Source organism: Pezoporus occidentalis, unplaced genomic scaffold (assembly GCF_034315485.1).
Source record: "Pezoporus occidentalis ecotype Australia unplaced genomic scaffold, CSIRO_AGI_Poc_V1 ctg193, whole genome shotgun sequence".
Classification (NCBI taxonomy): domain Eukaryota; kingdom Metazoa; phylum Chordata; class Aves; order Psittaciformes; family Psittacidae; genus Pezoporus; species Pezoporus occidentalis.
In genome coordinates, this window is record NW_026913782.1 from 958,641 (window position 1) to 1,059,874 (window position 101,234).

At 41.9% G+C, this 101,234-nt stretch overlaps 2 protein-coding genes across 7 annotated transcripts; both read right to left on the bottom strand.

Moving 5' to 3' along the window:
• Positions 1-18,824: 18,824 nt before the first annotated feature.
• On the bottom strand, positions 18,825-28,007 carry EIF1B (eukaryotic translation initiation factor 1B). 2 transcript variants are annotated; one of them, XR_009964479.1, is made up of 5 exons: positions 27,688-28,007; positions 25,681-25,844; positions 24,882-24,983; positions 24,125-24,303; positions 18,825-22,681 (listed from the first exon to the last, which is right to left on the bottom strand). XR_009964479.1 is itself a non-coding variant. In XM_062617190.1 (4 exons), the coding sequence occupies exons 1-4, from the start codon at positions 27,716-27,718 to the stop codon at positions 24,259-24,261; spliced, it is 342 nt and encodes a 113-aa protein (XP_062473174.1). In that variant the 5' UTR covers positions 27,719-28,007; the 3' UTR covers positions 18,825-24,258. The 2 variants fall into 2 exon arrangements, 1 of the variants encoding a protein (XP_062473174.1); XM_062617190.1 differs by having other exon boundaries at positions 18,825-24,303.
• A 5,408-nt stretch (positions 28,008-33,415) lies between these two features.
• ATP2C1 (ATPase secretory pathway Ca2+ transporting 1) lies at positions 33,416-100,052 on the bottom strand. 5 transcript variants are annotated; one of them, XM_062617194.1, is made up of 29 exons: positions 81,724-81,884; positions 81,128-81,278; positions 67,680-67,814; positions 66,566-66,676; positions 65,515-65,631; positions 63,847-63,936; positions 61,464-61,499; positions 60,520-60,581; positions 60,045-60,153; positions 56,219-56,374; positions 55,506-55,574; positions 54,242-54,317; positions 53,668-53,734; positions 52,504-52,628; positions 51,246-51,343; positions 49,705-49,800; positions 49,514-49,603; positions 47,725-47,829; positions 45,947-46,103; positions 44,734-44,904; positions 43,628-43,725; positions 41,889-41,939; positions 40,920-41,086; positions 39,088-39,156; positions 37,485-37,601; positions 36,663-36,810; positions 35,960-36,055; positions 35,041-35,182; positions 33,416-34,215 (listed from the first exon to the last, which is right to left on the bottom strand). In XM_062617194.1, exons 4-29 carry the CDS (start codon positions 66,632-66,634, stop codon positions 34,079-34,081), a joined length of 2,718 nt encoding a protein of 905 aa, XP_062473178.1. In that variant the 5' UTR covers positions 66,635-66,676; positions 67,680-67,814; positions 81,128-81,278; positions 81,724-81,884; the 3' UTR covers positions 33,416-34,078. The 5 variants fall into 5 exon arrangements, with proteins under 5 accessions (XP_062473178.1, XP_062473176.1, XP_062473177.1 ...); XM_062617192.1 differs by lacking the exon at positions 67,680-67,814; XM_062617193.1 differs by lacking the exon at positions 67,680-67,814 and having other exon boundaries at positions 81,067-81,278.
• Between the last annotated feature and the right edge of the window lie 1,182 nt (positions 100,053-101,234).

Here is a 101,234-nt window from a genome sequence, read left to right on the forward strand (position 1 = left end):
ATAATGTGCCTCCTTAATTCCAAGGCGTTTGACAGAGATATCTTGAAGTTTTCATTATGGGAGCTGTCAGGAGTAATCTGGAAGAGAAGAGGCTTATTGGAAAGCGCCTACTTACCTTCAGTAATCTAATAACCTATAGTAGTAGGGTCAAGTAATACAGTCTTTAATCATCTATCAATTACTACTTCTAATTACAGCTGAGCTGCTGAGATGTATGGAGAAAATGAGGAGCTATAGCTCTGCTCTGAATAGGGCACTATTGCCAAAGAGACAGCAATTCCCTTTCTCCACCACCACTTTCCAATGAATGAACTGGCGGTAAAGAGAAAAGGTGCTAAGCCACTATACAAAAATGCCCAAGATCTGGTTATGTCATAACACATACCCATGGCAAATTGAATGAAGATTACAACAGAAGGTTTTGTGGCTTTTTCTCATTTACAGCTACTCAGCTTTGCCCTTCAACATTTAAGAGACAACATGGAGACACTCAAGGCCAGGCTGGATGTGGTTCTGGACAATCTGATCTAGTTGAAGATGTCCCTGCTCATTGCAGGGGTTGGACTGGATGAGCTTTGAAGGTCCCTTCCTACCCAAACCATTCCTTGGTTCTATTACTACACTAACAGCTGTAGATAAACTTTGTAGATAATTGTGAACATCCACATGGGCCCCAACTTACTTAAATATCAATTACTCTGACACCCTTTGAGACTCTGCCCCAGGGAGAAGGGAGCACCTTGCCTTGGAGCCACAAAGGTGTGCTCAGGGCAGGGCAGTCCCTGTGCTATTACCTGTCTCAGCAGCACGGTGCAGGTTGTCACATGCATATTAATCTGCCCTGGGCAGCCTGTTCCAATGCCTGAGCACCCTCTGGGGAAGGAATTGTTCCTCAGCTCCATCTAAACCTGCCCTGGTGCAGCTTGAGGCCGTTTCCTCTTGTCCTGTCCCTTGTTCCTTGGGAGCAGAGACCGACCCCACCTCACTACAACCTCCTCTCAGGCAGTTGTAGGCAGCGATCAGGTCCCCCCTGAGCCTTCTCTTCTCCACACTGAACCCCCCAGGTCCCTCAGCCCTTCCCCATCACACTTGTGCTCCAGGCCCTGCACCAGCTCCTCTGCCCTTCTCCGGGTGCTCCAGCACTTCAGTGATAACACCCTGGTGTGGTTTAAGCCCAGCCACTAACCCAGAACCACGCAGCCGCTCACTCACTGCCCCCCTTTTCCCCACCCTGCTCCCAGAGGGATGGGGAGGAGAATGGAGAGATGTAACTCCCACGGGTTGAGATAAGAGCAGTCCAGTCACTAAGGTATAACACAAACCACTGCTGCTACCACCAATAATAATAATGATGGGGGAAATAACAAGGGGAGAGAATATAAAACTAAAAGGGGAGAAAGAAAAGAAAACAATAAACACAAGCGATGCACAATGAAATCGCTCACCACCCGCCGACCGATACCCAGCCTGACCTGAGCAGCAATCTGGGTAACTGCCCCCAGTTTCCATACCGGCCATGACATGCTGTGGTATGGAATACCCCTTGGTTAGTTTGGGTCTGGGGTCCTGCCTCTGCTCCCTCCCACCTTCTTGTGCCCCTGCTCACTGGCAGAGCATGAGACTGAGAACAGGGTAAGCATTACTGAGCAACAACAAAACCATCGGTGTTACCAGCCCTGTTCCCAGGCTGAAAGTCAAAACCACAGCACTGCACCAGCTACTAAGAAGGAGAAAAATGACTGCTACTGCTGAACCCAGGACAACCCCCAAAGTAAAAATTTCCTATCCCACCAGCCACCCCAAGAAGCTGCAGTTCTCCCTTGATTTCATACACCAGATTTTGCTGTGTTCCCTGAAGGCCACTGTGTCTTGCTGCTCCCCTATTATCCTATGGATGGGGTATCTTCAGAGGGCTCGCCTGTTTGTAGCACAGCGATAGCTTTACTGATTCTGCAGGCTAGTGCTGCAAGAGTCCAGCTGTTTATAAAAGCAAGTAAATCAAACTCTATGATGTGTAGGGCTCTTCAGTCTAAACCAAAGCTGCATAGAATGACCCTGCAAATAAGATCAATGTAATTCAGAGAATTAAATTAATCTGTCAAGACCTGGCTTGGTTTGTCACTTCCCATCACTGTAGTTTCTTTTCATCTTCAATTTTTACACCCCTTCCATTATCTGTTAAAGGGTTCTATTTCGAGGAAGGAATAGAAAGAGGATTTTATGCATGCATTATTTAATGATGGATTTTTATCCTGGGGGAAAATGGGCAAGAAATATTCTGATGGCAGAATGAAGTGAATTAAAGATCAGAAGCATTCCTAAATTTGGCTGAGAGTTTATGACCTAATTTTCATCACTCTGGTTCTAATGTCAGTGGCTTCTTTCCTGCTCCATTGTTGTGGGTTGAGGTTTTTTTTTTGTTTTCAAATTTAATTGCTTGTGTATTAATTTTGACAATTCTGGAGCCAGCGTCTCTGTGAGATCTAATTTCAGGACTATATTTCCTCTTTGGAAAGGAAGAGACTATTTCACAAAGAGAAGAAAAAAGTCAAGAGCAATGGCACCTTTGAAATAACACACACTATTTCTTTTCAGAACAGCATTTCTTTTCTAGGGCTCCTTAGGAGGGAGTGCTGTCCTTACAGGAGAGTAGCCTGAACACAGTTTTCAGCTCTCATCAGGCACAGAGGTCGGAGGAGGGAGCACAGCACTGGGCTAACTTGCCCAAGTGGACCCTGATGGCAAGGGGTACTGCTGCCATGAGGTTGGGTAAAGGGAGCTTTACCCTGCTCCACCTCCTCACTGGCTGATGTTTCATAGAAGGAGCAGGATAGGCTCCACAGACCTCTAGTGTAGTAAAATATATAATCTGATCAGAGATGTCTTAATATATTGTATATACGATGCATACACAGAACTATATTTTCCAAACAGAAATCGTAAGTGAAAACACAACATCTCTGGAAAGAGACTGAAAGCAAATGACCCTTCAGCCATTTGGCCTCTGTGAGACTTAGAGGAGCTCCTGTTCTACCCTGTAAAAATGTCTCTGGGTGATTCTGGATTAAAGCTACTCCTGACTTTGTCTAAATGCTACAGCAACTCCCTCCGGAGTCAGAGACTCACAACAAGGGCCTTTCTGGCAAGCAACAAAGCCACTAACAAAGGCTTTTCTGACTTCAGGACATGTTAGGCTTTGGATGCTGTTGCTTCCATTTCTGTTTCTATTTCATCCTGCTGGTTGGCCTAAAGCCCCCAAGGGTCTTGGCTCTGCTGTGTCACAGCTCTCCTTGCAGTGTAGTAAACGCCAGCAAGAGGTGGGAGACCATAGACCATATGTGTGCATGGGGAGACATTGAGAGATGCCATCTTTTAAGGCCAATGCATTATTTTCTGACAGTAACTGGGAAGTTATTCTTGACAGGGTGGTTGTTGCAGAGCTGTGAACACCAACTCACTCCTGCCATCCTCTCAGTCTCCAGGGCATGATGCAGAGGTGAGGTAGGAGAAAGAAGCCAGTGAAGTCTTGGATGAGGTGGGAGACTGCAAATACCAAATCACAGAGAGCTGGCTTCTGATAGCTAGGCGGTTTTCATCCCTCTTACCTGCTGACAATTGCCTAAAGTACATTGAGACCATCCAATCCCCAAGGAAAAGGAAGACAGACAAGATTCACTGGTTTTCATATGGTCTTTTCACACTGAATGTAGCACAGGTAGTTACAAACGTCACCATGAGATGTGTTTAGTCAAGGCACTTCTACAAAGATACACCTCCAAAGAGCTCTTTTCCTTTCTTTAACTTCCCTGTAAGTGCCAGCTCCCAGCTCTGCTGCCACATGAGTGCATTAATTGCTGAAAATGCTCCCAGTTTTTTCCTCATGTCTTAGTGCAAATGCTGTCCCATCGCTGGCCTGCATCGCGTCAAAGTAACATGGTGGAAATGAATGCAGTTACATTGGGATGCAGCTGTGTTTACAGCAATGGCAAGTTGAGGAACTGAATTATTTAGGCAATGGAGGAAGGAAGAGTGATTTAAAAGAGCTATATGGAATAGCTGATGCTTTTTTTTCTTAGGTAGATTATTATTTTTACATCCACATACCCAAAAAAAAGCAGTTTTAATCTGTCTGTGACTACAGGAAGACAATTTGCTGGTGATAATGTGGAAATACTTCGGATAATATTGCCACAGAGAAAGAGCATTCTATCACAAATGGAAAAGGTGTCAAACCTGCAATGGTAATTAATCCCTCAGAAATACCCTCCCTGATGCTTTGCAAAGGAAAACTGGGTCTCTGAAAATCCTGAGTGGCAAAAGTTCGGTTGAAAGTACAATCAAATTACTCACAAAGTATCATTTATTAGGTATTTTATGCAGTGCAAAGGTTTCATAGAATATCATTCTGCCAGAATTTAGGAGCCCTCATTGAAAACCAAAATGCAGCTGGAATATATGCTTGTGTATTTTGCTGAAAACTAAGACGTTGCCTTTGGAAACGTGATCTCCTTTAAGGCCACGGATTCCATTTCTGTGTTCTCAGTTAGGTCACATCACCAGGCTAAATCACACATCTATAGACAACCCAAAGAGCTAAGCTGGGAATGCAGGGAAGTTCAACAAACCTGCCCCAGGACAAGGTCCTGTCATTAGAAATTAAATGAGTCCTAGGTACGTAAGCAGTGAGTGAATGAGCAAAAGATGATACACAAAGTGGCTGTCTTTCAGTGCTTCATAGAACTGGATTCCAGTTCCAACCCCCTGCCACCTTCCACTAGAGCAGGTTACTCTAAGCCCCATCCAACCTGGCCTTGAACACTGCCAGGGATGGAGCATTTACCACTTCCTTGGGCAGCCTGTGCCAGCGCCTCACCAGAACTCAGTTTTTCTGCTGCTGCAGGGCTCTAGGAAGACAACCCCAGCTTTTTAGGACATTTCACTAGTTTCAGCTGCTAAACCCTAGCTTGGAATAGCTGACAGAGATTACAAAGGACTGATGATGATGGTGATGATGATGGTGATGGTGATGAGTAAGGAGAAGTGAGAAAACATGAGGGCTGAACTCTTATTTGAGAAACTGTAGAAAGCTAACAACACCCCCAAACAACAACAATAAAATCTGTGGCAGACCTGTGCAGAAAACAATGATATCCTCATAATAATTTCCCCTCCATCAACAAATACCTCCAAGTAGGCAAAGATCTCCAACTTCTTTACAGTGCTGGTAAATCATCTCAGCCCTACAGCTGCCAGCATCCTGGGCAGCTGGTGCCAGGGCTCCTCTGGTTTGTGGAACAGACCTTTGTTTTAATGGTAATGCAACACTTCTGCCTTCACATCCTACGTCCTTGAGCTCAGCTCAACCGTGACCATGTCTCCTTTGTCCAAAGAGTATTTAAAGAGAGGTTTCAAAATGCCAACAGAACTTAAGAAGCTGTAACACCACAGAAGAGGAAGGTTGGTGTGGCCCAAAAAGAGGTTGAACAAGAGGGAGAACACGTGTCAGCGAGGAAATAGGGGGAAAAAATACAATCCATGGTATGCATTTAACACCAGATGTTGATAATGTACTGCATGAGACACTCTGAGTGGGAAAAGAAATGAGCCTTCACTCTCTCATAGTGCCAAGCTGTCTATTGCCACAGCAGCATGAAAGTAAGAACTAGCTGCAAAGGCAGAGGAAAAAGCATTCAGGCAGCTTTCCTGTCAACGTGAAAAAGGTTAGCTCTTTCCTAGAAGTCTGAGCAAGCAGCCTGAATGATATTAATAACCAGTTTTGATCAGAGGACCTTGCTGCATTATCTCTTTATTTGTGTATCTGTGCACATCCCCAGCCAGCAACAGGGTGATAGTCAATGTCTTTATTCCGAATGAGGCTTATTTTTTCCGCATTATGACAGGCAGGTTAATATTTGATCTTGTATCAATAAATATCCCTATATTAAACACAAAAAAAAGGTTATTTCCAGAAAACAAATCCTGGCACAGCCATGAACTTACTGTGGCAGTTTGTAGAAGGGAAAGTTCACCAGAGATCCTAAGAATTTCACTGCAATTATGTGACTATACTGATGCCAATCCCTGTCAAGCTTATTGTCACAGGTGATGTTATGGACCAGTATTGGAAATGTGTCACTTATGACTTTAATATGATCTCTTATGGACTCTGTTTCACCATCACAGTAGCTGGATGGCATTGATTTCTTCTGTCTCCCCCTGCTTATCTCAAGCTCTTTCAATTTGCTTGTCTTATTGATTTTCATGTTCACTTCATATGTTATCTCACCGGAAGCTGATGATGGATCAATGTGGCCTCCTACATACATGTTCTGTTATAACCCTTTGGAAAGAGCAACTCACAGCTGTCTATATCAAAATGCACTGAGTAGCTGTTGTACACATCCTAACCAAGAGAAGACGTATTTGGCTCAACCCGAGTCATGGATGGAAGGCCTGTACTGTCTTTCTATTGAGTGCATGAATTTTTAAACACAGTGAAAATATGAACTTAAAACACTGGAGCAAGCTAAAGAGACCTCAGTGTGAGTCTTTCACCTTAAGCAGTTCCATTTTTAGTGGTTCATTTCACACCCTTCTGCCTGCAAGTTACATGCCTTCCTTTCCACCCCTTCTTTTCCTGTATCAAATAATACTGGAAGGCCTTCAGGGTAGGGATAAGCCCTTATTCTCTTCTTACACTACCCACAATGTGCAGTGGTTATTAGAAAGTGTCCCATTAGCACAAAAAGGACACCTGAAGTATGGATAACAGCAATGCTCATTATGCAAACCAATGCCAGGACAGCCATGATGACAAATTGTCATTACTTTTGCTTCCTGATGTTACATCTGTAGGTAACATTCCAACTGAATGATCAGTTCAGTCCCATGGATGCGCTCTTATTTGTCCTAGTGGCCTGCTGCAGGACATGAGGGTATTGATACAGCTTTCTGCTCTACAGAGATGAGTCTAGCTGAGAGAGGAAAACTCGTACCTGAAACTGCTGTGTGAAACCAGAGTAATAACACAGGAAACTGATTTCCACTTGAAGATGCTTTAAAATGGGATACTTAATAATGTCACAACCCCCCTAAATCAACAAGCTCCTCAGTGATAGAAAAGAGTAGATTAAATTCAGGGATTTCTCCTAGGGGAGTTCACATAAGTTGGAAATCTGAACAAAAGTAGAAGATGCTTCTGCTCATTTTGGAGCTCTCCAACGTGAGAGCCAACACTGCATTATTAACTTCCAAACAGGTAATGTAGATGGACAATACTGGTGTGCCTTATTTATATTAGGGACTGTAGTGATAGGACAAGGGGCGATGGGTTCAAACTTAAACAGGGGAAGTTTAGATTGGATATAAGGAGGAAATTCTTTACTGTAAGGGTGGTGAGGCACTGGAATGGGTTGCCCAGGGAGGTTGTGAATGCTCCATCCCTGGTGGTGTTCAAGGCCAGGCTGGACAGAGCCTTGGGTGGCATGGTTTAGTGTGAGGTGTCCCTGCCCATGGCAGGGGGTTGGAACTGGATGATCTTAAGGTCCCTTCCAACCCAAACCGTTCTATGATTCTATGATGTGTAGGCTCACACAGACCTCATCCTGTCCCACACTGGAATGGAGTTCAAGCAGAGACTTGTCACAGAGGTCTGTGACAAGGCTGCTACAGGACTTCTTGGTGACATTAAAAGTGTGTTTCCCTGACTGCATTGCCTGAGCAGCCTCCTGTCAGAAGCCACGCTCAGAGTATTTGGAAAATACTTCAAAGCTTGACTTGCAGAGGTTGAGAGCTCCCTCATTCCCATCTGATTCACTAAGGGCCAGACAGCTAAAGGCGTTTTTCAAACCTGAATTAGTCATGAATGCATTGAGAGCAAGTCTGCAGGGTTTGCTTTGCTAGAAAACAGCAGCATCTTAGTGTTCCACCGCCTCTTTCTGCTTGTTCTCTTAATCACAGAACCACAGAACCATAGAATTGTTTGGGTTGGCAAGGACCTTAAAGCTCATCCAGTTCCAGCCCCCTGCCACGGGCAGGGACACCTCACACCAGACCAGGTTGCTCCAAGCCCCTGTGTCCAACCTGGCCTTGAACCCTGCCAGGGATGGGGCAGCCTCAGCTTCTCTGGGCACCCTGTGCCAGCGCCTCAGCACCCTCACAGGGAAGAGCTTCTGCCTTAGATCTAACCTGAACTTCCCCTGTTTCAGTTTGAACCCATCACCCCTTGTCCTGTCACTACAGTCCCTGACGAAGAGTCCCTCTCCTGCATCCCTGTAGCCCCCTTCAGACACTGGAAGCTGCTCTGAGGTCTCCACGCAGCTTCTCTTCTCCAGGCTGAACAGCCCCAACTTTCTCAGCCTGTCTTCATGTGGGAGCAAATCTGTATTTATCAGCAAACGCCGTCCTATGCATGGATGGACAGCTTCAGATCAGCGCTGAGGCACACAGAAAGTGAACTGCCGGAGCCGAGTGAACACATGGAACCTTTGGGAATAAAGAACAGTGTAAACCTTATGACAAGGGATGGTTTTGGCAGTGAAAATGGCTCAGTTGTATGAGGTGCCTTTAAACTTCTCGGCTCCGACAACAAACATGAAGTTAGCCTGTCCTGAGATCCCCATCAGGCACCTGGGACACTAGATTACACTGCCTGGGCTGAGCAAAACCTCCCCACTGTAACAACTGCCTGGAAGCCCTCGTCCAGCTGGACCTCCCAAATGGGCTCTGCCAGGCTCTTCGGCAGGGAATTCAAATTCATTGCAGAACCCATTCATGCGAGCAGAAGCACTAAAACACTTATTTCAAAGCAAAAGCAGGTGAAGAATCAAAAGCTCCTATGCTCATTCGCCTTTACAAGCTGTTTGGAATTTAACCAATCAAACCAAAACAAGCCCCCAAGAGGCACCACGAGGCTTACCAGCATTGCAATTACACTGGGAGTTGACATTTAGGTTTGTTAGCTCTGCTGTGGCTAAGTGAACAAATGGCTTCTATGATATTAAAAGATTTATTTTTATCTGCTCCAAAGCCCTTCCCCATTTACAAGGGGAAGCAATGTAATACGTAACACGTTTGTAAAGTGTTTCTGTTCTTCAGAGTCTCTGTAAAGCTTCAACCTTGGCCCTGAGTAACGTCTCTAGACCAGCTATCTTCACAGCTAGGAGAGCAATTCAATCAGCATCTCTTCTCTACAGTGCAACAGGGAGATTTCAAAGCCCCTATAGCTCCGAAGGCGCCTGCACCAGGACCCCTGCTACACCTTGGAGCTGCAGCACGCTACCACCAGTAGTCAGTGACCACCTTAAAACATCCTCACAGCTCTTCCAGCTAGTTTTATGAGAGGTTTGATAAATAAACTGACACACAAGACTTGATCATTTATAGAAAGCTTTGACCAAATGTTTGATTAAAGCTAGGTTCATTGTATTATTCACACAAAAGTAGTGCTATGCACTCCCTTCTACATATGATAAATGCAAGAAAATCAAGCTAAATGCTCCTTGATTCATAAGCACTGAAACAGGAATGTGCTAAGAGACTGCTGCAGACCTGGTGTTGGGAAGCATGAACTACTGGAAAAACTGGAAAGTTATGGCAGCCTTCCAGTATCTGAAGGGGGCCTATAGGGATGCTGGGGAGGGACTCTTCATTAGGGACTGTAGTGATAGGACAAGGGGTAACGGGTTAAAACTGAAACAGGGGAAGTTTAGATTGGAGATAAGAAGGAAATTCTTTCCTGTGAGGGTGGTGAGGCACTGGAATGGGTTGCCCAGGGAGGTTGTGAATGCTCCATCCCTGGCAGTGTTCAAGACCAGGTTGGACGAGGCCTTGGGTGCCATGGTTTAGTGTGAGGTGTCCCTGGCCATGGCAGGGGGGTTGGAACTGGATGGTCTTAAGGTCCTTTCCAACCCTAACTATTCTATGATTCTATGAGGCCTAATGAAAATGCACCTGATTGAGCAATTAGTGAAGGTCTCCCAGGTAATTGCTTGGGTGTGCTTACAATTTCCAGTTGCACAGAGTGCTTCACAGTGGCAGGACTATGAGATAACCCCTCCTCCCTAAACAGGGTCCCCTCTCTGCGACCTGGCTTAATCCCATTTCTATCTAAAGAAGCCCCTGAAAAGGGTAGGTTTTGCTGCCATCTAATGTCTACCCAGGCTGCACAACCTCCTGCTGGTACAGTATAACAGACTAATGCCTTTAGATCATTGATTCTCCTAGCCCTGCTTCTCCGCAGCAGGACACCTGATTTATCCCAGGTTACCTGCCCCATTGCAGGAACTTCCCAGCTAAATCCCACTTGGCCCTGCAGCATCACCATGTAACTGTGGGTCCTACAGGCACCAGTGCTCCCTGGGGCAGCTGGGGCAAATGCACCAACTGTGTTTGCTCAGACACCACAGTCACTATCAGGGTCACTATTTAGAATTTTCTGGATTCAGCATCTGATGCTGTTGTGGCACTAAGGAGCATCCAGGAGAGGGGCTGGCAAAGGGGCTCAGCTCTAGGCTGGTGCCTGTCCTGGGGAGTCCCTTTGGTAGTAGCACACATCACTAACCTGCTGCCCTGCCCCAGCCTCATACCTGCAGATCCCATGGGAGAGGGTTGCGGGGTATCGCCATGGCCTTGCGGTACCCAACCCTTGATGGCCTGGGCTGTCCAGTGGCTACACAACCCATGGGGCAACCCTGGCCTCCTCTCACCAGCCAGATTTGGAAGGGCAGAATAAAGTTTCATCTGGTGCAGCCCCCAGGGACTGTGGGCACAGAACCCTCAGCTTTGGGCAAAAGGAGGAATGGGCTCAGGTACCCCGCATCCTGGCAAACGGCAGGGAAGGCACGTGCCTGTATCTCACATACACTGAATTAAAGCTGCCTGGGTGGGACTGCACAGCCACAGCAGTGTCCTTAACTAGAGACTCAAGTGCTTATTTCAGCACTGCTTCCTACAATAACAGATCTGCATAGCACTTAATCTCATTCTAATTGCCCAGAACTGCTGATTGCGTTATAACTAAATTGCAGTCTGATTTTACTTAGCTAGAACTGGTAGTACAGAAAGCTGCAGGAATGAAACCATGTTGAAAGGAAACTGCACTAAACACTGGCACGAGTGTTAGGCCAGAATTAGGCTGCAGAAGTGTAGCAACACATCACCAGCATCACCACCACTCTTTATAGAAGTGAGCACTTAAGGACAAAGGGAATCTAGAACAGTTTGTTTAATGTCCTTTTTTCCCTACATCCATCACTAAAATAGAATTTGGATTTCAGTGGAATGGACAAAAGCTGAGATTGCTGGATGTCAGCCATTGCAGGCTCAGCTTTTTCAGACGTGTTCAATAGATACTCACTGTTGGGTTTACTGGTGCGGCTGAAACCCACGTTTTTAATGCCCACTTTGCTACTGTCATACCTCTTGCCTTTTGCCAAACCATTTTGTGTCTTATAGGAATGTCTGCTCATCGTGCAGATAAAAGATCAAAGGTGTTTGTTGTGTAAGCCCTAGAACTGGGTCATTCAGTGCCCCTATCAGATTGGATCTCTCTCTTTTGTATTGATGAACCTACAGCGGAGGTGGCTTTTTATATCCCTTGGGCATTGAAATGAAAACTGCCGGCACTCAGCCCATGCGGAAGCATGAGGGAAAGCTATTAAATGCTGCAGAGCAAATACCTGGAGGTCCCATTGTTCATGCCATGCTCTCTGTAGAGTGTACGCTTTACTACAGCAATTGTACACATGCATTTCCAAAGGCAGGTTTTGTTGGGGGTGCTGAAAATGACATCAACCTCTTTCCATCTGTACCAGGGACCACAGACTGCACCAGCAGTGTTAACATCAGGGAACACTCCCTCTGTGTCCATCCTTTCTGCCGTCTCCCCCTTGGCCTGTAAATCCAAACCTAAGTGGGGATGTAAACTTTTACACAGACCAATACTTGATATAATGCTCCTTGTGGCACAGCAGTGGTGACAAGGCACCTACAGTCACAGAACGGTTTGGGTTGGAAGGGACCTTCAAAGCTCACCCAGTCCAACCCCCTGCAATGAGCAGGGACATCTTCAACCAGATCAGGTTGCCCGGAGCCACATCCAGCCTGGCCTTGAATACCTCTAGGGATGGGGCATCCATCACTTCTCTGGGCAACCCGTGCCAGGGCTTTACTACCCTCATTGCGCTGTTTTCAACAACGAAGCTAAAATCCCAGGTATGCAGTGACTCAAGTGGCTAGGCCTTCTAAAAAGACCTAAAAGCAGAGTGATGCCTCACTGCTCAGACAGAGAAACCACCTAGAGGCACCCGGTTTGGCCATTTGCCTGCCAGACCCAGGTGATGTTCCTCTGAAAGCCAGGCTACGGCAGGAGTGACTTCAGCCTGAGAGCTGCAGGCCCATGCCCTAAGTTATGTTCTCTCTTCACCCAGAGGTTAATGTGCAGAGAGCTATTAACCCTCCTACAAACAGATCACTTTCAGTTCATTAAACATCATTGCTAAACACCCAATAGCTCTTCCTTACTCACTCACCTCTGAGAAAAGCGGCTCACAAGTAAGCAAGAGCAGAAACAGATATTAAACCGCTTATTCCACTGACATCTCATGCTTTACAGGATAATTTCTGACATCATTTGGTGGGGGTGGACAGAGACACTGCGTTTGCCTACCCTGAAGTATTTTGTCAGTGCTAAAGAGACATGTATTGATTCAGTCCAACAAGCAGCCATTTTATCTTTCCACAATTCGTGTGATGGGCAGAGCTAACCTCTTCCCTCCAACCCCTTCCATCACCTTGCTTGACTCTCTCCCTCCAGCGACCCAGGACCTTTTCACCCAGCTCCATTGGTTCCTTAGGAGAGGTCACTTGCAGACATGCTGGACCATCCTTTGCCTGAAGACGTTAGCCTGAATTTCAGACCCCAGCACAGCACTGTGGCACTAGCAGGAAGTCACTTCTGCATTCTGGACAAGGGCTGGAGGAGCAGGATCATGGTTTGAAGGAGGCAGCAAGGAAGAAGGTGACAAGATGAACACTGTATTTCAGCAGGACCCTTCCAAGCCTGTCTCAAAAGGAAGGAGGAAAATCCCCAGTAAGTACTGTTTCTGGTAGGAGGAGAGGACACTGGAACAAGCCGGGGAGGGATGCCTGGTGCTGGTTAAGAAAGGACAGAAATCTGATGAAACACAAAGCTACCTTTGAAATCATCTTAGGCTCTGCCACTCTGGGTTGTTAAGTGCATCTGCTTTTACTTGTAAAAGGTATCTGCTCAAAATCGGATCAATTTATGACTTCCACATCTAGCCCATGGACACAACCCTTAGTAGAACTCCATTTTGTGCTTCCAGAACACCTATGAGTTTCATGAAACCTCGGCTTATTTATCAAACCTCACTTATTTGAAAGCGATGTCACAGTCCTCAGAATAACTCTTCCGTTACGCACTACAAATTGGTCCCATTCTGTTGGGAGCAAAATGTTTTAGTGCTATTTGTTTTCCCCAGCCACCAAAATTGTTTTATGACTACCATTTTGGGGAAAGGAATAACATGGATTTAGATTCACGTGCATCCGGTTTTGAAACCTTTAGTCTGTGTTCCGCATTCAAGAGGGATGGTTACAAAATGATGTATTGATGCCATCCTCCTCCTGAACTCAATGATAGGAGCTCCGAAAGACCAACTGAGGCTGGTTTCTAGGTTTTCCAGCTTTCCCTAAAGGACAGCCTCCTTTTCAGGGTTCATCAGGCCTCTTGGGTATCAAAGTCAGCCACAGACTGCATCATGCAACAGTAAGCTCCCTACCTCTGGAGAGCTGCAGAGCCCACAGCTGGTACCCGTGGTGGGAATCTCAACCAAGTTGGAAAGTGGCCAGGTCTGACCCAGCTGATCAACAGGGAAGAGATCCACGTCTCAGTGAGGGACTAAGCTTACTTGTCATAGGAAGCATTAAAGGATGTGTCTTCAGCTTAAACAAAATGTTGGGGTTGCTAAATTAGCTGAGATTGAGCCCACCCATGTAAAATGTACTTCCACTAAACTGACCCAAGCCAACCTATATAAACCTAGTTCCACACGTTTTCCTTACTGATATCTAGACTGATAGGCTTGGTCCTTAAGACTTATGAGAACTCTTTGCTTGCAATGCTCAAGTTACATTTACAGCTTTAATTTAGACCAGAAATGAAATTGATAGGGATTAAACTCTAATCTGTCTGACCTACAAACCATTTTGCTTGGCATTCTGTATCTTGTAATCAATAAATCCCAGAATTAAGTGATATGCTTGCACATCCTTGCTCGCTAGGGAACATTTACACTCCCCACACAAACAAACCAGTTCCACTCACCTTATTTCCTGAAAGGGAAGGCAAGGAGAGGATTAGGAGAGCTTTGGGTTACGTAGGAAAATATATTGAGGTGCCCTCAGTCCCACAGCAATCAATAGGCACTCAGAGACTCGCTGGAGCCTGTCCTTAAGTAATATTGGCAGTTTCCAAGCGGTGTCCTAACAGCAGCTGGTGCCAGATGGGCTGCATCCAGCCTCCAGTGAGGTCAGTGGCATGGGGCTGACTCCTCATGCAGGGTTTTGCCTGTGCTCACTTTCCCACCTCATAATTCACAGTCAGAGGCAGGCAGCAACCACTTAAGGCCAATGCCATCGAACCCAGCCCAGTGGTTCTGAGATTCTGTTCCTAAACCCACACCTAATGCCTACTTTCAGGCTCTTCGGGCACTATTTCATGATGTTGAATGGTGTTGGCTCCTGGTCTGCGGAGTGACTTTTCCTATTGTAACTAGTGTGTTTATCCTCACTTAAAACACCTCTTAGTTTCATCTCAGTGGCACCAGCCCATTAGCAGATTTTCCTCTGTCACAAAATCACAGCTTCAGTTTCGTGGCATTTTCCATAAAGCACCTTTTTTCCTTCTGACGTAGCACACAGCCAGACTCTTCCTCACACCTACACGGGGAACAGCTACAGCTAAAGCTTTTGGTTCATATGTTTTCTTATATGAAATCAGGAAACCCCTTTAGGCTTCACCTGAGCCTCAGCAGTGGGTCACTGTGGAGCACTTGGGTACATTTCCCTGCCTGAGCCAGCCTGCCATGCCTACACAGGGAGGTACGTGGACTGGACTGCCCAGGATCTTGTAAGACCATCTGACTCTTAAATCCCTATCAAACGTGACATATGTATGGGAAGGTTAAATCAAGAAAGCCACTCACCTGAAATTACTCTGAAGACCACCCTGAATGCAGCCAGCATCAGTGTCTGAGCTCCTGATGTGAGCCCAGTGCCAGTTTTCTGCTGTTGGTTGCTTCCCAGAACCAAGGGTCCATGGCACTGCAGCATGCATCAGGCCAGGACTGCCACATCTGAGAGTGACATTACTCAGAATGACCTGGACCACTGTATGAGCTCATCAGCCCCTAAAGGAAGAGCCTATGAGACATCTCAACCAGAAGAGTAAGTCCCCTTTCCTCAGGGCTAACATTTCCATCCGCAGTGAAACCTCCCACATAGTTAACCCAAATGGAATATAGTCACATACAGCAGGAAAACAAACCATGAAATCATTCAGTACCTTCTTATGGTGCAGGAAATGCTGTTGATTTATGTGAAAGATTCCCTGTGGGGTATCAGGAAGCCCCTCCACATGTGAGCTGGAGTAGTGAGGCTGCAGTTTGGATTAGAGCTTGTTCTGCAATAGAGCTGCAGGGATGGCAGCAGGGAGGCTGCCAGACCTAAGCTATTTATGCCTGCTGGCTATGGGATGAGATCTTACCAATGGTGAGATCAGGGCCTTCAGCAGGAAAGAACCTTTGCAGCTGTAGGGTAGGAAATTATTCTCATGGGTTTATGGGGGCTGAACCAGCCAAGTTTCTGGCAGATGGTGGAGAAGGGCCAGTTTGTTTTCTCCCATCACTGAGCCTGGTTTATACTCCTGTATACCAGCCTCAGCAAAGAGAGGAAACATGACCGTGCCTCTTTGGGGTCTCACTTGAAGTTCCTCAAGCCAAAGCAGGCACCAGGTCAGAAAAGGTGAGCCAGAGAGAGAGCTGCAATGAACTCCACATGGAGCTGGTCTGACGGTGATCAGCAAAAGCTGTGAGGAGCAAGCAGTGAACAGCCCAGTCCCTTCCTGCATGTCATGGATCCCAAAATACAGGCAGGGTCTCTGTATCAGCCAGAGGCTAACCTCTCCCCACTGCTCTCACTGTAGCTGTACCTGGTTTGGTTAAACAGTGAGGCTGATTGAAATGCGCTACAAAATCACAGTGCATCACATCAGCAGCCCTAAGAGCATCAAACACTGACACCATCGATGCCTGCTGAGAGAGTCCACAAGCATAAAATCATAGACTTCAGAATGGTTTGGGTTGGAAAGGACCTTAAAGTTCATCCAGTTCCAACCCCCTGCCACAGGCAGGGACACCTCACACCAGACCAGGTTGCTCCAAGCCCCCGTGTCCAACCTGGCCTTGAACACTGCCAGGGATGGGGCAGCCACAGCTTCTCTGGGCACCCTGTGCCAGCGCCTCAGCACCCTCACAGGGAAGAACTTCTGCCTTAGATCTAACCTTATCTAAACCCCTGTTTCAGTTTGAACCCATCACCCCTTGTCCTATCGCTACAGTCCCTGATGAAGAGTCCCTCTCCTGCATCCTCGTAGCCCCCTTCAGACACTGGAAGCACCCGAAATTGCGGAGGGGCCAGCATCCCTGTTCAGACCCAAAAGACAGACGTACATCATTTTAGGAAAACAGGTTTTAAATTACCAACACATTTCTCTGGAGCTGTATCTTGGCACAACATCGCATTGACTGCAACTACATGCCCATGAACTAGGGTCTCACTTGATGCAAGTCATCTACCCACTGGATATAACCAGCCCCAAAGCTTCAGGAATGTTGATCTCCTGGACAACGTGTACTTTTTAATTGGGAAATCTCACAAATCATTTTACTGTAGCTGACGCTTCACTTTTGGGGAGAAAGAAAAAAAAGAAAAAGGAAGGTTTTACAAAGCTCCCTTTATTCACCTGAATCCCACTAAGTCAAGAGAAAAACTGCTGCTGACTCACAACAGCATTTGAATCAAGTGCTGAATTAGAAATTACACTTTGTACAGTGTCAGCTCAGGGAAGAACTACTTCCTAAAAGATCATGTGGTGACACCTTTTATCCTTTCTTAGCCAAAGTCCTAGCAGTACCTTCCAACACTGATGCACCGAATCAGAATTTTCCTCTTCTGTAACAGTTGTAATAAAAGCCAGTTATAGTTTTGGTCCCACAGATGTTAAAAACTGGTTTCAGCCTCCTTTCATGAACAAAATACCCACTGAAATCCAAAGTGTTGTGCCTGTTTGAGGAACACATCTCTAATTCATCTTGGCTGCTTCCAGCTCTTACAGCTCTGGGAGAGGAACAGGTTCCCTGGGCATCGTCTATACTCAGATCCACTCAGATCCCCTTATGAGCCCAGCCCAAGGAGAGGACCATTATTTGTCCAAACTGCTGATCCCTAAAGGTGCTTCCTCTGACTTTATGCAGTGGTTTTGGATGCTATTGGATGGCTTTTTAACCCTACCTCTTCTCTGTAGGCAGCTGCATCAGGTGTGCAGCAAATCCCATCGCCTCCATGCAAAGTGCGCTGAGCTCCTTTCCTCCACCTTGCTCCAGCAGACCCAACACCATCCTTTCTCTGGGCCTGCAGAGAACTAAGTGGACAGAAAGTGATTCCCTAACCCCCAAAAGCAATCCATTTCCTGCCGATTCCCCTTGAGAACTGGCTTGCTCTCAGAGGAGGGGCAGCATGAGCCGGTGGGAACTGTGGAGAGGCACAAAGGCAGGTCTGCCTCCTTCTGTGGCACCTTGCCATGAGCTGACTTCCACCCGTTATGAAGTCCTAGTTGTCCTCTCTTGCCTCTCTCGGTAGATTTCTTTCTTCTCTCTGAAGTGGTGCTCCAGGACTCTGCCTCTCACCTCTTGCACCAGGCTCAGCAGTAGGCATGCACTGAGGTACAAGCCCTTGATGATGTGCAGCCGCAGTAGGGAAGGGGTACATCCAGGGACAGATTTCAGGTCCACTCCCTTTTAGGCAGAGGAAACTTGGGGGGGGGGGACGGACGGACAGTTTTACACGGGTGATGCCTGCAATTACACGGGAATTTCACCGAATGCTCCTCTCTGCATTCCCCTATCAAACCTTTACAGTCCTTTCCTGGCTTCAGAGTCACTGTCGCCAGCATGCGCTGTCTTCTACTGACATCTAGGGACAGAGGCTGGAAATCGCAAGCTGGCTGTTCACATGAGCAGTTTAAAACGTATTTAAAATTGGTAAAACTGGTTTGTTTGAGGAGACCAATTATTTGATTGATTTGGGGAAGAAAAGTGCAGGTGCCCCCTACCCCCCCCCCCCCCCCCGAAACGTAAAATAAAACTCTTACATCAGAATTTGTATTTTTAACAACCTTTCGTTGCCCTCTCCCAGTAACTGTTTGTAACACGTCCAATGGCATTTGCTGGGTCTATCCAAGAGAGAATCCTTCTGGTTCATCTGTGGGACAGCTACTGCAATGGGTGTACCACCACGTTCTCCATGGTGCCGTCCCACTGTGATACCCGAGGCTTGCCTCTCTGTACCATGGGGACAGTGCTGTTTGCCTGTCATCTGTGCGAGGGGCCACAAACACAGCTGACAGTTACATCCTGTACCTAAGAAGCACTGCTGTTCTACTTGCAATGTCTGCAGAATTCAGCTACTCATAACGTGAGCCTGGATCATGGGGTTTTTTGCTGCATAATCACAGCAAAGATGGCTTAAAAAGGAAAATAGCATTTATTATCCACACAAGGACTTTTAATCAGACCCCAAATTAATTTCAGAAATGTGCTGTCACATTTCACAGATGCAAAATGTTCTAAAATAGCTGAGACCAAACTTGAGCATGTTATTAGCTTCATCCTAAACCACTGCATTTTGCTTATTCAAGAAACTGGATGATCCTCTTCTATGCAAAATTTTAGACGTAAATCATTCTGGTTCAGAGCTATGACATCCCAGTACAAGTCACAATCCTTCTTTAAGTTGGTTAGTACACACTGTGGTAGAAATTTAAAAGAGAAAATATAACATCAAAGCCAGTTACAAGAGGATGACATACATCACTATTAAATCACACTACTTCTATCTTCCACCCAAAAAAATAACCCTCCTCAGTAATAACGTAACATTAAATTTGTTTTAGAAAACCATACATAAAATAACACTGGTACATTTTACTTCCAAAGATTTTGTTGTCTCAGCTCTCTAACAATACTCCAATACAGGTTAAGACTTGTTCATCAACAGTTCAATCACGGACATGTACCAAACATTAAAAAGGCATGCCAAGCATGAATCCTCTTCTCAGGTTTTCTTCTTTTCAATGTAAACTCGAAAGAATAGGCATGAAGCATCTGTACAGCAAATATCAAACAACTATGTAATTTTTGCCTTATTCACCTCAAAAACTTTCATCTGACAACTGGAGAATTAACCTTCATGTTGCTGTGCATGGACATGTTCCTAACTAAACTGAGTATGGACATATGGAGAGTCTTAGGAGGAAGGCAGACTCTTAGTACTTAATACATCTGAACCTCTAAGACCAATACCACTTCCTTATTGGCAGTGGCACACGAATTTACAGAACACCCTGTGACAATAAACACTGCACACACCAAAAGTGACAGTAACCCCTACTGTGTCCCAAAATAAGCAATAAAAAGGCCCCATTCTATAACTAGCTAAATACTCGTACATACTTTCACACAGTAAGAGGAACTACTGAACCTCTTTAAACGAGGGTGTAACACACGGATCCTGTACACCAGAGCCTTCCAGGAAGACTAAGAAAAAAATACAATTGCTGACTGAACTCAAAGTACCTCTGTCCTATACTGTAAAATTAGAGTAGTACATCCTGTAACAGTGCAGCACATTAGATAAGATCTCACAAAAACTACAAGCAGGGTATCACACTACAGCAAGGATATCCACTTACTGGCAGGTCTGTAAATACCGGTACATCTTCAGGGCAACCACATCCCCATCACAAGAAGTACAGGGCAAAACACAGAGCTCTGCTTTAATTATTGCTTTGTTCAAATATTTAAGCTTCAGCAATGCTTCACAATTTTTATAATGGCTTTACATATATTTAGAACCATAAATGCCAAACTCTCAAGGAAATGTAATTAGGATTTTTAAAGACACAGAAATAACAATGTTATGGAGGTCTTGCAGCTCAGAATCTAAGTTAATGAAAACAGAATTAAGATACAAACTCATTTCCTAAGCTGTTTTGTTTATGAGGTTCCCTCCTCCCTCCCCAAAGTTCTCCAGAATAGAACACTTTTCATTTAGGCTCTGCGAGACTGTCGTGCAGGAAGTAGGTTTAGCAAAGCCACTGAACCAATGGGTAGTACACACACACAATCCAGGCACTACTCTTTTCAGAGATTCTTTCACTTGAGAAAATTACTGCTCATCTGCCCACAGTTGCGCTCTTCATGCTCATCTCAAACACATGACCACATTTAGCAGACCACAGGTAGAGATCAAGGGCCTGACAATTCACACAAGAGGAAATAGGCAGCTCACAGATCCAAATTACTCAATCTTCTACAAATAAGGACTGTTACCACCATTTGAGAAGCAACGGTTTCACTGTTCATAGCTGCATTTAGTAGATGTAGGCTCTGAACAGACAATTCCATGAATTTATGCAATCCCTTACTCTAGAAAAGGCAGCTACAACAGCCTAATACAGCTAGGCACAGCAAGGCTGTGAATTTATAACAGCAGTTCCTACAGCTCGCTGCAGCTTGTGGTTAAGCCTAGAGAAGGCAACCTTGATTTGGAGATCTGTAGAACACAGACTTCACAATATTCCCACAAAAAGAAGCCACCATTCTTTGCAGTCTCAGCTTCCCCAGTCATGAGTCCTTCTAGTGGGTTTAAAAACATTAAAAATGTTTTCCATTGTTAGCTCCCTTTTACTGCCTCCACAATTACGGGCCACATCCTTTACCATTTTTCAATCTCTTTTTGAATAGATGGAAAGATTGAAACCTGCCATCACTGTGAAAACAGGTTTTCATGGAAGTAACAGAAGCATTTATTTCCCAATGTCTCCCACGTTTTTCAGCTGTCTTGAAAAAGGGATATATATTCCAAATAGGCTGAGCTTTGACAAAGAAGTTTCAGCATAAGATAAAACATGAAATTATTGAAGCCTTTCCTCTAGAACATGCAGAGAGGCTTGGGTTTATAACAAGGTGTCCTGGGTTCAGCAGTAGCAGTCATTTTTTTCCTCCTTCGTAGCTGGTGCAGTGCTGTGGTTTTGACTTTCGGCCTGGGAACAGTGCTGATAACACCGATGTTTTAGTTGTTGTTCAGTAATGTTTAGTCTGATCAAGAACTTCCTGAGTCTCATGCTCTGCCAGGGAGGAGGGGAAGCTGGGAGGAAGCAGAGACAGGACACCTGACCCAAACTAACCAAAGAGGTATCCCATACCAGAGCACATCATGCCCAGTATAGAAACTGGGAGCAGTTACCCGGAAGGGCTAAATCACTGCTCGGGTCAGGCTGGGTATCGTCCAGCAGGTGAGGAGCAGTTGTATTCTCTTCCCTTGTTATTTCCCTTATCATTATTGGCGGTAGCAGCAGTGGTTTGTGTTATACCTTTGTTACTGGACTGTTTTTTTCTCAACCCACGGGAGTTACATTCTTTCAATTCTCCTACCCGTCCCTCTGGGAACAGGGGGAGGAAGGGGAGGGAGTGAGCGAGTGGCTGCGTGGTTCTGGGTTGCCAGCTGCCATGACACAAGGCTAGTTACAATCTTATAGAGACACTGTTCTAGTTTAAAATACAGTGACAAAAAATTCTGCTTTCCCTCTAAAAGCTTGTTTGTTACAAATCCCGTCTATTTAAACTTCTAACATGTTACTTATTCCCTCTCCTTTTAATTTTGTATCTTATAGGTCAAAACACTAGAACATAAAACTTGAGCCAGCTTTCAACTGCAAGGCTCCTCCTATCAGATAGGACTTAAATAAGGAGGAAGAAAAAGGTTTTTCTAACTTATTCCAAGCAGAATGACTATGAAGAAATGACTCAAGCTTAGGTAGCAAAAGTTAGTGGAATGCCATCTGAAATGAAGAGTGATTCAGTAACACATGACTCTTGCTAATCATTCGTTAATTTCCAATTCAAAACCCACTTAGAAGTACTAATGTAATACCAGTGAAACTAGGAGAAGATACTGCTTGGTTTTCCTCTTGGGCTTAAATGAGAATATCAGTTTTTCTGGCATTTGATAAAATGAAAATCACCAAGTGCTATGTACCCCCAAATACTTAATTCCTTTAACATTTATGAATCAGGACTAGGTAAACTTGCAATGACTTTATTCTGCTAATGTGCAAGACTTGCGTAACACTTATGCCTGGGATATTTGTTCTGTGTGTATTCCACATTTTCCTGTAGGCATTCCCTCCTCCTCTTGAACACATTATACCTTAACAGTGTACCATCTTCTGAAACATCCTTTCTCTGGAAGAGTTAAGATCTGTAACACCAGGCAGAATTTTGTGGAGATTGAGACACTGGATTCTTACAGGTGGAATTGTCTAGACCAGACAGAGAAAGAAATTGTCATGTGAATGCTCTAAAATGCTCCCCAAATTGTTTCTAGTGCCATAAAGGTTCATTCCTGAATTCAGAAATGTAACAACAGAAGCAAAAGGCCCGTATGAGTTAAAATTAAGCATTTCTATTTAAAAAGGCAATCATGAACAGGAAACTAAGTATATGCACAGGTGATACTCAGTAATGCAGTTTAGCCTAGTCTTGGTGTTTACTTAGGTAGTCATCAATTCTTTTTTCTAAGTTATGAATTGGTCTTAGCAATGTCTCTTTCTTCCTTTCCAGAGAATCAATATGATATTACAAGAAGTTTTTTTAACGTTTCCCACTATAGTTATGGTTTCCTAGTTCAGCATGTTTTGAATTGTTTCAGAGAAAATTTCCAAGTCTATCTGACAAGTAAGGTAAGATCTGCATGTTTCACCAAATGAAGGCATTTTGTTCTGTAAAGAGGCATGTCTTAAAAGCAGAATACCAAATGCTGGCAGCTAACTGGAACTACATGAAAATTGTGGTGGAGCAAACCTGTTCTAACTTCAGGTAACACTGAATGCATTGCCTGTGAGAAAAGTAAACTAACCCAGCCTTCTATAGTAACACCCAAACCCCATAACAAACCCCTCCATATTAACCATTAATCACAGCAAACTTGATACCAGGAATAACAAAGGTTATTGTGGAGCCTGTTACCTTCCTTCCTTCTGAGCTAATCAAAGCACTCTGCTTGCCAATATTAAATGCACAGTCATGGTAGAAGCCAGCTCAATGCCTTTCCTTCACTCAGTGACACAGGAAATAAAACATTTGAAGGAAGTACATGGGATTTTCTGGGAGTGCTATGTAAGACCTAAACCTTTGGCATGTTCCCAGTAATAGCCTTAAGGAGGTCAGCTTATTTTAATCTTACTATGCCTAACACTAATACATCATAGTCACTGCAGTAAAATTTAGAGAAGATCCGGTTACTTACTCAGCAAACAATTTATGTCATATCATGCTGCTACTAAGATACACCTACACTAAAGACTTTAAAGCTCTAGTCTTACAGCTACAGGGTAAGATCACATCAAGCTAATCTACTGATTAATTAACTAATACTTCATCAGGTAGATTTTCCCATTTATTCAATCAGCCCTGAGACATAATGCTTGCTGCAAAACAGTTCAGCCATTCTTTAGTAAGGCTGCTGTGCTAGCTTAAAACTTAAGCTAAAGCATTTCAGATATCCCAGAAAATATATGAATAAACTTTTATTTTTATGCATCAAGACACACTATTTTAATACAACCCACACATTTTAAGTCAGGTGGAGAGTACTAAACTGAACAATCATCACTAAAACATTTCCATTGGAAATGTGTTAAAGTTCTCATGTGTCTTCATAACCACCTTACTGAAGTTTTCTTATGCGTTTCTGGGCTACACACCACATGTTTCACACAGTCATGCAAATCTGAATCAAGTTTTAAACGTCCAGGTAACAGGGAAGTCCATTCACTGCAAAGATTCATTTTCAGAGAAAAGCCAAACAAGCAGGGTTCTTCATGAGAGTACAGGTATTTTAGAAACCATGAACTTTCAGTTGTTCTTCCTTGACAATGCCAATCTAAAGGAGAAAAGCAACACATTTCAGTAAAGCTGATATGCTTGGGATATTACAGTGATATCAAGTTACCATAATCTTATACTTTCATTAAAAATACTGCAACACAGTATATAGTCAATAAAGCAGTTTCCTAGTTTCTGGAATGCTTCTGGGCCAAGCAGAAAAACTGACTACATAAAGAAGAAAATCTTATCAGATATCTGACTTGTTCTGTAGTCCTAGCACTTCGTCTTTGACAGTGTTAACACCTCTGCCTCATGATTGCCATCAGTAAGCATCTTTCCTCTACAGGGTTTGCAGTCTCAAAATTGTGGTTTGCATCAAACACTCGATTTTATAAATGGAGACCTCGCGTTGCGCTGGCAAAGAACAAGTGCAATCCTGTAGCAAGGTAAACACATTCTACAGTGCACTGATTCTTACCACAGGTTTACTCTCGTTCTGCAAGCGTCATTTTACTTTTTGGCTGAAAACACAAAGGAACTATAGTGACATCTTTAGCTGGTTAACTAACATCAGTGCCACCTGTCACCGTAATTCTTCCAGAGAACTTTAGGTATTTATCTGCAGTCCCTCACCTCCAAGAGGAATTGGCAAATGTTCTTCCTCTGGTCACCTTGAAGCTGGATAACTTCACCGTATTCGGGATGTTCAATCACAGTACCATTACAAGCAAATTTCTAGAGAGAAACATTCACATTGTCAGACATCTGCTGTACATTACGATTTCGCTTAGCAAGTCTTTTCAGCAGGATTTTGTCACAGACGCTGCACACTAAATTCTGATGCCAAGCAAGGCAAAGGCTAGATCTGTTTTACGCTGGGGTTGGTATATCTGCTGATACATACAGACATGAACTAAACTGCTGATGGTAAATTCAAGCAAAGACAGCATTGGCGACTGTGCAGAAGGAACTGGCCAATGCTCATCACAAGAAAAGAAAATAAAGTTGTAAGATACAGCCTTTCAGCTCCACACCGTTTTAAATAAGTATTTTTTATCCTGGAGAACTCAAAGTCTCCATTTTCAACAGCAACACAGCTTATGACAGAAGCAGGAATGCAAAAACAGTTCTATTCTAACCTGATTTTATTCTTTACATCAAAGCAGCCAGGTATCTGTGAATTTAATGAAACATTCAGAATGCATTTTATTTACTTCTTTATCGGAAAAAACACTAAACTTTTTAGCAAAAAAATCAGTGTCACTAGACCCTGACAGGAGTTATGAGAAAGACAGGGAAAGGGATCAATCTGAATATGAAAGTGATGTGCACTGGCAAGAGTGAAATAAAACAAATATTGTTATCTCTTATTCAAATCTATCATACTCCTTTACATAATATATTTATTACCAAATCAAATCAGTAACTTTACCTTTTTGAAAGCTTTCACAAGTTTCTTCTTGTCATAATCATCTGCAATCCCCTGAACAGTTGTCAGTGTCTTTCTTCCGTTCCGTTGCTGGATCCTTATATGAATGTAATCCTCAGTCCCCGCCGGGAGTAAGTCGTCACCCTTTGTTGCATCAGCAAAGGGGTCTGTGGGAGTTACAAACACATAATGTTTAAATATATCCTTAAAAATCAGAGCACTGCTTTCTCCAGCTGTATTAAGTCTCACTAGGCTACTGTCTCAACACAGCGCTCTCAACTGTCATGCATCTGGTGCCTTCAATGCCCTCCTGGATACAAACCATTTTCAGCAACAGTTTCAATTTACTTCACTATTCCTTGCAAACTGCAAAACCTGAAGCTTCTAAAACTGAAAACATGGTTTCGAGAGAACATCATATGCACCTTAAGTTTTAGATGGCCACATGCATTTTAAGGGCAATCCTGTCTTTCATCAGATCAGCTGATAAGTAGACAATAAAGAAGCTCCTGTACACAGCCTCCCTTTACAGAGCAGAAGTCTTACACTGTGACAACCACACTACCAGCATTTTAAGGCATGGCTGTAATTCTTGGCTACTAATACAAACAAAACACAGCCACAGACACTCAGAAGTGTCAGAGGCTGGCTGTAACCCAGCACCCCTCTGCCAGTCAGTAATTTTAGGCAAGAATTGTAGCAAAATTAATTCAGAGTGACTGAGACAGTTGTCAAATTCTTCCAAGCTTACATTGATCTAGCACAGGTGAAACAGGAAGCATTTAAGAAGACTTTCTGGGTTATACTTCTTATTCTCCATGAAAACATATTTAACACACTATAAAGAAATTTTATGGCCCAACAACTTTCCTAATCAGCCACTTCAAATAAACCTTGAAGAATGAAGTGCTTTTAAGTATTATTTTTTAAGATAAATCACAAGTAATTTTTTGATACTAATCAGAATATTGCAAAGTCTGATCTTCAAGAAGTATAGGTTCAACAGCCACCTATGCTACAACGTCCCAAACTTCCATCCAAAGCACAAACCTAAACACACCAATACAGTTTTGCCACACACTCAAAGCAAGCGCCCCAAAAGGGTAAGACTTCAGCAGAAACAGCAACAGTACTTCAGCTGCAGACACACTGACCTATGTAGAAACAAGAAGGACAAGAGCATTAAAGGCACTGCAAGCAGGATGAGGATGCAAGCACCACAAGGAACAAGTACAGCACTGGGAAGCTTGACTGGCTTAATTCCTATTATGGTCAAAACACACTGTGAACCATGGTCTGTGGGGCAAACACTAACATAAAATTCCAGTAGGAAAAAAGGAGGGGATTCAGGCATGAATTTCACTTGCCAGAGTTTAGGATTCTAGGCTGGTGATGAGCCAGCACGGCAGGTGTTAACAGTGGATCGCTTCAAACAGATCCTATGGGCAGCACCTTCCTAAGGGCAGGGTCAGCTCCTAAATCGTGACTAACAGAACTTTCTCGTACAAGTTACAAGTGCAGAAGATGAGAAACAAAACTTGCAGCCAAAACCCTGACAACGTTATCGTATGAAGTGTTAACCTGCTCGTTTCTGTCACCCATAGATAAGAAGAACCACGGCACAGCGTGGTAAACTTCCCTGTTAATACAGCAGAAATTACCTACCTTCTGTACAGCTCAAACTACAGAACCTACAGCCTCGGCAAGGCATGGGCCAGGTTCTGGGGGCATTGTTATGGATGAGGCAGCAAATCAACAAGCAACTGGAACTGAGGAAATTATTCCCTTCTCAGTAGAGCACATGAACCTCAGGCTCCCTCTGTCCACAAAGGCCACAACTCCCGGGCTGCACCCGCTTCAGCATCACCTCGGAGGCCGGGGCACCGACGCTCGAACCGCACCGGGGCCCTAGGGAACAGGGCCGGGGGCCGAGGACGGGGTGACCGGGGCCAGCCGAGGGGGACCACTGTGGGTCTCTGTGCGGCACACGGGGGTGCCGGCGGCTCTTACCGAAGGACTGGAGGTTCTGGATAGATGACATGCGACTCTGCGGCGAGAGGCTGGAGCAGCGGGGAAAAGGCCGCGGCTGGGTGCTCACGGGTCACGGCTCCGCAGTGCCGGCGGGGCGGGGATCGGAGGAGGGATAACAAAAGCGGAGGGAGGGCGGCGAGCCTGAGAGGGAAGGAAAGGGGAGGGAAAGGCGGAGAAGGGCGAGAAAGGAGAAGCAAGCGCGAAGAGGAAGGAAGAGCGGCCGGAGCCCACGGCCCGGCACCCGCCCCGCAGCGCCGTTAACGGGCAGCGGCCGCCGGTCCCCCTCACAAAATGGCGGCTGACCCCGCCCCGGTGAGGGGTCGCGGTACCCAGTGCGCACCGTGCCCAATGGCCGCCGCCTGAGGAGGCTGGCGGTGGCGGTGGCGGTGGCTAGTGGTCACGGTAGGGTTGTGTGCCCGCACGTCCCTGCCTTCCCCAGGCGGGGAACGGAGCCCCACAGGAGCCCATCGTTCCCTCGCCGTGCTGCGCGCCCGCAGGACGTGGCAGGCCTCCGGGAGAGACCCCGATGGGGGCTTCCCTTCACCACAGTATCACAGCATGCTAGAGATTGGAAAGATCTAGTCCAATTCCCCTGCCGGAGCAGGAACACCTAGTGTTACACAGGAATGTGTCCAGGCGGGTTTTGAATGTCTCCAGGGAAGGAGACTCCACAACCTCCCTGGGCAGCCTGTTCCAGTGCGCTATCACCCTCACTGAGAAGAAGTTTCTTCTCAAGTTTAAGTGGAACCTCTTGTGTTCCAGTTTGTACCCATTACCCCTTGTCCTATCATTGTTTGCCACTGAGTAGAGCCTGGCTCCATCCTCGTGACACTCCCCCTTTATATATTTATAGACACTTATAAGGTCACCCCTCAGTCTCCTCTTCTCCAAGCTATAGAGACCCAGCTCCCTCAGTCTTTCCTCATAAGGGAGATGCTCCACTCCCTTAATCATCTTGGTTGCCCTGCGCTGGACTCTCTCCAGCAGCTCCCTGTCCTTCTTGAACTGAGGGGCCCAGAACTGGACACAATATTCCAGATGGGGTCTCACCAGGGCAGAGTAGAGGGGAAGGAGGACCTCTCTCGACCTACTAACCACCGCCCTTCTAATACACCCCAGGATGCCATTGGCCTTCTTGGCCACAGGGGCACAGTGTTGGCTCCCTTCATGCTTGGGTGCTGCTGTTTGCTGGCCTCCCTTCGTGTGGCGTCAAGCTGATCTGAAATGGTGCTTCCCCCTTCCTCAGTCAAACATAGCATTCTCCTGAAGAAACTGGCTGCTTATGGCCTGCATGGGTGGATTCTCTTGTCTTTGGGGCAGAGCCCAAATGGTATCACATCCAGTTGGTGACCATCACTAGCGGTGTCCCTCAGGGCTCAGTGTTAGGGCCAGTCTTGTTTAATATCTTCAGTGATTATTATTAGGGCCGGTTGATCTGGAGGCTCTGCAGGGAGATCTGGACAGGCTGGATCCATGGGCTGTGGCCAAAGGGGTGAGGTTCAAGAAGGCAAAGTGCTGGGTCCTGCAGTTGGGCCACAACCGCCCCATGCAGTGCTGCAGGCTTGGGCTGGAAACTGCTCATGGGAAAGGACCTGCAGGTGCTGAATGATGGAGCTGAACATGAGCAGCTTGTGCCCAGGAAGCCACCAGCATCCTGGCCTGGATCAGCACCACTGCGGCAGCAGGGCCAGGGCAGGGATTGTGCCCCTGTGCTGGGCACAGCCTGGGTGCCACCATGCTACAATGACTTTGTAGAGGCTCAGTAACTTACTTGCACTGGCACAATTGCCAGAAGCTCTATTTCTCCTTCTTTTTTTGGCTTTTATACCAAGCTTCAGTCCTCTTAAACCAAAGTGCTATTTCTCTTCAATGCTCCAAGGCCTGGATCAGCACTGCAGTACCTTAATGCATGTCACTGTGCATTGGTCTAAGAAAGTTTCTGGTCCTGGCACTCTGAAAACAAGCTTTAATTTTCAGGGAAAGCAAGGCCATTTGCCATCATACAAAACCTCTGCTCACCCTTTGCTGCCATTGCTGATGAAGGCTTTCCTGCAGTATGGACTGTAGAGAAGGGTTGTCTGACCCCTTCCCAAGCAAAGGCACCAATGGGACAGTAATGGGAGGATGGGGAGACGCTGATTAGAGAGCTTGAGGTGCCTGCTTCAGTCACAGAGGGCATGGCATGGTTTGGACAATGTGGATCCAGGATGCAGATCTGGACACTGTGAAACCTTCTGGGCAGGGTGAGCAAGCTCAGAACACCCAGCCTCAGGGACACGTCCCAGGATGTCTCCAGCACCTCTCTCAGAGACATTACATTACAACTAATGGGGGGGGGGGGATTTTGCCTCTGATGCATTTTTGCAAATCCTATATATTTGTGCAAAATTCTGTTGTCTGTTTTGCTCTCCCATGAAACTTTTCCCTTTTTTGCCCCAGCCACTGGTTTTTGTTACCTTGGCTGGGCCAGTTCCTCTGTCTGTGGGACACTGCGATGAACCAGGTCAATGTTTGAGTTAAAACATAAACTCAAAGGTTAAAACCTCACATCCACTCCACTTACATACTCCTGCAACGGTTGTGCTGGGGCAATCCAACAGGACAAAGGCTGGGGCCAGGCCTAGCCATGGATGAGAGGACAGTGGGTGTTGAGACACAAACCCCAAGCCCGAAGCCACAGGTCTGGGTGCGTTTTTTGCTGACTGTGGCAATTCTTGTGCTTAATTTGGATCTTCATGTATTTAAAATAGTATTTACTTCTCACTACAGGGTTTACCTGGGCCTATGGGTGATTTGTGGAATTCATCCTGCAGTTTACAGCAAAAGAGATTTGGTTTCTGGGAAACAGCAAAGCTCCTTTATAAACCAAGAAGATGTGACTGTTGTTCATCACGGTTTCATTTTAAGGACCATTCTTAAGTGCAAACCTTAATAACTGCAGAGGGAATGGAAACAAACCCTAATTGCACAGCTTGGCATGCACTGGGCAGCAATTAAAACAAAGGTGGTGGCCAACAAGCTTATCATTCCCTTGGCAGTGGGCCACAATGGCCATATGGGATCGCTGTGGGGCTGCATCATTGCAGCATCATCTGCTGCCCTCCTCAGGGGGAGCTTTGCACCAAACTTTGGCCCCTATGGGCAGGCATAGGAGATGTGCTTCTGCTTTTGCCCCCTGGCAGCTGTCCTGAGGGCCTTTGTCCTGACTGAGTCCTTCCCATTGCTGCTGAGCAGCCACTCATGGTGATAGACCTATGAAAGCCCTGTTGTGAGAGCTTCCAGCCACACCAGAGTGCAAAGGCAGGCCAAGCACAACAGTAAACAAAAGGTAGCAGCAATTAAAATAGAGCTAAAACCTAAGCGGGGTTGTTCCTTAGGCTGTTACATTTCAGTTTATGGCTAATCACCCTAGAGCTGAGGCTGGAGTTAATCTCATTTGCTAATAGCTATTAGACATCAGGGTTTAAGCAATGGATTAGGAATGAGACTCTTGCCTTTCCATGACTAATGTATAAGCTGGCAACTATTGTGCTGGAAAAGCAAAATATCATCTCTATCTTGATCATGGCTTCAAGCTATTTAAGTGTAATACTTGCACAACCTGGTTATGAATTGCAATTAAAGATCCCTTCGCTTGCCTTTTACTGCATTCAGTTCATCTGTCAGGCTGTATGTGACTCATTAGAGGTTATTTATGACTGGGTAAAATGCAAGGAATAAAACCAGGAACTCACAGGCATGCAGATGAAAACTATGACATAGTGAAGCCAAAAACTGTCACCCTGGTGCAGAACGGCACCTTCACTGGGTACTTTCTGAAGTACCTTGGCTGCCCTTTAGGAGCAAGGAGTAACCCAGCCTAACGGGAGACACTCTGTTATTCCAGAGAACTGCTGTATGGAAGTATGGGCTGGGAATGCCCTGTCTTGCATCAGCGAAACAGGTCAACTGCACTTGGGAAGAGTGGCTGGAGAGTGACTGTCCCCCTGAGCTCGGCCCTTCTGAAGCCACACCTCAAATCCTGTGTTCAGCTCTGGGCCCCTCACTACAAGAGAGACATTGAGGTGATGGAGCAGGGCCAGAGAAGGGCAGCGGAGCTGGTGCAGGGCCTGGAGCACAAGTGTGATGGGGAAGGGCTGAGGGACCTGGGGGGTTCAGTGTGGAGAAGAGAAGGCTCAGGGGGGACCTGATCGCTCCCTACAACTGCCTGACAGGAGGTTGTAGTGAGGTGGGGTCGGTCTCTGCTCCCAAGGAACAAGGGACAGGACAAGAGGAAACGGCCTCAAGCTGCATCAGGGGACGTTCAGACCACCAGCAGATGGCAGCTACGCTCAACATTACAGGAAGTTACAGGAACTTTGTACCCCCTTTCTAAATGGGTTTGTATCTGCAGCAGTCTCCAAAGTCTCATTTCTATCAGATGAGTTATTTGAGGTGCAAGGAGTTCAATTTGAAGTCCTTGATTTTAGTACTGAAATACCAAACAGCCTACAATACTGAACCACTACAGCCCCACTTACCAAAGATGGCAATAGTTCAACAGGAGCACTAACAAATCTGTTCCACTTCTGAAAGGCAGAACTGCTGGAAATAAACTTTTGCTTGAAGACAAGAGAGCATTTCTGTAACAGGTCATCTTGTTCAAGCCCCACATAACATCCCTGCAGGAAGAGACAAGGGCCATATGCTGCAGTCTTTGCCTCTACACAATTAGGTAGTATTTGCATATTGAACAGGCCCAGGGTGAGCCAGAGCAATGGGTGAATTGCATGTGTAAAGCAGACTCAGTGGTGCATTCATGTCCTCTCTGCAGCCCCACTTCCCAGCTAAGTCTGGGAATCTCCAGAGGAAAAAAGAACAATAACCTCACAGCAGAGAGATTCATACAGCACTTTCCAATATGCCTTGTCTTCCATGAACTCCCCGGATACTGAGCATGGCTTGTAGGGCAAGCCACAAAAGCTAAGTACCAAAATACCCCAGTGCCTGTTTATGATGACAGCTCATTAACCAACAGGATACCCCCTTGTGACAGCATGGCCCAGAGTCAATACCAGTGCTACACTTTTGGACTACAGCATGCAAAGATGTGTATCCACAAGATGGAAAGCAGAAGAGAGAACATTCAGGCTCATAACTCCCCCTAGAGATCTTGGACATCGTCTTTTCAAGATTCTCTAGGTGATTGTTCCTTGCATTTCCTCAAGGGATGCAATGTGTCTGATGAGACATTCCTGACAACAGCTGCAAGTCTATTTTGATGAAGAACACAATTTCCAATTAGTGAATATTAAGAGTATTCAGACATCATATATTAAAAATACTTTATACCATATCAAGACACAAATGTATTATAATGGTTTTCTAGCCACAAAAAGTCATTCTGTAGGTTAAAATTTGTAGTTACGCTAACAGTAAAAATTACTTTTATGATCAGAGTGAAGGAAGAGAAAGGAAAACCAAGCTTCTTTTAAATATGGATAGGGAGGTTTGCCATTAGAGTGAGAATTAGTGCATTAATTTTCTAATTCAATACATTACAAATCATTTCAGTAACAGTAGTGTCTTACAATCACTCAAGTGAACAGTCATAACCTGAAGTAAATATAGAACAAGACATGAAACGAAGCTTGTATCTAAAGTGTATCAAACCAGCATGCTCATCTGGTGTAAATGCCAGCTGCTTTCAAAAAGAGAGACGTCACACTTTTAAGAAAAGCAAACATTTACTTCAAATTGCAGTATAGGCTTTTCAATCACAGAAAAAGAAAAGAAAAACAGTGATCTGACAGCGCCCACATCCTGTGCAAAAAAAAAACCTGTAGCACAAGGTACTTGGAGCCGCTTACACATTGCAGGATAAAGTAAATAAATACAGTAGCTAGAATATGGCACTCTTGTGACAGACTCTAAACCCCGTGGAATGCCTCTGAAATATTTTCTTATCCTTGTATTAGTAGCAAAGTCCCACCACCGTAAAATAGGACAATGTTTTAAATAAACCAAACTAAAATATTTATATCTAAGAGAAGGATTTACACAGTTACTAACTTTTAAGTGCAGAAAATGGGACTTGGGCTTAGATCTTTCTTTAAATTAACCCCCCACACATATAATCCCGTTTGATCTCAAAAGGAAGTTTATGTTTGAGGAAAAATGTTACCAAAGTTGCATAATTTCATTTGTTACTCCCACAGCTGGAAGTTAAATTCTAAACAGTCTTGAAACACGAACGTTCAGCATTAGCCAGTGAAACAAAGGACTTGTCAAAAGCCCTCAGGATTTCTTTATCCTCCCAATATTGATTTGCTTTCTCCTACATCTTTAGACAGCAATCGCCAAGTTTGCAAACAAAAGAATGCAATATGCATCATACATCAAGAAAAGACGAAGTTGACGAAGAAGAACTTCCACGTTTCTGAATCTTTTCCTTGCTTCTTTCAAACTTCTTTATGATCTCAGTCACTATGCACACAGAGGAAGTGAGTCCCACAAGAAACAGTAAATCTGTCAAAAAGAGACATAATCAGCCTTTTTAGAATTTGCTATTTAAGGCTTAGGGCAGACTTACAAATGAACAAGACTCACAAGACTTTCAAATTGTCTCCCAGTCACTAGGCAAGCTCAGGAGTAATGAAAGAATCAATTTTTGCAGGACCAGGAGATTAACATGCATACTTTATGCACAAATCGTTAAGTACAGGCAGGATATTTCAAACTTTTAAAGTATTTCATAACCTTGCTTTTGTTAACACCTATGAAAACAAAGAACACTAAGCAACACAGTTAACTTCATATATGGGGGAAAATCACTATCGTCAGAAATGACACTACAATAAAACTTATGTTAAAGCATGTATTTCACAACAATCATTTAACTCTAGAAAACTGCAGAAGTAATAAACGTCTTAATAAGGCCAGCAGCATTATGTATCGATAGCCTCTTAAAATCCTCATGTCTATTTATCCTGACAGTGCAGCTGATTATTAAATAAAGGATCAATGTGTCTAAACAAGGTATTCACATTTAGAGGAAAAAAAAACCCAACTTGCTACAGCGACATTAGTATTGCTTAAAAAACTTCAATAAAGTCTCTGCTTCGTTTTTGCCTGCATCAAAATTTATATGAAAAACCCCCAATATACCTAAGCACATAAGAATTTAAGAACACACCGATCAGTTGTGTACCACATGCATTTAAATCATGGTTCCCAAAGGCTTTGTATTCCTTTTGTATGCAAAGAGCCAGAAAGGGCTCTTCTAGAGCCATCAGCTGGTGTATTTACAAATTAATCCTTAATGCACAGTTCTGAAAAGGAAACTGTTCTTACCCAAGACACTCAGGCTCTCCGTTTGGAAAACCTTCTGAAGTGGAGGAAAGTAAATGACCAATAACTGCCCCATTATAGATCCAAGAACGGCATAGCAGAACATTTTGTTACTGCAAAGTCCAATCTCAAACACAGATTTTGCCTGTAAAACAACACATTACACTGGACATGGAGTCTTAATTCTCTAGACAAGAAAGTAATTCATAACTACAACTGCTTTTCATGCAGACTTTTAGAAAAACATAAGTTACTGTTGATCTTTTAGATAATCCAGAACAAAGTTCCTGAACAGGCTAATTACATTTTCTCTCTGGTAAACAGAGTACAAATCTTGTCTTCATAGTCACTGACCTGTATTTTGAGCTCACTTTTCTGCAAGTACAGTGCATTAGACAGTACTCTCTACCCTGGAAGTGCTTCTGTTGCCCCTGACAGTTCACATCAGAAAACAGACTGCAAATTACAGGTAGTAATGTATACCAGCAATGACCTTTTCTCCAACTAGCACAGAAATTCAGACTTGCTTTCTTAGACCCAAAATACAGACAGAATGAACAGTTCAAACCTTTTCCCTTGGACTGTGGGTGTAGGGTTACAAAATACCAATGTTAAGGCCTTTCTGCCAAGGATGCTGAGCTGACAGAAGTTAGCAATACAAAGGATGATCACACTTCAGCTTTCAATAAAAACCTCCTTGCTTCTGTCAGGACAGAACCATTGCTACCAGCTCTGCATCACGTACACAGATTAAGGACAGTAATACTTACGATGTAATGTAAGAAATCCTAACCTAGTAAATATGTGAAACTCAATAGCAGATGTGCAGGCAAACATTTGAAACAAACATAAGACCCTCCCCTCAAAGAAAATTCTGCTTATTGTGTAAATACTGTGTAAATGGACAACAGGAATCACCTACCTGAGATCTAGAACTCAAAGCATTGAACATATCAAAAAATACAAAACAGGTGAAAGTCATGGTTGTATCTCGAGGTGTTATTACATTGTCTCTTAACTGCCAACAAAAGAAAATGAAATGGCTTTAGCATGCTTTAAACCCTCTGCAACTGAGCAAAGTTATTACAATAATATAAGTTCTACGAGCTAGAAAATGAAAGCAACGTGATTGCTCCAACCTGATTTAATAAATCATGCAGCAAAAATTACACACCTGTGACCTAACAACCACTTGTAATTACAAGCTGTGATTAAATGAAGCCTCCTGACAAACATTTATGCAAGCGCATGGAATACCAAGAATTCTATGATGTACTACCAAAAGTTGGAGCAGCGGTTTTCTCTATTGGGAAAATAAAACCAAATGGCTGTTTTGCAATAGCCTGGGTAGAAAATTTGTACAATTACTTTCTATGGGCTAAGGTTTCCCAAGTAGATTTGGGACTTGGAAAAGAGTGTTAAAATAAAGAATGGGAAATAAAACTGTACTCCCCATTTCAGCAACTACTTTGAAATATCTTCCTCTGTAATCTCCTTGCTGAATAGATCATTAAACAAGCACAGACGAAACTTGCAATGAAGTTCATAAAACCAAGGAATTCCAGCTGGCGGCATGAAAAGGACTTCTTTCAAATCAGTTTGTTACTGCTTTAAACTTATCATACCTCTCTCCAGAAGACGAACAGTGTTCCACACACAATAATTATTGATGAAACCAGTATTTTCACAATCAGACTTTTGGTCAGAATGCTGTCCTTCAGATTTCTTGGAGGCTTCCGAATTACATCTTTATCCACAGGCTCCACCCCAAGACTTGAAATTAAATGAACGTCTTAAGAGTTTTATCATCATAAAAATAATTCACTGCTTCCAACTTAAGAATTAGATTTTCTGAGTCGAAAGATTTAATCTGCTCCCTACAGCTTAAGAATTATCTCACTCAAATAAGCACGTAATAGTTTTCCTTTCAGAAAACTGAGCTGTATGTATTAGTAAATAAGTCTTAGCAATATCCTAACACTGTAGTTTTAGAGTCCATAAATCCATGATCTCAGACAGTATTCAAAGTTGTGTATGTTAATTATACAGGAATTTGCAATATTAGTTATGTTCCCCATTTCTATTACTGTGATCAACCCAGCTAAGGAATTCATCATTAATTCCTTTCCACCACTCCCTCCACTATCTGTCTGCAGTGAAGAGGGTGGTCAGAGAAAGAACCCAGAGGGAAGCCAGAATCCTGCATGCAAGTTTCATGGGCATATCTGTGGAACTTCAGGTATCCGTGCTGCCCCCATACTTATCATTAGATACTAAAGCAAATCAAAAGGAATGAGCATACAACTATACCGCAAACATAATAACTTAAGGTTTGCTGTTTTGGAAGCATTTCAGAAAGTTTCCTGAATAAGCAGAATTTCCTTATTCAATTTCCTTGAAATAAAAAGAACTACAGCTCTCTAATGGAATTTCAAGTCATTACTTACCTTTGAGCTGGAGGTCCATCCATAATAATATTGATCCATAAGATCTGCATGGCATTGAGAGGATTAGGAAAGTTCATTAATGTAGCCAGTGAGATTAAAGTCAGTGCTGCTATACTCCTGTTGAAAGAAGCCATTTTTATAACTGTCAGCATGGAACATTTCAGAAGATCCACTGGTATCTGCTTTTTAATCAACACTTCAAGTGCTTAAGAGTGGAGAGAGATTTTGACAGCCTAATTTTAAAGGCAAATATAAATTCATTTAGAATACTCATCTTGATAGAGTGCATATTTTAAACAGCATACTCTAAAACTGAGGAACTGGGTTCTATGTTTTTGTTGTGCCAGAAGCAGGTCTTTAAACATGGTTTTGAAAACCAATCTGCTTTTATGTGTTTGATGTAAACACAACTACTCTATGCATGTACCAGCAGTCTAACCAATCAGTCAAGGCAAGGCACTACACCCCAAGTTCCCTGAAAATACCTACACCACCCCTCATTAGTAGCACGGTGAGAAGGCTAGGCAGAAGACAGGTTAGCTAGTTGCAAGCCTAGTATTAGAAACCTCTCTAAACAAGTATGCACTGATTGCTTTCAGAGCAAGATTAAGCGGTTTCATAACCAACAAGAAGAGAGCAAGGCTTATAATGATTCCAAATTTAGCACTCTATGAACCCTATTTATGTTCTCCCTGCAAAGAGGGACAGGGGAGAAAAAAAAACAGGTAACTCATCAGAAACCTGAGGCTACCATGCTAACAGGCAAGCACACTGTCCTAGAATACTTATGCTTAGTTATTTTTCAGAGGCAGACTTCTGGTATTCTACCGACACAGGACACTACTCAGGATTCAAAGTATATGACACTCCTTACATTCTTAGGCAAGTTTTAAGTGGTTAGGGTTTTGTTCTTTTGGGGATTTCTTTTTGGCTTTTGTTGGTTTTGGGGGGGTCTTTGGTGTTTGTTTGGGTGGTTTTGTGTGTGTGTGTGTGTCGTGGGGTTTTATTTGGTTGGTTTTAGTTTCTGCAACTTGATTCAACCACTCTGGAATGCGATGAAGGCTTCAAATAAGTACGTGAATGTGGCGAAGAGGAAAACCATCCTCCTGAATCCAGATGCAGTAAGATTAACTCAACAAGAGTTTTGAAACTAAGGCTTAATGCAAGAAAAGGAAGTCAGCTTCACAGAGCTAACTCATTCCCTAAACCACTATATGGATTACAGAGAAACTAACCTCCCATTTCCTGGTTTCCCTCATTTCATTTACATGGTCTGGTTAAGGAGGGTATGACTAACTTCTCCTTTAGACAAAGACCCAAATGTAGCTATGCTGTTTCTCACCATCCTCTCAGATACTGACTTTACACATCTTAACAGGAAGAACTGTGACAAAGTTAGATGTCTGTTTTGTTGCACTGTTTTCTGTGGTTCTTTAAAGAGGAAACAAGCCACCAAATACAAACATTTGAAGCAAAGCATTATCATCACCCTGTATGAAATTTACAGCGTTCACATGAATTTACGCAGCATCTGCTTCATGATGCTTTCATTCATTCACAGTGTAGTTAGAACCTTACAATACTGGCAAGTTTTCAAACTTACGTGCTCAGCTGAAATCTAACAAAATTTTTTATGTTGTTATAAATTCCTTTGCCCTCCTCAATTGCAGACCTGCAATTAAAAACAAAGATTTCATCACTTCACAAATAAGACTACTGTCAAAAAAAAAGCTTAAAACAAACCAAAAAAGCTAATACTTTAAGCAGCAATACAAATGTCAGAAACCAAATGGAGCTGCGGTTCTTATCACTTTGGCAGTCATTGTCTTTCAACTTGACTGGATTAATCACAACAGTTATTTTCTAGCTGCTTAACTTAACTTACGAGATGGAACGTTAATAATAAAATCTCCTCCTTGTCCAAGACTCACCAGCATCCTTGATGAGACCTTCTGATTCTGGTTAGATAACTTAAAAAACAAGCAAACAAACAACAACCTGAACACAACCAAACACACACACACTTTAAAAACCCACGGAAATACAGCATGACTTTAGAAGACCAGGTATTCTTACTGCATCAGAATTAAATATGTATAGACCATCTTCTTGACCTCCAGCATGTGTCACAACTTGCCTATCACATCATCACAACTCTAGCAGTGAGAAAGTGTTTTCTAATACCTAAGTCAAGCCTGCTCTGCTGCAAATAAAAGTGGATTTTTTTCCTTCCATTGCCCCAATATGCAAGAACAACACTCAGCATTTCTTTAGCAATTTTAAAACAAAAAGCCCAGAGGTTGGGGATGTAAAACTATCAAAGCTCATACTTTACCCCCTTAGTTTTCACCACTCTCTTCACTCTCCTATTGAGAGATTTCCTGATGAAGTGACCACAACTGGAGAAAGCATTCCAGCAAAAGCCTCACAAAGCCAAAGTAACGTATTTACCACAGATGTCTTTTCTATGCACTCTTGTTCATATCTTAAAATTATTCCCTTTTCTCTCCTTTTTGCACACCACCACGCTGCGGTTGGCTAAATTAGTATGGAAACCTTTTAACTCTCAGATCCTCCTATGCCATACTGCTACCTAGGTAATTTTCTTCTACTGTAGTTCTACATGTCACTTCTTCCCAAGGGTTAAGCATCATACTTTCAGACAAACTCAAGTGTCCTGAGAGCAATGCTTAATTCTGAAATGAAGGCTATCTCACTAGACAGCAGACCAGCTCTGCCAACAACCACTACCTTCAAAAGTCAGATGGATTAAATGCAAAGCAAGTTAAATTTAGCCATATTTTCTTTGAAGTATACGAAGCAAAAAAAAAACCCAAACCCAAATAGCTAGTCAGCAGAAGCTGGTAACTTATTTTCACCCGTGATATTTAAATAGATTCCATATATTCCTTTCCTTTTCTGAGGAGTTGGAAATAAATACAGGAATGCTCCCATTTTTACTCAAGATTGATGTCTCTGAAGTAAGAAATTAAATGAAGATGAATCCTGTTGACAGCTAACAGACTCAAAATTTCACTTCAGTTTACAAATATGCTGTGACCACAGTTCTACTTGGAGAAGCAGAAATGCAGGTTCATTTTTATAGCATGTACATGCTTAACATCTTTTGTTACTTACATCGGGTCTATGTACAAGACCAAAGTAGCAAAAGGTCTAAATATGTAAATACATTCTTATATTATTATTATTAACATACACAGAAAGACAGGAATGCTTAGCTGCCCTTTGTAACATTATATTCCAAGCTCTTTTTTCAAGACAATAATACAAGTAATCACCATAAAGATACTCTTTCTGACTTAGTGCAGAACTCCTTAACAGCTGCTCAAATCCAAGGAATTTCTGTTGGTTTTAACCCAAGCAACATTTCATTAAAACTATATAGCACAAGGTATGTACATAGATGCCACCTACATTATTGTCTGAAAATCATCATCCACGAGGATCATATCTGCTGCCTCTTTACAAACATCTGTTCCGGTTTGTCCCATTGCTACACCAATATCTGCAGCCTTCAGAGCAACAGCATCATTCACTCCATCTCCTGTCATGGCTACTACTGCACCATTATTTTGCAGGGACTAAAGAAAGCAAGAAGAGCTTAAATCAGGGATGGAAATAAGCTATCCTGTGACAAGTTTTCTACATACAAGGTTGGTGCCATCATGCCCCACTCTCCCATTTCTTATAATTCCACTGTAAAGTCCTATAAAACCAAAAACACATTTCCCCCCCCTCCCCCCAAACCCCAGCAGTTTGTATTCTAATGATTTTTAATACAAAGATTTATCATATATTTTCCTGCATTCAGACAGCCTAAATTTTAAAGCTGGGTATATAAAATCTGCCTTTAAATAAAAGGCCCCAGACTCTAGAGAGAAGGAAGATACATTTACATTTTACATTATCACCCTCTTATAATTCTCAATATATTCCAACTGTCTTCGTGTCTGACTGCCTTCTCCTCACTGTTGCTTTTCTGATTGCTCCAATTGTTATACTGAGTATGTCCCTCTTTGACACCTTATCTTCTGAATGGAAGCATTACCTCAGACATGGCTTGAGATCTGTGCCCTTTTCTCTTGTTCTGAGTACAGAAATATGGTTCTTCCAAGTTTCTAGTCAATGTAACTGCAACCTGACACACAATTCCAATCAACTCCCAAAAGCGTGATACTGCCTATCAGCTCCTACCCCTCAGCAGCTGCCTATCCCCTGGGAGCACTAGGCATTTTCTCGGTAGTAGTTTGAAATACACTTCACTTTCAAACCAAATGAATTTCTGATTTTATCTTGACAGACTGGAGCATGTTACAATTTAAGTGAAGGTACCACAATCAGTACTCATTGCGGTCCAGCATTTGAGCCTTTAGCATGACATACCTTTATAATTTTCAGTTTGTGTCGGGGACTGGCTCTGTAAAATACTGCAACCTGTTAAAAGCACAATCAAGAAGTAGTGAAAATTGGAGAAATTTAAAGAATTGCACTGGATTCGATAAAGCTAGAGGGTAAAATGTCCCACCAAAGGCTAACTGTACTCCCGTTAGCTCTAAAGTTGAAGCTGTCCTTTTAATAAGGGTGAAATAGCGTTCCAAAGAAGATTCAAAGCATGTTCTGTTAAACAAAGGTGCTGCTACTTATTTCAAGACAGAATGTGCAATTCAAAAGCCTTCTGAAATTAGGAAGCAACATGAGTTACAATGGCTTGCGGCTTGCTGCTGACCTTCCTGACTAAATCTGTGCAGGCAACTGCCACGCTGACTCTACAATCAGTGCCTTTTCCCCCGACAGCACTTCTGACAAGCTACTTAGGACATTTCAGTTTTACTTGTTTATGTAGTGTATTATTAACAGGGTGATGTTTTGAAGCTAATCAATAAAAATTAATTAATTAAAAAATAATACAAATTCTTAGAAGACTCTTGGAACAGCTTAGAAGGAATGATGAGTTTTCAGAAGTGTTTTTGTCTGTGGTCTTCTCTGTACACTGGAGCACATGGAGTTTAGTTTTCCATCAACTCCATACTGCATTGACATCTATATTTCCTTTTTAAGAAGCTGGGTAAGAAGTTAGGCTTCTCAACAGCCACTTCAGACTACACAGATATCAACCTTACTGGTTTAGCTGATTTCTAATGAGATTTTAAACCAACACCTAGGAAACAAATTGGGTCTCAGGTCAAACATGTAGCTATTTCAGTTGAAGGTGAAGAATCCTTAAGGACAAGTATCATCAATCCAGATGAAGAAGGTGAAGAGTCCTTAAGAACAAGTATCATCAATACAGAAATTACTATTTGCCACACAACTCGTTTTTGCCAAGTTTGTTTTTGTGAGTGTCCAAGGAAAGACACAAAGCTGACATGCACGTTTCTTGACTATTGGCTTTTGGCTTGCTTACATGAGACACAAGTACTCTGCAGTCTCATTTTGCAGTCTCCTGATGCATAAATTTTGCAACACAGCCAGCCTGAACCTCAATTGCTTTTGATTATGGCTTTGCATTTACAATTTTGACATTGGCCAATACATATAATAACTAAAAAGTATTAAGCAGTAACTTAACAGACCCTTTCAAACTCCTCAACCAGTGACCTCAGATCTATTAAAAATCACTAAAAATGGAGACAGCTCTTCTTGCAAGTTACAAAAGGATGACTGTATGAACATGCAAACTGTAAGGTTTTATATATATATATATATATATAAGCTGAGCTACTCAAAGAAATAAAAGGGTCTAACAATATAAAAAGGTGATGATGCTCACTGAAAGAGAGATGTAGCAAAATGAAAGTTCCAATACAGGTATTGAAAGGTAAAAAAAAGTGAATTGTTAAAAGAGAAGAAAGCAATAAACTCACTAAAAAGCTAACCATGGGAGCAGAAAGAAATGAATTTTCGTATGGTCATACGTTAAACCAGAGATACTTGTTTGATCTGGGACAGCTTCCATGTTTCTGTACTTAAACTCTTGCTAAATTTACTGGATCACTTTGATTAGAACCATGTTATTTGTGTCTTAGAAGTTACACATTAGCATTCCACAGAAAAAAAAAGCATTTCTCAATATAAAGATCTATCCTTTACTGCATTTCAGTAAGCAGGATATCAAAACAAACCTTTGGTGTTATTTGAGAAAGCTGCTGAATATCCAGATCATCTATTTCTTCCCCAGAGATTGCCTGTGAATTTTTGGAGTACAGTCCTAGTCGACTAGCTGGAAAGAAACAACAAAAGAGGTATTACATTAATTTACCCTATTAAAACATTTACTACACAATTTTATTTTTTTTAAGCCTATTGTTTCTGCAATATTTCAGATTTGAAATGCCTAGAGCAGAACATCCTAACACCTTACTGATTCAGTATAAAGTGTTGGAACTCTTTAGTAACAAGCACATACTACAAAGTCTATTATAAATCAGATACTTATTTCCCTAGACTTTTATTAGGTCTAAATGTTGGTATTTCATTGTGTCAGGCACCATATAAACACAGGAGCTCCGTTCTCTCCAAAGAATTCACACTTCAGAAACAACATGGCAGAAAATGAAAATGTCATAGGGAAGACAAGGAAGAAAAACCTTCTGAGAAGGCACTGCTAGTCTAGGGGTGCATTTGTTATGTACACATTCGAGTTCTTGTTCACCGTCCCGTATGTAAAGAACCCATATTCTGGCAAAAGTCCTTGTAATTTAATGTATTATACTGTAAAATGAAGATAACTAGTTTGTTTAAATATTTATTTAATAACTTCAAACTTGGTTACACAGGCAAAACTGTATTGGATAGCACTGAAGTGCATTCTAAATACTCATTGTCACCGGCTATTTTAGTTTCTCCCTTTTGCCCTAAAACAGGCATCCAAAGCTGAGAGTAGAGAGGGGGGTGTTATAACAAAATACAGTAAGAAAATACATAGTCTCCAACAGCAAAAGTCATACATTAACCCAGTTAGAGAGGAGAAAAAAAAAGGAAAAAAGAAAAATACAAATAAACAAATTTAAGCTGAAACCAAAGTATTATTTCAGGGGAGGTTGGGTGGTTGGTTAGTGGTTTTTGGTTGGTTAGGTTTTCTTTCCCCTAATTCCACTGTGCTATATGTTAACTCGATATACAGAACTCACAAATGTTGAGAACTTAACAGCCACGCTTCATGCCAGTTAGCTAGTCACTGCCAAAACAGAACGCAAGTGACAAATGAGAGGAAGAGGACTGTTCATACCAATGGCAACTGCAGTCTCTTGTGAATCTCCAGTAATCATTTTTATTGCAACTCCTGACGTGATGAGTGTTGTAACAGCTTCTTTTACACCAGTTCGCGGAGGGTCAATTATTCCCACAAGTCCCAGAAAAGTCAGTTGTCCTAACTCAGGACCAGAAGCTAAGGCAAGAACTTTTAGGAGCCAAAGGAGAGGAAGAAAAAACACACACACAAAAGTTAAGATCTGAAATTATCATTTACATCAACATTTAAAACAACTGCTTTAAACAAGTAGGCCAGCATAAAGCAAAGGGAGGGAACTGTGCTCTTCTTTTTCTAAACCTCGGTGGCAATGCTTGTTGAATATTCTGAACAGCCTACTTATGTATATCCCTTTCTTCTGAGGAGCAGTCTTTTTACCAAACATGTGTCTTCCAGGTTTTAAAGATAACTTTCCTATCTGTTCTCAGATTAAAGTGTTTATACTTTCACTGTGTGGAAAGAGAACGGCATCTAGCTTTGTGGTTTCTCTGTACATGTACGGTCTTTTATGCAAGAGGATGAAAGGGAGGATCGGTTAACTTTCTCCTTTGGGTTTTTTCTTCCTTTTAGAGAGGCAGATTTCATTAAGTACATGATGAATATTTTCTGGAACGTCTTTTACAGTAGTATTCTAAATTCAAACACATTTAAATGACATTAGGGTTGCAAGAGGAAAGCACTTGCTTAAAAACATTACCCTGGATTTGAGGGTGCTCTGAAGCAGACACAAAGAATGACTGTCAGAATAAAACAGCACAAAGAGGTAGCACTGCCAGCATAGCCATGCTTTCACTTGTATTAGAAGTCTACACAGCTTGTTAACAGGAAAGGTAACTTGAATGGCATCTTCCAACCTGCAATCAGTTGTGCTAGCCTAATTCTCTGTAATGAGATATGGAAGCTACTAGGGAGCAACTTATTGTTCAGTTATGGTCACACACAAGAGATGACAGGAACCAGCTGTGCTTTTTCTCACCCTCTGCAATTTAATCATGTTATTACACACGCCTTAGGCAACAGCACCTGTTTTTCCACTCCCCCACTTTAAAGTAAAACTGAACAACCCGGTGGCACTTACTGAACAACAACATAAATTAATCCTAGCAGTTTTGGTTGTTCTTCTTTAGTTTTAAACAATAAGCAGTGCCATTAAAATAAAAAAGGTTATTTTGTGACACTGAAACAGCCTCACCCCTAAGTCCTGCAGAGCCCATAGATGTCTTCTCTTGCTGGTATTTCTCTCTCTGTTGCTGAACAAGAGGTAGGGTCTGCCCCTTACAGTTATATGATGTACAGTACCTAATGACTTGTTCATAAGCACCTTTCATAAAGCAGACTTCAGGCTTGTCCTAAAATGAAAAAGAATTGCTGTGTGGACATGTGTTTAAGGATACACACATGCAAGTACATATACATGCAAGCATTAAGAATGGCATATCTATACTTCTCTTAAGAGTATTCAGAACAGTGCAAATCAAAGTTACACTTCTAAACCTAAAACTTTGTTCGAGTACCTCTATACAGTGTATGTTCAAGAGGGTAATGTCAGAAGAGCCAAGTTAATAATCAGTATCTCATTTCAGTAGATGTCACACACATTAGACACTGTGGGTTACAGTTTATAGACTACAGAGGCCATGCAAAGGACAAAAAATTAAATGTACACAGAACATCAGACCTGAAAGACCTTGAGCTCATCATCTTGCCAGCTGCATAGCTCATTAAACATCACCTGCACACCCTTGTACCATGCCTGACAACTCTAAGATTTTCCAGAGAGCCATCTAGCCTTGACGGTATCAAGGGACTGAGATTCCTCCAGCTACCTCAAACACTTAACTCCAGTGCTAAATAATCCCTTTCCCCCTTTTCCGTTAAGAATTGCTGCCTCAGCTCAATTTCCAGTCACTGGTTCTCATCTTCTCTCCCATATAACTAAAAGGCTCCTTTTTAATATATCTATTTTCTGCCTGTGAAGGTATTTACACACAGTAGTCAAGTTATTTCAGTCTTTCTGATAGGTTTAACTGAGAAAGCTCTAAGTTTCTAAACCCACTGCATTTTCTTAGCCTTCAAATATTTATACTCACTTTAAATCCAATTTTTCAACAATCTTTCAAAAATGCTGATACTGAAACACAGACACAGTAAATCCTTACATAGATGAAAATCATACAGCAATTCCTGCTCACAACTCTACACAGGCAAGGATAATTCAACCATACTATTCAGATAGATAAAAGGAGTCAAATGCTCTGTTTCCAAAGCAAAGAATTTATTGTGACACTTGAACACTGTCAGCAGCCTTTTCTTTGGTCAGAAGTACTAGGGACTTTTCCATAAGTCCAAGGTAAGGTCTGTTGTTACACATACCTAGAAGGCTCCAGCTATTAGACTGGCAGTGATTGTTAATATTTGTAACAAAAGCATTCAGATTGGTCTAACTGGAATATGAACTTAAGTATGTTTATGAAAGCACCAGAAGACAGAAAAAAAATGGTTCGTGTTGATAATCCAGGGCACTGTCAACGCTGGGAAACACGCTGCCCATTTCAAACCCAGACAGCCTGTGCTTTCAAACAAAAGCAATTTTACTATTGAACATCAATGCATCTTGCTCTGAATTCATTACGTAACTGCAGCGCTGAAACAGCAGAAAGATTGGCAGAATTGCTTTAGATGTTTGAGGAGGGAGAAGGAATTAAACCCAGCCAGGTCTCCATTCAGAGTTTCAGATAACCACACTGCAAATAATTTCCCAGTATGCCTCTTATGGAAAGAATTTCTTGTGATTTTTCATCTTCCCTTCAGAGCTTGAAACTAAACCTGATCTATTATCAAACCATATTCCCAGGACTGTCCACTACTACCAGCCTGCTGTAAGTACTGACATCAGAAATGAGGATATGAAACAAAACAGATAGCCGTTCTACAGAGCCAGTGCATAAGGACATAGTGATTGAGGTTTACCTGCTGCGTTCTGTGAATACATTTAACAGCCATCCACTTTTGTTCTGAGCTGAAGGGATATTCAGCCTTCCTTATGTAGTCTTCCTGCAGCCCATCTAAACCCATCTGTACAGAACAGAAGTACCACCACAGTGTCAGGACGGTTTCTTTTCAAACAGCTGTACCATTTGTCAACTTGTTGAGACATATTAACAATCATTACTTAGTTTAAAACCATTTCATCTCTAAAGTTGCTTTTGAGCATGCTGTTCCAGTTTAGAGAAGCTTCTGATAAACTAGAATGGAAAGAACCTAGAATCTTCTTTCAGGCTTCAGCATTAAGTCAGAGCATTTAACACTATATACTATCTGCAATCCAAGCATCCTTAAATACTTTGTAGATTCTGATCACCCACAAGCATGAGCCTTGCAGTGGCTAGCAATGCAGCTCCTAGTTTGACAAAATACATCTATCACCCCAATGCTTTTAAATCTTCTGTGTAATTTCTCTGCTAGGAGGGCCTACAGAATTGTAACCCAAGACTGTGACAAAGCCTGCATAAGGAAAGTCACTGATTTCAGGTTTGAATGATCCAACCTGACTCTTTCTTTGTTCACCCGAACATTTAATCTGCAACTGTCCATGAAGACTGCAGACAAGATGCATTTCATTTCAAAGGCTGTTCTCTCCCCATCCCTGATGCAGCTCGCAGCATTCCATGCTCTACCTCTAAACAAGTCTGAGAGAAAAAGCCTATTAAAGATGCAGAAGCAGCAGTCTGCTGTAAGCCATTGTTAGTGCTTACAGAGCTTCACAGCTCCTTCACCACCTCCCTTTTCAGCAGCAGATGTGAAAGACTCCTGTTCTCAGTTTCTATGGGCTCTTGCCAAAATACCACCACTCTGGCCCTTTCCAGTCAACGACTGGGGACTTGGAATGAGTCTCACCAGTGAGATGGATACATACCAGGTCTCAGTTACACAGGGAGAGAAAGACTGTAATGTATTCATCTTTCAATGTCTGAGTTGATTTTTTTCCTGTGATGGTGAATAAAGGGCTAAGATGCCTCACCACATTTCTCAACAGCTGTAATGAGTGTGCCACAGCATTGTAAAAAAGCCCCAGAACATTTAATTACAGGGTCTACAATTCAAGCTACCTGTGCCCCCCACTTAAAGGGCAATATAAATGCTGCAGTCACCAATACATCAATTACCAACTTCTTACTGCCTCTGATGAGAACTGGGAAAAAGGCAGCACAATCAATATTCAATGGGTAAATTAAATAAGCTCGTGACAGGTAAAAAGACAATGCCAAGTGCAAAAAGATGAAAAGAAAGATTTTACTTCAGTGCTAAATTATTTTCTCTCATCTTCATCAGGGACTCTAGCAATAGGACAAGGGGGAATGGGTTTAAACAGGGGAAGTTCAGGTTAAATGTAAGGGAGAACTTCTTTACTATGAGGGTGGTGAGACACTGACACAGGTTGCCCAAAAAAGCTGTCAATGCTTCATGCCTGACACTGTACAACACCACGCTGGATGGGGCTTGGAGCAACCTGGTCTAGTGGAAAGTGGGGCTGGAACTGGATGATCTTAAGGTCCTTTCCAACCCAAGCCATGCTGTGATCTTTCAGAATGCCCAAAGATTTCCAACAGATGAGGAACAGCAGAGATGAGCAGCTGCAAGACAGATCCAGAAGACAACCAAAAAGAAAAAGTAAAACCAAAGAAAACATAAACCCCACAATTTATGTGTACACACTTCCCACCTGATATGAATTCAAAAGGCACCTTCAAGTATATACCTTCATAGCAAGCGCGATTAAAGCCCCTTCTGTTGGTTTCCCCATTAACGTGTTGTTTCTGATCAAAGCATCATTGCACACACAGCCAGCCTAGAAGATGAGAAAGGGAAGAGGAGAAAACAGAACGCAAAGTAAACGCCATACAAAGCTATGTCATCAATTAAAACTCATCTCTCTGTGCAAGATCTTACCTCAACAATTTTGCTAACGGATGGGTTGTTATAACCATGAATAACTTCACCATCAAGCATCACCTCTCCAAACCTGTTATAACCTACTCCAGTAACCTGCAAGGCAAACAGCCAAAGGCAGTATGCAATGTAATGTTCATCAGGTTCATAAACTGTTTTAAACTCAGTTTTTACTATACAGAAAATGTTCAAAAGGCCACTCATCATGACTGATTTTAGTCAGTGTGAATGGATTCTCCTGCTCGGCTTCTAACGCAGCTAGTTTACTAGCTTAAGGAATGAACTCTGAGGGCAGGTGAGTTTCATGTATTTTACTGAAGATTAATTTAAGTAGCAATTTATTCCTTAGCATACATAGACACAGTGTGTGTTGTTTCCTTACAGTAATGGGCATGCTTTCGTTTTTTCTTCTTCCTTTTGCTTTCTGTTTCCTCCTATCTACCCAGGTTAATAATGCATTCCCTCTGCCAGGGATGGAAGTACAGATCAGAGTCCTACTTTCATCCAGTAAGGAGAAAAAGAAACTCCTGGTTGAACAGCCTCTCTGTTGAGACCTCAGAGGTGTTAAAAACTGGTTTTAGTGCATAAAACCCAGGCATCCCACTAGAATCCTAAAAAGTCTTCGTATCTATGGCATTAGCAGCTAATATATTTTACAGCCATTTCAAGTTCTTTCAGTGAGGAAATGGAGCTGATCTAACCCAGATATAAAAAAAAAAAAAATCATGCTAGTAGTAACAAAAAATTACAGTAATTCCAAGAACAGAAAAATAAATAACAGGATATATAACCAAAGGTATGTAAATAACATGAAAGAGTAAGAAAAAATGCCAGTTTTTATGCGTGCAGGAGTGACAAGACCCTCTGTAAACCGTGATGCGGGATCCCCTCTCCCCCAAGCAAGAAAAGTTTGGGAATTTTGGAACTTGTTTAACACTCCCATGAAACCACATCCAAATCCACACCTTACTGCTTAGCCTTCTCATTTGTACATTTATTTCAGTCTTTGCTACAACTCCCCAACCTCAACAACCACTGTTTCGTGTCCTGCTCCTACTTCCAACCCCATCCATTACGAGAAAGCAAGAATGGTAACACATACTTAGTACGAAGGGCTCACATGATAAGTTGGTTTTTAGCCAAAAGCTGGATATCCCCACTTTAAGCGTTTGTAAAATACAAGTTTTATTTTTTATGCACCTGCAACAGCAAAATAACCTCAACTTTCTGTACTGAAGAACAACAATCTCTCAACTTGTCTTTGTGCTGTATCTTTATTGTGACCTATAGCCATTAAGAGATTTAAGATGTATTATACAAAAAATTCTGTACCCAAAGAAAGCTTAGGTAACACAGAACAAAGGCTGCAATATTAAATGAAGAACAGAATTAGCTGGAAGTTGAGGAACAGGATTTTGGTGCAACAAATTTACGCTTTCTTAACTGATGCTTTACCTGCAGTATACTCGAGCAGGTTTCAGCTGGCAGATACAACAGTAAGAAGGAAAATTAAAGCCTAACAGACTCTCATCACTACATACCTCAGCATGCTGCCCATCTGAAGTAAAAATATGAGTAACAGTCATTTCATTTTTTGTCAGAGTTCCAGTTTTATCCGAACAAATTACGTTGCAACAACCTGAAAGAACCAATTACCATTTATAAGAGTGCTTGTTTAGAACAAAGTAACTGACAAGGACAAGCGTATTCAAGGCAAGCAGACTTCTAGAAACACTGCAGCTGCCTTTGTGAGAAAACATAAAGAGATTTACCAAAGACAGCCAGCTTTCAACTACTAATGAATATGCTTCTTTGCAAGTTTGTCCAATAAATACAACTAATTAAAATCTCAAATCCACATCACAAATCGTCCATTCACCACCTCCTTCAAGTTATTCCACTGTATCTCGAACTACATTAGCGGAATCTCAATTGGAATTCCTAGTGAGGAATAAAGCTAAGAGCTTGCTTTAGAGCAGTAATTCTTTATCAAGAAGTATGTAACACTGGCCACAATGCTTCTGCCACAGAAGTGTGACTACTAGGCCTGCAAAGTATAGTAAGATTGAGAAGATTACAAATACGTGAAATCTGTTAGATGCTTTTTTAACTCAGGCAAAGAGCATTCTGAAAGTGTTGCAGCATCTCAGTATTCTTGGATATGATAACAGGAACTACAAAAGCAACAAAAAGCCTTGCAACGGTAATTAAATTCTGCTAGAGGCATTGGAAAAAGTAGCACTTCCAATCTTTAAAGGCAAAAAGAAATTCAAACGCAGCAGGTTTATTTAACTTGTCTATTTTCCATGTCCTGTGTTTTACATGCTTCATGACTGAAACCCTACAAAATGTTTTAAAGTTTTTAAGTTTCAATGAGTTTCGTAACATCTCAAAGGTGAATTAATATTTAAAAAAGCTTTTTCTAATGTTCAAATTTGGATTTGCTTCCCATTTTCAATATTATCCTTAAATTCAGTTTAAAGAGAACATTTTACAAGTCCTGTTTAAGAAGAACATCTTACAGCAAACGAGTGTAAAGCGTACTCCATACAGCCAAACACTCACACAGTTTCCACTACTGTATTATTGAACAGACTATTTCTCTCAGTTAAATATTAATGCAAAAAAAGTAGTTAGAGGGCCCACAAAAATACATACCTGAATTCTAACTGTCTAAAATGCATTTGATTTAGAAATGTTAGAAATACCACCACACTGCTAGCAAAATAAGAACACGTGCTGTATTTTAACCAGGTGTCACCAATATTTGTGTTAATCTCTCTGTTAGTCTACTCATACCTAAAGTTTCCACAATAGGCAGTTTTTTTACAATAGCCCGTTTCTTCACCATTCGCATCACACCAAGGGCCAATGTCACTGTTACTACAATTGGGAGTCCTTCCGGGATTGCAGCTACAGCCAAACTGTAATGAAAGTAAATACATAAATCTCCTCTTAGAATGTCATTAGTGAATACATAGTAATGATGCATTTACACTTCAGAACATTGCCTCTGTAGCAGTCTTTCCACTGAGGTTAAAAGTGAAAGGAAGCAGTTGCCATGCGGTTCTAGTTGTAATAGCATGTGCTAAGATACGCTCCGAAGACAGCAACAAAATGCAATTAACTAACTTGGATGTTTCTATGCATTATTTCTGCAAAAGTATGAAGAAGAATTGGAGTAGGCAGAAAGCAATGGTACTCCTGTTCTGGCTACACAAAACACTAATTAGGACTACGCAAAGCAGCTCAGATTGTGAAGAGTAAGTGCAGTCGGGACTAAAATGAATCAGGAAGTGCCGCCAGTTCAAGCAGCCACTGATCCACAGCCGATGCTTCCAGATCATGACCTGGCTGCACGCTAAGTATGGGAATGACACGGAAAGTCATTCAAAACCCAAATAACCCCTGTAAAAACCAGATGAAACAAGATCACAGGAACTCATTACACAATGCTCAAAGAAGCAATTGCTGGTGCCCCCCCCACCTGCAAAAGGGTAAACCACCGGAGTCTGATCCTGTCATTTAAAGGAACACTCTACCTTATGCACTGTGCATGTAATTAGCAACTCAGCACCTAAGAGTACAGAGGCAGATCATCTAAATTCAGTGTTATTCCCAGCGGACAACACCCTGGGATTAAGTTTCCATAACATGCTAGAAAATGAGCTGATGAACCACATGACACAAGGCTTGTAGTTACTTAGTTCTGTTTGATGCCACTTATAAAATGACAGTTTATTTACTCAGTGATGAGAATTCAAACCGTACATCACTCATCACCATACAAATGCACAGTTTAAGAGACTATCAAGAACACAGTGTATCACTAAAAACAAGTATGAATTTGCCTTTTTACAGCACATCTTCATTTTTAATTACTAATGTGAACTGAAAAGCAGAGTCTGTGTGCAAGCACACTAATATCATTAGCTTTCAGGCACTAAAAAACAAAAATCTCACCTCACACCAATTGTGAACATATCAAGGATATGTTTTCCTTGCAACCAGCCAACCAGCATAATAACTCCTATAAAGAAAATAATTGTCAGAATAAATATAAATCAAACACCTACTGTAGCCCCATGGGGACAAGAACTCAAATAGCCAAAACCAAGCTTATCATTGTGCTACCCATTAAAAAAAAAAGAATGTATTATTTCTTTCTCTGTCAAAGCATGATTCCATTAGAGTGGCAAAGGTGAAGAAAGCTTCTGCTAGTGAAGTTGCCCAATCACACCAGCAGTGAGGTACTCACTTTCACACACCTTGAACCATAATACAAGGCACATTGGAATTTAAAAGGGAACATTTAGAGGACAATAAGTCAGTCAGTATGTTTGCAAGCAAATACAAATAACATCCTTATGATGAAAGCTGTCACATCAGTCATCTTCAGGTAATGGTGGCTCGAACTCAGTGACAAATAAAATGAGCCAAAATATTTAAAGAAAGAGTTCAAGCCTTCCTTTTTCCCAAGCCTACATGGTAGTTTGTTACATAATAATTTGTAATTCTTTCACATAAATCCTCTTACCTATAATACCAAAGGAATACAAGGAAAGCTGCTTGCCCAAGAGATCCATGCTCTTCTGCAGAGGTGTCTTTGGAGCCTTGATGAACAGTAAACACGTTAACAAGCATGGGTGAAAAAACATGAACTGTATTACATATTACTTTAGATATCCAAATTTCAAGAGGCTGACAGTGAATAAAATGCAGTTACACCTATTGTTGCCACACATTTACTTTATGAAAACAGACTTCTCTGTTCCATTTCATGCAGAATTCAAGAAGATTCAAGAACACTTCAATGAAATGAGATATTTATTAGCAATATTCTTTGGGAGCTTTGTGATGTCTATGGAAAGTCTAATACAAGAGATCTTATCAAAGATCTTATTGGGTTTTTTTCACATTTAGTATTACATTTGTTACAATGCGAGCTAAAACTACTGAACAGATGATCGTATTTTCCTCAGATGTGTATAAAAGCAGATTCCACTTTGGTGGCTGGGCAGCAGTATTCCCCTTGAAAGGTGCAGTAAGGCACTGCAGCTAACATGGGGTCAGTGATGCACTCCTGGCTCCCTTACTTGCTGTTTTGGTTGGATTTCAGAAATATATCCAGGGAGAAAGGGCTGCCTATACTATGCCTGATCACGTACTGACACCTAGAGACACACTGTCCCCTTAACCCTACATTGGGTCAGGCAGCCAGAGAAGCAGTCAGAAGGCCCAAGATACACAACGCACTCAAGACTGAATTCCCATGTAAATCAGTATACTGCAATAGAGAAAAATCACTGTGGGAGTTTGACAGACAAGAGTCAGAGGGAGCTGATTAAAGGGTAAGGTGGAGATCATGAAGTAGCAGCAGATACATGCGTAACCCCAAAGCACACTGCTTAGCAAAAGAAAACGCGGTCCTACAGATCTCTCATACGGATCTCTTTTGCACAAATGCAGTTCCACTTTAAGGGCAAACAAAAAATACTCCAAGAAAAAACAACCCCAAAACCACTTCCATAAATTGCAATGAAATTTGTTTCATTAAACAGGTTCAGCATGTTATTTACACAGTTAATATTCTTCAGGTCAGCTTCAGATACTCTGTTGCACACAATTCAACTACTGCTTTCATGTTCAAGAGCTAAGATTTGTTTCACTAGAGGAAAGAAAAATATTAAAAGCAATGTAATTGAGTCTAACTGAGTTCCTATGGAATAAATCCAGAGTCTTAATGAATTTAATATACAGTTACAAAATAGACATCTTTGCTTCTAAATATTCACTCTTACCTCTTCTGCTTGCATCATTTTGAAAACCTCCCCAAATTCAGAGTTTTCTCCTGTTCCAATAACTATCCCCTAAAATAAACACAGAATTAAAGCAAATTCAAATCTGAAGCTTAGCATTAGTGGCTGCTCTTCATAGTTTTGACTTGAATAGTAGGCAAATGCCATTTAGCCCAGTATGACTCTGTTAGCTTTGTTCATAAAATTCTTGGCACAAGTAGGGAATATTTTTCCCAAAATATTGTTCCTTGCCTAAAGAGGCAAGAGGAACATCTTGCCTCTCTGAAACTAATTGCTATGTTCTGCACTGCTGAAGTATTTGGTAACTGCCAGTAACGAACCTCAAATAGGGTAACACTTATCTAAATAACCTAGCTACAACTGTATTTTCAGTTACAGATTTTCAAACATGTGAATGTAGTTCTAAAAGCAAAATACCACAGCAAAATCCTGGACAGAAGAGTTTCAGCTGCTCCCTACAAATCTGAGCTATCCTACCTTACTACATCACTTCTCTTCTTAAACCAGTGTCTGAAAAAGCACCAAGGAGAAAAGCTCTGCAGTGTATCACAGCAGTGTTCCATATTTCCAATAAAAAAGTCTCCTTCTATACCATTTCCATTGTTTCAGGAAACTCAAAATACATGGAGTCCTAAGAACAGCCTTCAAATAGGGAAGAATATTTTCTGTGTTTCAACTATCAATAATGATTTTACCTTTGCTTTTCCACATCTGACCAATGTTCCCATGAAAGCAATATTGCTCCTAGAAGTAAGGTCTCCATTGGTTGCTGCTGGCTGAGGAGCTGTAGATTTGGAGCAAGGAGCCGTCTCACCTGTGAGACTGGATTCATCAATAGAAAGGTCCACAGCCTTTCAAAACAAGAGAGTTAAAAAGCATGACAACCTTTAAATTAATTGGAAAAGTTAACAGAAGTTTCCCATTTTTTAACATGAAAAAATATATCCAGTTTATTCATATGGTAAGAAGCCACATCAATGGCAACCATATTTTAAGGATCAACAAAAGCAACAAGCACTCCTACAGAATCTTGCAGCAATGCAACAAGCTCTCACTTTCATGAGTCAAAGTTTAGTCATGATTTTATGTTCACAACTGTTTTTCTGTGAAATACTCCAAAGGTTTCAACTGTGATGCATTCTGTCAAACAAAATAATTAACTGGGAATGCAAGTGCACACACATGTATTATCCTCTCAACTCTTCCTCCTCCTACCATGGTCCATTAAGAACCGTATTTCATAGAATCACAGGATATTTTGGGTTGGAAGGGGCCTTAAAGCTCATCTAGCTCCAACCCCATCTAGTGGGACACCTGCCACTAAACCAGGTTGCTCCAAGCCCCTGTGTCCAACCTGCCCTTGAACACTGCCAGGGATGGGGCAGCCGCAGCTTCTCTGGGAAACCACCCTCACAGCAGAGGGTTTCTTCCCTGTATCTAATCCAAATTTACCCTCTGGCGGTTCAAAGCCATGAACCCATGTCCTGTTGCTACTTGGTCTTACGAAAAACCCCTCTCTAGGTTTCTTGTAGGCCCCAGTTAGGCACTGGAGCTGCTCTAAGGTCTCCTTGGAGCCTTCTCTTCTCCAGGCTGAAGAAGCCCAACTCTTTCAGCTCATCTTCATAGAAGAGCTGCTCCAGCCCTTGGAGCATCTCCATCACCTCCTCTAGACTCACTCCAACAGGTCCACATCCCTCCTGTGCTAGGAGCCCCCGAGCTGAACAAAGTACTCCAGGTGGGGTCTCACGAGAGCAGTGGGGCAGGATCACCTCCTTTGACCGGCTGGTCACACTCCTTTTGATGCAGCCCAGCACACGGTTGGTTTCTGGGCCACAAGAACACACTGCTGGCTCATGTTGAGCTGCTCATCAATTAATACCCCCAAGTCCTTCTCCTCAGGGCTGCTCTGAATGCATTCTTTACCCATCCTGTAGTTGTGCTTGGGATTGCCCTGAGCCAGGTACAGGACCCTGCACTTGGCCTTGTGGGAGTTCATGAACAATGGTTTTTGGTCACAAATTCTCTAAAGGAAAAAATCCTATTCAGGCAACAGTTACACAGACTGGAGGACAAGAAACTGTCTTTTTTTGGTCTTATTTCTGTAGGCTTTTGGTAGCATGTGGGTGGTTACAAGAAGCAAAGGCTAAAAATTAATTATTCTGTATTAATCAACTGGCAGATGAAGAAAATAAAATGTGTGTTCTATAAATACAATTCAAACCAAAAAATAACGCCTCCAAATATAAAATGAAATGTCTTTCTCCAGCTGACATCAATTCATACATTGTAATATATTGTCTTTAATGGGTCTTGAAAAAAGCCAAAGCCTGAATCATAGAACTCTGCTCACGAGTAGTAAAATGATTTTGCATTATTAAAAATATAAAGCCACTGGTGTTAACCATATCATTAACTTTCAAGATAGCCTTCTCAAGAAAAACAGTGTTAAGGATGCATAGTAAAACTCAAATGCCAAAACTCTTTGAGAGGATCTCACAAGGAGTAAGCAAGAATCAGCTACATTATGTTCTGTACCACCACACTATTGCAGATCACTCCTAGGTTCGAGCTGAAGGGTTTTTAGTGTTTTGTATTTTAAGTGGCATGACAACCCTGATGCACCCATTCTAGCTGGACATCGAAATGAACACAGGCTGCTACAGCAAAACCAACTTAGTCAATGTTAAAAGAGGACAGTACCATTACCAAGCTGTTTTTTGACCAGCCAAATCCCTCTAATTCTGGCTAGTCTCCCAAACAGCCACCAGTGCAGTACCCCCTTTTAAAATATGGGTGCTGTATCAATAAAGCAAAAGGGACAATTGTCAAAAATTGCAATGAGCCTTTCCAGCAAAGCCATAAGGAATTATTAACTCTATAAAGTTTAATAGCAACTTTTATTCATGATGTATCGCTCAGACTCCAAGCTGAACCAGGCTGAAGATGCCACTTTGCAACTCTTCAATTTAGCCAGGAGCTCCAAAACACGTATCAACACTATCAAAAGGAACTACACTGTTTCAGGTATGGTAGCTCTTGATGTAGTATTTTGGCTTTAGAGAAGATTACTATAAAACCTCATGGACCACTTATTAACATACAGACAACTTAGTCCAGGAAAGGTCACCAAACGGGCTTTTGGAACAAGATTGCCCCCTCAAGATTACACCAGTGAAGAATCTTCTTTTCACATATGTGAAAGACTTCAGGAACTAAATGGTACCCAGTTAACATTTCTGAAGTTTCCTGGGACGGTGTCAATCAGCCTATGTGGAGGAGATCTAGTTCTTTCTTCAAAAAGAACATCTTCATGTAATTCCTTTTTAAGCCCACCACCCCACAGCAATGCCCAGTAGAGACAAGATGAAAATAAGAACACATGCTTTTATTTTCAAATGATCTGCAAGAATAGTTGAGAATAAAATGGCACAAATTTGCATCTTGCGTAGGGCTACAGACATCTGAGAAATCTACCGTTTCTACTTTCATTTGTAAGAGGTCCAAGCACGCTATCATAGCATGAAATAAGCTTTTGAGCAAGAAAGTAGATGCTGCTGCAATAGCAGTTCCATATCAGTTCAGAAACAATACAACTGCTGAGGGAAGAAGAAAGTCTTTGCAGTGGCAGAAAACCAACTCTCTCAAGCAGTAACTACACTACAGGGGCTGATAACTGATGATCCAGACAAGTTTCTGAGGTGTGCCTCAAATTTGTCTCAGAAACTAGCTCATTCAGGCTCTACCTATAAAAATGAACACTGATTAACCCAGTATCAACTGTAGATATATGGCTCATCATATCCAGAAATTACTTTAACATGATAGCCCAGACACTGGGTAACTTGAGAATGCCCAATCTAACATAAAAGTAACATGACATTATCCAACCAAAATAAGCAAGATGAATATATATATACACACTTCATTTTTAGAGAACCTACAAGTACTACTACATTGCTATTGCTTCAACTCAAGCACTTCCACCAGTGCTAATGTTAGGAATCAAACAGTAAACTAGAAGTTGGAACAACACACACTTACAAAGTAGTATCAGAGAGAAACGAACATGCTGGCACTATTTCGATTTTCTTTTTTTTCTTATTATTCCAGAGATATTATTATTATTACCAGAGAACACCCAAACAATACCCTAAACATTGATATAAATAAAGACCCAAACACACCTGCAACCAGCTGCCAAAATATTATTCAGACTGAAACCAATCATTTTACATGTTTAGCATGTTGTAAAAAGGACTCAACCAACAGTTCCAAGACTCATTACTACATCAAATTGGAACATTCTTTCCCTCTCATGTTTTACAACAAGAAACTCCACATCTATTGTAAGAAATGCACAGTTACACTTGGGAAGTAATCCTTCCAAAATTTCTATCAAAACAGTTAGGAATTCCAACCAATAACACTTATTGCACTTCAGTATTCAGGGGCTGTCTTCTCTTCCTCCTTGTCCCACAAAAAGAAAAGTTATTAAATATTAAAACAATAGTAGGCATATACCTCAAATAATCGTAGATCAGCCGGGACTCTGTCTCCAACTGACAGGCAGACTGTGTCACCTGGGACTAAATCTCTTGCAAGCGTGTGTTCTACCCGACCTTCTCGTACACTGGAGGTAAAAACACAAAGAGCAATAAGAATGTTTCCCCCCCCATTTTGCCCAAGAAAAGCATTCACACTGTTGACTACACACTGCAGTGTTACTAGTTTAATGAAGTATTGTTTCCAATTTGCTGCTTGTTTCTTAGACGTTGCACATTACTGACATCATTTGAAAGGTTCGGAGAAGAAACGATGTGGAGTAATTTTTTACACTCACAAAACAATCTTTAAAATGAGCAAAAGCAAGCATGTTTTCTGTCAGCATAAAAGCTTGATATAAAGGCAGTAAGTTCAGTAAAATCTTTTTCATGCACTCATTTCACATTAAACTTTATATGACTTAATTTAGGAGAAAAGATGTGCGATTACATACCAGTGGCATTCTGGAGGCACAAGTTTACTAAGCTCTTCAAGAGATTTTTCTGATCTGTACTCCTGCAGAGACATTGAAAAAAATCAGATGGTATTTTTAAAACAGGCAAAAGTTAAGCCACAATGAAATACATCCACATCCACTGAAATTTACCTTACTAGTAGAGTTGTGTTAAAGTAATATTCCAACCTAAAGCATAAGAGATGCTCCTCAACAGTCCTGTATTAGGTACTTACAGCAAGTACAGACCAAACAGTGAAAAATATTACAGATTTACCTAGAGGCATTTCTTCTGACAGAATAGCAGAGGTCCTTTGCATTCTCCTTCAATATATTCAGGTCTTTGTAACACTTGTAGTAATGGTTCTGAACTCATGATTAAATTCTACAGTTTAACGAGTCAATGCCAAAAATACTGTGTTCGTGCTGTTTTATAAGAGAGCTAAGGTAACACAACTCATCTCTAAATCAATAAACAGGTTACAGGATTAAGGTAACAAAGATATGAAACACAGACCCAAAGCAATTCTGGTTTAGGCACACACTGAGTAAAACTATTTACAGAATGAAATCAACTTTTTATGGCTTAGAAAATTAAAGACTATTTTTTTCTTAAATTTCTATACAAAACTGAAGCCACAGCTACATTTTCAAAACCTACGTTACATGAAGTTAAATACTTAAGCACTTCTGCACTGCTTATTCCGAGTGTTTCTTTACAAGTACTCTTTTATGGCTGAATATAATATCAATATAGATGCATAAATGTCAATGCAGTTAAAACAGGACAAATAAGGCACTTTAAAAGAAGGCACAAGACCTAGATGAAAGCACAGAGCATTTTACTCAACCATGCATAGTACAATGCATCAAGGCAGCTACTTCAGTCTGATAGAAGAGTTTACATAAAAGCAATAATCTTATTTGGTCAACAGATGTCTTACCTGAACAAAGGCAACTGTAACAACAATGAGTATTGCCTGCAAGAAAACAAAAGCAGATGAGATAAAACAATCCCAAATGGCCATGAAAGTAAATGACCCCATTTGCTTTTGCTCAGCCTTGTTACTACATATGTTAACAAATATGTATAACTACAGAATAATAATAACCATGTAATATAATAACTACATGCTACATTAAGAATCTCATTTGGAAACAGACCTTCTGATTATCAAAATCACTCCATATCCCTTGGGTCTGTTAGAAAAGCAAACCCGTTTTCTATTTACATCTGCTCTGGTGATGTTCAAGACTCAACAACCTGATTTTACTAGAAATAGTAACTAGATAGCAATTTTGAAGAAAGACTTCCTCTGCTTCATGTTTCTAAACAGTGAGCAACATACAGCAGTGGAGAGAGAACCATGACACGAACAGAGAAACTGGTCTGAATGGAGAGTGATGGGTGTTTTCTGTGAACAAAACAGAGCTAGGAATAACATGTTAAGCGGTACAGAAAATCCCAGATGTGGTTCCATTCAAATAAGCAGATGACAGAAAGACTAAGAATGAACTGAAGATTAGGAGTCATAAAATATCCCAGCAAGGAGACCAAGCGAAGAACGAGACTCAAACTATGCCCAAGATTCCCAAGGGAGACAGGGCACCAAGTACCCTCCAAACAGCCAAGATACCAGAGATCTCAAACAAAACTTACAAAACCATAACTTCCATTAATTAAGCCTTCAAAATGCACACAGCAACTGCTAAAACATCAGATATTACCATTTTGCAAGAAAAAAAGCTTGAAGAACTCTTCACCAAATTGAGAACAAATCCAGTAACTCTGTCTTGTGATGCTAATGTTAGCCTCACTAACTGAAGAGTAGAAAACCAGTATATGTACTCCATCTTTCCATGGAGCATTTCCATCACAGCTACATGTTTCTTTTGGAGGCAATATCTCTCCTGCAATGCATGCTACCCGACACAGCTTTGCACTCCTAGCCTCACATCAGTCTCTCAGCTTGCATCTATGCACAACGGCTTTCCTCAAGAAGCCAATATCCTCCAAATGGAAAAAGGTATGGTTTGGGGGTTTTCCCCTTAATCTTCATCAGTTCCCGGTCCAGATCAAAAAGTTTTCCTACAACTCTTGAGCACAACATATAGTCATAGAAAAACTGCACTATCATCTGAAAATGAAGTGGAAATAAACATTCCCTAGGTGATGTAGTGGGCATTACTAAGAACAAGACTAAATAGTAGGTCAGTAAGAAGTTAAACAAAAAGCACAATTGACGAACTCAACCCCACTTTTCCTTCATGTTTTAAGACACCTCTACCAATGTTCATGAGGCTGTTAAAGATTCCTTCTCAGGTTGTGGCACAGAATGAAGGAATTATTGTTCTCTTACTCTAACTGCCCTGTTCTTTTCTCATTGCCATGCTCAAGAGGGTTAGGAAAATAGACTTAAGGGCACTAAACAAGGAAAAAACATGAAATAATTCAGCTTTCAGTCACGACAATTAAACACCTTCCATAATACTGTAATTGACCTTAGGGCAATTTAGGAACACAAACCATTCCAAGCTAACACTGTAAGTGAACACATGCAATTCTGAATTTGAATAAAGAAGCCACATAGTTTATCTTCCAAAGAAAATTATTCTAAAAGATGAGAGGGGTTAGGGGCCAACCTCCAGTTATCTATAGTTAGTTAGATAGATAAGGAAAATTCAACATATTGAGTGTGGAGGTCGGCCAAGACAAAAAATAGCTAGAACCTGCCTCTGGCCAGAGAAATCCCAGCTTTCAGTTATCACCTATCACCCCAAAATGGTCAAAGGAATTGTAACTTTCTTCTCTGTGACATCTGCAATGACAAATGCTTTGCAGTACTGTATTTGGTGTGCTGGTTTAGCGCCCTGTTTAACTGCAAACTTCTACCAAAAAGTAGAAATCATTCTACCTTCTATCTTCAGGTTACTTCTTCAAGTTTCAAAAGATTCCATCTTTAAAGTAAGTTCACAGAAGGATTATGTTGGTTTCAGTTTGAAATTAAAGCATAATTTGAAGACACACAGATGACACCAAAAACCTGTTCCTCTGAACAAATGACTAAAGATAGGCATTTCAACCAATGAGAGATTAAATATGCGAAATGCAGCCAGACAATTACTGATGTATTTTAATACATACTACTGCTATCAGTCAAGAAAAAAAAAATAATCTAGTCACAAACAGATTTAATGACAGCATACAAATCAAATCCATTAATTATAATCAGGCGATCCCATCCCACACTGGCATTCATGGGATGTTCGAAGTGTGGTCATGCATTCTGAAGCGCTCCCAGAGAAGATGAAATTTTAGTTCCTTACCACAGTGATACTGACAGCATCATCAAACTGATGCATTACAACACTGATGACTGCAGATGCCAGGAGAAGCATAATAAGGGGATTTTTAAACTGCAATGAAACAGAACAACGATTCAGCAAGACTACTGACAGAAATGCCATTTTATCTACTTCTCAAAGCAGATCTGATCGATCTCTAAAGCATCCTATTCTAGAATTATTTCTAACCTAACAGTGCAAAGAAAATCTGATTCTGTACAGTTCAGATGTTTGAGAGGCCTGTTTTAAATAAAGACTTTGAATAGTCAGTATGTGATCTATAACAGGAAAAAAGGTTTCTCACATTTCTTGATTCACATTTTTAAGACAAAGAAAATTGTCTCCCATATTTGTTTATACTGTATTTTAAAATACAAAAAGCCTGAAATACATTATAAATGTCTGATGTAACAAGCTGATCCTGTTCCCAGCAACCGATCACTGTCAAGGCAGCAATATACTTCATAACTTTCAGTACATGATTTCTTGTTTTAGAAGACACAAGTTTTCCTTTTAGATCCTATGCTTTCTTCAGACTAATACTGAAGGATCTTGCTTCTACATGGCAGCTGTTTGCTAACATGGTCTAAAAACCAAAAAAAAGTTACAAAACATTTATATAATTACAGAACACTCTAAAAGCACAGGATAAGCACATTCAAAGCAAATATGTGCTTAAATCCTACCTACAACAGACTTTGATATATGCTTTAGAAGTGTTCTGACACATCTGGCTGATTTGCGACTGCACATAGGAAAATACAGCATTAATGCCAAAGGACAGCTAGTATGCGATGATGTTCCCACTGTTGTCATCAGCAGGGAGCTGAATATCCTTTTAGTCTCTGCCAAGTAAAACAGTTTCTCTACAATTAACCATCTATTAGTTCAGGGTCTCCTCTAGAACTTAACTGCACTGCTGCTCAGATATAGATGCAGGAAACATTGTCCGAACTGTCTGACATTAAAGATTCATTAGAAGAACCTTCTGCGTGGAAATTTGCTGTAAATACTTCGTGTAGCATTGTAAGTACCTTGTGTAGGCTGGGAGGAAGGAGTAACGCTTCCACACAGTTCTGAAAAGCTTTGTGTGCCCACACGAGTGCATGCGTATGTGTGTGTACACATGTGTGAATGATAAATCACATTGATAAGAAGACCATTCACACTTGCCTTTTGCCAGTTCTGCTTAACACAAGAATCAAGTCTGGCCCCACCTCAGTTCAAAGGCAGCAGGTTTGGGTTCTAAGATTTCCTCTGTCTAGCAAGTTATTCATACTTCATATTCCTTTTAAGTATTTACCAACAGTCATAGGCATTTGCGTTTGACCTTAGTGCAATTCATGCTCAAGTCTTTGCCTACAGGGAACTTTATTCTGCTTATACAAGCCGCAGGCTAGTTCTGAATGTTACCCTTTGGCTAGTTATGAACATACATTACAGAACAAATCATATGATTAAAGCACTGGCATACACCTAAATAAAAAGCTTTTTAAATTGGTAAATTAGTCTACAAGCTCCTATTATGCTAGTTTCCCTACTTTTATCAGAATATGCTCATGCACGTGAAACCTAAGTAAATCAAAATGAAAAGCAAAACTACTGACACATATTAAAGCCAAAAAAAGCAGAAAGGACAAAAATCTTAACCTGGGAAATGTATTTTTTCCACAGTGGTTCATCTTCACTAATATCGAATTCATTCCACCCATGGAAGGCCCGTCTATGACAAACTTCACAGTTTTTTAGGCCATTCTGAAGATTAGCCTATTAAAGCATGCAAAGAATAACAGTCAGCAATTACACTTCTGAACAGTTATAAACTGCACTTCAAAATAAATTCCAACCCCAAACTATACAGCCTGAGACTATACAAATTTAGCAATATTAGAAATACAAGCTTGGTACTAATGTTAGTATGACAATAAAGCTAACCAGCTGCTATTCTAAAACTCAATTTGGCAGTACTTCAGCGATTCCAGTAGACATTCAAAGAAGAACTACAGAAGCAGATGCTGCTTCACATTTCTAAATGATTACTGGTCTTCCCTGCAGACAACTCTACAACTAGCCAAGCTGCAGCCATAATTCAGAGTCTTGAGGATTATGGCAGGAGTTAAGTTACTCAGCCAAATGACAGAAACAGTTCCAAAGTCCTGAGTTGTCAGTGACCAGTATTTATCGTGGTGCACTCCTCAAGCAGTCAAGCATACAGAAAATGAAAAAAGACCATTTATCATGAAAATTAACCCAGACTCAATGCTTCATAAATCTATCAATGGGTAGCTTTCTCAATCCCGTTTCTCCACTTAAAACGGAGGCTACCAAAATAAATTAAGGACATTAAGGATTCCTTAGAGAAACGGAAGCAACAGCAATGAAAAAGAGGCCAGAATTCTATAGGAAGATTGACTCTAGGGTTTTTATTACCAAAAAGCAATCTTCAAAGCATACAGAAACCCAAACGCTTTCAAGTTGAATCCCATCCCCCTCCAAATACGTGATTCTTTGGAAAATGTCAGAGGCTAGAGCATTTTGAGTAACAATTTGAAAACCAACCTTCTTTTAGAAGTAGAAAACAGCCAGCATCAAACTGCATGACAATGCCTACACTTTCAATGACAAGATCTGTCCTTAAGAAATACCAAATACATCGTTTGGTAACATCAGCACATTCTTAAGAGATACAAAAACCACTTACTTGCAGAATGCTTGCTACTTCATCAACTGGCAATTCACTTGCTTTTTTTGAAGACAGTACAGGAATCATTGTCTCATTGTCACCATCAGGGATTTTTTGAAGATGTGCAACCTAAGAAACAAAACCAAAGTCTGAAGGGAAGGAGAGCACTAGCATTTCATTTCAAAACACACGAGTAATGCAGTATTAAGGTCATTAAAATGTTTGGGGTTTTTTGTAAGCATTGCACTTTAAAAAGTATCTACAATTCAGCCTATTTTCACACAGTACCACCTGGAATAATAAAAGAAAACACTGGATGTGCAACTGCGAACACTGATTTCTGTAATGATATGTTCCATGATGACAAAATCCTAACAGTTACATATATTCATAATCCTTTAGCTCATTATCATCAATACCTGGTCAGGAAGTAATCACTTCAGGTAAATTCCATTCCCTGCCCCTACTTTTCTACTCATTAATGAGGGCAGCCTAGATAGGCCTATTTACATTTTCTAGTATACAAAGAAAGGAGAAACAACATTAAGAAGACCTCAAACAAGAGCAGAGATGCAAGTGAAGTCATAAAACTTGACTACAGTAAAAAAGCTTCAAGTCAATGCTATGAAAAGTAATGGTTTCCTATCAATGGAGGAAGCTAAAGTTTCGTGAACTGCAGAACAGCACAACAGCAACACTGAGCACACAGCTCAGCACTGCTCTGATATTTAATGTAGTGTCAAGAGTTTCCACATTCCTGCTTATTTAATAAGCTGAACTGATACTTTCTTCCCCATCACACCATGCACACATCCACCTTCTCCATTAACTGGAAGACACCTGACATGCAAACACACACTCCACAGAAATGGTTTTCCCATTACACTTGCACACAATTTTAGTTTTATGCTTTAAAAAATAATGATTGCCCTGTATAAAACTCCTCTTTGAATGCCGACACTTAAAATATAAAGTACTTCAAGATGACAATACATTAAAAAAATTCCAGCATTTTTACACCCTAAAAAGGGTAGGACAACCTTCATTTTCCATACCACATGCTGCTTGCCATGTACTCAAACAGAATAGCTGATATTAATTCAACTCAGTAGTTGTTTTTCTATCTGCTTACCTACATAGACTCCACAAAGGCTTCTTCCAGGGGGCCAAGGAAACAATGAACAAAGGTGAACGTGCTATGGTTGGAACTCCCATGCTTTTGCTTTCAAGAGAAAGCCTTGGGAACTCTACACTTGCCATGTAGCTCCTAGTGAAACAGTAAACCATCAAGACTTGCTCCTTCACTGCAGCTCTAAGAAATCAAGTCTAGAGACCAAGATGAGAGGCAGGGCAATATGGGGTAGTGTGTTTGAGCTCTTGAACCAGGGTATTATGGCAGACAAAAGAACTGCACCTTAGCTGCCCCACTCAGCTTTCCGTGGCCTGAAGCCAGTGGGACTGAGCAGCTGGGCTGCTGGAGCGCAGCTCATCAGGGGCCAAGCACGGGAGCTCAGATACGCTCTGCCACACTTTCACTCCAGTTCCCGTATTCTGTTATGCAAAAAAGATTTGTTTTGTTCTTTACCATCCTTTCCACGATGCATTTATGCAATTAAAAGAATTGGATAGTCTGTGATCCAATTTTTAAAGTACTACAAAATATGTGACTTAACTACACTCCATCGCTGGTTAGGTATTTATTGAAATCATAAGTATATACACTGCAGTAAGTCTTCTTTATAAAGGATGGTGAATATGCATTATTGCACAATATGTACATTTACAAAACAAGTTACTTCCAAATGCTTTCCCATGTTTCAAATTATACAAGAAACTGAGTCAAAAAATATTTCAGACATGGCTCTGCAAATAACAGATTCCTTCTCAACATTTTATGTATATTGATATTTTCACATATCTATTTATGTATATATGTGTATGTGTATTTAAAAGAACCATCAGTTTCAACATCAGAAGAAAAACCAAATCCTGTCATGCAGACAGCTAGCCCTTGATTTAGCGTACCACCACTTTTACCAGCACCCATGAAGCACGTGATGCTCACAAGACTGAATCCCTAGCAAGAAACAGTTTCATTCAAATTCACCTACTCTGCAATTAACACATCTAGTGACAGCTGCTGGTAAGCCTACGCATACAAATCTATACTAAATCAAATCAATTCTCAGGAAACTGCCATTAGAAATTATGACTTTTCACACTTTAAATGATTATACTTTTATGTGGAGATATATATATTAACCTTCTGTTTCAGTTTTCTCAGAGCACATTTTTCTAAGCCAAACATTCACCCAGGATTTTGCCACGATCTCCCCGCTTTGCTGAAATGCCCTACACAATGACTAGCTTCTATTCTTTCCTTTAATGTTTCCCATTCCAAGTACTAGCTTTTGATTTTTATTGCAAATAGATACCACATTCTTGCTATTAGCCACCAAACACCAGTTTAGGGCTGAAAACCATTAAGCCTAAGTGCTATTTCAAAACAAACCCAGAAACATATGCCTTTGACCAAGATGACTCCACATTCTCAACAAACATGCTTGAACAACCCAGTCATCCCAGTAAGGACATGCAGAGCTGAACTGACAGCCATTAAATTTTAGTGCTGAGAAAACCCTTTTTTTCCTTCACCAACTGACATGGCTGCTAAACACAAATAACAGTTCAAGAAAGGTATCTAACTGATCGTTTCTCTAATATTATCAACTGGGGCTTCAGAAAGTCTAATAAGCTTTTTAAGGGCATTTTCATAAGGTAAATATCCTCAAACAGAAATGTTAAAAGTACCCTCAGAGATCATCAGCCTTTTCCAAATAAATCTCCATTAGCACAGAATTGTGCTACAAAGCTGATTTTGCCAATCTTTTTGTGACAGGACTCAAAAATCCATTGATTTTTAGTATGCTTCCTTCACGTTACCTCCCACTTTTATGAGGAACACTGTGTACTGTATGCAATGAAAAGAAAAATAATCTGCAGAGAAAATCTGGTTACAGGATTAGAATAGGTAAAAACTCAAAGATCTTTTCATAGGCAGCTCCCTTCTCTAGAGTGGAATTATATACTGAGACAATTCTGGATGGATCCTAATCTAACTTCTCAAAAGCCTCTACAATCTCTGTAGCTTACACTATTCTTGTAGTTAGCGAATAACAGTTTCAAACACCTATCACTTTGCCACAGTTACATTTAATTGCTTAGCCAATGAGATCCAGATCACTTTTCATCACTACCTTCCAAAATATTAAGTGGGCTGTGCCAAGCAATTTAGGAGGAAAAAAAGAAACGCTTGCTACATGCTGGAACACAATAACTATATTCAAGCAGATAATTCTGCCTTTTTTTTGTGCATTATTTCCACAAATCAAGAGGAAGATTACTTCTCCAATACCGCCAGCAAGTGCTGTACAGTCCTTTAGACTGCATACTGGAGATGTGGGCTTCTACAGCATCTTTTAGTGTATCCAACAAAGCTATCCCCAAAACCACAGTGTTCTGTATTAAATGAGTCAACCCACGTATATAGTAAGCTGTCTTAGATGCCTTCCCACCCTATGGTGCAATTAATTTTCAAGCATCTACCAGCTGATACCTTAAAACACTTCAGTACTTTGTTGCAGGCCAAGTTTTTATATGGATAATTGGGCTAAGAAATGATACTGGTCTATGCAGCTATAACAGACGGGCAGAGAAGCATCACCACAGAAGCTTCTGAAGCTGTGACTACAGCTTCCCATTCCTCACTTGGAGCTAATCCTACCAAGGAACAAAGAAGCAGGATGTTAAGCAACAAAAATAGCTGCATCAGGAAGGCCTTTTCTCGGTCCACTTCCAATGTACACACCACCATTTCTAGGCCAAGAAATACGCATCAATCACACGACTATGGAACTGTGACCAAAGTGTGTTTATCAAAGTTAATACAAATTTGCCTGGAAGGCTTACACGACCAGAAATTCAGAGTTCCCTTCTGTTCTCTCTGAAGAAGAATCCAGTTAACTACTTCCCAGTAATGTGTACTGCTTCTACTTCCTCCTACACTACCAGAGTTTGCTTATCCTCTTTTTATCATTATCAATACCAAGTGTCAGCAACTTACCTCTACCATCTGGTTTCTCAGCTTACCAGTAGAGTCCATTACCCATCAGCAGGGCTCATGAACACTGCAGTACTTTCACAATTATTCTTAAGGGGAAATTTTAGCTCTGCTTGCTCAGAGAATGCAAATGGCAGGAACTACATTCACTGAGAGCAGTCTAAAAGTTTTGACCACCCTCGTAGTAAAACCTGTTTTCAGACAAAGCCTGTGACCAAAACCACGTTGGCTGATTAGCTACTACCAAGTCCTGTAGACATTACATGCAGTTTACTCAACTGATCTACAAGTGCAAAATACAAAGATGATGTAGAAGCAAAACTACAAAGAACAGTAAAAAAATCCCAATGAAATTGCAGTTGAGGAACTAAGAAATGCTGATTCTTTCTTTGAGAAGTTCCTTCAGAAACCTGAGACAGGAACACATCTGGATTTAAGGACTCTGCTCTCAGAAAGAATTGCTTACCCCACCATACAAGAAGTCTCCCTGGCTAACTACAGGTTAGTACAGCTAGTTCTCAGGAAACACTGTGGCACAACTGATCCGTAAATAGATGACTGGAAGCACTGACTCAGCCTGCTTTCCAGTATTTGCCTTTTAGCCATACCTATCACTGTCGTCTGAATCTTCCCATCCATCTGAACTGATCAAGTCAGCCTGAACCTATGCATTACTCCCCTTATACTGAACCCCTTTCCAGCCAACTCCAGTACTACCGAATACCTTTCAACTTCTTTGTAGTGATCTACCTGTAAGAACACTACTGTATGAGCAATTAATGACCCATATCCAGGTATATGCCTCTATAGCATGGATACCATGTGATCACTACTGAATCATGCTGTGTGTAATCAATACTAAAATTAATGAATGCACACATAATTAATGCATAATCAGTAAATGTGCATTTTTAATCTTAAGTGTATGTATAGTACATTGTCTTTTCCCCTTGGAAATATTACATGCACCTGCTCAGGAACTGCAGCTTTATTAATGAGATAGGATATTAAAACTTGCTGTCCCTTGGACAACATTCCAGACCCAGCTGCTATCAGTGACTGATGAAAATGTACTGTGAGCAAACCCCATAAGAGTACTAGTGAACTCAGAGCAGACAAGATCTACAGTAAGCCGTGCCCTGACCAGAGATCCATCTAAAGCTGTATCATCTGTGGGTTCCCAGCATCAGAAAGGACATACGATTTTATACCTTGCCATCACCTCTTCTGAGTTATGAATACTGATTGGCCTGGCAAGTGTTTGTGCCTTTCTCATTGGGATCCCGAAAGAATCAGCACCTCCTCACCCACCATAAGAACTAGATTACATTTTTTGTCTACCATCCCCACACTTTAAAAAACAAATCCTCTTCAGCAACAGAACAAAAAGGTGTTTCACTGAATACAAAACAGACTGAAACTTACAAGCTTCTCATTTCCCGAGATGTTCTGCATGATCAAATCGTATGTAATACATACAGAAAGGTTTAGAAAGCTCAGATCCTACTAAACATGTTCTGCTCTAGCTCTGTACAGTTCAGAGCCAGGATGGCACGTGTGGAGGGGTAACAGCAGACAGACAACTACTGTAGACATTTGTGCATACAGTAACATAAAATACCAAGTGTTTACCTTTTCTGCACTGTCTGGCATCCTGAAAACACACAGGGCTAGAGATCAACTAGATGTCAGTGGACAGAGGTCTGAGCCTCTGCGTGTATGCACATGGACTTTGGGAACAGCTCCTGACAGGCAAAGACTCTTGGCTGTGAGAGGTATATTTAAGTAAAAGACTCTACCCAGAATTAAAGTAACCCTCTTTTTCAGTATGAAGCATCAGTGCAAAGCCTTCCCCTACTTATTAGGACATTGTGGCTAGAGGTTTTGGAGATCCAGATCTTCAACCATCCTACTATCTTCAGACTCTCCATTGAAATAGGTCATTGCTAAGCACCATGCCTGTGATTCCAGAGTCACTTTCTAACAATGTCCTCAAAAACATCTATTTCACTAGCTCTTTCTGCCATCTTTGTCTCCCCCATTTGTCTAGAAGTCAGCATGTTCCCAGACCCTTGTCCCAGCCACAGAACAACGACCAAGGGATCACAACACACAGCAAAAAGCCAAGCCACAGAAAAAAGTACTGAGCATGCTCAACAGTTAGAGTAAGTCCTAGACTAACTTCACATTCAGGAGCAAACCCTAGATGCACGTAAGGATTCCAGAAGCAGAGACAGAGAAGAGCATACAATGAGCCCTCAGACCATTCTAGACCCAGCAACGCCCAATGTGGTTGTGACCATCACGCAACTTCCTCATGGAATTTCTCCAGGTTTTAACAGGAATTAAATCCCCAGAGAAATTCATCAGTTACGTTAACTGAAGAAGCAGGTGAGAGTAGGTGAACGTGGTAGATAGAGATTTAATAAAACAAATAAAAATCAATGCAATGAGTTTACAAACTATAAATGGAGTCAAGCTAGAAAGTTACTTTCATTAAGTAAATTCAATTTTTTAACATCTTATGCTTGGTTTATGACCAAATTTAGCTATACTTCAAAGATGTGCATAAAATTGGAAGTTACATACAGGAAGTCTTCATGTATACAGACCGCACTGACAGATTTGTGCGTACCTCACATGATTGTATCACAAAGACCAATTACTTCCTCTATTCTCAACTAGCAAATTCTCTAATGAGCCTCAAACCCCTGTAAATTTAGACATGGAAAATACTCATACTGCGACTGACCAATAAGCCCCTATACCAGAAGGCCCAGAAGAGATGGGCAAGGGTGATGCTCCCATGAAGCTCAGAGCATAATGTACGGTGTGACTAACTACAGCTATTGCAAAGAGGCTAACTTCACCTCAGCACAAGGAGGACTGGAGGGTGTCCTTCAGATACACACACTTGATATTAAACCATTACACCCTCCATACGTGGATTATCTAAAAGAACCTGGTCAGAGAGCATTGTACTCTGAAAAACAACCTTATGGAAAATAATGCTGCTTTCTTAGAGCAACAAGTGCCAAACACTCACTCAACACACCCATGACCAATTTGCAGCAAGAATATTTTCCCTGCAGCTGCATAGAGCTGCCCCTTTCCACCCCCAGAAGGTTGAAGCCTGCAGACTAATGAGGCACTTGTTTTCTACCAGGCACTATTTGCTCAGGGTAAGAGATATTTTCTGAAGGCTTTGAGCTCACTGTCTACTACCTTCATTTGAATGGACTCCTTTGGTAAAGCGTGATGATTTTTCACGTCTGGGGGAACGGTTGCAGCAGCCCCTGTATTTTACTATTCAAAGAGATTTGTTCCTATTCAATGGTATTTTTCAAGTTTTACCAGAAGTCCCCACATCAAAGGAAGTGCACACAGAAAAGTTCTGTCTCTAAAAAAAGCCAGAAGGAAATAGAAATACCAATTTGCATTAATGAGTTCTCCTTGCAGAGTAATTTCTATCCTGGAAGGTCACGTAATTTCAGCCCCTTGCTATTGTGAGTTATCTTGTCAGATTTTACAGAAAAAGGGTGAGATTCAATCTGGCACAGACACAACCCATTAACCGAAGAAACAGAAATACCCACTTTATGAGAACAACCTGCTAAGCTGCCCCAAAAGCCTGAAAAAAACCTGCCTTGTATTCCAGTGCGATTTCACCAGTGCTTAGGACTTCCACTATGACCAACAACCAGCCATTGGGTAGAGGTGTACTCCTTGGTATACAACACCTCTGTGTTTCTGACCAACTAAGAAGCTGAAATCTGAACAGTGGCAACAACCATCTTAAATTTCAAGGTTTGCCCAAACTTAAAAGTTGTAAAATATTCAAGAAAGAGACCTATCCCCAACTCTATCTAGTTCAGGCAGCATAATAAAGGCTAAGATGCTCCCTTTAACATCCATCTTATTAACTCCACAGTAGTCTATAAAACTTGAGAACTATTTTAAATGCTTCTAAGAAAACATTTCTCTGAGAAACACATTCCACAGCCCCAAATACCTCCACAACCTCCACAAACTTTCAGGATGTTCCACCATGTCGTCTTTAAAAAGAACTAGAAGGGAAAATAGAACATACAGTTCAATTGAGGGTACCAGCACAACAGTAAAGCTGGGCAATTTTCTGCAATCACTGCATATACCATATGGTTATCTTGCAAGCCATGTGAATGACAACTGCCTGCTCTCTAGCTAGAAAATATATACACAAACAATGATACTTTAGTGTGACTGCAGTACTGTAGATCACAAGAACCACCCAACACCACTTCATTTTCCTTTAGCCCATTTATATACTATACAGTTGAAACAAGAATGCCAAACATTCAAACTTTGTATTCAATCACTACAAAAGATTTACCATTTAGAGCATTTCTGTATACTTTGGAGTATGTACTACGATCAGTCTAAAGCCTGGTTGCCAAAAGGTGAGCATCAGGGTTACCAAGAATGCACTGCAAACACATCAAACCAATCCGTATTTGCTTGGCCAGAACATTCAGCTTTGATTCTTCCTGTTCAAAAAATCTCTTGGAACAGTGGAAATGTCTGCTTGAACATTTCTCACATTTGTCATTCATCAGGAAAACAAAATGAGCAGAATCCTAAGCACAGACTAAAATGATCCAATCAATGCTAGTGCCCTGATGAAAGCACAGTGTACGTATAATAGCACTGGGTCAGTTGAGAAACCCCTCATCCATGAAAGAGAGCACTGATGGCCACCTCTCACTTGACTCCAAATAGCGCACAGCTCTGCTTAAATCCAAATTCACATGAAGCCTTTAAGAAGTTGAAGGCCAAAAGAACTTTGCTTCTATGTATCAGTCATTTATCTTGCTGGAGAGTGGCTAGAAGAGAACATTTAAGCTTTTGGCTCCTCTCCAATAGTCTGCTTCTCTCCCGTAACATTCTGAACTGCTGAGCTTCCCAAAATTAAGGATGGCACTTGAACAGCAATCACTAATAAAGAATTTTAGCACCTTCTGCTGCACTACTTACGTAGCTGTAACATGCGCAGACTTAGTTGACGTATAATTGTATTAAGAAAACATATCAATATGTATTTGTTTAAAATAACGAATGAGACTCCAAGACCCAATAACTGATGATATCCTCGTAGCAAAGCAGTTATTTCATAATGTGACAAAATAAATTTCCAATTAAAATAAAAGTATCTCAAACTTACAGTTTACAACAGTTCTCGGGACCAAGCTAGTGTCAGTGCCAATTTAAATGCAAACATAACACACCGCGTAATTACTCTACTTCTGGTAGTAAGCTTTCTTATCATTAGTACCAAGAAAGCAGCAAGACTGTATTCACCAAGGGGTTCTTTTTGGTGAATTATGTATGCAGAAAGAAGCACTGCAAAAATTTTGCACTTAAAGTATTTGTAAGCGAATTCTCTAGACTGCATCTGCTAACCCACTACCCATTTTATCCCTTCCAGTTGTTGAGAGTAAAATGGTTACAAAACAAACAGCTAGAAACAGATGCCTGTCCCAAATTCATACCTCACTGTATTTCATTTTCCTTCTCTGCTCTGCACTATTACTTCTAGCTTCTATAAACCACACTGCAATCGCCAGTTTTATCACCTGTTGTCAATTAAATATCACCTGATCTCCTTCAACAACTCAAAAGCAGGTCTCAATCAAAATCTACTTATTAATTTTACTCTTGCAAAATTCCACTGTGGCAGTACATGGGTGAATTTACATTGAACTGAAACTATGATTACATAAAGAACTGAGTCAAGTTAATGGCCTGCTTATGCTAAAAGGAGATCTTACTCCTTTGTCCTTGACTGCTTTCAACATCAACTGGATGCTTCACGAGCCCATTCAACTACCTAATTCAACAGAAAGCTGTCCAACGGGGGCAAGCAGAAAGAAGGGCTGGGCTAACTTGCCTGACAGCCAAGACAACACCTACAGCAGGAACACAGCTAAGAGCTGGAACTTCTTGCAGCAGTAATGAGACCATTTCATTCAGTACTACAGAAGAGCATCCCAAGATCACCACATACTTGCCACTGTCCACCAAAAAAAAGCAAGCAAAAATATTTCTCTTCAGTTAAATTATCTACCCTGAGAGCTATCTGTACTTCCCTACCACCACTTTTTTCCTGAGTCATTAAGACAAGATCATGCCCTAGACTCTTCACATAAACAAAGGTAGCAAAATAACTAAATGTACATTCTGCAATGTCTTACCTCAAGCAGACTCCATGTTAAATCACCTGCAGATTATTACAGATTAACATTTCTGATTTATCTGCATGGGGAAGAAAAGGGGAAAGCGAAGTCTTGAACCATCTAATGGTCCATCAACCAGGCAAACAGATTAAAAGATGACACTGGCCACTTAGAAAATAAATCTATGCTTCTCATGCAAGAGAAGTGCTATGTTAACTTAGTGGTTATTTAAGTTATCAAAGCACTGCTAAAAGACAGGAAGGTATCTACTAGAGCTGGTCTTTACTAAAGACCCTCCACTTAAAGTTTCTCACCTTATCCTCCAAGTTAAACAGAAGAGATGCAGATGCGACTTTTTTGCCAACATAAGTGAAAGGTATTGGGTTCTAATTAATTTTCTGCAAGCCACAGATAGGTAAGAAACAGTACTCAAGGAGTATCAAAATTCTTGTTTCACCTATTAGTTTATTAAGAAATCCTCTACATGTAAAAGGCACATAAACTGCTGTGATAACACCAAGTCAGTCCATTTTGGATTTCCTAACTTTTTTCCATCACACATTTCATTCTGATTGCTTTGGATATTACTTTCATGAACAATTGATGATGCCATTCTGGAGCACTTTAAATTGCTTTCAAGTCACTGCTGCCGCAGGCATCCCTTCCCCCTCTGTTGTCTCCTGCATGTACCCACACTCACCCCTTTGTCAGTATTTACAGCTGGCTAATCCATGATGAGCCAGTCCAGGGTGCTAAACTCACTGTTCCCAGACAAGAAAATCTATTCACTGATCTTCAATCTGTTAAATTTAGGAACTAAGCCCATTTTCACCATTTAAGAAAAACACCCATGAAATTCATTAGGAAAATTCAATTGCTCTTCAAGCACATGACAAACAAAAACTACTCATTTGTCACCTCAGGATTATGTGAAGTATTAAAGCCTCTTTTTCATAGAAAAAGGAAATCTTGACTTATAAATCACTACTCACCCAGTTGTCAAAATTATCTTGAAATTACTACTGACAGACTAGAGGCTGAAGTTAAGTTGTCTTTGAAGATTAGCTGAAATGAACTAGGACTCAAAACAATGAAGGTTAAGGATGGTTTCAGAATCATCATGTCATGTTTTTATTACTTAAAGTAAGTCTGAGCTGAGTTTCTGTACCAACCTGCTACATGATATTTGGAAGATCTCTTTTGGTTTATGGGTGGGAAAATGTTACTCTGACCTGTTCTATTAAACACTTAATGATCTGAAAACAAATGCTATAGAAGGCCTTGGTAACAAATAGTACTCCTATTTAACAGGTTGTATTTGTAACCGTAGTCTGCCCTCAGAGCAGAGAAGCTCAAAGTTGATGTAACCTAGACCATATTCTTTATTTTTCTACAAAAAGGCAGCCTTCTACAAGACAATCCTCACTAGAACAAAGAGCCTGTCATGACCCAAAAGATCACCTGAAAAAAGGAAGAAAACAACCTCAGACTACAATTACAGAAGATTTGTTAAAATGGCCCAAGGGCATTAGTGGAGAGATCCAAAAATTACAGAGTCCAGTTTGCACTCACAGTTATGGTTTGTCTATACACGTCCTCTTAACTTCCTACAGATCAAGAGAAAGCTCTGCTTGTGGAAAGAAGTCACAAATTTCTACCTTTCCAAACAGAAACACAAACATTGTTCCTTTAAGTCATAGCTTTACTGAGGTCAGCAGAAGTCTTCCTATGATGGGAAATTCTCTCTTCCCCATTACCATAAGATACATGATTTTTTTGCGGAAGTTTAAACATCTCAACACAAGAGACAGGAACCACAAAGTCTTGGGACAAACGATTCATTAGCTTAGAGTAAACATACAATATTCCTTATGAATACTGAATCAACACAGAGAAACATCAGTTTTCCAAACATCACTTCCCAATCTTGAATATTCATCTAAATAAGGGGTTGGGGGAGGAGAAAACAACTGCCACCTCTTGCTCAACACCCAAACCAAAGAGCTTTTTCAAACACAAACTTGCAAAACAAAGCAAAATGTTTAAAGATATTCTAACTGCAATCTGTACTCTACAAGATGACAGATTCTTCACCCGTCTCTTGACGAAGATACATTCATCCTCTCAAGAGTGATGGAAAGTTCTAATATGAAAGCTGGTAGTGTCTGGCTGTCTCCGAATGTCAAAAGGCTAAAAGAAAACCCAAATTGCTCAGAAATACCAAGAACACTAAAACAGACAGACTGTTGTAAATATATGTGCCTGTCTGGAGACTGAATTATGAGATAGGGGGGTGGGGGAGTGGAAAGAGTGGAGAAGTAATACAAATGGTAAGAGAATTAAGTCTTTTTAATGATACTGAAGTTTAACTTTTCTCCTACCCCCAGGAGCCTCCTCTATTTTGAAAGCCCCAATAAACCCTAGCATTTAATTCTACCTTTGAAATATGTGTCTGACCATCTTTTAAGAAGTATTGTTGGTTACTTTCATCATACAAATATTACTAATTTTTAAACATAATTTATTTATCCTGTAAGAAACTGAAGAAATGCCATCTTTGTGCTGCCAGCATTCAGAAAAATCAGAAGGGGCTATACCATCATGCATGCAGTTAATTATAAACTGCATCTATGATATACTATTTAGTTGGTAATAGAACTAAAAGGCATTAAAAGCCTTCTTGCCATTTTGGCTTTAGCACACGAGTGTCAGACAGCTACTTCCCCCCCACTGTATTTTTATTCAGTGTTCAAGGCCAGGTTGGACAGAGCCTTGGGCAACATGCTCTAGTGTGAGGTGTCCCTGCCCATGGAACGGGGTTGGAACTGGGTGATCTTGAGGTCCTTTCCAACCCAAACCATTCTATGATTCTATTCAATGGTGTTCTATCCACTTTCCTTCCCTCACCCCCAGCGCTGCCCATTCAAAAACCTTTTACTTGCAATACAGTGACTGAAATGCAAAGGCACTAAAACTACTTCTATCAGCTATCTAACCTCTCAAAACAAAGATCAATCTTCCAGAGAGGCTCCCCCACACTCCAAACTTCCTTCTACCTAAGAAGTTTCATGTTCTTGATCACAAATATTCAGTTGAAAGACACGATCAACAGAATTAAGAAAGTTCTAACGTTATTTTAACATTAAGAAAAAGAGTTTTGATATGCCAGATTATGATAACCCAACCAGTTTTCAACATAGGCCGGACTTCACCATCACTTCTAGTCATGGAAGACAACCATATTTCAGAATGGAACAATTATCCACCCATAGAAAATACTTTAGTTAGTCTACCAGGCACACTCAATCCAGTTCTTCATTCAAGTCAAACTATTAGAAAAGCAACTCTCTCCATAATGGGGTAAGAGGAAAAGGAGCTTTTAGGTTTCACATAACAACCTACAGAAGAGGAAATCCAGCTGCCACCTAGAAAAATCCATCCGATATCTTCAAAGAATACTGATGACACAAAGGGAGTGGGGAGAATCAACAGGTTTTCTTCTTATATGTATTATGTGTATTAACGAATACTACATTTCACTGATTTTTGACACCAAGAGTGAAAACAGAATGGGGGGAGGAGGAATTAAGCTCACAGTCACTATCACCAATGCAAAGGGGCTTTCAAGGTTTCCAGAGTATAAACTGAAGACCAACATGGAAAAAGTGAAACAACTCCCAGGATTAAGTAATTTCCAAACTAGACAGGAAGATGAAAGCATAGGAGAGCTTACAACTCCATACCAGATCTTACACGCAGTAGAACTCAAAACTTCAGCGCCACTTGTTAATTAAATAGTGCCCAAGAGAGCAAAGTTAAGTAATTTTTAAGAACACAAAATAAGCACAAAAATATTTCAGTACAAAACACAACACTTCCCAATTTCACCCTGAAAGATAAAACTCAGGAAAACCAGACAATCTAAGCAAATACCAAGCTCAGAAGCCCGTCTAAATAGAGTATGTCTATTCCAAACCCACAGAGCACTAGAACACACAAGGATATTCTGCATATCTGCCAGGACAGAGCAAAACTGACTATTATCTCGACAAGCAGCAGCACAAATGAAGAAAAGCAATGGTCCTACAAGTCTTAAACCACAAAGCGCAGAGCAAAACTCCTACCACGAGATTAACACAGCACAGCAACCCTGCAGCCCCCTGGAACAGTAAAACATACACACGCACCAGTAGGAGTTGTCACCAAATTGCATGCACAAATCCTCAGTGACTCTGATGAGACCTTTACCTTCATTTTCCATCGAAAGCCGACTTGAGTCGATAGTTACAAAAGTCTTTAGCAACAGCAGCACTGGAGCGGGAGCTGAAAGGCGAAGACAGAGATGCCCCAAGATCCCAGGCAATCACACTGCTCCCTTCGCCCCCACCTGCAGCAACATCTGCAAGGGAAACATCTGCGCTAGGAGAGGAAAAACAAAAAGACCAGAAACTAAAAATAACAGCCCCGCAGCAGCCGAACCCCGTGAGTCTGCACCGCCTTTCCACACACGCCAGCGCGGAGCAGCCACACGCATCCATGGAGCCCGCAGAGCTGTCAGCAGCCACCAAGGATTAGGATTAGTTGCCCGGCATCTACAGCAACACAGAGCACTGCCGCCGCCTCCCCCCAGCAGCCTCGTCCCGCCCGGGGAGGGGCTCCGCACGGAACGAACGCCCCGCACCTAAAAATAAACGCTCACCCCAAGTAACACCGCTGCCCTCCCGAGCCCTGCCCGCACCGCGTCCCCTCAGCGCCCGGCCGAAGCGGAGCAGCGAGGAAAGCGGCGGCTCGGCGACCCCCGCCCCGCGGCTCCCTCAGCAGCGGCCCCGGCCCCGCCCGCTCACCCTATGGCGCAGGCCGCCGCGGGAAGCAGGGCTCTGGCGGAGGTGTGAAGGGGGGGGGGAGAGCCGCAAGCAGCAGCTCTGTAGCCGCTGCCTCGGCCCTGCCGCCTCGCCGCTCACCTCCGTGGCTCGGGACCACGACGACGGCGGCGGCGGCGACAGAGCCGGCGGCACGGCCGCATCCCGCTCCGCTCACTTCCGCGGGCGGCGGGAGAGGCAGCGGACGGGGCGGGGCACGGCAGCGGAAGGAAGGGCGGGCGAGCGGGCAGGCGGCACCGCCACCATCACCCTGGCACCGCCACCATCACCCCTCCACCGCCACCATCACCTGCGCCCCAATGCTCCCTTCTCCCCACAGCGGAGGGCGGGAGGGAGCTCCCTGTGCCCTGTCCTTTATCCCCAGCGTTTAAACGCCCCAGGCACCGCGGAGGTCTCCTCACCTCCCTCCCGGTTACCCCGGCCGTTAAGCGGTGTGAGCAGTTACCTTGGCGGGCTTTACGTGAGGGCTCACCCCAAGCGGACCCGCCCGGGCCGTGCCCTCGGCCCCGCCGGCCTCTGCGCTGGGACTGGAGGCAAGAGCGGGCCCATGGCGCCGGCCGTGGGGGAGCAGTGCCCTAAGCCCTGCTGCTGCAGGGCCGCCGTGCTGCCTGTCTGTGCATGGATGGAATGGAACGAGCGTGGAACGTGCAGAGTAGTTGCTGGGTTTACAATACACCCACACTCGTTTCACCATCAAGTTATATTCGTTCAAATGTCAGCCAAAAACAGAACCCCGACTCAATACAAACTCTTAAACACCGAAAGTGGCTACTTTTGAAAGCCCTTTTTAGCTACCAATCCAACCGCTCATCTCACTAGTTAGGTATTGGGGTGGAAAAAAATGCTTTACCAATTCCATTGTGTTTAGCTAGCCACCAAAGGAATGGTATTTGAAACTACAGGTGCAGTGCTGAGCTCTGATGCTGGGGAAGTCTTTAAATAAAAGTGATTTCCACTGAGATAATAAATGTTACATTTAAGGTGTGATACAGGAGCAAGGATAAAATGTCTTTTGACTTCCAAGGTCAAAATGTAATGGTGACATGCTAATTGTAGGCTTTACACCCTATCTCTAAAGAAGCATGACAACATGGTCCGAGAAGTACAATTACACTGCCATCGCCTTGGCTTTGCTTTCCTTAAGCAGCAGCAGAAACCAGTTCATAAGAAGCATTTGACGGAACTAAATTTGAAGCATTTTAATGGAATCTCCCAACCCATAATAGCATGGCTCTTGAATCCCTCTGCTAAACAAGGTGAAGTTAAAGAGCATACTTGCTTCTTTTGAAGCTCTTGAAGATAGATCTGCTTGAGTGCTAGAATGCTATAGATTTGTCAGTATGTTTTGAGACATAAAGCAGAGTTCCAAGTGCTGCTTTAAAGCAGATATTTGCATTCAGGAAAATAAGATGACAACAAGCAGGTTGAGGATGCTTTATGCACGGTTTCTGAGCTGTCCTATATAGTTGCCTTGTTACTTGAATATCTCCATGGTTACTCTTTGAAATACCCCACAACAAGCAGGTAGCACTGTCACTGGAGCAATGACTTTTCCCCAAGACACTGCTTACGTTAACTTGTTTGTAAGGGAAGCAAAGAACCGTGTTGAGCTATTGTGAGGCTAGTTATGATGCCTCAACTTCAACACAAAACTGACGCAGAAAACAGTTATTCTGTTAAAAACAGGTAGCTCTTGCTTTCAGTATCAGATGTTACTATTAAAGATGAAAAAGTTACGTCAATATTTTCATGAAGACAAAACCACAAAAGCTGTAGGCCCTAACACTGTTTACATCCATAGAATATCTGAACTACTTTACTTGTGAAGAGTTTTGGGGAGAAAACTGGGTGTTCTTGAACACTGTTAACTTGTTCGCAACTAGACCCATTAAGGTCTCAATATCTGTGATGAAGTCTGCCTGCTAAGAGACATCCTGTGTTCATGTGTCTTAAAAGAGGAGAAAAAAGTCAAAAGCAAGCCCTACTGTATAGTGACAGCTGAAAAATCTTCATCTCTGGAGCTTGATCTCTTTACACCAATCATACACAGCTGGAATGCTGCCAGGCAGCTGGGAAGTGCCTCTTCTGCATTATACCAGGACTGTATCCATCCCTGAAGATCATATTGCTGCTTCTGCCGTACTCTACACCTACAAACAGTAGCTGTTTAATAAACAATGCTCAAAGTATTTTATCTCCATCTGCTGTTAAATATTGCTGCTTAAAAAATCCCGACCTTAATGTGAGCTTGATACACAAGAGTGTATGAGGACAGCATTAGTATCTTCAGGAAGCCTCGTTAAAGAGTGTGGCAAAGGCATTATTTGGCAAACCAAAGAAACGTTATTAGAATATGACTGTGGAGATGAAGTCTGAAATTAAAGAAAAGGGCTTTGCTTACAGGAACCGGTTGTAGCCAGCTGTACTCACAAATTAGAATCATAGAACAGTTTGGGTTGGAAAGGACCTGAAGATCATCCAGTTCCAACCCCCTGCCATGGGCAGGGACACCTCACACTAAACCATGCCACCCAAGGCTCTGTCCAGCCTGGCCTTGAACACCGCCAGGGATGGAGCATTCACAGCTTCCCTGGTTGTGGGGAATAGTCCTGTTAGAACAGGATTTGGTTTACCTTTTTTAATCTTAGAAAAAAACCTTGCAGTTAAATGCTCCTCTGAATAAATAGCCAACGAGCAAACCTGTCTAGCCACAAGAGAATAACTGCAGTAAAAATACATACGTGAATTAGAAGAACATACACAAATTCAAATGTGCAAGGGGAAACCATCTCTGGACTTCACATAAACAGTAGTTGAAAGGATATGCAATAGTGATGGGTATTTGGGGAAAAAAGACTGGATGTTGTTAGATCACCAGTTTTCTCTTTTCTAGTTCAGAGACCTGGAAAAAAAACCTAAAAAAGCAAGTCAACCTGCTGAGACTAGGTTTGTATTTAGGAGGACAAAGTTTCATGAGTGCTCAATGCCAGCTTAAGCAGCCCCCAGCCCCAGGCATTCTCCTCTTGGTGTGTTGTCAGGTTTAAATGCCACATAACACGATCCTAATCTTCTGCATCAAGAAGAGTTCTTGTCATCCTGTCAACCCCAGCACCCCCATCCTTTACCCCACAGACTTCTCCTCTTTGCCTCCTGTTGATGCCCAAGTCAGACCTTGCCTTCTACGAGTGGCTGTCAGCAGCAGGGAGGCACCAGGTTATCTATCTCAGAATCACTGCTTCAGACTGACAAAGCACTGAAATCGATGTGGAACTGATAGACATCTTGAATAACCCAGCAAATCAGTAAATAGAGACTGCTCTGAACCAGGAGTGGTTATTCTGCCACAGCCAACGTGGTGGAAGGGGTGTGGGGAGCACGAAAAGGTACTGCAGCTCTCAGTACTTTCTGTGCTCCTCTAGGCATTGAGGGCTGGAAACCAGTGATCTGATCAAAGGGTTTGGTTGGTTGGTTGGTTTTAATAGTCAGCTGTACAAAAAGCATAGTTAGCTCCTGTGTGAATCTAAAGGCAACCCAAAAGTTGCTTTCAGTTGCCTTTCTACTTCAGAAGAGTTAAGGGCCTCTGGAAGGCTTGGAAAAATTAGAAGATAATAAATACGTGACATTGCAGGTAGTACCATCGATCAATTGGAAGAGAAGAACGGAGAATTCAGTCTAATGGCATTGAACAGATAGCCCCTAACCTGCAGCATGGTTATATGCAAGCTTAACTTCGAGTTTAGAATCATAGAATCATAGAATAGTTAGGGTTGGAAAGGACCTTAAGACATCTAGTTCCAACCCTGCCATGGACAGTTTCATTTAGTCTTCATGATCACAATAAATTCAACTTCATCTCAACTACTCCCATGTGCTACAGCGCTACCAGAAGTAGTAAAGTGTATTTTAAACATAACAAAGATACCTATAACTGCATGGCTCGCAGATGGGAGATCTGGAAGTCTGTTCAAGTCACTTTTCAGACTGTAACAGCACTTGAAATACTTGTTGCTCTGAAGTGAGCTTCCAGATCCTTTTAAAGATGCATTTGTTTAAATTCTGTCAGTGTTGAGCAATGCTAATGAAATCTTCTACAGCTTTTGTTAACCTCGTGAAAAGTTTATTTGTACATTATAGTAACCATCAGTAGTGGTTTAGCATGGACGAAGCTTTCTGTAGCATTTCAGTTTGGGGCAGAAAAGGTTAATACGCGATCCTTCTGTCAAAACAGGCTTCTCAACTATTTGCTTACTTTAGGTATAATTCAAGCTGTCCTCAATACACTGAGCACAAATTAGCTTTTCTGGAAGAGAAGAAGACTTTCTGGTAAGATGGATTTTCATTTGATTTCATCTCATTATTTGTTGTCTTTCATCTTGTTGTCAAAAACTCACCAGTGCTTTCACAGTCCTCTCCAGAGTACTTGTATGACTGGAGTCAGGACAGGGGAAGGATGATACTGAGCTCCTCACACAGTTTAAAAGGCATGTGTCATTGGTAAAGCCTGCATTGCGTGTTTCCTCCCCACATCCTTTCCATCCGTGCTGTTCGACCGATAGCTGATAGAAGCAATCATCTCATCTCCGGATAGAATTTTCCAGAGGCAAATCCGTGGTAATACCACCTAAAGTGTGAATGTTTTTATATGTGTGTGTATATGCATACGTACACACACACACAAAAGCCATTCACTAAATTTAAAAGAAGAAAAATGATACATTTTCCCAAGTGCTCATTTAATTTTAGAGCTCTGAGCATGTTAAGATGTAAGAAACATAGCTACATTTTCAAATTACTTCAGCTCAGCCCTGTCTTGACACAGTGCAATTATGCTAATTAAGGTTTATGGCAGCCTTAAATTACATTTCACCAGTTTTTAGAACACCGTTAAATTTCACCCTCTCATCCCATCCCTAAACAGCATCCTTACTGACATTCAGGGAGCGCGGTGCAGCACCACAGCAGTTTAAATTGATACGGACCCAGGCTTTCGTGATTCTCCCTTCACCGACGCGCTGTTTCGTGCTTCCCACGTGCTGGCCCTGCCACCGTCATCTCTTGGTGACCCAGCTCAGCGGGGTTGATCCAGCTACGAAGCAAGCTGAACTCACAGAGGTGGTGCAGGGAGGCAGTGTGGGGCAGTGGTGGGGCTATGGGAGTTCCAACCTCAGATGAGTTTGAGCTGTTGTGAACGTACACGCTCAGAGCATTCCAGAGTATCTGGTTTAACCTATCCTACAGGGAAAGACTTAAGGAGTTCATTTTCTGACCACAGCACTCAAGTGTTGTGTCAAACCTGTATTTCACCTTGGATAATTTTTGATACCTTCCATTCGTCCCGTATGTTCCACACTCACCCCCCACTCTCTTCCTTCGGCAGCACCACTTTGAAATGGTTAAAAACATTACTGGCGTATTTTCCATAGAGCTTTCACCTCCCTTCATTCAGGGCACACGGAACTCTTCTGCTGTTTCTGTTTTACCCTCAGTGATTGTTTTCAAAGCTGACTACTGCAGTAAAGCTGACTATTACTAATGGGGAAGCTCTCAGAAGTGCCTCTATCCTGTCTACTGAGGTTTCACATTTCCAGAGACAATCCTACTCCTTTTGTGCAGCAAAAGAGCTGGTTTCCTGTTGCCTGTAAAAGCCAGCCAAGAGACACATCCAAAGAGACTGTGCTCTATAACTGGAATGCGCTGTGAAGCAGGTTACTATAGGAAGTCTTAGCTGAGGCAGGCAACATGCCTTGTCGCATGTCTGCTACAGGACAAAGGCACCACTCCTCTGCGCTGTCAGCTGCAGCTACAGTCATGCTATGGCCCAAGTATAGGTGGAAAACTGTTCCCTAGTAAAAGTTTATGTCTCTTGGAAGGATTACTGTAATTCATTAAATGGGAAAGAAGAATACCCCATTTCCCTTTAAAGTATTTCAGTTACATTATCGCAAGATGTAAGTGTTGAAACAGCTTTACTGTGACGGACAATAAACACGTTTCAGCAATGAAACTATCAGCAGTTAAAAAAGCAGCGGTAGTGAAGTACTTTGAATTTATTCAAGGCTAATGTCCCAAGAATTTCAGGAATGCTGCATATATTAGAGACAAGTGATACTGCCAAGTCTCTTGGCACTTGGAAATCCTTTTTCGAGACTATTGGTGGGGGTAAAACAGGGTGAAGGTGAAACTCAGTTTTACCTGGCAGTTAGTAAACAGATGTTTACATAGCTACAAGATGTTAGCTCCTGGCAAGACTAAGATAACTTGGTTGATACAACACTGAAGTGTAATTTGATTCAGGCTCAAAGCCAAAGAAATTATCAAGTGAAAGCATGCAGCAGCTTTACAGGTTGGGAGAAAGCCATTCCAAACTTTTGTTCACATTCCACTTACCTTTTTCTTTTCAGAGTTACTGCTGCGTGTATGTAAATGGAAGGAAAGTATTTTGAGGGTTTTGTTCCTCCCTTATGTCTTAAAAAGTGGTCTGAGGTCACATTTTTAAAGCTGGTAGAGGTTACTGATAAAAGCAATTACTGTAGCATGCTTCTATTGCAACTATGTGCTATAGCATAAAAGACCCCTAACCTTAAGGTAACCCCAAGCGGTATATTGGAAGGCTAAATCTGTATTAAGGAGCATTCTTAACTGACCTCAACGATAAGGTTGCAAGGAGAGGAATCCGAACTGTACAAACAGCTTACGAAACACTTAGAAACACAGTGAGTACACTTAGTAAAAATACCCAGATTTAACAAGGGCATTTTGACCTGTTTCCTTACCCAGCTACACCAGCCTGGGCTAGGACAGCAAGTGCTCAGAAGTGTTTCAGTACCATTGCTGAAGAGTATCAAACTTTAGCAGAAGGGAATTAAAAACCAAGCATCCATGGCAGCACAGAAAGGTTCCTGTCTGTCTTGGAAACAGGTGCTAGAATATTTTTCCACCAACATCACCATCTTTAGCTTAACTCTTAGATTAAATAACAGATCACATACTCAGTCTGTGCATCACCAAGGGTTGGATGCAGCCCCAACTGCAATTGGCAAGAGTGGATATGGGAAGGACAACCCCAGGTGAATTGGGAGGGTATATTCCACCAGCCTGTCACAATGTGAAGGGTTAAAAGGGCCCTTCTTTATCCCTTTCAGTAAATCAGTGACATGTCAGCTGCATTCTGTGCGTCTCCAACAAGCCAAGAAGCACCAGAGGGGGGTTTAATTTAAGAAGAGTTGAAACTTGTGCTGTATGCCCTCCTCCCCACCATCTGGCTGGTGGGGACATTCTGTCCACACTGAGCATGCCCACTGCCTGTTCCAAAGGAGAAAAGAAGTTTCTAATTCAGTAAAAATATTAGGCAGTTCCCATTCCATCTTTAAGGGCCTCCAATATAATCCAGCTCTGTTGAGGAGATCTGAGGCTGCAGCCCTATCTATAGACTACTGGTAGTGATAGACTATTTGAAGTTCAGTTTAAAATAAAATATAACCCTGAAGATTCCACATAGTATTTTAAAACTGCCCTCAATCTGTTTATATCTAGTTAGAGGCATGATTTCTATCAGGTATCTTACATATGTCATATAATAAATTTAAGGTCAGAAGTTTCTAATATCTTGTGATAAGATGTATTAATATATAATTGTCATGAGATATGTCTTACACTTTATATTTCTATTATTCCTGTCATATCTATGATTTACTTAATCATAAATTTATATGTTTAAATCCATCACTGGTTTACCTATCATTAGTTTATATCTAATCATCTATCTATCCAGCCATATCTCTATGGCTTACTTAATACGCTGAACTAAAAGGATATCAAGCTGTAAAAGCTTGATGCACCACTCATTGACATGTGGAAAATCATCCATCCAGGGGTAAAAATAAAGCTATCACTGGAAGCCTCTGACATTGGAAAAATAAGGTCCCTTTTTAGATTTGCCAAAACCTTTAAAATAACCTTTTCTTGTGCAGTTTGTGTCAAAATGAAACCCACCATGTTCCCACCAAGTCCTAGGCCTGCATATAATAGCTTCTGATCCCAACAGGAGCTTTTTAGTAAGTATTTTCTAAGGAATTTCAGGTTTACTGCAGGTACAGAAGCTTCCCAGTCATTTCTCTTTAAAGAGAGCTCTTTTTGTTACATTTACATGTAGTCATTTGTGACAGAAATTCCATTCACCCTTTCTAAACAGCTGTGGCATGATATCCTATCCTTCCAGTAAAATTAGCCCTGCTCAAACACGGTGCCCCTTGAAGCACTTTAACTCAAAAAGCAACTACATGGAATTTGTTCAGGTCTTTTGAAAGCTTCTAACAGCAATGCCAGCACTTCCGAGTCCGATACAGAGGATGGTTGCAAATACATGCGGGGTTTTTTATGTTAGTCCTCACTGAAAATACCACACATTACTAGGAAAGGCCCCCACTATTATCAAGATTCCTATTGCTAATTCAGGTTCCTCCCTTTGTCTTAAGGACTGAGTTCAGGCTATAGTAGCCTATTAGAAACTGTATGGCATTTGTTTTGCATCCACAGGAAGAGGCACGGCATGAACACCAGAGAAAGGCTACAACCAAAAGCCCCATTCCTAGACTATTGCTGTGTTAGCATTATTTGCAGTTCCATATCGTATTCTTTGATACTACAACACTGGTTCATGGAGCTGCTCAGCTCTATCAAAGATGCTTGCATATGCCAAAGAAAAAGTTTCTAATCCTTTTAGTTGCATAGGAAATCTTGAAAGCATGAACCTCAGAACTTGACTAGAAAGGCCAAGGGGAATTTCTCTGAAAGGAAATAAGAATTTGAGAGGCTATATAATTTTTGTAATTGTTAGGATTGACAGCCCTAGGATTTCTAGCATTCACAAGTATTTTCAGCTGGCTTTTTAGAACGCCTCTTAGGCATTTTCTGCTCCAATTAAATTTATAAAATGATTAAATATTAGGGCTGCTATATTTCTGTCTAATTTCCTGGGGAGAATTGTGAATATGCACATATGCTACTGAATGCACATGAGCCTAGTACCTTTTAATTGTAGCACGTGTTCGGTACATGGTGTGATAAATCAGTTTGACAGGGCATAGCTGAAGAAATTCCATTAAGAAAACAGGAATCACAAACACCTGGTTTGTTTGACTGTCTCAGAACTTTAAATGCTGCCTAAATTTCGGTGAGTTTCTTGTCTTTCCGTGGTACTAGAAATGCTAACACAAAGGTCCTGTAAATTAAATCCAATCCATCTGTATCTGGCAGACTTATTCAACTTAAAAAGGGGAAAAACAGTGGGATGGGGCAGAGAATTATTTAAATCAAAAGTTATTCACTTTATTTGTACATGTCCTGGGTTCAGCAGTAGCAGTCATTTTTCCCCTTCTTGGTAGCTGGTGCAGTGCTGTGTTTTGACTTTCAGCTTGGGAACAGAGCTGATAGTGATGTTTAGGTTTGGCCAAGGACTTTGTGAGCCTCATGCTCTGCCAGGGAGGAGGGGAAGCCGGGAGGAAGCAGAGACAGGACACCTGACCCAAACTGATCAAAGAGGTATTCCATACCACACACGTCATGCCCAGGATGTAACGGGGAGTTAGCCGGAAGGGCTGGGAGACTGCAGGGTTGGAGGAGGTATTCGGAGCTTGGTTGGGCTTGGGGGGTGAGTTATCGGTCGGCTGGTGGTGAGATGATGTATTCTCTTCCCTTGTTATTTCCTTTATCATTGTTATCATTGGTGGTAGCAGTAGTGATTTGTGTTATACCTTAGTTACTAAACTGTTCTTATCTCAACCTGTGGGAGTTGCATTCTTTTCGATTCTCCTCTCCGTCCCTCCGAGAGCAGGGGGAGGGCAAGAAAGGGGGGGAAGTGAGCGAACGAGTTACCTGACTGGGTTTAAACCACGACAGTTCTTTTTGGCGCCCAACGTGGGGCACGAAGGGTTGAGATAACGACAGATTTGACTGGATTAATAGTCACTCGTCACAATGCTGATTTATTGGCTCTCAGAGTTGTTTCGCTTGATCTCACAGCTTCAGAATGTTGTAACTTACGTAGAGCCGGTATTTGCTGTGATAGTGTTTATCAAGTATGGGGCCTGGGCTAAGGTTCTTGTCTCACTGTGCTTTATGGCAATGGCTTGTAATACGGGTGGGCTCCAGCAGCAGGGCGGGACGGACGTGGCCGTGGACTTGTACCTGGCCGTCCGGCTGCTCTTCACCGTCCTGGCCCTCGCCCTACTCTCCATCTTCGTGAGGCTGCGGGGACCCGAGGGGGAGCGGCCCCGGGAGCCGGCGGCTGCTGAAGCGGCCCGGGAGAGCGGCCCCGGGGACCAAGCGGCGGCGGGAGCGGGGCCGGAGGCCGCGAGGGGACGGCTGCCGGTGGAGGAGGTCGGGGCAGTCGAGGAGCAGAAGGAAGCGGCTGCCGAGCAGCGGGAGAAGGCGGCGGAGGAGCCGAGCCCCGCGGAGGAGCCCAGCCCTGCGGCCGAGCCGAGCCCCGCGGAGGAGCCGAGCCCCGCGGCCGAGCCGAGCCCCGCGGCCGAGCCGAGCCCCGCGACGGCCGAGAGCATTCCCCGGAAGCCGCCCGCCGAGCCCCAGGAGGATGCAGGAGACCAGGCAGCATTTCCCAGCAAGGCAGAGGAGGAAGAGCTGGACTCAGGAAAAGAGAAGCTGGCGGTGGGAGAGCCGGCAAGCACAGCAGCTACACCAGCCCCAGTGACAAGTACACCAGCGTCAGTTGAGAGTTCTGAAGGTTTTGAATGGCCTTTGGGTACCCTTGGGACCTGCCTGCTGATTGTGATGGGGATCAGCATGTTGGCACACACACAGACTGTGTGCTACCCACAACCATTTTGTCTGATCTCAAAAGTTAAGCAGAATCAGGTTTGGGTCTTGTCTGGGGTTAGACGACAATACAGGGGGACCAAGAGGTTTTCCCCAAGGCTGCACAGCCAGGAGTGGCAGGGTGTGTGGGACAGTATGGGCAAGTATCTAGTCCACTGGGCCCCTCCAGTGCTTTGGAAGCACCGGAGATGGAAGGCAGCTGTATAGAGTCCCCAGCAACAAGCTGCAGAAACTGCTTAAGGGGACAGTGAATTATTTTGAGCCTGGTGGGCCCATGGCACTTCAGGCCATCAGAGCAGAGATGCAACACAGAGATGGACTCATGATCAAGGGGTGGACTTAGCAATGGACACTATTGCCCAGGTTATTCACGAGTGTGAACACTGCACACAGTCTCTCCTGCTCTGGAAGACTGTCACAAGAGATGGAGCCTGACATGGACCAGATGGACTCAGCAGCTTTATAGGGACTGGTCCATGCACTAAGTTAAGAGTGCACCGAGATAAGAGTGATGGTATATTGAAAATGTGGGATCTGAGCATGACGTGAATGGTATGGAATAAGGGGTGGATAATGTCCTGGGTTCAGCAGTAGCAGTCATTTTTCCCCTTCTTGGTAGCTGGTGCAGTGCTGTGTTTTGACTTTCAGCTTGGGAACAGAGCTGATAGTGATGTTTAGGTTTGGCCAAGGACTTTGTGAGCCTCATGCTCTGCCAGGGAGGAGGGGAAGCCGGGAGGAAGCAGAGACAGGACACCTGACCCAAACTGATCAAAGAGGTATTCCATACCACACACGTCATGCCCAGGATGTAACGGGGAGTTAGCCGGAAGGGCTGGGAGACTGCAGGGTTGGAGGAGGTATCGGTCGGAGCTTGGTTGGGCTTGGGGGGTGAGTTATCGGTCGGCTGGTGGTGAGATGATGTATTCTCTTCCCTTGTTATTTCCTTTATCATTGTTATCATTGGTGGTAGCAGTAGTGATTTGTGTTATACCTTAGTTACTAAACTGTTCTTATCTCAACCTGTGGGAGTTGCATTCTTTTCGATTCTCCTCTCCATCCCTCCGAGAACAGGGGGAGGGCAAGAAAAGGGGGGGAAGTGAGCGAACGAGTTACCTGACTGGGTTTAAACCACGACAGTACACAAGTAAAGCTACAGTAAAGGAATATCTCTTCGTTTTGAGATCTTCTCTCTTGGCCTTCAACCCTTGACATACTTGTGGTTATTTACACTGCTCTACCACGTACTCAAATAATGCTTTCAAAGTTGAGCTTAGTCTTTCTTTAAGCTTTCTACTGCACAGCCTATTCTGTTAGGGTTTTTCATCCTACTGCATCTCAGAGGCGGCAGCCAGCCCACTCCATTCCCCAGCCACAGTTGTCATCAGCAGCCATCCAGTCACGATCCTGGCCTAAGCGAAGAACCTGGCCATACCTGATCCAGGTGACAGCAGTGCTGCTAAGCGTGCCTAAATGAAAAATAGTATTTCAGGGAATGTAATACAATCCTATTTAATGTCATTGATGTAAGGATTCTTCAGCAGCCCATCTCAAACTCCAACTCCAAAACATAAATAAGCATTGACCATTTAGTTTAAGAAGTTTTCAACTCTTTAAAACAAGGATTTGAATAGTTAAGAGCTGCCATGGGCCATAAGCAGCTAGATTAAGTTCTTCAAGATCCTAAGGGACCCCAGCTCCTCTTCGCTTTTGTCAAAAAGGCAGAAGTTCAACACTTAAGATCTTTATGTAGCATAGTGCTTCCTCCAAGTGGTTTGTATTAATTGCTGTTTTCTTATGACAGTACCAAAACCTGCTCATCTTAAAATGTGTGTATATTTTAATACCTATGTGTGTGACAGACATCTATATGTCTGTCTATAGATAGACACAGCATATACTCGAAGAAGTGACTAGTCCTGTCTGACACAAAGCAGTGGAGACCCAGCTTACATTTTAACCAGAAGATGGTAATTCAGAGATGTTTATCTGAAGAGGAAAGACATCCAAGCTTCAATACCAATGATCATAATTTAAGAAGAAAATCTACTTGGGGAAGGGAGGGGGAAGGAGGAAGAATGGGAAAAAGAAGGGGAGGGAAGAAGGACCTGCATGTTCCTGGAAAACTTCATAGAATCCTGACAGCAATTTCTGTGTGACTACAGGAGGAAGTCTAGCATAAAGCCAAACCAGAGCAAATATAGATTTCTTCTGTTGCAGTCTCTCAAAGATTGATCCAAATGAGCTTAGAAGAAGCAAATGTGACAAAGAGAACACTTGAGCTACTCATCCCTATTAGAAGATACGGAGTTTTCCAAATGGATTGGTGAACTGTCAGGACACAGGAATCATTTTGACACGATGGTGTTAAGTAGAAGATATTAAACAACATAATACTCATGAACCACAAAGAATCACAAAGCATTTCAGATTCTGGACGTACAACCCCTGGGGTACAGAGCAAACAGTCAGTGCTTCAGAACAACGAAGAACAGAAATTAGGGGAAACGTTTCATTAGAGAAATGAGCCCAGCTTCTGTTTAACCACCAAAATCACAGCACCTTACACAGCACCTTAAATCATTCAAAGCAAGCAGCACTTTTAACGTGTCATCTCAGATATATGCATAATTTTTACATACCGAAAAGTATACCACTGTTATTAAACCAACATAACATGTCTAAAGCCATTATAATGAAGTCTTCATTAATAGCTATATAGATTTCCTTGTTGTTGTAGTAGAGAAGTACTGTGTCATTCGTAGGCACTAGAACAGGGTGCCCAGAGAAGCTGTGGCTGCCCCATCCCTGGCAGTGTTCAAGGCCAGGTTGGACACAGGGGCTTGGAGCAACCTGCTCTAGTGGAAGGTGTCCCTGCCCATGGCAGGGGGTTGGAAGCTCCCTTCCAACTCAAACCATTCTACTGTTCTGTGGAAATGCCTGCATATACTGGAAACTTGAGGCAGCTACATCAGATACATGTGTTTTGTTTTGGGGGAGGTGTGGTGAGGGGGCTGTAATAGCTGAGAGGTGCCAACACTGATTGGAGCTTTTCCAGTGTATGAAGCAATCAAGATTGTTCTCCCTGCATGATCTGCTTGATGAAATGCTGCTCTTAAAGGCAGTTTTAATGGGTTGCCTTCATTATTTTCATTAAATGTGTGGGTGTTTTGCATCTCTGAGACTTTTATCCACAAGGTCTACAGTAACTACAGCTCATTTCCTTCAGCAAAGAGGCTAAAAGGGTTCTGCCCAAGCAGTTGTGTTAATTGCTGATGTACATGCATACAAAATACAAGCATGATGTACAGATTCAGTGCTGCCTCAGTTCTGGACTCCCAGAATTCATTTGGTGGTTTCTCTAATGGCTCAAACCCCATCTGTTAATACTCACGTAGAGAAGCTCATTGATGGTCTCACTCTTAGGCAATAGAACTCTTAGCTGGAGAAATTACTTTAGCATTCATCTTGTGGCTGGTGTGTAGCTCAGAAATAACTCTGGGGAAGTTGGGCTGGAGAGGCTGCAAGAAATGCCTATTTACTGCTAGGATTCAGCAGGAAAGCTGCTGGTTTCTCAGCACAGTACAATGGCTCCTCCATTTTCTTTCTCATTAATCACATGCCTTTTGGAAGGCAATCGTAAAGGAAAAAAAGCATCCTGTGGTTTTAGCCGGGTCACACTGGAATTTTCAACAGGATGTCTAAGTTTTATGGCCATGTTTTGGAAAGAGGCAGCATTACAGTACTCTTGAAAAGTCATTTCCTCAAGTGCTAATTCAGGGACGCTCAACTAAGGTAGAATTTTGGTGGCTTTTCACTTTCCCAAATGAACTGAAAAATGACTTCAAGGAAAGGACATAACCCTCCCAGCACAGACACCATTAAACAAGCCACATAAATGCTTTCTATTGCATTTTATCTAACCAGAGAGGCCTCTTAAACACCTTGAAATAACACGCCTTTTATGTCTGACAATAGCTGGCGTGTTTATAGCTATACCATGGCTTTATCCATAGGAGCAAACAAAGCTTTCTGATTTATATACTCAGAAGTGGAGCTGACTGGGATAAGTTGGCTCGTTTATGCCATTAAAACCACAAAGCCATTGCATAGTCACCAAGGAAAACTTATTTTGAGGGCTACTCAGAGCTGTTCCAGGATTGCTTGCAGTCACTTCCAAGGCTACAATTCACAGGGCTTTAGATCTGCCAGCCCCCAAAAGAAGCAGTGACCATATCAACACATAGAGTGTATTTTCACCTTTTCTCTGGTATATTCCTGTCTATATTTTCTAAGTTCATTCATTACCATTTTTATTTGGAGCTTTGCTTTTTAAGTTACAAGAAAAAAAAGGTTACTTCCCCTGTCAATGGCAGCTCCACATCCTAGGACATCGTGTCATTCATTTCCTTACTCAGGCTGAATGAATGTTAAACACCTCATACCTTTTAAGACCTTAATAATATGGAAAAATTCAATGTACAGAATTCAACAAGAATTACTCTTAAAAATACATATTCCCATAAGAAATAGCTATACAAGTCTAGATAAAAGCCTTATTTAACCAGAATTACCTCCTAAACTCAACTAGACTGGTAAAATGTCACTTCTTTCTCAAAGAAACCCTTAACACGTAGCCATAAATGACTTTTTTATAAGGCTTGCTAAACTTGCAGATTTTTGTGCCTTATAACATTCAATATGAGTTTAAAATAGGAGAGGAAATCTCAAAAATCATAAATAATTCCATTATTGGATCATACCGATACTCCACGAAGTCCATGCTTCTGGGCCTGGTGTGTTCAGTAAGAAATGATTCCAGAAGGCAAGAAATGTTTTCAAGAAAGGAAACATTTCATACACTGCTAGGATAGAAATCGTCTTCCTAAACCATACTGTGTACCTGAAGTAAGCAAGTTTATCCTTCTTAGTGTAAGTCTGGATGTTCTTCTCTATACCCGTCCTTCTTATCTGCTTATCTCTTGGGTTTCATAATATTCCATGCTAATTTTCAGAAGCTATTGTTTCTGAGCAACACACATTTATAGCACAGCTTTAGGTTTTACTGGAATATTTGATGTCTAATGCTCTTCAGTTTCTAAGCAAGTAGGTAAACAAAATCTTTAGATGTCTGCTTCCCAGAGTAAAATACAACTCATTGAATGAAACAAGGATGCAAAGCTAACCTCAGATTGAAACCATTACACTTATTTTAACGTTGTATTTCATGTTTGAGCAGTGAACAAGTCTCCTGGGATGTTTATCTTTTCTGGAACGCCACAGTGAACAGCAGGTCCTCAGCAAGCCTGATTACATTCGGGGCGTAATATCAGGCAACATAATAGGGATTGAATAGTAGCATCACATTCAGTTCATTTTGTATTGATAAAGCTTTGTGTCTTGGGACTAACATGCTAATAACCACATAAATGCTTGTTTTGTTTAAATGGATTTCTTCCAGCAGTTTGGAGCAGCAGTGCCAGGAGTGCATTGCACTGAAGATACTCACATCCTCACACAAACAGAACGATTAAATTTAGCATCAACTTATAGTTTGCTCCTTGAACCATTCAATTCCATCAGTGAATGTTCAAGTTATAACTGGTCTATGCATCCTCTGACGTTCACCTGGCCTTGAACAACTCATAAGGTATTAGCCAACTCGGCCTGCATGCATCCTTGTGATTTTTGCCTCTGTGACTGGAGAAGCAGCACTACTCACATCAGATGGAAAACTATGAGAACAGAGCATGACAACAGCACAGCCAGCATGAATCCCTCACTTCTCCTGAGCTTTAATATCTGTTGAGATCATTAATTGCTGACTATTGAGAAAACAAGAAACCCTCAAAGAAAAAGCATGCATCCTCTGATGATGCTTATTAAAAGGCATTGCGAGCCAGTACTAGGCAAACAATCCCCAACGTTTACCCTGCTAGGCAAAAGAATGTGATCCTCAGAAATAAAAAGCTTATTCTCAGGGTAACCTGCTGAGCTCAACTGCACTTCCCACCCTGTAAGTGTTTGTAGAGTAAAGAAGCAGATGTTAGTGTTTGGTGTCTATCAGCCCTGCCAACAAGGAACAAACCCAAGGAGAACGAATACGATGTTTCTTTAAGCATGGAGCACTTGAGCTGCTGGCCATTGTGAAAACATCAGGAGTAAGAAAGAAAATAGTGAACATGACTGCACCAAAACAGGAAAAGCAGATTTCCCCCACCCCCAGTATATTTCTTTTCCTCCAAAATATATCATGTCAAAGGAATGTGCCTCTCTGCCGGCTGAGCTCTCATTTCCAGAAGCTTTTCGACAGCATTTAGGGCTCAAAGAACAAAGAAATTCAACTGTTGCAAAAGCAGGCAGAATTTCAGCTCGTTCTAGGCTGCTTCTGAATTCTCATCATACAGCTTAATATTGAGCACATATTGAGGGAAAAAGCACAGTAACTTGGAGATGTCCCATTCCTGACCACTCACCTCTCCTCTCTCCCCCCCCCACCTTTCCCCCTCCATTTATAGCTTTCATTTCCTTGTGAAACAGCAACAGCTTCAGGTAACAATTCGTTTTTCCTAAGGATATTCATGTTGCATTTAAGTCAAGGAATCATAACCTACCAAAACATTTAAGAAGCTAAGTTACAAGCCCTACTGCCAAGAGTTCAACTTTCTGTTTAACACAGATTTACATGGCAAAGGGCCCAAACACTGACCAGTCCCTATACCTGATCTCAGACTAAATAACATCTCTTAGACAAGAACAGGGCAGAAGAGTCGAGAAAAGAAATATGGTTTATTTTATAAACATGGTTAGGAATTAATTTCCTCAGCTATACCTCCCGTAATGTAACAAGCAGATTCAAGACTATCCAAAGTAAAAGGAAGTTTAACAGTTTCTTCAGCCAGCTAGGATGGAGGTGAACTGGAATCACCCTGAAATCAGCTCATGACAGCAGTAAAATATGGATTTTTGTGATCCTCAACAGACAGGTAATGGCTACTTAAAGCTTTATTGTCTCAGATGCCAATTGCTTTAAGTGCCCGGTAATTTCCTTAGGATCAAAAATCACCTGTTCTCAGGGCAAACGTTCTCAGTCACAGAGCTCTCACAAGCTCAAACGTAGCCGTTGCACCCAGGCACTGACATTCAGAAAACAGCGCAGCTAAACCTTAATCCTCTCCCTTTAAGGCAGAGCCAGGTCACCCACAGGGTTACAGCTGAAGGGTTTTGGTTGTTAGTTTTTCATATCCTTTACCTTCGCTTGAATCCTCTTGTCTTTCACTGTCGACACCAGTTTCCACACAGCATGGGTAGGCAGCTTTATGAAGAAGGAGAAGACGGGCTTGGGAAGCAGGTTATCCATAATGTAAGCAGTTTCTGCACAGTTAAAGAGGTTTCCCTGTGGGGAGCCCGAGATCTGGATGCATGCTCCCTGCCTCTTCCCAAGGACTGCCAGTCCTCAGCTGTTGCACAATCCTTTTCTGCAGAGCAACTGGTGAAAATCAAAACATCAGATGCAGAGCCTGCAACAAATGACCAGTGTTCAAGTGCCACAAGGGCAGTGCAAGCTGGAAGAACTGAGGGGCAGTTCTACCGAACGCAAATCATTTCCCTGACAGCATGATTTATCAGCTCTACTTCTGTTAGGCATATTCTATTGCAAATATCAGGTAACAGTGACTAGGTCCTGATTTCTCCCACCCCTCCAGCTGCAAAGAACAAATCCTAATGCCTCTTAAAGCTTGTTCAGCTGCAGTAAAGCAGTTTGAAATCTGCTGTTTATAGCATATTCCCCGCTCTTCCTCAAGCTGTAGTTCACTGACTGCACTGATTTCACTTTTGTTTCGCACACAATCCTGTTCCGTGGGTTTCAGCCAGATTAATGCTTTCTTTCATACTCCACTTTCAACTGGAACTGCAAGGCACCAGTTACAGGGCATAACAATGTAAGCTCACATAAAGCTTAGCTTGCAACTGGAGGCTTTGCCTTGAATCTTACCTGCAAACTCATTTCCTTTCAAGTCATCGTATTTCTCTTTCAGTGAGCCTTTCTCTACCTTGCACCTTTCATAAGCAGACAAATAGTAAGTGTCTGCCTGGCTTTTCTATAAGCTGCAAAACATATTTCCACCAGTTATTATCCTAAATTCTTCTGGTTTAGAGTTACAGAAGCTTATGTTGGTGTTGTCCACACAGAAAAGTCACAGAGAGGAGCTGGGTCCTTATTACAGTGAGGCAATTCAGTCCTCGCTCCAACTCTGCAGCCATTGGAGAGTAACTCCAAGCCTTTTAAATCTTTACTAAGGTACAGTTTTGTCTATAATGGCTTATTTAGAGGTTGGCTAATACTACAGAATTTCTCCTGAAGCTCTTATACAGCTGCCAAAGAGTAACCAGGCAGAGCAATGCTGCAGGCCTCCTGCACACCAACATCTGTGCAAGGAAAAGGAGATCATTTCTTTACCTTGTCAGCACAGGTTGTGGAAAGTGATCTCTGTGGCAGGGACTCTTCTCCCACTCATCCCTTCTAGGTCTCATGGCTTTCAATGGAACCAGGAAAGGTTCCAGAGCAGATCTTCATGTTTGTTTTCAGCGTTAGCTCATCCCACACTCCTCACACGTATCCTCCCTTTCAAGGCTTGACACAGGCA

Excerpts from the sequence above, each read along its gene's own strand:
- ATP2C1 (XM_062617191.1), bottom strand. The coding sequence starts at position 99,946 with ATGGATAACCTGCTTCCCAAGCCCGTCTTCTCCTTCTTCATAAAGCTG. Across the intron at positions 63,937-65,514 it reads GGAAAAAATACATTTCCCAG|TTTAAAAATCCCCTTATTAT; the intron begins GTTAAGATTTTT and ends GTTTCATTGCAG. Across the intron at positions 47,830-49,513 it reads TAATCGCGCTTGCTATGAAG|ATGGGTTTAGATGGGCTGCA; the intron begins GTATATACTTGA and ends TGTTCTGTACAG.
- EIF1B (XM_062617190.1), bottom strand. The coding sequence starts at position 27,718 with ATGTCATCTATCCAGAACCTCCAGTCCTTCG. Across the intron at positions 25,845-27,687 it reads CCAGAACCTCCAGTCCTTCG|ACCCCTTTGCTGATGCAACA; the intron begins GTAAGAGCCGCC and ends TAACTCCCACAG. Across the intron at positions 24,984-25,680 it reads TTGTGAAAGCTTTCAAAAAG|AAATTTGCTTGTAATGGTAC; the intron begins GTAAAGTTACTG and ends GTTTCTCTCTAG.